Source organism: Panthera leo, chromosome A1 (assembly GCF_018350215.1).
Source record: "Panthera leo isolate Ple1 chromosome A1, P.leo_Ple1_pat1.1, whole genome shotgun sequence".
NCBI lineage: Eukaryota > Metazoa > Chordata > Mammalia > Carnivora > Felidae > Panthera > Panthera leo.
This window is the reverse complement of record NC_056679.1, coordinates 22,376,458-22,520,636: the sequence shown is the minus strand read 5'-3', so window position 1 is coordinate 22,520,636 and position 144,179 is coordinate 22,376,458. Positions and strand designations below refer to the sequence as shown.

The following is a 144,179-nucleotide window of genomic DNA, read 5'->3' as shown; positions in this document are numbered from 1 at the left end:
ATGGAGAAGATCATCCAAGAAATGGCTACATCCATGCATCCATTCATGAAACCTTAGTGCATAGTGGTCCTGCTGAAAAGTAATCTTGACCCAGGATTAGTTCTAGAATCAAATTACTATTCTCTCAGTTGGAGGAGAAGAGGAAAGGATGAAGATGGTATGGTGGAAGCTACTGGTTGTCCCCACAATATTAACTGTCTTTTTCTTCAGCAATAAGCCCTCAAATTTAGATAGGTTCTGGCTACGTAGAATAAAAGCTATTTTTACCAGCTGCCCTTGAAGCTATGTGTAGGATATGGCTAAGTTCTGGACAATGAGATGTAAGCATAAGGTGATGTATATCCTGAAAGTGTCCTTAGAGTTGGGGGATATGCCTTCTCCTACACTTTTCTTCCTTCTTGCTGCCCAGATTGCATATGTGGACCTCTTGGGCCACAGGTAAAAGTCAAATGTTTAAGATGGCAGAGCAAAAAGTTAGAAGGAGACTGGGTCTCTGATAATTATAGAGTTGTCGTACCAGCTTCTGTCTTAAGAGCCCTCTGCATGTGGTAGCTGAACCTATTTTAATTGATACTAATAGAGACATCACCTACTTTATTGAGGTAATGTCAAGAAGGCCTTGAATTCTATGCTAAGAAATTCAGATTTGTAAAATACATATGATAGGGAACAAATAATGAATTTTTGGATATGAAGAAAATTTCATTCACATTTGTGGTAATGTTGCATTTTCCCTTTACATCACTAAGAACTAGAACATAACTTTTAAAATTTCATGCATAGATCATTAACCACATGAGCAAACAAAACAAAGGGAGCAATAGAGGTGAATTTACCAATCTTAATCTTTACTTAAAACAAGTTTAGTATTGATATGATATGAATAGAAATTTCTAAGAAATGAGTGGAAAATGTTGGAATAAATTTTTCAGTTAATAACATTTTTTCCCTAGCTCTGGAGATTTACTCATCTTCTGCATAAAATTATTTACTCTCTTCTTTTTGGATTAATAACCAGTAATGGATCACTAGTAAGTAAGAAATAAATTAAAATAAAAGTAAGGAACTAGGATGGTACAGGGGACATTTGAAATTTTTGGCTACCCAGTGTTCAGTCTCTTATTTCAACAGCGCTTGGTTTCCTTTAGGGGAATTTCTACTTTCAATGTGACTATAAGAGCATATGGTCCTCAACAAGTCCTTTTGTCATCTTTAAAAAGTTCTGAATTTTTAAAACCCTTCTAGTTATTGTTATGCGTAGATACTCTATTTTTAAAAAGTTGATTTTTGCCCAAGTGTGTTTGTGACCATACCATATATATTATAGCATGGTTTTTTTCCCTCACTATTTTTGAGATTTAGCCAAGTAGTTCATTCATTTTAGCTCCTAAATAATATTCAGTTTTATAAAGTTTTAGATTGAACCATGTCAAAATGGTTGAAAAGCAGCAATTTCATATGATTCAACCAAATACCACAATTATCTATTTTCCAATTGATGGACATTTAAATATTTTTTAATATTTCACCATTGCAAGCAATGATGTAATGGAAATCCAATTATATATCTCCTCAAGTACAAGTGCAAAGGTTTCCCCTAGGTTATCTACTGAAAAGTAGAAATACTAGGTCTTCGGGTATGCACAACTTCTGGTTTATCAGATGATGCCAAATTATTTCTCGAAGTGTTTGCATCAATTTCCACTTACCAGCATTGTATGAGAATTTTTCCATCTTGACCAACAAACAGTTTGCACTATCACCAATCTTGCCAATCTGATGAACCTGAACAGATGTTTCCTTGTTTTAATTTGCATTTCTTTGGTTACTGACCAATTTGTACTTATATTTTATATCATTTATATTTATTTGTATCTATATTAATTGGCCATTCAGGTCTTCATTTTTTTGAATTTACTCTTTATATAATTCCCAGTTACTTAACAATTATTTGACATTTTCTCTCTTGATTTCTAAAAGTTCTTCAAAGAGTTTGACTACTGAATCTTATTAAATATATGCATTGTGAGTATATTCTCCAAATGTCTGGGCTGTTTTCCATTATGCCTTGTTTTACAGAGGTTTTAAATTTGAAAACACTCTAATTATATATTTTTTTGTGACTTGTGACTTGTGCTTTTTGAATCATGTGTAGGGATTCATTCTACCTTGTGGTCAGAAAGACATTCTTCTCCACTGTCTCCTCCAAGTCTTGAAGTTTTGTTTTTCACATTTAAGCCTTTAATCCATCTGAAGTTGAATATATATACGGTACACAATGAAGGTCTAACCTTTTCCCTCCATATGGTAACATATTGCTCCTGCATCATTTATTGAAAGGACATCTTATTACACTGGGTTGTAATGCCACTTCTGTCATGTACCAAATTTCCACACTTGCAAGCTCTTTTTCTGGACATTTTCTTCTTGGTTAATTGGTCTATTTTTCTGTCTCTTTGCCAATGCCACATTCTTTTATTTTATTTAGTTTTATAATAAGTATTGATATCTGGAAAGATACCTTTTAATCTATTTTTTTCCACCCATCTTATATTTTTTCTTTCAAAATCTTCTTAGCTATTCTTGGCCCTTTACTATTCACTTGAAGTTTAGGCTCAGCTTGTCAAAGCCCAAAATAAAGTCTCCTGAAAATTTGTTTGGATTTCCACTGAATTTTTAGATTAATTTGGGACAAGAACTGACATTTGTGTGATTCTGGGTCTTCCCAAACATGAGCATAGTCTATTTCCCCACTTAGTTAAGTCTTCTTTTATGTTACTATATAATACTTTGTAATGTTTTCATAAATGTCTTTCATACCTTTTATGTTATTGTATTCTTAGGTTGTTTTGTAAATGGAATGATTTTTAAAATTACATTCTAATTGGTTGTTGCTAGTGTACTAGAATACCATTGAATTTTTAATATTGCTCAAGTAACATATTAGCTTGCTAAATTCTTTGTAGATTCTCTTGGATATTCTGTGTAGACCATCCAAATCTCTGGAAATGATTTTTTTCCCTTGCATTTCATTTATCTTTCTCATTTCTACCTCTGGCTAAGACCTCTAGAACTAAGTTGAATGGAAATAGTAATGGTAACAACATCCTTGCTATGTTCCTGACTTGAAACAAAATGCTCTAATGTTTCACCACTGAGTATGACATTTGTAGCACTTTTTTGATAAATATCTTTTATCAGCTGAAAAAAGTTCCCTTCCCACCCTGATTTCTAAAGTGTTCTTTTTTGTTAACATTTGTTAACAAATGTTGAATTTGATTAAATTTTGGGAGCATATATTGAGATTATCACATATATTTTTAAAATTTATTAATGTGGCAAATTACATTAATAGGGTTTCATGACTTAAACTACCCTTATATTCCTGGAATGCCCCCAAATTAGTCATGTTAAGTTTTTATTCACGTTGCTTAATTAATTCTGTTTGCTAATATCTTATTTGGGACATTTGCATCCATATTCATAACTAAGCTTGCACACAAATTTTTCTTCTTATACTTTCTTGCCTCTTTTTTAAATTTCTTTTTTAATGTTTATTTATTCTTTTTTTTTTTTTTCAACGTTTTTTTAATTTATTTTTGGGACAGAGAGAGACAGAGCATGAACGGGGGAGGGGCAGAGAGAGAGGGAGACACAGAATCGGAAACAGGCTCCAGGCTCCGAGCCATCAGCCCAGAGCCTGACGCGGGGCTCGAACTCACGGAGCGCGAGATCGTGACCTGGCTGAAGTCGGACGCTTAACCGACTGAGCCACCCAGGCGCCCCAATGTTTATTTATTCTTGAGACAGAGACAGAGTGTGAACAGGGGAGGGGCAGAGAGGGAAGGAGACACAGAATCTGAAACAGGCTCCAGGCTCTGAGCTGTCAGCACAGAACCCAACACGGGGCTCAAACCCACGAACTGTGAGATCGTGACCCAAGCCGAAGTCGGAGGCTTAACCGACTGAGCCACCCAGGCACCCCTCTTTCCTCTTTCTAATGTGGGAAATTCTTCTTCTTTTTTTATTACTTGAAATATTTTGTATCTGAAACATTTTATATTCTTCAACAGAGATGAAGGGGATTGGTAGTAATTTAGTATGCATGGTAAGCCTACTTTGGTTATTTTCAACAATTGTCTGTTTGGACTTATTAGTTGTCCTTTGGTTTTACCACTGCTTGCCCTACATCAGTTGTCAAATATTTCAATTTTTTAAAATATTTATTTATTTTCAAGAGAGAGAGAGAGAACATAAGTAGGGCAGGGGCAGAGAGAGAGGAAGACAAGAATCCGAAGCAGGCTCCAGGCTCTGAACTGTCAGCACAGAGTCCCACGCGGGGCTTGAACCCACAAACCGGGAGATCATGACCTGAGCGGAAGTTGGACGCTTAACCAACTGATCCACCCAGGCACCCCAGTTGTCAAATATTTTAAAATATTACTTCTGGGTATAGACCTGTTCCACGTTTTTATTTCTCCTTGAGATAATTTGAATGGCTTACATTTAACCAAAATCTATTAAAACTAAATTTTTAAATGTATTATTATAAAATTTTTTAAAATAAATTTTAAAAATTTTATAGTAGTTCTTTGACTTTTAATATGGTTTGTGTTTTCTTGATCAGTTTTGTGAGAGGTTCGCATAGACTTTATTAGCCTTTACATAGTTCTAATTTGGAGGGGTTTACTCTCTTGTTTTTTCCTAACTTTTGATTGAACACTTAGCTCATTTATTTTCAATCTTTTTAAAAACCGTAGACAGTTAAGACTATAAGTTTTCCTTACGTGTCACTAGTTATATCTCATAGGTTTTAAAATGCAGTATCATGTGGTGCCTGGGCGGCTCAGTTGGCTAAGTGTCTGACTTTGACTTAGGTCATGAACTCATGATTTATGAGTTTGAGCCCTGCATCAGGCCCACTGCTGTCAGTGCAGAGCCTGCTTTGGATCTTCTGTCCCCTCTCTCTGCTCCCTCCCTTTTCTCACATGCTCTTCCTATCTCTCTCTGAAAAATAGAGATTTTTTTTTAATGCAATATCATTATTCAGGTCTAAACACATCTTAAATTTAATTATGATTCTTCTATTTTCAGGCTACCTTTAAGTTTCAGTTTCTAATTTTATTGCTTTGTGGTCAACGTGATCTATATGCTATTGAACATTTGTACTTTTTAAGACTTCTTTTGTGGCCTACCTCAGTGCTTGTTTTTTGTTTTTTATAAATTCTCTATGTGTATTCAGAACTTTAATTATTGGGGGCAGTGACTCATATACTCATTATATTAAGCCTTTCAATATTATTGTTCACATTTTCTATTTTTTTTCTGTCTCTTCTCTTTATCTTCTCATTCATCTATTCTGATATTTTATCAAATTTTCCTTTCTAAAAAATATGTTTTTAAGACTATGTTGTTCATTGCATACAGAGTCAAGATTGTTACCTCTTCTGATAAATTATTTCTATCATCAAGTACCAATCCATTTTATCATTAAAAGTAAAGTTTGACTTAAAGTCTCTTTTGTCCGATGTTGCTTTAACTACATCTCCTTTGTTTTGCTTGGTATTTACTTGTTGTATCTGTCTTGTTCTTTGTCTTACTTTCAACCTTTCTGTGTCCTTATGATTTGAGTGTGATTCCTAACAAAGAGCATAGAACTGGATTTTAAACATTTTATTAGTGAAATTCTGTTTTTTAATAAGCTAGTTTAATCCATTTATATGTATTGTAAGTACTGACATATTTGGTTTTATTTCTGATGCCTTATTATTTTGTATTTACCTTGCTTTGCTTTTGTTCTACCCTATTACTATAGATTTTCTCTAATATTGGGTTTATTGAGCTTTCTTGGTCCTTCAGCATTTTATTTTAATTCTTCTATTAATTACCTTAAATTTTTAGCACACATAATTGACCTTTATTAATAAACTCCGAAGTTAATTGTGACAATCTGTTACATTGAACTATGCCTCTTGGTATTCCTGTTCTTGTTTAATGACCATCCCTTGGGTGTGGCTTGTCTTTAACCAAGCAAATATGGCTGAAACGATGCTATATTAGATCACAATCTAAGATTTTAAAAGGCCTGGTAGCTTCTACCTTTATACTCTCAAGAGCCCTGAGCTTACATGTAAGAAGTCTGGCTCCTGCTGGAAAGCCACATGGAGAGACCATGCAGAAAAACCACATAGAGAGTGAGAAGCCTTGAGATTATTCAGAAAAGAACTGAGGAAATGGGCTGACTATGGGAATCAGGGTTCCAGCATGTGACCTCAGTTGAGTGGTCCAGCCAGTACCAGGTGGTTGAGCCACACTAGTACAGGTACTGGACAAGTGAGTGAAAAAAACATTTAGCACAGAATTGTGAGCAAAGAAAATGATTGTTGTTTTCAGCCTCTGATACTTGAGGTATATTGCGACACAACAACAGGTAACTGAAATGTTAATGAAATCTTGATCCTCATACTGAATTACATACTTTCTTATGCTTTATTTCCAGTTTTCTCCCTGCTTGCCAATCTTTCATGTTGTAATCTTTTTATAGGTCTATATTACCTTTAAACATCTCAAATTAGTCATTTTTAAATAATTTTATAGTTAATATTTCATGGATATACCAACACGTTATCTCTTTGCTTCTTCCATCCCCATAGTCCAATCTTTTCCTGATGTAATTACATCCCTTAGTTGATCACTCAGTAAGAACTTGTGAGTGTTAAGTTCAGTTTTTATTAGTTTCAAAGGTTCTTCACTTTGTCCTTACCTTTAAATGATAGTTTACATTGATATAAAATTGTAGGTTGGCATTTTTCTCTTAGTACTTTAAATACAATACATTATTGTCATCTGGTTTCTATTGTTGCCACTGAGTCATATGCTATGAGTTTAAATTTCATTTCAGTTTGCTTCATTTTTTTTCTCATTACTCTTCTTATTATGTAAATCTACTAAAACATAGAAAGTTACTTTTTCCCCCCCTCAGAACTCATATTTTAATAACTTGAGGTTTCTGTCATCACCTCAGTTCTTTTAATTCTACCGTGATACTCTTTTCACCTAACCAGGATTTTAATACAGAGTACCCAAATTTTATGGGAGGCATGCAACTGTAGAGATTTTGCATCAGTCACTGTTCACATAAGTCAAGACTAATCCTTGCCACAAAATAAAATGATTTTAGACATAGTCGAAAAAAACAACACGGCTTTTTTTTTTTTTAATATTTGTTTATTTTTGAAAGAGAGAGAGAGACTGTGTGTGCCTTCACGCATGTGGGGGAGGGGCAGAGAGAGGGAGACATAGAATCCAAAGCAGGCTCCAGGCTCCAAGCTGTCAGCACAGAGCCCCATGTGGGGCTGGAACCCATGAACCCAAGATCATGACCTGAGCCAAAATTAGACGCTTAAGCACTAAGCCACCCAGGCACCCTAACATGGATTTTTTTAAAAAGTAAATTCAGATGAGGAGAAATGTTTGATTGTCAGATGTGAAACTGCTATATATTTAACAAAATATGAATAGTCTATTTCATCTAAGATTTTATGAAAAAGTCTTTTTTTCAGGTTGAAAAATAATTTCTAGGTTTTGATGATTCCTTTCACTTTAAGATTTCCTGGAAATTGAGGGGCACCTGGATGGCTCAGTAGGTTAGGTGGCAGACTTTGGCTCAGTTCATGATCTCACTGCTCATGAGTTCGAGCCCTGCATCAGGCTCTGTGCTGACAGCTCGGAGCCTGGAGCCTCCTTCAGATTCTGTCTCCATCTCTCTCTGCCCCTCCCCTCCTCTCTCTTGCTCTCTCTCCCTCAAATAAAAACATTAAAAAAAAAATCTAGATTTCCTAGAAATTGAAAATAAAGTGAGAACCTTTTTAGTAATTGCTAATGCTTATTCTTCATAAAATACTAAATATTTTTCTCAAAGTTCTGTGCTTACTGAATTCATCGACTAGTTTGTGAACAGATTAACTACTAGCTTAGATTTTCTGATTCAAAATGCTTTACTACCCCTTTTAAGGTATTGATAGAACTACTAAAGTGAAAATCATCAAGAATGTAGACAACATGAAAAAAAAAAAAAAAAAAAAAAAGAATGTAGACAACATGAGTAACTCAATCAAACAATAGGATCAAATTGACACATACAGAATATTCCACAAAACAGCAGCAGAATACACCTTTTTTTCCCCAGGCAACATGGATAGACTATATCATAGCAATAATAATAATAATAATAATACCTCAACAAATTTAAAAGAACTGAAATTATATTGGTTATTTTCTCTGCCCATAATGAAATCAAACTAAAAATCAATAATAGAAAAACAACAGAAAAATACCTAAACACATGGAAATTAAATGATACACTTCTAAATAATTTTGGGGTCAAAGAGGAATCCTCAATAGACAAAGATACATAGAACTGAGTGAAATGAAGATACAACATATCAGTATATGTGAGACACAGCTAAAGCGGTCCTGAGCAGGAAATTTCTCACACAAAAGGCTTACGATACAAATAAGGAACGTTTTCAAATCAATAATTTAAATTTTTGCCTCAAGGAACTAGGAAAGGAAATGAGAATAAATGCAAAGTAAGCAGAAGGAAAGAGATAATTAAAATACAAACAAAAGTCAATGGAACAGGAAAACAATAAAGAAAATCAATGAAGCCAAAATTGTGTCTTTGAAAAAAAATCAGTAAAATTTATAAACTTCTAGTAAGACTGACCAAAATTTTAAAAAAGAGAAGACACAAATCACCAAAATCATAAATAATCTAACAGCTATCACTATATATCTTATCACTATTAAAAAGTTAATAAAGGAATACTAAAGACAACTTTATGTTTGTAAATTTGACAACTTAAATAAATGGATCATTTTCTTGAAAACCATAAACTACCAAATCTCAACCACAATAAAATAGATAATCTGAATTGCTATAACCATTACAGAAGTTGAATTCACCATTTAAATCTCCTGAAAAGTAAATCTCCAGGCCCATATGTTTTCACAGGAGAATTCTAACAAAACATCTAAAGTAGAATTAATACCAATGTTATATAATCCCTTCCAGAAAACAGAGGAAGTGGAAATACTTGCCAACTCATTTTATGAGATCAATATTACCCTAACATTAAAACCTGACAAAGACAATAATTTAAAAAAAAAAAAGGAAAAGAAAAAAGAAATGCATAGGCCAACATCGCTCATAAATTTAGACATAAAAATCCTGAACAAAATCTAAGCAAACTGAAATCCAATAGTGTATAAAGGAATTACACACCATGCCCAATTGGACTTATTCCAGGAAAGGAAGGTTGGTTCAACATTCAGAATCAATCGATGGTATATCAATAGTTTAAAGAAAAAAGAAAGTGATCATATCAATTCATTCAGAAAAATCACTTGACAAAATCCAACATCCATTAATTCTAAAACAAACAAACAAACAAACAAACAAACAAACAATGGCTCTCAGCGAGTTAGGAATAAAGGGGAATAACCCAAACTTGATAAAGAGCATCTGTAAAAAACTACATCACATCATAGATTTCTCAAAACTCAACTCTAAAAAACAAACAAACAAACAAACAAACAAACAAAAATGGACAAAAGTTGTGAAGAAACATTTTACTGAAGAGGTCCTACAGTTGGCCAGTAAGTATATGAGAAGACGTTCATCATCAATTGCCATTTGGGAAAATCAAATTAAGATCATAATGAGATATCACTGGACACAATGAGAATGACTAAAATAAAAAAAAGAGACAGAACCAGGTGCCAGCAAGGATGAAGAAGATACAGGTCACTCCTACATTGTTGGTGGGGATATAAAATGGTACAGCTACTCTGAAAATAGTGGCATTTTCTTATAAGGCTAAAAGACAATTACCATATGATCTAGCAATTGAACTCTTGGAAAAATGAAATGAAAACCTGTACAATGTTCATAGCCATGTTCTGTAATAGTTAAATGCTGGAAACAGCCCAGATGTCCTTCATCAGGTAAATGATTAAATAAACTGTGGTTCATGTAGACCATGGAGTACTACATAGCAATGAAAAAGGATGAACTATTGACATACATAATAACTTGGATGAATAGCCAGGGAATTATGCTAAGTGAAAGGTGCCAATTTTGTTTTTATTATTTTTTATATGAAATTTATTGTCAAATTCGTTTCCATACAACACCCAGTGCTCATCCCAACAGATTCCCTCCTCAATGCCCATCACCCACTTTCCCCTCCCTCCCACCCCCCATCAACCCTCAGTTTATTCTCAGTTTTTAAGAATCTCTTATGGTTTGGCTCCCTCCCTCTCTTTTTTTTTTCTTCCCCTCCCCCATGGTCTTCTGTTAAGTTTCTCAGGATCCACATAAGAGTGAAAACATATGGTATCTGTCTTTCTCTGTATGACTTATTTCACTTAGCATAACACTCTCCAGTTCCATCCATGTTGCTACAAAAGGCCATATTTCATTCTTTCTCATGGCCAAGTAGTATTCCATTGTGTATATAAACCACAATTTCTTTATCCATTCATCAGTTGATGGACATTAGGCTAAAAGGAGCCAATTTTAAAAGGTTACATAAAATACAGGAGGAGTCAAGATGGCAGAACAGCATGGAAGTTTTTTGTGTGTCTTGCGTCCATGAAATGGAGCCAGACCAACACTAAACCATCCTACACACCCAAAAAACTGATTGGAGGATTAACACAACAATCTGCACAACCTGAACCACAGAATTCAGCAGGTACGTGGCATGGAGAGATGAACTTAGGGAGCAAGAAGCTGCAGTGGGCAGGGAGGTGCTTTTGTGGGCAGAGAGGACGGAGATGGGGGGGGCGTGGGGGGGAGTATGGGAAAAGCACCCCTTCCCAAAAGCAGCTGGATTGAAATTAGAAAATTAGAAACAGCCTTAGGGACCTAACTAAAAAGGGAGAAAGGAGAAAGGAGAAAGGAGAAAGGAGAAAGGAGAAAGGAGAAAGGAGAGGGTTTAAATTCCATTAAGACTGTAAACAAGGGAAGCACAGTATGCAACTCCGCAGCTCGATACGTGGTGGTAGTCTGGTGGAAGGGCATATCCCCAGGAGTGGAGTGGGGTCTTGGAGGTTCTTGGGCCACACAGGGAAAAGGGGTTCCACTGCTGGAAGGACATTTGGTAGACTGTTGCGGCCACCTGGTCTGAGCAGACCCCAGAGAACGGCCACATTCGCTGGTGCTGGAACAAGGTCGTTGAGGGTGAAGTCTGGTGCAAGATGTGTGTTGTGATTTTCCATAATCCCTGAAACGCTGCTGCTACACTATCTCATGAACTTTTTCTGGGGTGGGCTGGCACCTGGCCGCAGTCTCGGGGCTCCGGCAGCAGCAGGGTCCAGCAAGCGTTTCTGGGTGCAGCTGACATTTTGCCATTGTTCGGCCATTGCTCGGTGAGACCCTCCCGCACAGGGGCGGAACGAGTGAAAGCTGCAGTCCTTCAGAAGTAAGGGGCCAGGGAAAACAGCCGCATCTGAGACAAAACTCAGGAGAGAGGTACTGCCTGGGACCTGGTCACGGAGACCAAAGAAGCTGGGAGTGGACAGAAGCTGAAGACAGAGGACGGGTGCACGATTGGTGATTGGGGAGAACAGAGTGCTGATACTAGAGACTGGGTAGCTGGGTGACGCCATTTCTACTGCTCCCGCGCATGTGCACACGCACCTACGAGCGCTACAACAATCCACCCCAGTAAGCTAAGCAGCGCCATCTACTGGAGAACAGAGCCGTTACACTAATCCCCGCCCAACTGGGCCAACCTTGCTCTTCAAGAACACAAGTCTCACCACCTGCTTAGTTTATGGACTATAAAGCGCATCATAGTCTCACTTCTAGGGGAAAACGAAGTAATTTCAGTTGTATTTCAATCTGCTACCAGGTCCATCTAATCAACTTTCTTTCTTATTTATTTTTTATTTTTTTCTCTTTACTTCTTTTCTTTTTCTTGAATACAGAAAAAGAAAAAATTCATTTTTATTTTCAATTTTTATTAAAAATATTTTACATTAATTTTTTTACTATATTTTTTATTTTTGTGTAAATTTTTTGAAATTCTATTTTACTTCCATAATTTTATTTTAGTCTACTTCAGTGTATTCACTTTTTCAAATTTTCAAATGATTTCCTTTTTTTCTTTCTCTTTTTCTTTTTCATTTCATTTCTTTTTCTTGAATGCAGAAAAACTTCGTTTTTATTTTCAATTTCTATTAAAAATATTTTTCTTTAATTTTTTACTATATTTTTTGCCTTTATGTAAATTTTTTCAAATTCTATTTTACTTCCTTCATTTTATTTTAGTCTACTACAGTGTATTCACTTTTGCAAATTTTCAAAGGATTTCATTTTTTTCTTTTTCGTTTCTTTTCTTTTTCTTGAATACAGAAAGAGAAAAAATTCATTTTTATTTGAATTTTTATTAAAAATATTTTTCTTTTAAGTTTTTCTACTATACGCTTTACTTTTCTGTAAATGTTTTCAAATTCTATTGGACTCCCATCATCTCATTTTAGTCTACTTCAGTGTATTCATTTCTTCAAATTCTCAAACGATTTCCTTCCCCCCCCCCTTTTTTCTCTAATCTGTCAAACCACTTTCAACACCTATACCAAAACACACCTAGGATCTAGCATCATTTATTCTATTTGTGTGTGTGTGTGTGTATGTGTGTGTGTGTTTATTTTTTTAATTTTAATTTTTTTAATTTTAATATTTTTAATGTTAATACCTCATTAATTCCTTTTCTCCCTTCAAAATGACAAAACGAAGGAATTCACCCCAACAGAAAGAGCACAAAGAAACAACAGCCAGGGATTTAACCAACACAGATACAAGCAAGATGTCTGAACCAGAATTTAGAATCATGATAATACGAATACTAGCTGGAGTTGAAAATATATTGGAATCCCTTTCTGTGGAGATAGAAGAAGTAAAAGCTAGTCAGGATGAAATAAAATATGATATAACTGAGATGCAATCATGGATGGATGCTGCAGCGGCAAGGATGGATGAGGCAGAACAGAGAATCAGTGATACAGAGGACAAACTTATAGAGAATAATGAAGAATAAAAAAATAGGGAGATTAAGGCAAAAGAGCATGGTTTAAGAATTAGAGAAGGGGCGCCTGGGTGGCTCAGTCGGTTAAGCATCCGACTTCGGCTCAGGTCACGATCTCACTGTCCGTGAGTTCGAGCCCCGCGTCGGGCTCTGTGCTGACTGCTCAGAGCCTGGAGCCTGTCTCAGATTCTGTGTCTCCCTCTCTCTCTGACCCTCCCCGTTCATGCTCTGTCTCTCTCTGTCTCAAAAATAAATAAACGTTAAAAAAATTTTTTTTTAAAAAAGAATTAGAGAAATCAGTGACTCATTAAAAAGAAACAACATCAGAATCATAGGGGTCCCAGAAGAGGAAGAGAGAGAAAGAGGGGTAGAAGGGTTATGTGAGCAAATCACAGCAGAAAATTTTCCTAACCTGGGGAAAGACACAGACATCAAAATCCAGGAAGCACAGAGGACCCCCATTAGATTCAGCAAAACCCAACCATCAACAAGGCATATCATAGTCAAATTCACAAAATACTCAGGCAAGGAGAGAATCATGAAAGCAGCAAGGGAAAAAAAGTCCCTAACCTACAAGGGAAGACAAATCCAGTTTGCAGCAGACTTATCCACAGAAACTTGGCAGGCCAGAAAGGAGTGGCAGGATATATTAAATGTGCTGAATCAGAAAAACATGCAGCCAAGAATTCTTTATCCAGCAAGGCTGCCATTCAAAATAGAGAGAGAGAGATAAAAAGTTTCCCAGACAAACAAAAATTAAAGGAGTTTGTGACCACTAAACCAGCCCTGCAAGATATTTCAAGGGGAACTCTCTGAGGGGAGAAAAGATGAAAATAAATAATAAACAAACAAACAAACAAATAAACACCAAAAGCAACAAAGACTACAAAGGACCAGAGAACACCACCAGAAACCCCAACTCTACAAGCAACATAATGGCAATACATTCATATCTTCCAGTACTCACTCTAAACATCAATGGACTCAATGCTCCAATCAAAAGACATAAGGTAACAGGATGGATAAGAAAACAAGATCCATCTAAATGCTGTTTACAAGAGACCTACTTTAGATCTAAAGACACCTTTAGATTGAAAGTAAGCGAATGGAGAACCATCTATCATGCTAATGGTCAACAAAAGAAATCCAGAGTAGCGACACTTATATCAGATAATTTAGACTTTAAAATAAAGACTGTATCAAGAGATGAAGAAGGGCATTATATCAAAATCAAGGGGTCTATCCACCAAGAAGACCTAATAATTGTAAACATTTATGCACCAAATGTGGCAGCACCCAAATATATAAATCAATCACAAACATAAAGAAACTCATTGATAGTAATACCATAAAAGTAGGAGACTTCAACACCCCACTCACAGCAATGGACAGATCATCTAATCAAAAAATCAACAAGGAAACAACGGCTTTGAATAACACACTGGACCAGATGGACTTAACAGATATATTCAGAACATTTCATCCTAAAGCAGCAGAATATACATTCTCCTCCAGTGCACATGGAACGTTCTCCAGAACAGACCACATACTGGGACACAAATCAGCCCTCAGCAAGTACAAAAAGATCGAGATCATACTGTGCATATTTTCAGACCACAATGCTATGAAACTCGAAATCAACCACAAGAAAAAATTTGGAAAGGTAACAAATACTTGGAGACTGAAGAACATCCTACTAAAGAATGAATGGGCTAACCAAGCAGTTAAAGACGAAATTTAAAAGTTCATGGAAGCCAATGAAGATGATAACACCACAACCCAAAACCTCTGGCACACAGCAAAGGCAGTCATAAGAGGAAAGTATGTAGCAATCCAGGCCTTCCTAAAAAAGGAAGAAAGATCTCAGATACACAACCTAACCTGAGGCCTTAAAGAGCTGGAAAAAGAATAGCAAATAAAACCCAAAACCAGCAGAAGACAGGAAATAATAAAGATTAGAGTAGAAATTAATGCTACTGAAACCAAAAAAACAGTAGAAGAGATCAATAAAATCAGAAGCTGGTTCTTTGAAAGAATTAAGAAAATTGATAAACCACTAGCCAGTTTGATCAAAAAGAAAAAGAAAAGGACCCAAATACATAAAATCAAGAATGAAAGAGGAGAAATCACAACCACACAGCAGAAATAAAAACAGTAACAAGAGAGTATTATGAGCAATTATATGCCAATAAAATGGGCAATCTGGAAGAAATGGACCAATTCCTAGAAACATATACACTACCAAAACTGGAACAGGAAGAAATAGAAAATTTGAACAGACCAATAACCAGTAAGGAAATCGAATTAGGAATCAAAAACCTCCCAAAAAACAAGAGTCCAGGGCCAGATGGCTTTCCAGGGGAATTCTACCAAACATTTATTTATTTATTTATTTATTTATTTATTTTAATGTTTATTTGTGAGACAGAGAGAGACAGAGTATGAACGGGGGAGGGTCAGAGAGAGAGGGAGACACAGAAAATGAAGCAGGCTCCAGGCTCTGAGCTGTCAGCACAAAGCCCGACGCGGGGCTCGAACTCACGGACTGTGAGATCATGACCTGAGCCGAAGTCGGACGCTTAACTGACTGAGCCACCCAGGTACTCCTCTACCAAACATTTAAGGAAGAGTTAACACCTTTTCTCTTGAAGCTGTTCCAAAAAAATAGAAATGGAAGGAAAACTTCCAAATTCTTTCTATGAAGCTAGCATGACCTTGATTCCAAAACCAGACAGAGACCCCACTAAAAAGGAGAACTATAGACCAATTTCCCTGATGAACATAGAGGCAAACATCCTCAACAAGATATTAGCCAACCGGATCCAACAATACATTAAAAAAATCATTCACCATGACCAAGTGGGATTTATACCTGGGATGCAGGGCTGGTTCAATATCTGCAAACCAATCAGTGTGATTCATCACATCAATAAAAGAAAGGACAAGAACCATGTGATCCTCTCAACAGATGCAGAGAAAGCATTTGACAAATACAACACCTTTCTTGATAAAAACTTTCAAGAAAGTAGAGATAGAAGGAGCATACCTCAAGATCATAAAAGCCATATACGAAAGACCCAATGCTAATATCATCCTCAATGGGGAAAACCTGAGAGCTTTCCCCCTAAGGTCAGGAACAAGACAGGGATGTCCACTCTCGCCACTGTTGTTCAACATAGCATTGGAAGTCTTAGCCTCTACAATCAGACAACACAAAGAAATAAAAGGCATCCAAATTGGCCAGGAGGAGGTCAAACTTTCACTCTTTGCAGATGACATTATACTCTATATGGAAAACCCAAAAGATTCCATCAAAAAACTGCTAGAACTGATTCATGAATAGAGCAAAATTGCAGGATATAAAATCAATGCACAGAAATCGGTTGCATTCCTATACACCAACAATGAAGCGACAGAAAGAGAAATCAAGGAATTGATCCCATTTACAATTTTACCAAAACCCATAAAATACCTAGGAATAAATCTAACCAAAGAGGTGAAAAATCTATACACTGAAAACTATAGAAAGCTTATGAAAGAAATTGAGAATACACAAAAACATGGAAAAAGATTCTATGCTCCTGGATAGGAAGAACAAATATTGTTAAAATGTAGATACTACCCAAAGCAATCTACATATTGAATGCTATCCCTATGAAAATAACAGCAGCATTCTTCACAGAGCTAGAACAAATAATCCTAAAGCTTGTATGGAACCAGAAAAGACCCCGAATAGCCAAAGCAATCTTGGAAAAGAAAACCAAAGCCAGAGGCATCACAATCCCAGACTTCAAGCTATACTACAAAGCTGTAATCATCAAGAAAGTATGGTACTGGCACAAGAACAGACATTTAGATCAATGGAACAGAATAGAGAACTGAGAAATGGACCCACAAACATATGGCCAACTAATCTTTGACAAAGCAGGAATGAATATCCAATGGAATAAAGACAGTCTCTTCAGCAAGTGGTTCTGGGAAAACTGGACAGTGACATGCAGAAACTGGACCGCTTTCTCACACCATACACAAAAATAAACTCAAAATGGATGGAAGACTTCAATGTGAGACAGGAAGCCATCAAAATCCTCCAGGAGAAAGCAGGCAAAAACCTCTTTGATCTTGGCCACAGCAACTTCTTACTCAACCCATCTCCAGAGGCAAGGGAAACATAAGAAAAATGAACTAGGGGACCTCATCAAAATAAAAAGCTTCTGCACAGCGAATGAAACAATCAACAAAACTAAAAGGCAACCGATAGAATGGGAGAAGATACTTGCAAATGACATATCAGATAAAGGGTTAGGATCCAAAATCTATAAAGAACTTATCAAAGTCAACACCCAACAAATAATTCAGTGAAGAAATGGGCAAAAGACATGAATAGACACTTCCCAAAGAAGACATCCAGATGGCCAACTGACACATGAAAAAATGCTCAACTTCACTCATCATCAGGGATATAAAAATCAAAACCACAATGAGATACCACCTTACCCCTGTCAGAATGGCTCACATTAACAACTCAGGTAACAACAGATGTTGGCGAGGATGCAGAGAAAGAGGATCTCTTTTGCATTGTTGGTGGGAATGCAAACTGGTGCAGCCACTCTGGAAAACAGTATGGAGGTTCCTCAAAAAACTAAAAATAGAACTACCGTATGACCCAGCAATTGGGATGAATGGATAAAGAAGATGTGGTACATATATACAATGGAGTATTACCCGGCCATCAAAAAGAATGAAATCTTGCCATTTGCAACCACATGGATGGAACTGGAGGGTATTATGCTAAATGAAATTAGTCAGAGAAAAACAAAAATCATATGACTTCACTCATATGAGGACTTTAAGAGACAAAACAGATAAACATAAGGGAAGGGAAACAAAAATAATATAAAAACAGGGAGGGGGACAAAACGTAAGAAACTCATAAATATGGAGAACAAACAGAGGGTTACGGGAGGGGCTGTGGGGGGGGTGGGCTAAATGGGTAAGGGGCACTAAATAATCTACTCCTGTAATCATTGTTGCACTATATGCTAACTAATTTGGATGTAAATTTTAAAAAAATAAAATTAAAAAACAAAAAAAGAAAAAAAAGAAAGAAAAGGTTACATACTATATGACTCCTTTATGAACTACTTTTGAAATGACAAAATTTTAGAAATGGAAAACAGATTAGCAGTTGCCAAGAGGTAAGGATGGAGGGGATAATTAGATGTTTTTATGAAAGGGTACCAGGAGATGGACACCTGGGTGGTTCAGTCAGTTGAGTGTCAGACTTCGGCTCAGGTCATGAGTGGGTTCCAGTTCTGCATTGGCTCTGTGTTGACAGCTCAAAGCCTGGAGCCTGCTTTAGATTCTGTGTCTCCCTCTCTCTCCCTTTCCCCACTCATGCTTTGTCTGTTTGTCTCCTCGAAAATAAATAAACATTAAAAATAAAATTAAAATAAAATAAAATAAAATGGCAACAGGAGAGATCATGTGGTAGTGGAATGTTCTATACGTTGACTGGGCTGAATGGCATATGAACCCACATACGTGATAAAATTGTATAGATCTAAATACTCACAAATATGTACATATTAAGCTGGGGCAATATGAATAAGATAGGTACAGAGTGTTACCCTTGGAGGAGCTGGGTAGAAGATAGAAAAGAAATTCAATTAAAAAATGCCTTACTAAATAATCTAAATTTTTTTCATTTTTCTACTAAAGTTTCATTCTTATCCTTTATCTTATTTATTGGACACAATTACAAGACAAGCTCATTTTGTAGATTATTTATTCAACATGAAAGAAAATAGTAGGATGGATAAATCCACTCCCAACTAACAAACAGTCAGCAGATCACTCCTGGTTCTAGTGTTTTTGCAACTGAGTCAGTCATATTAAGAATCATCTTCTTTAATTAAAGGAACAGAGCTATAAAGAATACACTTGCCTTGGATGTGGTCAGGGAGTACTTTACTTGATAATGAAATGGCTCAGACCTTCTGTTCTTAGAGTTCATAACATGCACAGCATCACAGAATTGAAAAGACTTATCTCTTCAAGTCTATCAGTTCTATCTTCCTACCACTGCAGAATTGTTCTCTATGCTGCACTTGTGATAAATGATGATTACTATTATTAATACTAATAGCCCCAACAACATTATATAGTATAATGGCTCCAGCGATTATACTGGGAAGTTTGATAGGAATGTTTTCCTGAGCTCATCCTAAAATGTCTTCTTGCTCAATATTATCTTGTGATTTCTATTTATTTATGCCTTAAGATACCCTACCCATTACTTCTCCTATAATTACAAGATCACTGGAATGAGGCTCTTTCATTTGGTTTTCTCCTCACTGCCTGCAGCCCTATGGGCACTCAGTAAATGCTGCTCGGTGTTTGATGTTGACATCTTCAAATGGAGACAGGTATCTTCGCAAGTTATGACAGTTGCATCAACCAGGATTAATTTGATAATTTGCTTCAAGCTCATTACAATTTTGGCTCTTCTCCAAGCACCTTGGTTTTTGAAAGATGACTGCTGATAACCCAGGCTGCTTCATTCCTTTAAGACTTTGACAGTCCAAGCCAAAATGCTCAGGAATTTTTATGATTCCACTGTTTACAGTGATATTTAGTTTTTAAAATACATAAAGTCGGGACAAGATTGACATCGTCAATGAAGTGTTGGCAAATATTGATATTACTATTTTCTGGTTAATTTTTACTACATAACACAGACCATGACAGATTAGCATCCGATTTGGTGAATTTACAAGCTCTTAAGCAGAAGACTCAAGTACATAAAAAAAAACTTAAGCAATGATTGCACCATTTACTGCTGTGATGTTTTCACAAAAGAAAGTGGCTGAGAGACACAAAACAACCTGAGAAATTTATAGGAAACACATGTAAATTACAATAACATGACAGGTTACTAGTACCTGAAAAGGCCATATTTTCTACAGTGTTTGTCAGGACAGTGAACTTAATGAAGGTGTTTAGTGAGAGTTCTTTGAAATGGTTTTACTGACAAATGTATACACATACACTCGTACACACAAATCTGTTGTTGAAAGCAAATCTATAATGCTACTTCTGCTGCTGCTGATAAATCAGACAAGTCTAATGCAAATAGAATTTATGCTGACCAGTGTCTTCCTCCCTGAATGTTATCTTATAGAAAAAGTGATGTAATCTGACTTGAGATATTTAGTACCTTATCTGCAGGAAGTACCACTGACCTCAGAGGAAGAGAAAGAGAAAATGCGCACAAGAGAGGTTCAGTAAGAGGCAGTGAGAATGGGATCTGAGCCACATAAGTAGATATTCACAAGAAGTGTGGCTTCATTTGGACAATGTGGGAGGTTCCAAGCGTAGGTTTCTCTTCCACCATGTAGTTAACCTCATGACCCACGTTGCAGACCCAAACTTGGTACAATCTCTTCAAGTAAATAATTTGTACCAAACTTAAAGCCATAATAACAAATTAACGTTTTACTATATGCCTAGACTCGGAAAAAATATGAGAGAACACATTTTTAAGTGGTTCTGTTATCTGAAGTAATAGGAAAAGGAACCTAATGATAATTAGGTTAATAGAAGATACAAATGAGAGCTCTTGACCACTATTTCTAAAAATTTTTTAATGTTTATTATTGAGAGACAGAGAAAGACAGAGCATGGGAGAGGCAGAGAGAGGAGGAGACACAGAATCTGAAGCAGGGTCCAGGCTCTGAGCTGTCAGCGCAGAGCCCAACGCAGGGCTTGAACCCACAAACTGCGAGATCACGACCTGAGTCAAAGTCTGGCACTTAACCGACTGAGCCACCAAGGCACCCCTCTTGACCACTATTTCTGCCCTCTAATGTAACTTAGATATTAGGAAATGCCATTTTCCATCTCTATCTAGAATGATAGATAGACCTGTTAACCACAATGGTCTCTTTGCCTTGAATTCTCCCCATTAGATCTCCTTCTCAGTGGGGTCTCAACTCTGGATTGCTAAAGCCAACTTATACAACTCAATAGCAAAAACAAACAGTCCAATTGAAAAAAGGGCAGAGGAACTGAAATGACATTCTTCCAAAGAAGACAACAGGTACGTTAAAAGGTGCTCGACATCACTAATCATCATGAAAATGCAAGTCAAAACTGCAATGAAAAATCACCTCACACCTGTTAGCATGGCTATTTTCAAATAGACAAGAAATAACAAGTATTGGCAAGGACCTAAAGAAAAGGGAACCCTTGTACACTATTGGTGGGAAGGAAAATTGATGTAGCCACTACAGAAAAAGTATGAAGATTCCTCAAAAAATTAGAACTACCATATGATCCAGCAATGCCACTTCTGGGTATTTAACCAAAGGAAATGAAATTACTACCTTGAAAAGATACCTGCACCCCCATGTTCACTGCCGCGTTATTTACAGTAGCCAAGACATGGAAACAACCTTAATCCATTGACAGATGACTGGACAAAGAAAACATGGTGTGCATACACACACACACACACACACACACACACACACACACACAAATGGACTATCATGCCGCTGTAAAGGGAGGAAATTCTGCCATTTACAACACAGGGTATTATGCTAAGAGAAATAAGTCAGACAAAGAAGGACAAATACTGTATGATACATGAAATATTTGGATTCTAATAAAACTGAATTTAAACATACAGAGAACAGATTGAGGGTTACCAGAAGTGAGGGACGTGGGATGGACAAAATGGGTAAAGATAGTAAAATGGTACAAAGTTGCAGTTATAAGGTAAATCCTAGTAATGTCATGTACATCTTGGTGACTGTAGTTAACAATACCATACTATATATGTGAGAGTTGCTGCGTGACAGAATCTTAAAAGTTCTCATCATAAGAAAAAACATTTGTAACTATGTGAGGTGATTGATGTTAACTAAACCTATGGTGGTTGTACTTTTGCCATATATACATACATCAAATCGTGTTGTACACCTTGAACTAATGCAATATTATATGTAAATTGTACCACAACAAAAGAAGGAAGAAAAACGTCGCTAAAACCAAAAGCAACTGACAGAAAATATTTTATTTCCAGCAATACTTGATTGCATTCTCTGTTGACCAAACTGCTACCTATTCAATGAAATCAGAAAATGATGGACTTGATTCTCTTCTTCTGAGTCCCTCACTGAACTGACACGTAACTAATAGCTAAATGTTCCCAGAAATTATTGTGTAAACCCTAGAGTTGGAGTGCCTGGGTGGCTCAGTTGTTTGAGCTTCCAGCTTTGGCTTGGGTTGTGACTTTAAGGTTCCTGAGTTAGAGCCCCACATCAGGCTTGCTGCTGTCAGTGTGGAGCCCGCTTCAGATACTCTGTCTGCCTTTCTCTCTTCCCCTCCCCCACTTGCACTCTCTTAAAAAATAAACACTAAAAAAATAATAAATATAAATAAATAAATCCTAGAGGAGCCATATGCTCTTTGCTCCTCTCTGTTTTGCACACTTCTTTCTACAAGATGCATATGATACTTAGCACTACAACTATGATGAGGATGCAACTTAATTAAAAAATATATTTTTTATTGTCCCAATGTCCAAAGATAATTTAAATCAATGATTTAATGATTTAATGGAGTTAACACTCGGCAATGTCTGTATTGCCCTGCAGCTAACTGCTGACCTTACATGTCACTAGGACTCCCTGGTTCCCAGCTTCCTCATCCATAAAACAAAAGGATTCAGTGAGATAAATTCCCAAAGTCCCTCCCTGCCTCAACACTTCCTAGTCCCGCAGAGTATGGAGGTGGTAATCTTTTCTTTCACTATTCTATAAAGTTTCCAATTATCAATCCCATTTTCTGGCTGCTCTGTATGCAAAACCTGGTTTGCTTCAGTTGTTTAAAGATAATATCACATTTAAATGTAAAAATTTGAACTTTAAGAAACAATGGCCAAAGGAACCTTAACATAAGGCTATGTGAGCCTTCATTTGGTTAGAAAAACTTCCTGTGTCTGTTTCATCCACTATCAACACATTCAAGCTTGCACTGGCTTTGATACACTTTTAAATACACTGAGTCACCAGAAAAAGCAATAGATCCTGTTAGTGTTTTAGACTGTTTAAAGTTTGGTAGTAAAAGAAGTGTCCAAGGGAAGACATGATACACAGTTGCCAACCAACATCTTGGAAAGAGATGGAAAATAAACTTGGGACCAGAAAGGCGGAAGGGCCCTTAATATCCTCACATTTATTTTAATGTAGAAATAAAGAGTGATAAATGCATGCTATCTCTTCTCTGGGGTAATTGGCAGTAACAGCTCACACAAAAAAAATATTATTATTATTATAGCAGACAAAAAGTGATGATCATGAGAAGCCATGGCAAATAAAGGATGTTTACACCAGTTTAAAAAGAATGTCTTTCCTTGTCTGTGATTTACTTCCTCTTTGGTCTTCTGACCTATCTATTATGACAGCGATAAGAGGCACTTGGAAGGCTTTTACAAATACTGACTCTGCATAAGTTTGCAGTTATCAGTACACTTGGTCCCATGCTCCTTATTTAGAAAAAAAAAAAAAGAAGAAGAAGAAGAAGAAAGAAAACCAAATCTTGCTGGCAATGCAGAATTTATCTTAGAATTGAGTATTATGGGAAGGAAAGGGGGACATAAGTGTGTGTATATGTGAGTGTCAGTATAAGTGTGTGCACGTATACCCCACGAGGCATCAGACTTTAATTTCTGTAGACTTCAGGTGATAGTCATCTTACTGCTATATTTTACAGGTATTCTCACAATGGGGAACACGAAGGGTGGTTTTTTTGGTGTTTGTTTTTTTCAACTAAGCTTCATACCCAGCACAGAGCCCAACTCACAACCCTGAAATCAAGACCTGAGCCATGATAAAGAGTCAAATGCTGAATCGACTGGGCCACCCATTCACCCAGGACGGGTGGCTTCTTAAGGTTTAATGTGGCCTATTTGACTTTGTCACATTAAATCTAAATGTCCTCCTTCTCAGAGGCATACAGGTGGGTTCCCTGGACCTCTGAGTAGGGGCTAGCACAGTGATAGCTTCGTCAATGATATTCTGGCCTTTTGTGCCTCAGGTTCTGTGACACATAGGTCCTTTAGTAAGTCCTTTGTGGCTGTACGGCAGAGTGTGATGAAGAGAGAAACATTACATGTTAATCAAGACAAAATTACAATACGTATTGGAACTTTATTATACTCTTTTCATCAAAGTGACTACCTATATGCACTTATAGACTTCGTACATCAACACATACACTTTTCATTTCTTCTTATATTCGATAATACATATATACATAAGTATAATGTGTGTTCTTTCCTTTTAAAAAGTCCAGGACAATAAAATCTGAAGTTGAAAAACAGATAACCCTCAAAGTGACTTTTCATATTATCAATGATTCTTTACTTTCCAGAGCAGTTTCCCCATCCTAAAAATCCCCTGAGCTTTACCTGTTCTACCCTCTCCCCAACCCCAAATGCCTGGCAACCACTGTTCTGTTTACCATCTCCATAGTCTTGCCTTCTCCAGAATATCATAGAAATGGAATCCCACAGTACGTAGCCTTTTCAGACTGGCTTCTTTCACTTAGCAATATGCATGTCTTTGCACGATGTTTTTCCCAGAAGCCTGTAAGTCTTTGAGTGTTTCCTGCTTTTTGGTAAAGCACAGGCTCATTTTGAAGTTTCCCTCCCCCAGCTCCGAAACTGTTCCTTTTCTCAAGGAGACTTGGAATGATTTAGAAACCAATATCTGGGCAAAGGTATGTCTTTCGCTATGAGGTATCATTGCTTCCAGGCCCCTGCAGTAGAGAGAGTCAGAATATCTATTTGTTTACATCACGGCTGAATCACACTTCGTCCTCTGTTCCTAATCCAAAACCACACACATGCAAATCGGTGTCCTCCAGTCAGGTGTGTTTCTTGTTTTGCCTTTGAGTTTGGAATTGTTTATTTCTTCTTCTTCTGGTAGAATGACTCAGTGAGGGGAAAGCTGTTGATCTGAAGGCTGTTTAGCATTTATGAAGACTACTTTTCCCAAATACGACAGTTTCCATTCCTTTTGCCTGGCTCTGAAGGACTTGTCATTTCTTTTACTACCAATTAAACAAAACAAAACAAAACAAAAAACCCTCACTTCCCCCAAATCCGAAACACTTCACATGTCTCCAAGTTGGTCTAATTTTTACAACTTCCTCCAGGGAGAACAGCAGAGAGAGAACAGGAAGGATGGGGCTGACTGTCTCATGATCTCTTACAACCTCTAACTTCCTTTCTTGATGTTTGGAGTCTGAGACTCAGAGAGCTTATTTCTGTTACCAGATGAATAGGATAAGGAATGGAACTATCCTTCTATTCCTTTCTGGGTCAAGTGCTGCTGCAAAGAATGTTGCTGACCTTTGTATCTTCATTGGCTCTAAAAGGCTGCTCTATTTCATCAAAAGACAATTGTTTTTCATAACAAAGCTGGCTCAATTTTCAAGTGGCATTGCATAGTTCAAGTGACTGTAACAATGACAGAAATGCAGGTTTCCTGCTTCTTTCTTTCTGTGAAGTCAAAGGGGGAACCAAAATGAACTTCCAGCCACCAGCGGAAGATCTCTTTGTCTTTCTCCTGCTGTGCTTTGTTTGACGGTCCAAGTTCAACATGCAGCTAACATGAGGAGGCCACAGCAAATTTTCCAGCAGCTGCAGCCAGGATTAAGTGTACTATCTTGTTCTTTTGTGAAATCCATTCCTGAAACAAAAACGAAGCAGGCCCTGAACCTTCTTCATAGTTTCTGGAAGTGAGGCTGAACACCCGGTATAGTGCCGTGCTTGAGGAAATCTCTGTTCCTGGCTGGTCTTGCTGCTTTGGGCCATCTGGCCTTGGGCAAGGTGCTGGCCTTCTCTGAGCCTGCTTCCTTCTCTGCACAAGGAGAATAAAAGTCACCGCCTTGCTTACCTCATAAGGGCGTTTGAGGCTCAAATTAAACCGATAAGGTCAGAGAGCTTTGTGAACTCTAAAGAACTGTAAATATAAGGTGTTATTAGATGCCGTTGAAAGTAAATGATGAGACAGCTTAATTTAAGTAATTTTAAATGCCTCGGGGTCAAGCAGAGCTGTGTGAGAGTGTTAGATATTTTTATTGCTCTTCGGTAACGGGAGAGGGGGCAGGGCTGGAGTGAGGAATATGGTGCCTTTCCTCTCCTCCACATCAATGTTGGGGAGAGTTGAAGCACTTTCTGGAGAAGGTAAGTAACATCACAGGGTTTTGAGAACTGTGATCATGAAACAGGATTTAACTAACAAGAGACAGACAGGTGGTGGGAGAGACAACTGTGGTCCTGAAAAACTACAAGTGGACTAAAAGATGTGGCCCAGAAGTGGAAGGAAAGAGAGTAAGCGGAGACTGATAAAGGGCAGAGGAATGGCGGCTGCTTGTGGCTCGAGGGGACCTGCACAACAGGGTGAGGCAAGGCGTTTCCAGGCTTAGGACTAAAGAGGCCAAACATGGAGAATCAGCTGGAAAGGGCTTGATAATCCTTGTAGACCAGTGGCTCTCAGACACTTGGAGATCTACTTATTTATGAGTGTCCACTGTGTGCCAGGGACTGGAAAGTGGACCTTGGTTTTAAACAAAATCTTACACAGAACCCCAATATGTAAAACAGAAAAGCTGAAGCTGTCCTACTGAAGCAAGGCTTGGAGGACCCAGGGCCAGTCAGCCTCCCTCTGAGTGTTATTGGTGGCACCTCTGCAGGGAGATAGGGCTCTACTGAGAGACGGAGATAGGCCCACTCATCCGGCGCGTGAGAGCTGTTCAATATTTCCTAAACGAATGAATGCAACAGAGGGTAGGTGGTCTGCAGGAGAGAATTCAGATAAATGGGTTCAGTGGATTCTGTAATGACACCATGAGGCTGTAAGGCATGTCTAGTTTATATGTAAAGGTTTCTCAAGCTTTAGATGTGGAAGGATGGATGTCGGTCATTGTGGTGGCTTGCCAGGAGTGAGGGAGCTTCCTAATAAGGGGGGGGGGGGGGGTGGTGTGTGTGTGTCCAGCCACTGGTTGTAGAGGGTAGGTCAAGCCAAAACTAAATGATACTTCTGGAGAACATGTCTTGGGCATTTCATCACAAAAATACAGCCAGCTCACTGCTCTGCTCCTACAGAGTAAGGCGGGCTGTCTTCAGAATCACAGACTACCATAAAAACGGCAAATATTTACTGGGTGCTGATTACTTGCCAGGCGCAGTAATAACCCCTTATGCCATGTAGTGGGCAGAATAACTGCCTCCCCCGCCAAGACATCTGTGTCCCAATCCCTGGAGCCTGTGACCATGTTATAGTGGATGGCAACGGAGGAATTAAGGTTGCAGATGGAGTTGAGGTCATAAGCAGCTGACTGTGAGGTGGAGGGATTACGCTGGATTATCTGGTGGGCCCAGTGTGATCACAGGGGTTGTTTATAAGCAGGAAGGCAGGAGTCAGTGTCAGAGAAGATGTGAGGACAGAGCAGAGGTTGGAGTGATATGACAGGAGGGCTCCAATTGCTGTTGCTGTTTTGAGGAAGGAACAAGGAATGCGGGCAGCTTCTAGAAGCTGGAAAAGCAAGGGAACAGATGTCTAGATTCTTGTCTAGAGCCTCCTGGCCTTGCTGACACCTCGACTTTAGCCCAGTGAAACCTATTTCACACTTCTGACCTCCAGAACAGTAACACAGAAAATGAATGTTGCTTTAAACCACTGAACTTAGGGTCATTTGTTGCAGCAGCAGGAGGGCACTAATACAGGTGCTCTCATTGCACCTCCATAGCAGCTGTATCTGATGAGTGCTTAATACTGCTAGTTTGCAGATGAGGCTGACAGAGGTTGACTCATTTGACTCAGAGGCGAGCTGATGGCCTGACTGGAGCCAGCTCTCTCTATCGCAGTGTGATCTGGAGATGGCTTTATGTCTTCATTTCACAAACAAGGAAACTGAGGCCCAGAGAGGTGTCCTCATCTGCTCCAGGTCACATGCAAGTTGGTGACCAAGCTCAACGGTACCCCATAAGAATGTGTAGACCAATACCTTACAAATGTAAATGTGCCCACAAGTCACCAGGAATCTTGCTAGGATATGGGCTCGGATTCAGAAGGTCTGGGCTGGGATCTGGGATCCTGCATTTCTAACCAGCTCCGAGGTGCTGGGCTTCGAGTAGAAAGGCTGTAGATGGCCCTGTGCCCTGCTTTGGGGGATCTGAGCAATCCAGAGCCACCAGAGAGCCTTGGGCATCTAGTGAGATGAGGGGACACTAGGGAGGGAGAGAGGGAGATTAAAAAGATGGAGACACGGGGCCCCTGGGTGGCTCAGTTGGTTGAGTGTCTGACTTTGGCTCGGGTCATGATCTCACAGTCTGTGAGTTCGAGCCCTGTGTCGGGCTCTGGGCTGACAGCTCAGAGCCTGGAGCCTGCTTCGGATTCTGTGTCTCCCTCTCTCTCTGCCCTTCTCCCACTCATGCTCTGTCTCTCCCTCTCTGTCAAAAACAAAGAAACATTAAAAAAAATTTTTTAAAAGATGGAGACCGGAGCAGATGCCTCACAACTCTGTAGAGAATGAGATTTAGGGTCTTGGAGGGAAAGGTCTAATGCTATAGGCTCCCCTTAGGAAAAATGTTACCCAAATGTGACCATTATTGTCATTTGAAAAGTCATTCAAAACTTGCAGGTATGGGTCTAGCATTATGATTACCTCTGCTCTTTTATGGGACAACACAGTTCAAGGACATTCTTCCAACAGACACTAAAATATGTATGCTTGGAGAAAAAGCAACAGTGTCTATTCCTTGCCATACATTTTATGTACTTTTTTTTAAGGGGAAAAAGAGGTAGTATGCTTATTATTTTAGAAACATCTCTAAAGTTTTGACAAATGAATACACACACACACACACACACACACACACACACACACACATTAATACCCCATGTTGTATGGGAGCTGCTGGGAGATTCTCCCTAACCTACTTTATTGTGATTGCAGAATTTCCAGCTGTCTGTGGCTACCAGAGCTGCCTGAAGGCTAGGAATGTTCTGGTTTCATTTTGAAACTAAGCACGCAACCAAGAAATATCAGCTTTCATTTCAGATACGTGAACCTAGAGGAAGCAAATGTTTGGCTGGCTGTTTCCTCGGGGTATAGTGTGTAAATATGCCTCCATATGTTTGCAAAGGCCCCAAAAATGAAAAAACAAAAATTTTTTTTACTCATCCGACTTAGCACGATTAACCTTCAGTGCTTCCTAATGTACAGTTTGAAAATGGAATTTTAAAGTACTTATAGAATAATTTTTTCTGCATTTTTTCTTAGCTCTAGGATTTTCCTCTAAAGGTAATGGCGAATCTGGAAAATAATAAAATATGTTGACTAGTTCTCTGGAGCACTCAGCAAGCGCTGAGGAGCCCTGTAAAGTACAAGGAAGATATTGTGCAAGGTTCTTTGCACTCGTAAGTGTCCAGACGCCCAAGTGTGACAATTCTGGACACCAAGGCCTTTAGTGGGGAGGACTCTGGCCATCTGGGGAGATTGATTCCATGGGTGGTTTTCAGTTATCAGTGTGGGGTGGTGAAAAAAAACATGACTTGAAAACCCTTGTTAGCATATTGTCTTGGACAGGCCCCAATTCCTCTCCTTGGATTATTTCTCCACTATGGGTTCATGTCCTTAGCTGTGAATTAGGAATAATCATACCTCCTTTCAGGATTATTGTGAGAATTAAAGGATATAATATGAAAGGCACAAGATGGGCCCCTAAAAATGTTTGCTTTTAAGTAACAGTAAACAGACTTTCAAGAATAATTTGTGTTGGCTATGGAACGTATTGTTATCTTTCTGCCTTAAATCATCTTTCTCATTATATTTTGCTTGGTATACCAGCAATATCAATCTTTACTTCTTTTGCAAATATAACTGATGATGGGAGAGACAATTTGTGGCAGGCCATTATAGTTATAATCTACAGAATGCATAAATACATGCAGATAAAGGAGAGATGACTGTTTTTGGAAAAAAATGGTAAGAAATCAATTATCCTAGTGAGGTGATAAAAAGATTTCAATAAAGCAGAGACCTTCTCTGGTGCCTACTAGTAAGTGCTGGGGCCCAGAAGAGTTGGACTGGTTTTCCTTTCTTTCCTGCCTCCCTTCAATAAATACCAGAGTCCACACCCCTCCCTTGTCAGTTGGCAGAGAAAGCACTTCCTGGGAAATGCTCCTTCCCTTGCCCTTTGCTCACACTCCTTAAGCCACATAGCTAACTAAGGTGGCTCTGGGGAGACAGGTGCCAGCCCTCCCCCTCCACCCCCTCTCCCTCCCTTGGCTGCTTTCTCCCCTCCAGCTCTGGGCAGAGGTCCTCACATGGCATGTCAGGGCAGAAGGACTGGAGCACAATTTCCTGCCTGAGTGCCAGTCAGAAGGAATGCAGTTAAGCTGCAGGGTGCCTCACTTGCATTGGCCCTTCTGAGCTCTAGGCCTATGTTCTCATGGTCATATGGTTTTTTATAAAATTTGCAAGACGTATTTTAACCACAATCACTGAAGATCCTGTTACTTCTACTCTGATTTCCCTTCCAGCATGCTTCCCCATCTGTTAGGGGCCTTGTGGGTTTCCATGGGCATTTGGGGGGAAGTTGAATTGGAGATGCATTTAGTCTGGGCTCAGTGGGATATACTTGATGCATGCACTTAAGCTATTGTTAGGAACACTCCTATTGCCTGCTCACTGGGAGTCATGACAGGAAGATGCAGGGAACAGAGGTCATTTCATGACATGGATGGCATGTGGCACTGGAAGTACGAGGTGAGTGGAAGAGAAACAAGGTTTGAAACCTTTGGAGCCAGAAGGCAGTCTGTGGAACATTCTGCCAATCAGCACTCAATGGAAGATTCAGTTCCCAAAGAAGCAGAGTCAAAATGCAAGCTCTTTCCTTTCAGGCATACCCTTGAAAATGCAGTATAGACAATTACACCTGAGATTTCTTTTCTCAATTTTTTTTGACAGAAATTACACGCAACAACATTTATCAAAATTCCTGAGTTTGCAGTCAACAAGTCTGAAGCAATACTACAAAAGCAAGGTGTCTGTAGCAGTGCATAATTTTTAAAAAAAGAGAGAGAAGTTTCAAAATTTAGGACAACAATCTTAAAAATGTACATGACTTACCAATAATGAGTTGGAAAACAGAGAAATTTTTCTACACAATCAATTGTGGAAAATAGATTTTAATCAACCCTGCTAGAGGGAAAACTGAATCATATTTCTATTCTCTCTATAGAAAATATGACAAAAGTTTGTCATATTGAGAGGTAATCAAAGATTATACCTCCAAAACAATATAGGAAAAAAGCATAGAGATGCTTCAGGTAGTTAATTAGTAAAACATTTTGTCGCTTCTCTGGATTTTTAGAATTTTGGTATTTAACAGCTTTTAAAATTTTGTAATTTATTATGATACATTTTCTCATTCTAAATAAATATTCACTTTCATACCTAATTTTGGATGCATCCTTTTGCACTGCTTTTCTTAGAAAAGGTCCCCCAAATCATTTAAGTTTTCGGTCCCATAAAATCTGGATCTGCCCCTGGTGCTAAGGTATGATTTAAAGCATTTTCCAAACCTGCAAGGATTCAAAACCAGAGATGCAGAGAGCACAGAAACGGAGACCGAAAATGATATTGCTGATGCACCAAAATGACCTTACTCAGCTACCCCAGACACAGCCTGGGCTCTGTGTCTTGTTGGGAAAGAGAGGGATTTGGGGTGGGCCACCTGCCCATGGCCTTGACGTCCCCAACACAGCAGACAGGCAGCCCCACAAGGACCTACTTGCATGCCTCCAGGGTTACTATCACCCCCCTCCTTCCTCCTTCCCCTTCTTCCCTTGTTACTCCGAGTTTGTATTTATGCAAAATTATATACGTGCTAGCTTCAAAAGGCAAGTAGCACACGAGGTTTCTAATAAGGACCAGCAGATTTCTGCTCCCAATCCCCACCCTGAGGCCTTCTCCCTATGGGAAACTCCTGATTCTTTTTTTTCCAGGCATTTACCTCCATATTCTCACCATATGCTTTATATCGCAATTTATTAATTTTTTTAATTGTAAGCATCGTCTGTTGACTTTTTATTCTAGAACAAGAGACTATAGTTCTCTTCCATCTTCCCCTCCACTCTCTACCTTCCAATATGGACATTTCTTAAATTGGGGATAAACCAATATTTGGTGTTTACATTATTATGACAATATGTACACATTTTTTTTTTCTTTTTGAGTGGAGACCTCTCTGTCCTCTTGCTCCAATCTGGACTGGTTGCTGACTGGGTCTGCTGCTGATCTGTGATGCCACACCTCCCTTCACTACCACCCTGTACTCCCCTCTGCCCACACTCTGTGTCGGAGCCCCTGTGTCTTCCTGTTTCATGCTTTAATCTCTTACTTAGAGCATATCCTTCAGGAACTTCCTGAGAAAGAATTGGTGGAGGGAAATCTTAAAGCCTTGGGTGCCTGAAAATGACTTTATTCACCTCCATATTTGATTGATAGTTTAGCAAGACACAGAATTCTAGGTTGGAAAAAGTTTCCCTGAGAATTCCGAAGACATTTTACCATTATCTTCTAGCTTCTGGTGTTGTTGAGAAATCCAAGGCCATTCTTTCTTAGTTCTCTCTGTAAACTTTCAAGATCTTTTCCTTATTGCTGGTATTCTGAACCTCTACAATGGCATGTCTTGCTGAGCCATTTCTCTTTCATTTTTCTGTATCTGGAGATATTTCAGTTCTGGAAAATATTCTTGTATTATTTCCTTGATAAACTCATCCTTTCCACTTAGTCTGCCTTTTCTTTCTGAAACACCTAATATTGTTTTATAGAACTCTATTTTATGCCAAGAATAATTCTAGGCTCTTGGGACATATCAGAGGACTAAAGAGACAAAACTCTCTGCCCTCCTGAGATTTGTTTCTTTACAGTGATGTGTTCAAATCCTACCTTTGCCTCTGACTGGCCATGATACCTTGCATAAGACATTTAAACCTTTCCTGTCACAGTTTCCTTGTCTCTAAAGTGGAGGTTATAAAAGAAATTGCTTCCTTAAGGTCCGTTGAGAATTAATGACTTATATCATAGAAAGGGACTGGAACAATATTTAGCACACAGGAAGAGCTGTAAACATGTTGGTTATTATCATTATTGCCCGACAAAGCATGTGAGTCACAAACTCGAAATCAAAACCTCAATCCCCTTGTGCAACTTGCCATTGTTCGCTGAAGACAAGTTGGGGCTGGGATCATAGGAGTAACTGAGTCATTCCAGCTCCTCCAATCCTGACCAGCTTTCACATTTCAACACTAATGTGAAATGAAGTGGCACCTGCATCAAAAAGTGAAGAGGCTTCCACCAGCTTGGGAAACAATTTGATTTTAATGGTTTCCCACAAGTAACAAGACTTCAGCTAAACTCGTCCTGGGGACTAGAAGTGCTTAGTAAAGTCCCCACTTGATTTCACCATCCTTGGTCTTAGATCCAGAACACTAAATCTACATAGCAGGGAAACTGAACGTACCTGCTTGGTTCTGCTTTTATCACTTCACAGCCCACACTACTTCTGGTCCTACCCCCACTTTCAAAAGCAGAATGTCACCAAAAGTCCTCCAATCTCCCCAGGAAAAGGTTCCAGTTTTTGAGTCAGAATTTGAACTGCTGTTGAGTTTAGAGACTGAGAAGCTCTAGAGGATATGGGATCAGCCCAGAGTACTGACTTGAAAGGAAATAGCTCTCTTCTTTATAATGTAATCTAGCAAGGAGAAAAGGTCAATTTACTTAGTGAGACGTTCTGGGAGGAAAAATTACTTTTTAAGGAGTTCTGAGATTTTTAAAACAGTTTCCTTAAAAATTTTCCCTTCCTTCTGTTTCTGATGGATCTCTTATATTCTGGATTTGGAGTATAGTTGAAATGTCTAGGCTTGATTGTTGGGAGAAAGGCACTGTCACGTTAGAGTGTGTGAAACATGGGTCTCTAAGAAGGTATGATTAGTTCCCACTTTCTCAGTCCCTGGCAACATGGCCAAGAAGAAGAGGAAAGTGGATTAATCCTTTAAAAAGCATAGAAGAAGAGGTTAGAAAAGTTAGAAAGGTCAAGTGTCTTGGAAACTTTGAGTGGGAAGTCCATCATTTTATCTTTAGGACACAAGGTAATGATGGCGATGATGACAATGGTCATGATGATGATGATGATGATGGTGATGATGATGATGTACTATGATCACATAAAAGCCTTTCATCTGCAGGCTCAAAGTGCAACACAACCACTAATTAATCCTGAAGGCAAGGTAGGCAAATATCATTACCTCTAATTTGCAAACTAGGAATCCAGGCAGGAGGAAATTAAACCCTTAACCAAGGTCATCTCAGAGTGAAGACTAGAAATGAAATGAAGACTCCCTGCCTCCTTACTTTCCACTGGCCACCTCAAAGGTGGCTACCGAAGGGCTTGCTTTTATTCCACAGGCAGAGCCAGCTCCTTGCTGCATCTGACCCTTTTCTTTACAGAGTTCAGTGAGGGCAGGGGAGAGACCTTATAGAATGATGTCTCCACTACAGACTGGTTTTGAGAACTGCCACATCTCCAACCATGGAAGCAGAAGTGTGGAAGGTGTGTGTGAAACCCTATAATCAACTTGAAGGCAAGAACTATAACTCATGCTTTGTGCCACCTCTAATACCCAGCACAGAGTCAGTCCCACCATAGATCTTCCCAGTTTTGGTCATTTCTTAATTGATAATCCTGTTCTTTGGCAAGAAGAGAGATTTCCTTTTTCTCTAAAGTCTATTGAGTTTGTTTAATTTTCTTGTTTCCAGAGGGAATTTAGAGAGTGTGGCAGAAACAGTAGCTGACCACCAAGGATTTGTGTTCCCTCCCATCTACTGTTGTTTTGGGGAAGTGGCTGCCCAATTGGGAACAATATTTCCCAGTGCTTTATGTCTGAGTGACTAATTCTGGCCAATGGAATGTTAGAGGTAATGGTGTGTGTCATTTCCAGGCTGAAGGAGTGAAGGGCCTGACGTGCTTCCCATCTTTCTACCTCTGGCAGTCACTGCAGGGCTACATGCTAAAGACAGCAAAGCTAAAGAACGTATATTCCTGTGTCCCTCACTTGGCAGGGAATCATCAAGTAACATCCACATTAGACTTCAGGTAAGCAGAAGTCAACCTTTTTCACTGCAGTCACTGCAGTCATTTAGAGTCTTTTTTTTTTTTTTTTTTTTTTTTTTTTTTTTTTTTTACTGCAGTTATCTGCTCTAATATAGGAAACCTTTAGAATACATCTCATGTGATAAGCAACAACTTAGAGATGAAGCAGTTAGGGCAAAAGGAAAACAAGGGAAGGGAAATAAGATGAACACAAGTGCAAAGCATGTACAGAAAATGTATGCTACAAGGTGCTGTACAAGTTGTTGGGAATAGGCAAAATATGTCTTTGAGTTTCCCAGCATCCAAAGCAAAGAGGGGAATTCTACAAGCTACAAGATTCACAATGCTGAGGAGAATCACATGTTAACACTTAGGAGAAATATACATTTTTCTGGTTCTTTAAACTGAGAAACATTTCTCCTATGAGGTTGAGAAGGAGAATCAGTGCTGTCAGGTGCATTTGGCCACATCCTCAAAAGCATCTGTACGGTGGTTATCACAGAAATTGTCATGTGGCTGATATAACATCCCTTGATACAAAAAGTGGCAGTATATGAAATAGCTTTTAAGAGAGGCCAGGATAATATGTAGTGCACAAAGGCAGCTCTTCAATGGTTTGGCTTAATCCAATGTCCAATGACCCTAAATGGGTGGCTTCCTTGGTCTCGCACAGGCTCTGGGGTTATCGCTTAAGAATCAAATCCATACTTCTGGGTGAGCCATGAGATATAAGCCCAACCACACCATGCTGTGAGAACACAGCCTGATCCACTGAATGGATGACCCTGTCCTCTGACCAGATGTGACAGGAGGTAACCCAACAGCTGACTTGCTGACTAAAGTGAGGAAGTTTCCCTCCCTGATCTGCTTGTTTGAGTGGATGGTCCTGGTGTGGATGTTCATTCAGTTACCACATCTCAAGGGCAGTGGTGGGAAGGAAATCAACGCCATGCCTACTGAGGTCACCCTTGGTTTCCTAAGGTCTACAGGTGTGGATGAGAAACATCTGGCCAGGAAACCAGGCTGCCAGAATCCCCGGAGTAAGGGCACTCAGCCACGCCATCAGGAAAGAGGAAGCTCCTCAGCAGTATTCTGGCCAGCACTCAAATTCTTCAAGTTTGCAAACCAGGGAACTGCTTCATGCACCTGCCCTGCCAAGGGTCTTCACAATGAGGAAGATTACATCTCTGATTTCCTAATCCTTTGTGAGACCAGGTGCTTAACCCTGCCTGCAGGGATAACTCTTCTCCCTCTGAAAGAAATAGCTGTTCTAAGGGGAAGAGATATGTCATGGGGGAATGGCTTGACTTTTCTCCCAAAAAACATGTTGTCCATTTACCTAGTGGGAAAGAAAACTGCACATACGTCCGAGAGCTCAAGCTGTTTTAGGGCCTGTCCTTCTCCCCTCTCCCCTCTCCTGCCTCCTTCCCTTCTTCCCTCAAAGACACAGATGGAACTAATATGTTAACTATACCACAGATAGTGTATTTACCAGTAATCTTCATTTACAGAGGCTGACAGCAGCGGGATGCAACGTCCTTTTCCTCTTTTTGAAGCTCTCTACGGGATTTTATTTTGCTCAACAAACATTTAATGAGTCCAGGGAACTGGTGTAGCAGAGTCAGTTAAAGCCAGGGGCTTCTGGCTCAACAGATCTAGGTTTGATCTCGCCTGATCTTATTACTTTGGGAAACTCACAACCTCTCTAAGCTTTGGTTTCCTCACATGATTTTCTGTGAGGTTTAGGTTTAGGGGAGATAATGACGCAAAATGCCCCATAGGAGTAACTGAAGGTGCTGCTCACTGCTCATTAACATCCTTTATCTTCAGATATATATCTATATATACGTATATATATATAGATATATCTACATAGACATATATATAGATATATAGATATACATATATAGATATATATATATACAGTGAGATAGTGAGGGGGAGAGAAAGAGATTCCTGGTCTTTGGTGAATTCAATCACTTTATTATTTGGGGGGTAAGAAAGAGCCTTCCCTGTGTCCTTCTGAGAATATTGTAAGACATACACTAATTTTTCTAAATATGATAGAATTAAATTGGTTTTATTTTAAGAATTTATGTGAATTTCAGTCTCCCTTTGAGAGTCTGGTCTGAGGAAACCATAGACAACCAAAAAAACAAAACAAAACAAAACAAAACAAAACAAAACAAAGCAAGAATCAAATGCTAAGCTCAAGGTCTGTGTCTTATCATCTCTGACACTTGTATTCTTTAGAGCCCCTTCTTAGGTTTTAATTCCTCTGGGGAGAGGGTATATGGGGGTGACATTTTTCTTCTTCAACTAATTTCTCATCCCTACACCTTCAAAACCAGTATCACACCCAAGGGTCACCAAACCTCCTTGAGTCTGACCCACGGAGAAAGTACCTGGAGACCCCTTGTCTCGGGGGGCAGGTGGTGCCCCTTCCTATGGACACAGGTTATTCTGGGCAGTCCCTGGCAGATGCTGAGGCATAGGATGTGGGTTTTAACCTTCAGAGTTTCCTCCTGAAACTTTAAATGCCATCTCTCTGGTATTTCTGGAACTAACCCTCTGTTTATAGGGGGTGAAGCAAAGCAAGTAAGAAACTGAACACAGATGGTGGCCCTTTCTGACTCTCCTCCCTCTCACCCTCCTGACTTACAGAACACTCAGGCAATGCCTCCATTTTAAGGTGGGCCAAGGCTGAGTTTTCCAGTCAACAGTAAACTGGAAACAACTTTTTTTGTAAACTTGCATTTCACCAGTTTTGTGGTCACTTTCTTCAGTATCCGACTGACAGCATTAGTTTCTGGGACCCTGAACACTGCCTTTATCTGTGTCTTAGACCATTCGGGCTGCTATAACAAAAATATCAGAGACTGAGTGTCTTAAACACTCAAACATTTATTTCTCACAGTTCTGGAGGCTGGCAAGTCCAAGAGCAAGATGCTACAGGTATAATGTCTGGTGAGAGCCTGCTTCTTAGCTCATAGATGGCCCTCTTCTCACTGGCAGAGGGACAATGAGCTTTACTGGGGTCTCTTTCATAAGGGCATGAATCTGGTTCATGAGGGCTTCACCATCACAACCATATAAGAAAAATGACATCTCCCAAAGGCCCCACCTTCTAATACTATCGCACCAAGGGTTAGAATTTCAACAAATGAATGGAGGAGGGGCACACAAGTATTCAGCCCATTGCACCTTGCTACCAGAGTCCTGGTGTTAGCATCTAGAAATAGGAAGCCAAGGGTTTAGTTTGGAATAAGCCAATGCCTGAATAAGCCAGCTTGCCGGTGGGTCAGGATCACAACTGGTCTATGTCCCTGAGGATGTGAAGAGAAAGGGCAGAGCTAAGTCCGTGATGTCATGCAGTGTGGACACTCGCATCCTGTAGATTCAACCACAGAGTGAGCATGTCTTCATTGATTTAGTCAGCTGCCTGGCCCTACTGTTCATTTCTCAGTCTGCCTTTTCCCTCTATGGAAGGGCTCACGCTGGTGTTACCACACATGGTAAACTCAGCGAGAGCTGCCAGCTGTTTTGTTTGCTCAGGGAAATGTCATGTGAATATGAGGGTTTAATCAATAACTCTTTGCCTTTGGTGGTGGTGATGATAGATCCTTTCTGGCAGGTTATACAGTTCCTGATATAGTAAGCCTTATACTTTTGCAGTTAACTGTATGCTTACATAGTATATACACATATGTACATATATACATATGCATATGTACACAGGTACTTTGATAGGCTCCTGTTTTAGAAAAAACAAGGCAACTGGTTGGTAGTAGAAAGTAATCTGTGGTTTTTATTGTATATTTTATTTGTAACTTTCAATCCCTTGAAAGCACTAGGTCCCTTGTAATTAACACTCTGCAGATACCATGGTGGTGAAGGGCAGCTGCAAGAAGGGCTCCTTTTACACCTGCCGTGAGAGGAGGGGTGGGGGGGGGGTCACAGGGGAGTGAAGGGGGTGGTTTCAGCAACAGCTGCAGAGCCCCGCCGTGTGGAAAAATTGCCTCAGTCTCCTCTCCCTGATACTGGAATTCCTTCTTTAGGAGCATAACCTTTTATTTCAATTGCAGTTAAACAAATATTCCAATGCCCTAGTGGAAGCAACAAACAACCACATATTAAAACTTGCCTGAAGGCAGTTTTTACCTCCAGAGAAAGAGGAAGGGGCGGGAAGGAGAAGATCACCGCAGGGAGTGGGTGTGTTGTTGGAAAGAGGAACTGAGAACCTCAGAGTCACAGCTCATTAAGTCATGCTTTTTCTTTCAACCTGATCTCCCTTCCCTGTCTCATCTTTGAAAGAAGCTTTCAAATGCTGACATAGCAATGTACAAGGTGAATCATGGATTATTTGTCTACGTGCTTTACCTGTGCTTTAAATTTAAAATTTCGGCCATTTATTCAAGGCCTGGCCAAAATTAACCGGCAATAAGGAAATGACATGATTTTCTTAGAGGAATGCATCAGAAAATAATTTCCTGGAGTCACCGAGAGAACTATAAACAGCTGTAGTCTCATTTTGGGCCACCCAGTGCAAAGTCCTTTTAAATCATAGATGGTGCCCGCCCTGAGGAGTGTTGGACTCAAGCAGTCTGAGCAAGGTGGGTTTTAGGGACCAGGTGAGCCCTGCCACTGTCTTCTAGACCTGCAATTATCCTGTGTGTTCAACCAAAAGCTTCCCTGGAGCTGGAACTAGTGTAACTGTTCTTCCATCAGACACTTTTTGAGCACCCATTTGGTGTTGGGAACTATTAGACGCTGGGGGAAAAAAATTAGTAAAAAATGAAAAGCAAAAAGAATACTGTGTCAGCCTTAGAAACAGGTATTTGATACATAGGCCTTTTGTATTTCCGTTCTGGTCAAACAGCTACTCTCCTCAACGCCACAAACACTGATGCTCATTCTTACTCTAATTAAAATTACCTGAAGGCAAAAGAGGAAAGTTTGCCTAGAAACAGCGGTTAGGAAAAAAAAAAAAATTTTTTTTTTTTTTTTTTTTTTTTTTTTTTTTTTTTTTTTACAGCCTCATAACATTTTACCAATGCTGCTCCCTGCAGGGCAAACCTGGAATCTCAACTCAGCAGTGTGTACAAACTTCTCAACATTGATTCCTTTGGAGAGAGCTTGAAGGTCCAGGGGCCCTGAGACTTCGCTCATAAACCCCCTAAAATAATTGTGAACAATCATGTGCCCTCTTGCATATTTTTGAAAACACTGACGTATGAATTTGTATCATCAATTTCACAGCTGTGAAGGTTGAACGTTCCCACATATGTTATGTGCTTTAAATAGTTGCAGACTGGGGCGCCTGGGTGGCTCAGTCTGTCGTTAAGCATCCGACTTCAGCTCAGGTCATGATCCCATAGTTTGTGAGTTCAAGCCCTGGTTGGGCTCTGTGCTGACAGTTCAGAGCCTGGAGCCTGCTTCGGATTCTGTGTCTCCCTCTTTCTCTGCCCCTCCCCTACTTGTGCTCTATCTCTGTCTCAGTCTCTCTCTCTCAAAAATAAATAAACATTAAAAAAAGTTTAAATAGATGCAGACTGAGCTCATCAAACTTATGAAAAATACCTTCTATATCACCTCAGGGTAAAAACAGCCTTCATTGCCAAATCAATCAATCAAATTAGAATTGCTTTTTGACAGGAAAAAATGTGTGATCATTCTCCATTCAGTGTAACTGGTTTTTGGTGGCAATTTTTTTGGCTGTTTATCCACCAGATGGGGAACCTCTTGACTTGTCAATACAGAGAGCTGCTGTAAGGTGGCATGTACCTTTTGCTCAGAGGCTACTGGGGACCAAAACTTCTCTTCAAGACCTTAAGAGAGACAGAGAAGGAAGAATTCCTTTCCAGGAGGCCTAATCTTTAGAAAACATGACAGAGGCACATGAGGGTCCTGCACTCTAGGAAACCCTGAAGGGAAGCTGTGGTCTGGTAAAGGCCAGAGCAAAAGTGGAGGGACAAAGAGAGCCTCCTTAACATAAATGGCCCCTTGGACCCTGAAGTGGCCAGAGTGGGGCGCTCAGGTTCCTGGGTTCTTCAGGTGAATCAAGTCAGCCGTCTGAGCATTGCAGGACTTAAATCGTCTACATCTTTGACTTCTGTGCTCCTAAAACCAAACGCCCGGGAAAGTGCCTGTGGTAGTTCCATCCCTGGGCTGCCCACTCACCTCTTGTCAACACTCCCCTGTCACAATCCCCTTCTCCCACCTAACAAAAGAAAGACATGCACCTTCTACCATCTTGCATTTGACTAAGTACGCCGTCCTGGTGTGAGAACATACACCAGACAACAGCGCCATAAGAAAATTCAGATCTAAGAGCAAGAGTCACAGGAGAGTGAAGCAAAGGGAGCTGTCTTCTTTCCTCCTTGCAGGAAATCCTAATGGGATTGGGATGGAGGATGTGAAGATGATCTCCGGTCTGCCTTGGAGCCCCTTGAATGCCACACTAAGACACTCTAGTAGGTCTTGCACCGCCTTTTCAGGCTCCGCGCCTGCTGCACCCTGCATCCCACTAATGGGAATACAAAGGGCTTCCCCACACACCCTGTGCCCTTCCCTCTGGCTGACTTGCTTTGACCATCATCTTGCTCTGTCAAAGTGTCTTTAAAGGCTAAAGTACTCTTTCCTGATTATTCCCTGGTATAAGCCTCTCTCCTTTCTCTTAATCCTGTAACATTCTATACTATTTTTAGGGCATGTATTGTATTCTTCCTTATGCTATAATTATTTAACTTCACATCTCATGGTCCTTTGAGGTGAGAGGCAAATTAATCCTTCTATTTCCCAGTTGCCTAGTTCAAGATCTGGTATAGAGCAGGTAATCAGAAAGCATTTCAGGCCCCAGGTCCACCCCACGATGCTGTTGTGTGAGTTTATAAAATATACTTTCCAAGTAAATACAGATTCTATGTTCTCCAATCAAAGAATGCACTTTTTCTCATCACACACCTGAAGAATGATGGGATGAGTTCTAAAACTTAGTAACTTCTGGAGTTCCAGCACAAAACATCTGTGAGGGTAAGGAAATTATTAATGTGATCGGGGATTTTGTCATGGATGATGACACACTTTGGGTGGCATTTCTAAAGCACCACATGGTGCTTCAAGGTCAATAGACTGCGTCCAGTGATGACGTACGGTGCATACGGGAGCTCAGTCTGGGCTCATGCATCTCCCCCCACCTCCCTGCCTCTTGTAGGAGTTATTCTGCTCATGACCCACATTCATTTCTTAATTGAGATAGTTTTTAAAACATGCCAAGTATCAAAGATCTTTGGGAATGTTTCCAAATTTTATCAAAGATATACAAATATCATGAGATAAACAAACATCAAACTTCACGGTAACTCACTCAGCATATTCAAACCCCCAATTAAATGTGTGGCTTAGATTTAAATGATGGTCATGTACCATCACTTCATGGAGACAGGATAAATGAAGAATAGAATGAGGGATAAAAAATTTCCACCCAAGTCATATCTAAATTAGCAGGGGCTGAGCTCATTTAGATATTCATAAATCTGCAAATAAATAGAGTAGCTGGAATGGTTCTGCAAGACAGTGGCTATCCAAATACAAATCAACTCAGACAAATCAAAGAATTCAGAAAATGGGAGCCATGTAAATTGTCTTACATACAATGCATAAAAAATTATGCCTATGTGGTTTTATTTTACATTATAAGAATGATCTTAGCTATTGAGTGGGAGAGCAAATTCTGGAATGGATATGTGTGCCAAGCCTTATGGTACATAACAACAGTTTCTTGCCTGGAAGCTTCTTGTTAGCTCTGCTGTTAACCAGCTGAGTGACTTCGCCCAAAGATCTGTCCATTTTTATACTTAAAAAATTGAACATTGGCCAACAAGTGCATCTAGATAGGGACCCTTTGGATTGCTAATTAGTCTTATTGAAGAGTCATCCAATCTTTAGATGCTAAAGTTTAGAGACTTCACCTGCCGAGTCTCTTACCCAACCTGCCCATCTTCACTGAGCACCTACTACAAGCTCTGTACGCCTGGCACCTGAGTATTTGGCAGGCAGAGTGTTCCCATGGAGACCAGTTCTACTCTGGGAGAGTTTTTCAGTCTGTCTGTAAATTGGGGTTAGTGAGGGCAGCCTCCATCCTGCTAAGAAACAAAGCCAGCCTTTCATAAGAGCGAGAAGCTGGTGCTTTACCACATGTTTTTCCAACATCCTCTATAAAAACCCTTTGTGGTGTTCGTTGGCTGACCTCTCACGAACCTTTCTCTTATGTTCTAAATGCCTTTCTCATGCCAAGCGTGGTGAGAGTTTTTATTCTTTCTGCAATAGTAGGGATGTCAGATTTAGCAAATAAAGATATAGGACATCCGGTTAAATTTGAAGTTCAGATAAAAAGCAAAGGATTTTTGAATGTACAACACACGGGACATACTTATACTAAAAATTATTCTTTATCTATCTGAGATTGAATATAATGGGATATCTTGTTGGCAACTTTATACAGGGATTCAAACGTCCTAATTTTTACATCCATTGTTTCTGCCGTTTATCCCTCATAGGAGTAAATAATGCTGCACAACCTGGAACTATTTTAGTTACCTAAAAAGAACATGCACTCTCCATAAGGGAAGGGAAGCAAAAATAATATAGAAACAGGGAGGGGGACAAAACATAAGAGACTCATAAATATGGAGAACAAACAGAGGGTTACTGGAGGGGCTGTGGGAGGGGGGATGAGCTAAATGGGTAAGGGGCACTAAGGAATCTACTCCTGAAATGATTGTTGCACTATATGCTAACTAATTTGGATGTAAATTAAAAAACTAAAATAAAAATAAATTTTAAAAAAGGAAAAAAAAAGAACATGCACTCTTCCCCCTGAGAAAGGTTACGAATAACACACTTTTCATTAACAGGTGTCCTGAGGTTTGACTATTCTCTTTTCTGATACAATAATTATTTCTTTTCAGGCTTTACCTCTTTTTCTGCATCTCTAGCACCGCTTGTCTTACCTTCTTAAATAAAAAAAGGAAAACTCCTTTATTTCAACCCTGGAATGTGAAGGACAGCAGTTCTCAGATCCTCTAGCTATATGGTTTACCTAGGCCCCTGAGTTCTGAACCCAGTAATAGGACGGCCACCCTGTACATATTACTCTTTCTGTTGCTAAGTGGCACTTGTATGAAGTAAAGATGACCCTCACGGTTTAGTGTAAACATTTGGAAAAGACACTTTCTTTTCCTTTTTTTAGTTTCTGGTTTTAAACTAGCGTGGTAATCTGCGGGGTGGTTTAACAATCAGCAACAACCCACGTCTTCACCACTCAGCTTTAGATGCTTCTACATTAACTATCACCACCAGACGCTTCTTCCGAATGTTCTCCCCTTCTCACCTGTGCTGCCTCACAGCTGCCTAGGACACCACCTGAAGGCAAGCCTCTTGGCAAATTGTGTTCGGAGACAGAGCATTTAAACTTCCATCATTGGGCAAAGTTAGGGGGTTTAGGGATGAGGGACTAAGCGGGGGAAAAAAACCCTGCACTTGTTTGTTTGTTTGTTTGTTTTTTTACTCATCTCATTTAATCCTCCTGGGGTGACCACGGCAGATGAATATTATAATTTCCTCCATTTTTCACATGAAGAATGTCAGGCAAAGAAAGCTGCGTCAGGGATAAAAATCTTTTGATTCTGGCTTCTCTGCTCTCATCTTTTTTTTTTTTTTTTTTTTTTCCTCCTGGAGTTTTCCCCTGGCTATCATTTAATTTCCTTTATGCAGCAGCTGAAAACAATAATGTATTTTCTATAATCTTGTGTGTCTGTGTCTGTGTGTGTGGTAAAACAAATACATGCTCTTTGTTTAACAAACATTAAGAACCTTCAGAAGAATACAAAGCGGAGATGTCTGCATGTGTGACAGACTCCTCTCTATTTCCCCAAGGTAACTATTTCCCTGAGGCGACTACTTATGAACAGTTGGGGGCCCAATCCCAGTATTTATTGTGGCTATTGATTCAATTTCTGCCATAGGCCTGCCTTTCCTTCACTGGGTGATTTACAGCTTTCCAGCGGGTCACAGAAGCCCAAAGGGCGTGGGCGCTGGGGTCTTGCCAGCTTGGATGTTCGACCCATCCTTGCATGGGTTCTCATTTACTTCAGCAAAAGAATCTCTTTTTTTTTTCTTCTTTAATCAGGTTTCGTTTGGGCTGAGGGAGGGTGTGGGTGTAGCAGTAGATAGGAGGGTAGGAAAAGTGGAAAGGAAAATCGCCTTGCTGGAATAAATGAGTGGGTCTTCCTAGAGAGAATAATTACCCCAGGTGAGAGGTCGTGAGGTTTAGGAGGCCTGTTGCAAGATTTTGCCCCAGCCCAAAAAATTTATTTCAAACAAGGTGCACCAGGGATTAGCCTTCTGGCTTTCGCTGAAGGATTTGTTGGGGTAGCTTAATATTTTGGCTAGTTACCTTAAAGCCAGGATTCTTTATAAATGCAGATCGTCACGTCCCCCACCTGCTGAGTCCCTCTTAGGCCCAGAAATGAGGAAAATGAGGTGCGTTAGAATTACTGGCTGGCGGTGACTTCATCTGAATCTCGTCTCTCAGAGGGTAAACATCCGAGGTGCAGGCTCAGCCTTCACCACTCAGGCCGCCTCACAATACTAATGAAATAGGAACACGGGGCCCCAACAAGGCAAAAGGGTTACCAACATTCTGATCTGTGTAGATACACAGGAGCACGTACTTACGGAGTTCTACAGTATATCGGACTCTGACTTCACTCTCATTGGTCACGATGCTTATTCTCCAGGCAACGCCGAGTGAGATGGGGAGGGAGGGCTCAGAGCTTGACAGGAGATGCAGACAGCCTGCTCCTGAAGCGGTTGATGGACAGGCGGAAAAGCCAAGCTTGGTGGTCACGTGGCCCTGCCACTGACAGCTGGGCGAACTTGGGCACGAAACCTAACCTCTGGGGTCACCGGATGTTAGCGACCTGAGGCTCCCAGGATGTGTCTGCAACTTCCTCAGCACAGTCCACATATAATAACTGCCTAACAAAGACCGCCTAGTATGTGGCCATTACTTCGTCCCATCCGGGTTCTAGCACTTCTTTGCTTTTGACACTTTGCTCTCAGAACCTGCAGAGGGCGGCAGAGCGCTTCGGTAGGCTCTCCCTTCTTGCTGCCTCAGGTTCTCAAGGGCCCATCTCCCCGTTAGTCACAACAGACACGGTGCAAAAGGTCCATGAGACTTCTAGGGTCTCACGATAATATTGTAATTTCTCTTAAAATTAGAAGGAAAAGACACATAGTAATGAATACATAACAGTGAGTCTAGCCTGCATTGTAGTAATCTTTTTACTGGTGCAGTCGTCAGATAAAACGTTTGATACTTTTTTTTATGGAGGAAGGGACTTGGAGGGCAAAAGAGCCTTGAGCCTGAAAAGTCATGATGCAAACAGAAGTTTTGGAACTCACTTCTGAGAGTGAGTTAAAAGCCTGAGCCGGCTTTTGGCAAAGGCCAGAAGGGCTGAGCCACCAAAATCCCTTGTCTGTGGGGAGTTAAGAGACACGCTTTATCAGCTACAGAAAAGCACAGGCACCTTTTTTTCTGGAGAAAACCTTCAGTGCCTGGATAAGCAGAGTAAACAGCCTCTGTTTGCTCAGGTGACTTACCAGGTAGGAGTCTGAAGGGAGGCCTGAGGGTATCATGAACTGTGCTGAACTGAGTGTTTGGGGCGAAGGGGGCCACATGAGGGCACTTTTCAAATAGCTAAAGCTTGCATCTTAGATCCTATGTAGGTGCTTATTGACAGCAGGATTTTTAAAGGAAATCTCTCTATAATGCACCACATTCCACAGTCTTAAACATTTTTTTATAATGTTTGTTTATTTTTGAGAGAGAGCGAGCGAGCACAAGCCGGGGAAGAGCAGAGGGAGAGGAGGACAGAAGATCCCAAGTGGGCTCTGGGAAGACAGCAGAGAGCCCGATGCAGGGGCTTAAACCCAGGAACCAGGAGATCATGACCTGAGCCAAAGTCAGACACTTAACCAACTGAGCCACCCAGGCGCCCCTCTTAGCATTTTTAACTTTTATCAGTGGAATGTATATGCATAGACACACAGACACACATAGACACACATAGACACAGACACACACGCAGCCTAATAGTGCTAAAAGATTAAAAGATAAATACCAAGGGTGACTTGTTTCACATTTCTGTCTTTCCACCTCCTTGTTCCTGCTCCTTGATGGCAATCACCTTCAACCCTCCTAAACCCCTTTCATTTTTCTGGTATTTAACTCCATATTTTTAAGGAATATAAACACAACGCTGTTTCCTGACTCATCAGTTTCAGATAGTAGCTATTGTTGTCCTGTTCTGATAGATGAAGATTTAGCTGCTGTATATCCCCAACCTTATTTCTCCTCTCACCCACAGCTACCAATAAACTTACATCATATTTTTTATTCAATCTACATTTAGAATGTTCATTACAGCACTGTGGAAATGTCCACTGCTGAGCCAACAATTACATCCCCTTTCTTTTTCTTTAAAAATTTTTTTTACATTTATTATTATTATTTTTTTTTTTTTGAGAGGCAGAGGAGTGAGAGAGGGCAGAGAGAGAGAGAGGGAGACAAGGAATCCAAAGCAGTCTCCAGGCTCTGAGCTGTCAGCACAGAGCCTGATACAGGGCTTGAACTCACAAACCGTGAGATCATGACCTGAGCCAAAGATGGGTGCTTAACCAACTGAGCCACCCAAGAGCCCCACAAACATGTTAATTAGAATTGACAGTGAATGGTATCGACAGCTAGTTGCTCAGGAGGATCTCATATTTGAAGACAGAGCACAGGGTTTTTTACTTCCCAGCTGCCTGCCCATTTTATGACTCCTTCTGAATGTTTGCTACAGACTATGGTTAGACTCCTAGGAGGCTTGGAAACTCAGTTGCCCTTTGTGGAGGAAACAGAGTTGAATCAACATGTGCTAAATAGGACTCCTCCCAAGAAATACAAGCATCCGGGGAGACTTCAGCTCACCCACTTCAAATAAGGTGACCAGGGTGCCAAGGTATAGTTATCAGGAGGAGTGATTAGAAGGTGAGTGTAACCAAGAAAGTTGCAACTGGAATGTACCTTGTCTGAAGAAGCAGTGTGCCAACCCAAGGGAAGATCTTCAAAGTAAAAGGGACGTCAGGGAGCAAAATGTTATCAGTGTTTTCAATACCATCCAGTGAAGATATCAGTGGGCACAGGCCCATTACAGCTCCTTGGCACCTTCATTTTCTTAGCATAGATAGCTGTGTCAGTCCATGTAAGCTTATCAACACCAATAGGACAATAAAACACATTTTTTTGTCCTAATTTTACATTGATGAAAAAACTCTTCAATCATTCAACAAATATTTATTGAGTGCTTGGAATACAGTAATGAACAAGAAAGGCAATTGCCTGCCCTCCTGGAGCTTATCATCTATGAAGAGATAACTTCTTGAGTGATTATTCACTCTGCTAGAGGTTGGAGTGATGGTGATAAAGGCTAAGACTGGCCCTCTAGGGACTCACAGTTAATAGAAATGGCTTCCCAATTAGATCTTTCCATAGGGCAAGACTGATTGATTAGCTAATTCAAATACCCAGTCCCTTTGGCACAATAAAAGCTAATTGCATTCTGGTCTCAGGATTTTGGTTAGCTTGAGGTAGTCCTCAACACTCAACCATGAGTGCACCGTGAAGTTGGGTTTCCTGACTCGAACAACTAACGACTAGACCCTGGAAAGTGATGACCCCATAAAGTTAATTCTCTATAGCCACACCAGGCCTAAATCTCCTTTTATCATTTCCCCGTCACATCCCTTTCTTTCTCTAACCTCAACAGAGATATTCATATGTCATATATAATCATACTACCTCTTGAGAGCACATGTAGGCACAGAAAGAAGTGAGTTATTCACATATTCATTGCTGAGGTATTTCTGGAGACCTATTCTATAGCAGACCCTGCCCGGGGGATGAATGCAGCAACATCTCTTCGCAGGGTGATGGCAGGGCGTGTAGTGGAAAGCTCTCTTGATGGACAGGGTTGAATTCCAGTTCTGGGTCTGCTATTGACTTGCATGAGTGATCTCTGCTTCCTGGGCTGTAATTACCCTCCTCTGCAATCAAGAAGCTGGACTAGCTGATCTCCTGGCTTTCTGGTGTAACATTTCTGTGTCAGAAAGGTGTGTGGTGGGAACTTTCAGACACTGTGTGTGTGTGTGTGTGTGTGTGTGTGTATACATATATATATATTTTACCACCAGAAATGTCCATCTTTTCTCAGCAGCACCGGGTAGTCACCGTGCAGGCAGTTCACCAGGGAGCTCCTGCTTCCAGCACACACAGGACTCAGAGGAGATAAACCGAGCCTGCTTTCATCCCGGCACCCGCTGTCCACGGTTCAGTGTGGGCCGAGCCTGCGGCCCTGGCAGAGGCAAACCCGAGTGTGTGCTCACGGTGGGCTTCTAACCCGTCCTGAGGCTGGACCTGCCCTCTTAGCGTCTGCACCGAGAAGAAAATCAGCTTCTCACAAACAGCAGTCACTCCTCCCACTCACTGTGCTCCTCAAGTTCCGTTTTCTTAAAGGAGGTGAAGGCAGGAGGGTTCCTTTCCTGCCCAACAATTAGCTTTCTTGTGCTCTGATCCTCTCTACCCAGCCCCCCCACACACTGCATACACACTACACACAAACATACACCCCATCCACACACATGCCCTACCCATACACATGCCATACACATGCATACACGTGCATACACACATGCCCTACACACACATGCCCTATGCACACACACCCTACACACACAATACATACATACACATACACACATGCCCCACACACAATACATACATACACATACACACATGCCCCACACACAATACATACCCACACATGCCATATGCACACACATACACAATATGTATATACACATATGCCCTATATACACACACGCCCCCCCCACAATTCATGTATACACATACACACGTGCCCTACACACACATAATACATACCAACACATACACACATGCCCCCCACACAATATATACACACATGCCCTATACACACAATACATACACACACACACACACACACACACACACACACACACAGAGGCATACACAACCCTTCCTTTTAACCAACATTATAGCAAAACAATGTATTTTTTTCATTTGCTCATTCAATAATTATTTATTAAGGCCCTAGTAAGTGCCAGGCCTGTTCCAGATTCTGGGCATTCATGGTGAACAAAAGACAATGACACCAAGAAGCTTACTTTTTGTGAGGAGAAAGACAGTGAAGGTTAAAAACAAATTTCTTAAAAATAATCTTTTTTTTTTAGAAAAAAGATTCAATTATTGGGAACACCTGGTAGTGCCCTGGGCTCAATTATAGGCTAGCGGTTCTCAAAGTGTGTCCCTGGACCAGCAGCATCAGCAGCCCCCAGAACTTGTTAGAAATGCACATTCTCAGGCCCCGCCCCAGACCCACTGAATCTGGAACTCTGGAAGTGGAGTCCAGCAAATCTGCTGTAACAAGGCCTCCAGGTGACTGTGACGCCCACTGGGGACTGACATGGACACCCCCCTCCCCCGGGGGCTGTGGCAGTGGGCAGCATCTGTGTGCCGTCCCCAAGGGGTGCTTCTCTCTCTGCAGGAGGACTGTCTGCCTCCTTCTTGTAGGTTCTGTCTCATCGAGGATTGTCGGTGTTTATTCCTCATGGCTGGCATCAGAATGTCTCTAATTTGTATTCCCTCCACATTTGCTGCTTCTAATCAGCTCTGTGCTGAGAAACCAGATCACCAGCCATAACTTCATTATGCAGAAGCTAGGAATACATTCTAGGGCTGCTGGAGCCTGTTGTTAGTAATCTGATCTTTTGCTCTCATGGCATTGGCATGGTGGAGAGAACACGGGCCTCTGGAGGCAGATAGACCTGGATTTCAGTCCAGAACCCCACCCATGTGGGGATTTTGCCAGCTGTTGTGTATGCCAATTTCACTTATACATGCCGGAAATGGGAAGTGACCACGGGATGGCCCTCACTGGCCCCATGGTGAGATAAATCTGAACTAAAATGCCATTGATCACCTGACCTCCATAAGCCTCCACTCCGACTGGCTCAGTAATGTTTGGGGCCTATTAGAATTAGTGTCAGTTCAGAGTTAGTGTCCAGTGAGCCCCCAAAAGTCTGATGATTTCCTCTTTTCCGGTGCACAGTCACCCTCGTAAATGGCCGAAGCTCCCTTTGGGGGAAGGCTGGGATGAAGATTGATGCTACAGATTGTTAGCAGTGTAACAAGGTGCTTTCTCATGGGGACATAGCCTCCCACTTTCCTGGTTGTGCGATCTTGCCTGAGTTAGAACAGGATTGCCTGGCACCAATGACATGCTCAGTAAGTGCTGGGACATATGACGGGGGGCTGACCTATGTGTGATTTTTTTGTGCAGGTCAATGCCCTTCAGAAAAAGTTGCTCAATTTTTATCCCTTTTTAAAAAACAGCCTTAAAAATGTTTTTGTGATATAATCACATACCTACAATTCAGCCATTTAAAGTGCATCATTTAATGACTTTTAGCGTATTCACAAAATTGTACATCCATCACCATAATCAATTTTAGCAATTTTTTATTACCCTAAAAAGAGAAAGGATACATCCCTTAGCCATTGTCCTTCCCACCATCTTCTCATTGCCCACAGCTCTAGGCAACCGCTAACCTATTTTCTATCTCTATAGATTTCCGTATTCTGGACCTTTATATAAATGGTATCATACTGTATGTGGTCCTTTGTGACTGGCTTTTTTTTCACTTACAGAATGTTTTTGAAATCCGTCCACACTATATAGCATATATGAGTACTTCATTTTTTATTGCCAAATAATATTCCATTGTATGGATATATCACATTTTATTTATTTATCAATTGATGAATTTGTTGTTTTTTGATTTTTGTTTTACCTTTTGGCCATTATGAATGATGCTGCTATCAACATTTGTGTCCAAATTTTTGTGCAGATGTATGTTGTCATGGACCGAATGTTTTGTGTTCCCCTAAATTCATATGTTGAAGCCCTAACTCCCAATGTAACGGTGTTAGGAGGTGGGGCCTATGGGAGGTGATTAGGTCATGAGGGTGGAGTGGAGCCCTCATGAATGGGATTAGTACCCTTACAAGAAGAGGAAGAAACCTCCATGCTCTCTCTCTTCTATCTCTAGCTCTAGCTCTATCCCTAGCTCTTTCTCTTCCTCTACCACATGAAGACACAAGAAGATGCTAACTGTAAACAAGGAAGGGGGCTCTCCCCAGAACCCACCATGTCAGCATTCTGTTCTCACACTTCCAGGTTCCAGAACTGTAAGAAGCAAACATGTTTGTTGTTTAAGCCACTCAGCATATGGTATTTTTATTATAGCAGCCTGAACTGACTATATCTTAAGTAGATACCTAGAAGTGGAATTGTTGGATCATATTGGTAACTCTATGTTTAAACACATGAGGAGTTGTCAGACTGTTTTCCAAGGCAGCCACACCATTTTACATCCCTATCAGCAGTGTATGAGGGTTCCAATTTCTCCACATACTTACCAGCACTTTATTATCTATCTGACTAGTTGAATTCAGCCATCCTAGTGCATGTGGAATGCTATCTTATTGTGGTTTTGATTTGTATTTGCCTGATGGTTAATATGTTGAAAATGTTTTCATGTGTTTACTGGCCATTTGTATATCTTCTTTGGAGAAATGCCTATTCAAGTCCTTTTCCTATTTTACAACTGGCTTATATATTTTTATTATTTTTATAATATGTGTATGTTTTATTATTTATTATTATATATTTTATTTTTATATTATACATACAGGTCCCTTATCAGATACATGATTTGTAGGTATTTTCTCCCATTCTGTAGGCTTTTTACTTTAAAAAATTTTTTTAATTATGTTTATTCACTTTTTGAGAGACAGACAGAGCATGAGCAGGGAAAGGGCAGAGAGAGAGGGAGACACAGACTCTGAAGCAGGCTCCAGGCTCTGAGCTGTCAGCACAGAGCCCGATGCGGGGCTCAAACCCATGAACCATGAGATCATGACCTGAGCTGAAGTTGGATGCTTAACTGACTGAGCCACCCAGGCACCCCTAGGCTGTCTTTTTATTTTTACTTGCTGCCCTTTGATGCACAAAAGTTTTAATCTTGATGATATCTTATTTTGTAATCCTTTTGTATTTTGTCACTTGTGCCTTGTGTCATACTTAACAGATGGTTGCCTATTCCAAGATCACAAAGGTTAATCCTATGTTTTCCTCTAAGACTTACAGTTTTAAGTCTTACATTTAGGCTTTTGACCATTTGAGTCAGTTTTGTTAGTGATGGCATGAAGTGAGGGTCCTCCTCTATTCTTCTGCAGATGGTTATCCTGTTGTCCCAGCACCATTTGTTGGGAAGATTTTTCTTTTCCCATTTAACTGTCTTGGCATCCTTGTCAAAAAGTCAGTTGGTCCACCCACTTTGTTTCATTTCAAATTTTTACCCAAAAAAACTTTGCTGGTGTAGATATTGATATGGGACAAAAACAAAAACATGAACAGACAGGTGCATTGAATAAAAGCAAGCAGTGCAGACTCTTCAACTATTTCTGGATGGCAGTGGAGAATGGCCTCCATCCTGCGTTAAATGCTTCTACTACTGTCTGTTTTAGTGCATGCTGGCTGGTTTGTCTATTTGCTGCTTGACATCATGTGCTGAAAATATTTTATTCTATTTCAAAGCAAACCAAACGGAGACTCCTGAAAAGATGCTGGCTCTAGACAATTTGGTAGAGCTTAACATTTGCCACAATTCAACCAGCTTTATTTCTTCTTAGACTAAGATTTTGACCAACCTGGGAGCCCACTAAAATTTTAGTTGTAAACTAAACCTGTTGAGGACATTGCCGCTTTTCTTGTGGCATCATGGCATCTTTTTCAAGGCTGCAGTTGAAGAAGTTGCTCAGTCCCAGGATTGCCTTCCCACTAAAGCTCTGGATTCAGGGAGACTTCCCATTTATAATAATGGCATAGCAGTGTTAAAAGCATCAGAAAATCCAGGAGCTGAAATTCAAATACTGTCCTCGCAAACAGATCTCTTGTTGAAAGGGAAGGGAAGAGAGAATGTGTACTTCCTAACAACTCAGGATCAGTTCAAATATACTAGACTTGCCCATGGTTCAAGCACTGTCTGCCAAGCCACAGAGGGAGGGAACAGAGGCTTCAAGGAGAAAGGCCACCTTAAGAGAGTTTATCATTCAAAATCATCAAATGGAGGCTCACATCACTCAACCTTGTGTGATCTTCATTGTTTGAGTTACATTTACAACAGTGCTCGTCAAGGGCCTGAAAGTCAGCTCTGGTTATAGGAGATTCTTCAGCCTGGTGTCAGATTTCAATGTCATTTCCATTTGTTCCACTGAACAACTAGTACATGCCAAGCTCCATAGGAGTATTGTGGGACTGGGGGTGAGAGGTAAAGATGAATATAGAAAGGCACAATCCTCACTGTGATGGAGTTTATAATTCAGCAGAACTTTGCCAGAATTGAATGTTGAAGCAACCATGCATTGTTTACAAAATTATCGAGTTTTATTAGGCGATATAGTTCCTGCGTTTGGTATTTCCCCAAACCACTCTCAGATGCAATGATTCAGTAGGATGAGAATCAACAAAACTGTTACAGTAATGGTTATGGCTTATTGCAGTGGAAGGATATAGATTAAAATCAACAACAGCAAAAGGTGTATGGGACAGAGTCTAGGAGAGACTGGGCACGAACTTCCAGCTGTCCTCTCCCACTGACATCATATAGGCAATGCTTAATTCTTCAGGCAGTGTTATAAGGCAATGCACATGAAGTGTTGCCAACAAGGGAAGCTCACTGAGCCTTGTAGTCCAGGATTTTTATTGGGGTTCTACTACATATGTATGGGTGACTGCCCATGTGGTTGACCTGACTCCAGACCCTCAGGGTAATAACATGTGGCCCAAGGCCCTCAATAAGTCACATTGTTAGCGTAAACTATCTGGGATAGCCCAAGAAACTTAGGTAAACAAAGATACTTTTATCAGGCAGGATATTCCAATGACCCAGAGGTTATCTCCTAAGAGTTGAGTAAGGGCCAAACTTTTCCAGGAAATGTACGTGTTTGGACAACACAGACTTGCTGAAATAATCCTTCACTACACAGAACACAAATGCATTCTTATTGTTAAAAAAAAAAATTCAGGCAGGGGCACCTGGGTGGCTCAGTCAGTTGAGCATCTAACTTCGGCTCAGGTCATGATCTCGCAGTTTGTGAGTTTGAGCCAAGTGTCAGGTTCTGTGCTGACAGCTCAGAGCCTGGAGCCTGCTTCGGATTCTGTGTGTGTGTGTCTCTCTCTGTCCCTCCCCCGCTTGTGCTCTCTCTCTCTCTCTCTCAAAAATAAACATTAAAAAAATCAGACATTACAGTAAAGTCTAAATCACCCCTCCCCATGTAGGAGCATCTTTACAAATGCAATATTTGCCTAGGCACTGTTGCTAGAAGCTCTCTGTTGTAGTGTGCACTGGGACTCTGTCTCAGAACAGCTTCAACATCTAGTAGAAAGACAGATGGTACAAAGCATGCTTAGCATTAGAATAACTTTCTGTATACTTCCCAAGGAATTCTGACAAGGACTCAGAGATTACATTCCATCTGAATCCTAATAGATTGTGGGAAAGTTAAAACTTTCTCTTAGGAAAAGAAGACAACTGAAGAGATACTTGTTCTCAAGACAGCTATTAAGTCTAGAGTGGCTTATGCTAGTTCTTTTGGGATTCCTTAGGAAGACAGTATGGAATTAGAATGCTAACATCAGAATTGAGCTTGAGTCCTGGCCTTGTCACTTCTTGGTGACTATAGCAGGTTGACTTGTGTCATCTCCTAAAAGATACGTCCAAGTCCTAAACCCTGGTCCCTGTGAATGTGACCTTATTTGGAAATAGGGTCTTTGTGGATGTAATTAAATTCAATATCGAGGGATGACATCATCCCGGACTTAAGGTGGGCCACGAGCGCATCCTTCTAAGAGAGGAGAAGGAGATTTAACCACAAAGAGACACACACAGGAGAAGGCTGTGTGGATGTGAAGGCAGAGAATGGATCAACGCAGCCTCAAGCCAGACAATGCCAGCATGGATACCGCCACTAGGAACCGAGAAGCAGCAAGGAAGGATTCTTCCCCAGACACTCCAGAAGCAGCTAAGCCTGCCGACAACTTGATTTCAGATTTCTGGTTTCAAAGACTGTAAGAGGATGCATTTTTGTTGTTTTAAAATGCCATGTTTGTAGCAATGTTTTATTGCAGGGCCAGGAAAATAATACAGTGAGTGACCTTGTGCCACTTTCTGAACTCATCTAGTCTGTATCATCTATACGACAGTGATAGCCACCTCTTGAGAGGATTAAACAAGATCATGTATAAGTAACAGCGAGAAGTCTTTCTAATTCAAAATTTTTATTTCCTAGAAATTCTCATATGCTTCACAAAGATACTGTTTTGGGGGATTCTGGGAAATAGTTTTATATTTTTTTGGCAGTATGACTATAAACTCAATGGAAGATGAACTTCAGAGAAAAATTCTATGAAATCTCATATGATTCCAGTGCAAAAGAATAAGTAAAGGGGAACATGAATTGGAATAAGTGTCAGCTACCTAGGCTCTGCTTTAAGAGTTCTCCTTCCCTTTATGACAGCAATTGCTATGTGACTTTGTTACTTGGAAAGCTAAGTCCCACGGTCTGGGGGGGTCCCAGATTGGGGGGCTGTGTTAAGCTACACTCACTATGCCAGGGCAGGTGGTGAACACAGCCCCTGCTTCTTTCCTCTGGGTCCTCTGTGTTGATGCTGTGCTTTAGCACAAAGTGCCAGAGGGCACTGAGGGGCAAGAACTACATCCTTAACAGTAAAAATTATTCCCAAATGGACTGAAAAGGCATATTGCTATATGCCCAGAATTACCATAATGTACATCTGTGCTTTTGCCTCTCTGGTATGTTGGCATGTTGGCATGTCATTGCTTACCCACAAGTCTGGAAGAGCGGTCTCTGGTGTAGGTACCACCGTGGCCCCAGATCACTTGTCCCTGTCACTAGAAGGACTTATGTTAAAGAAGCCCCCAGCCCACTCCTTCAGGAAAAGCAAATCCTGTATTCACTGGCATGGATGGGGCGGGGGGGTGGGGGGGAATGGATAGAAACTTAATTTATTAGGCACTTATTCTGTGCCAGGAAAAAGGCAGCTGCATTTACATATATTTTGTTCTCATACATTTAATCCTCATTTGATTAAGTTGGAAAGATCCTAGCTTAAATTAGATATGGGGGATGTGGCCTGCAGATAAATTGAACAAAGAACTCAGCCTTCCCAGACTGAGGGAGAAGGACTATCTGCCTTTAAAAGATACTTTTTGTTAAAGAACCACAGTTTTGTCCCAACAGAATCATTCATTCATTTTCATTCATTATTTCAACAAATATTTACTAAGTGCCTTTTATGTGTTAGTCAGAAATATCTACCCTGTGAAGCTTATATCCTAGCTTGGGGAGAAGACATAATAGGTTGGCAAAATACATATGCTATATGAAAAGATAATTTGCAGGATGGGAAAAATAAAGAAGAGTGATAAGGTTTGGGAGTGTGGGGGTAAACAGGGTGGTCAAGGTACACCTCACTGAGAAGATGACACCTGAGCAAAGACTTACAGCAGGTGAGGGGGGAGCCATGTGGGCTTCTGGGGAAGAGCCTTCCAGGCAGGAGCAGAGGTCCTACTGTGGGAGGGTGCTTGGCTTGTACGGAACAGCAGGAACAGCAGCTAGGATAGAGTAAATGAGGCGAGATCACCAGTGGGGAGGTAGAAGAGGTAAAGATCATAGTGGATCTCATCAGCAACTGTAAGGATGGACATGGAGGGTATTGGAGGGTTTCTGCTGGAGGACTGATCAGATTAGAACCATTCTTTAAAGGGATCACTCTTGGGTCTATGTTGATAAGACTGTAGAGAGGCGTGTCAGTTTCCTAGAACTGCTGTGACAACATACCATAAACTGAGTGGCTTAAAACAACAAGCGTCTATTCTCTAAACATTCTGGAGGCTAGAAGTCTGAAATCCAGGGGTTGTCATCAGGGCCATACTCCCTCTAAAGACTCTGGGGAAAATCCTTCCTGGCTTCCTCCAGTTCCTAATGGTTCCATCAGTGGCATTCCTTGATGTTCCTTGGCTTGTGGTAGCATAAATTCAATCTCTGCCTTCATCTCCACATGGCCTTCTTTTTTTTTTTTCTTTTTCTTTTTTTGAGAGAGAGCGCAAGTGAGTGAGGGGCAGAGAGAGAGGGAGAAACAATCCAAGGAGCAGCAGAGAGAGAGAGAGAGAGAGAGAGAGAGAAGCAGGGCTCACCTGAGGCTGGGCTGGTGTTTCTACCCAAAGCGGGAGTAGTGCTCACCTGAAGGGGGCACAAACTCACAAACCATGAGATCATGGCCTAAGCTGACATCAGCATGACTGAGCCACCCAGGCGCCCTCCACATGGCCTTCTTTCCTGTATCTATGTATCTCTAACTCTCTCACTCATAAGGACACCAGTCATTAGATTAGGGCCCATCCTAATCCAACTTCATCTTAACTTGATTATGTTTGCAAAGACCTTATATCCAAATAAGGTCATATTCAAAGATACTGGCGTTAGGACTTCAATATATCTTTACCTCAGACACAGTGCAACCCACAGAACGAATCAAGGGTGGAAGCAGGAAGCCCAGCTAAGAAGCAATGTCAGCAACCCAGGTAAGAGAGAGATTGTTAGTTTGGATCTGAGTTGTAGTAGAAGAGTAATGAGAAGTGGTCTGACTCCGGATATATTTTGAAATCTGAGCAAAAAGTATTTCCTGACACATTGGAAGTCAAAAGAGAGGCATCAAGGACGTCTCAAGGTTTTTCATGGGAGCACTTGGAAGATTAGAGATATCATTGATTGAAACGGGGAAGGCTGTGGGGAGAGCAGACTTGGGGTATGAAGATCAGGTGTTCTATTTTCAACATGTTTCATTTAAGATGTCTTTCAGACATCCAGGAAAAATGTTGAGTAGGAAATTAAATAATCAAGTCTGTAGTAGTTCGGGGAGAGGCCCGAGCTAGAGATGTAATTGGGAATTGTGGGCATATAGGCAATGAGCTCCTTATCTTGGCCATTCTATAGATACCATATCAGGAAAATATTTGCATGAAAGCTATAGCTGGATATCTGGAAGTTATTCTGATGTCAAAAAGGGCTGTGAAATTGGGGAGCCTGGGTGGTTCAGTTTATTAAGCATCTGGCTTTTGATTTCAGTTTAGGTCATGATCCCAGGGTTGTAGGATCAAGCCTATGTCAGACTTTGTGCTGAACATAGGGCCTCCTTGGGATTCTCTCTCTCTCCCTCTCCCTCCCCCCTCTCCCTCTCCCTCTCCCTCTTCCTCTCCCTCCCTCTCTCTCTCTCTCTCTCTCTCTGTGAAAAGTAAGTAAATAAACATTAGAAAAAAAAAAAAAGAGAAAGGCTGTGAAATAGTAAAGCATTTGCCAGGTTTCTTAACAAAACCCTCAAAGTCACTTATCCTTCTGTAGGAAAGGAATATGACAAAGAAACTTGGTTACTTAAGACAATAGGTAACATTTATTGAGCTCCTATTACATGCCGAATTTATTTTGTAAGCTTTTTCATTCAATACTTACAATAACCACTTGAGATGGATTGGTATTGTCGCTAGTCTCAACTGCAAAGGAGAAAACCTAACTTTAAGGTGGTTAGGTAACTCATTCAGAGATATCCATCTTCTGAGTGGCACAGTGGAGATTCAAACACACGTTTGTCTGAGAGTGGAATTGGAGATGTTGAACACTGTGCTATTTAACCTTACAAGTGTCTGTATGCATTGTGTAGAGCTCTCTTAGGAAAGCATTTCTCAATTTCTCAAAGTACCTCTAATTTCCTATTCTTAACTTTTGATTACCCTTAATACCTCATTTCTATTTTTTTTTTTAAAGTAGGCTTCATGCCCAACATGGGGCTTGAACTCATGACCCTGAGATTGAGACTTGCATGCACTACTGACAGAATCATCATGGCACCCCTCAACCCCTCATTTTTGAGAGTGTGTCTGAAGTCCCCGTGGGCAAGGTTAAACACTTTTGTGTTCAGAAAGGAATGTTTACTAAGCTGTCACCTCAAGACCCATCACCTTTCAGCTGATGATGACTATGGCTGCTAGGACCCAAATAGTCATTTAGTAAGTGTTCATGATGTGCCAAACACTGTGCTCAGGGCTTCACATATAATAACTTTTCTAACCTTCACAATAATTCAGTGGGGGTACAAATGACCTTTTATGATAAGGAAATTGAAGCATGGAAAGATAAAATAATTTTCCCATGGTCATAACGCTGATGGATGGGATAGCTAGCATTTGAACCCAGGCACTCTCCCTCTATACCCTGTCCCATGCAATGTCTTCTTTGGAAGCAATAGGTATAATGGTAATTAGAATTACAACCAGAAAATACATCAATACTTGTGTCAATACCCCACTCAAATTTAGATAAGGAAGCCTAAGGTAAATAAAATCTTATTCTGACTGTTGCTATAGTTAGTTTACCTCTTTCTCCCTACCTTTCTTTTTTTGCCAGTAATAGATTTGGAACAAGGTGGTGGCCCCATGAAAGTGGGGTCACAGGGATCATGTCACATAGGGGACAGAAGGTCAGCTTTGGCATCAGCTCACTGACCAACTATCGATCAGGGTGACTTAGCAGTGGCAGACCCTGGAGAACACACCCTCAGAGGCTACTTGATGTGGATTTTCTGACTTCACTCCCTTGACATGTCCTAGGAAAAGTTGGCTCTCCTTCTCTTGCCACAGCACCTAGAAGGGTTTCTTGCCATTTCTCTGCTGCTTGGTCAACCACAAGGACAGGGCTGATGAAAGGGAGGGGTGTGAGTTACATCGGGATGGATTATGACTCAAGACCAATGTTTTATCCTATTTTAGTTTCTATAAATAACCAGGTTATTTAGGAGTCTAAACTCATGTGTTTAAAACAAAAATGTCCATGGGTGCCTGGGTGGCTCAGTTGGTTGAGTGTCTGACCCTTGCTTTTGGCTCAGGCCATGATCTCACAGTTCATGAGTTCCAGCCCTTGCACGGGCTCCACACTGATGGTGAGGAACCTGCTTGGGATTCTTTCTCTCTCCTTCTCTCTGCCCCTCCCCTGCTTGTGTGCTCTCTCTCTCTCTCAAAATAAATAAATAAACTTTGAAAAGAAAAAAATGTTTAATGTTTTTTTTCTAGTAATTTTGTCCGACCAGGCTTGCCAAAATTTACCAATGGGTCTGTCATTCTTTATTAATATCTTTTCCAAATTTTATAATTCTTTAGGCATTCTTGTTTTAGAACAGTCTCACTTTGATATTTAAGACCCATTCCTGTTCATTTCCAAACTTCCACCTCAAAAGTCATTCCAAGCTATTTTTCCTTGTCTTCCTAGGACTAACTAGACCTGTCTTAGTTATCAGAGTTTATGAGGTTAAACGTGGTTTGTACAAGTGTGGTTGAGAGCAGGTTTGATTCCCTTGACAGGATCAGATTTGATTTAATAGGCAACATTCCAGACCACATGGCTCTGTAATTGTACTGGCTTCTCTTTTCCCCCTTCTCACTTCCCCTGTCCTTCCCATACCTCTTGACCTGGGGATTATCCTTTCCTTCAGGTTAACTGTCTTTGATCTGGCATCCGCAATGTGACCTAAACCTAGTGATTTTCACTGGAGTCTCTTTGACATAGTGGAAGAATATGAATCTTTGTCTTGTCAAATGTTGAGTGTATAAGCTGTCCCATTGTGGAGACCTCTCTCCATCTTGCAATCATCCTGAAGTTTCTCTTCTTCGTGTTCAACTAACAGGGGCAGATTTGACCTCTACTAGATAGACTGATATTCAACCAAGGAATAAAATACAATTCTCCCCTCCTTGTAGTTTTCCCAAACATTTATAGCTGATTCTCTTGGGGTCTTACCCTGGGTTTTAGAGAATGGAAGGAAATAGCTTCTTTTCATAAACACTATATTAGTCAAAAACCTGAGGACACCTTTACCTCTTAAACTTTTTCTTATAGTCACTGAGTGGGAGTGTGGTAGGAAAGTAGGATTGGCTCTGAACCTGAGGTGTATAGATGCCCCCAACTGATAGCAACTCTCTGAATGTGGGGTGCTTAATACATCTGGTTAATTCTAGGGCTATGGGAAAAATTTCACTTGATGGTCTGTTACATATAATTGCATGTTTTAATAGTTTAGGGTAGAATTTACCCAAGTTGTTTTTCAGCAACAAAAGCCACCTTATTAAGATCTGTGTGCTTATTGTGAGATACAACATCCATTCTTCCCATCCTCCTTGCTAGCAGAATCATGATTTTGCTCATGAAGAAAGTCTCCTCTTTCTTCTCTCTCATTATTTTTCTGGATCGTTTAAGAGCAAGACACAGACATGGTGTCTCTTCATTCTTAAATATTTCAGTGTATATTTTCTTTTTTTTTTTTTTAAGTCTTTTTTTTTTTTTGAGAGCGAGTATGTGAGCAAATGGTGGAGGGGCAGAGGGAAAGGGAGAGAGAGAATTCCAAGCAGGCTCCACACACAGCACAGAGCCCCAACACGGGGCTCAATCTCACAACCTGGAGATCATGACCTGAGCTGAAATCAAGAATCACCAACAGAGCCACCCAGGTGCATTTTTGGTCAGTTGGCTCAATAATATACTTTACAGAAAAAGAAAATCCAAGGCATTTGTCTTGTCTCTTGAGTCTGTTTTTAATCTATAACTATTCCTGAGTTTGTCTTTGTATTTCATGAGTATAGGTCAATGAATTTGTAGACTGTCCCCAGTCTGAGTTTGGCTGATGTTTCCTGGTGATCAGTCAGGTTATCCACACCACTCAGCAATGATGCTCAGTTCTTGGTACTTCACTTCAGGAGGCACATGTTGATGAGCCCCATTGGGCAGAGAATTCTAACATGAACATTACTGACTTACTGGCCGGTTATGTCTGCTACTTTGTTACCACACTCAGAATTCCACATATTCCTGCTTTTGTACTGACTACACTGAAGGTCCTTTCCCTCCCATTCCCTTAATGCAACAAGCTGTTGATCATCATCAGAGGACTAATTCTAGGGACTTATCTAGTAGAACCAGATCTATTTCTTCTCATTTAATTTGGGTGGAAACTTCCTGCAAATATGCTTGGCCCTCCATGCACTATTCCTGGTACCCACAGCCCTACTCAAAGTTCAGAAGATTACCCAAAATTAGTTTGCTTGAAAAACCTCAGGCTTCCAGTGATTGTTCCCGAATAGCATTCAAAATGGGATTTTATTTTATTTATTTTTAAAGCTTATGTATTTATTTTTGAAAGAGAGAGCACACGCCTGTGAGTGAGGAAGAGGCAGAAAGAGAAGGGGACACAGATTCCCAAGCAGGCTCTGGGCTGTTAGTGCAGCGTCCGATGTGGGACTTGACCCCATGAACTCGGATCGTGACCTGAGCTGAAATCAAGAGTTGGACGCTTAATCGACTGAGCCAGCCAGATGCCCCTCAAAATGGGATTTTAGTGCCTACCTATCATTTTTAGGGAGTGAAAAGCTACAGAACTGATCGGTTGATTTTTATTTTTTAAAGAACGTAGGTGCTTTCTGGCCAGGTGCTCTTTGTCCTAGATCTGGCAAAAACAGATTTAATGAGCATGTGCTCACAAGTCGGCTGTGGTCTTTCCAGGCTATCCCTTGCTTTTCTTCAGACGAATTTTTCCTAATACTTGGAAAATACTTTCCTAATTCCTGTGTACTGGGCTTTCCCAGGGGAGGAAGGGGTGCCAATGTGCTCCACTGCACTTTCTTCTGAAATTCTCAGTGACATGAGCAGATACATTAAGCATATGAGGCCTTCCGTGTAGCTGGGAGATGTGTTCTAGCACATCTCTGCAGAGTAACCCTCTCTTCCTTCACCAGGCTCTCCCCGAGACCAGACAGGTGACTGTGGGGTGCGAGATGCTGCTGGCTTCTTTTGTGAGTCGTCGCTGGCTGTGGGTCTTCTGTGGGGGAGAGTGCCTCCCACTCATTGTATCCTCAACAACAGACAGGCTGCCATGGAGCAGGTGTCAGCAACAGGAAGTGAAACCAGAAGTAGCCAGAGCACATGGCTAAGAGGGTGGTGACAAGAAGGGGATCTGGCTTTTGTGGTTGAGCTTGGACTCGTGATGAATGACCATCCACAGTGTTCCTCCAGGAAGCTGACATGTGGGGAGTTTTATTTTTTTGTGGCAGCCAGAAGTATCATTTCATACGAGCCACATTTGACACTGCAGGCACTTGACCAGTGTTTTTGACACATGGTTTTGAAGGGGGCTATGCCTCCAGGTTCTTAAATAATGGCTAAGTGAGTTTTAAGAATGATAAATAACCTACAAGCATATTTGTATGCCACAAAAAAAAAATAGAGGGGCTCCTGGGTGACTCAAGTCAGTTGGGCGTCTGACTTCGGCTCAGGTCATGATCTCGCAGACTGTGAGTTCAAGCCCCATGTCGGGCTCTGTCCTGACAACTCGGAGCTTGGAGTCTGCTTCAGATTCTAGGTCTCCCTCTCTCTCTGCCCCTCACCCACTCTCACTGTGTGTGTGTCTCTCTCTCAATAAAATAAAATAAAATAAAATAAAATAAAATAAAATAAAAACATGAAAAAGAGAACAGTATTAATATTACTACCCTCATGATTATAAATATAACCCTCATTTGGAGATGTCCTTGCTTGCATGGTGCAGGTTTTGCAGGGGAGTGGTTGAGATGCTGTCTGTTCCTCTCAGTTTGAGGCTGCATTCTGCACCTCTGCTAGCCCATGACGGCTCATCTCTTGAGAGCATCTTTTTTGGCATTAAAAACAATAAATGTATATAATTTACACACCATAAAGCTCACCACTTCGAAGTGTACAATGCAGTGACCTTTAGTATGTGTGCAAGGTTGTGCCACTATCATCACTGATTCCACAACACTTTTATCACCCCCAGAGAACCCCCATACTCATTAGCAGTCACTCCCAAGTTCCCCCAGCCCCCAGGCCCCTGGCAACCACTAATCTACTTCCTGTCACTATGGATTTACCTGTTATGGGCGTTTCATATACACAGAGCATACAGTACGTGGCCTCGTGTGTCTGGCTTCCTTCACTTGCACAGTATTTTCGAGGTTCGTCCACATCGCAGCATGTATTAGTGCTTCATTATTATCTCTTTTAGTTGCCGGATAATATTCTATTGTATGGGCATATGACATCTTGCTTGTCCATTCATCAGCTGATGGACATTTGGGTGATTTCCGGCTTTTGACCATTAAGAACAATGATGCTATGGGGCGCCTGGGTGGCTCAGTTGGTTAAGTGCCCGACTTTGGCTCAGATCATGATCTCACAGTTCATGGGTTCAAGCCCTGCGCCGACTTTGTGCTGACAAGCTCAGAACCTGCTTCGGATTCTGTGTCTCCCTCTCTCTCTGTCCCCACCTCACTCACACTCTCTCTTTCTCTCAAAAATAAACATTAAAAGATAAAAATAAAAAAGAACAACGTTGCTATGAAGATTTGTGCAGACGTATTACTAGGGACATGTTTTCATTTCTCTTGATATATATCTAAAAACAGAATTCTGCAGTCCCAGGGTAATTCATATTTAATTTTCTGAGGAACTATACAATCATTTTTCACAGCAGCTGCATCATTCCTGCCAGCAAAGTATGTTATTTTTTCCACATGCTTGCCAAATGTTGTTATTGTCTTTTTTGTGTGTGTGTCTAGCCCTCCTAGTGGGTTGAAGTGAGGCTTATTGTGGTTGTGAGCATTTTCTACACAATATTCTCACACACATTAGAACTGTGGTTTGCACACATGAGTTCCCCTAGCCCATGGTTTATTTGAGAACCTTAGCCATTCTGTCATTTAACCAAGATCTGCTAGCATCCGCCATGTGCCAAGAACTTCTCAGAAGTGCTGCGAACATGACACAGAGAGAGCAAGGTACATCCGCCTGGCTGTCATGGAATTTACATTCAGTAAATTCTGAGGAAAAGGATAAAGATGTGTACGTGCATGGTGTATTAGGGTTCTCCAGAGAGAGAGATTTATAGAGACAGATTTATTTTAAGGAATGGCTCACACAGTTGTGAAGGCTTGGTGAGTCCAAAATCTGATGGGAGAGGCCAGCAGGCTGGTCACTCAAGGAAGAACCACAGTTTGAGTTCAAAAGCAGTCTTCTGTAGAACCAGAAGAGCTGATATCGTAAGTGAAGTCTAAAGGCTATCTGTTGGCAGAATTCTCTCTTGCTCAAGGGAAGTCAGTTTTTTGTTCTATTTAGTCCTTTAACAGATTGGATGAGGCCCACCCACATTAGGGAGGGCAAGGTGCTTTACTCAAAGCCTACTAACTTAAACGTAAATCTCATTCAAAAACACCCTCACAAGAACATCCAGAATAGCATTTGTCCACATCTGGGGACTGTGGCCTAGCCATTAACTGTCACAGAGGGTATCCACAGTAGATAGGTGATTGGGAAGACTATCTGGGCAGGTGATATTTAAACTGAGGTCTAAAGGAGGAGAAAAAATCAAGTGTGCAGTGAGAAGAACATTCCAGGGAGACGATACTGGCCTCAGCGTCACCTTCTGTAAAGTGTGATATGTCTTCCATCACCTGCCATCAAAGTCAGTAAATAAGAAAAAAAAAAAAAAAAAAAAAAAGGAATAATGGCTGGAACCAAGGTTGTGGCATCATATGCCAAAGCTACTTCTAGTCCAAAGCTAGTCAGCTAGTTTCTGAAATAGGGAATTTTGTCCACTTCCCAAGTTGGACACCAAGGCAGGTTTCTAAGGAAAGCAATGGAAAAAAAAGACACACAGCAAAAGTTCCAGAGAAGAGGACTGAGACCTTGAGTATTCACTTAATCATCTCCTTGGCAGTCTATAATTATAAATTATATGAGATATGTAAGGACCCAACCTATTTTTAAAAAAACATTTTTTTTAATGTTTATTTATTTCTGAGACAGAAACAGAGCATGAGTGGGGGAGGGGCAGAGAGAGAGGGAGACACAGAATCTGAAGCCGGCTCCAGGATCCGAGCTGTCATCACACAGCCCGACGCGGGGCTCGAACTCACAAACTGTGAGATCATGACCTGAGCCGAAGTCGGTAGCTCAACCGACTGAGCCACACAGGCGCCCCCCAACCTATTTTTAAAAAGGTAGAGCCTATTCTCACAGTGAGGAGTCCCCAGATCCAAACCCTTCCTTGACAAGAGAGGACAATCCTGCTCACCCTAGCCTTTGCTGCCACCTCCTTGATTCCCAGAGCCTCTGGCTTGGGACATCCCTGCCCATGGATTGGCCTTACTCCATTTTATTGGGGTGTCGAGTTCAGGGAAACACAAGACCAAACCAAACCCCTACCAACACATTTCTCCTGCACCATGCAGTTCGGACTTGAATGTGAACGTTCTTTCTGCCATGTGGTGGTGACCAGGTGCCAGGGCTTGCTGGCTTCTCCTCAGCAAACTCTCTAGGCTGTAGGCAGGGTGTGACGGTCTCTCCTGGCCCGACTTTGTATTTTGTAGGCTTCAGGTTTCTTCTTTCTCAGGGAAGGGCTGACTGGCTTCCACGCCAGCAAATGTGGGCTAATTATTTGCCTTTGGTATGTTTATGTAGCAAAAATGTGTGTCTTTTTTCTTTGGTTTCCTGCTCTAGGGTCTCTCATTCTGTCTTCCTGTTAAGGAAGACACAGAACATCTCTCTGCAAGGGAAGTATAAAATGCTCTGCATTGTTTTCCCTGGTCAGAGTGGACTCCTTTTGTGCTCTCCTCTGTGGAAGAACTAAGGCTCTGTGTCTCCTTTTCCTCAGGCTAGGAGTTGACTATTTGATTCCATTAACTCAACTTTTTTTTTATATGTAAATTTATTCACCAGCCAGATTGTAACAGCTTCAGAAACTGACCCTAAAGCCAGAGAAGCATGTGTAGTTTGAAAACACTTGTGTGAATAATTTAAATTCTGGCAAAAAATTTAGGTATGCAAGTGGAGAATAGGGAATACATTCTCTGGTTGAATGTTAACTCCTTCTAAGGATAAAATAAAGCCAAACAGGTGGTCATAGGACCTCTTTTACCTTTCCTGAAAAAATAATAATAGTAATAGCTAACTTACTTTGCGCCAGCCATTGTTCTCACACTCTGTGAAGACTGACCCATCCAATCTTCACACAGCCTCAGGAGACATACTATCATCCCTACCTTTAGGTGAGAAAATAGAGCCAGAAAAGCTTGAACCACCTCCCCACCCCACCCCTACCCCTCTGAGTCCACTACACAAATTTTAAATGTAAGTGTCAAAATATTATCGAGTTTACCTTCCCAAGTCAGGAAACAGACTTCAGAGAGTCCCTGCTACCTTTATGATGGTGGCCCTGAAGGAGGGCTTCCCAAGCCTGCTCCAGCCAATGGCCAGGCCCTAAGGCAGGAGCCTATTGCCACTCGGTCCCTTTTCTGTATCAGAATGCAGGTAGAGCACTGAGGCACATGGACCCACCCTCTCTCATCAGCAGCAAGCAGATCTTCTTACTTAAGGGAGTGCATACAGGAGAGCATCTCCAACTGTTATGGCAGAAGATCACCTGGGCTGCAGCTACTGTGCAGGCACTGACTCAGGGGCAGGGTCCAGGTGATGCTTCTGCTGCTGGCCCATGAGACTAAGAAGCAAGGGCCCAGGACACCTGACTCTTGATTGCACTTGTTAACTGCAGGTTTCAGCTGGAACTTTTCTAACAAGTTAATCCTTCTGTATTTGAACACGTAGTTGACTTAGTCCCCACTCACTATCTCTGTTTTTATTCACTGGGGTAGATGTTCTCCATTTCAGAGAGTGTTATGGGCCAAATTGTGCCCCCCCACCCCCATCCTATGTTGAAGCTCTAACCCTCAGGACCTCAGAATGTGATGTATTTGGAGAAAGGACCTTTGAAGAGATTATTAAGTTACAACAAGGCCAGAAGAGTGGACCCTAATCCAGTTTGACTGTTGTCCCTATGAAGGAGGAGATTTGGACACACACAGACAGCCGGGGAGGCACCTCACAGAAGAAAGAGGTGCCATGTGAAGATATAGTGAGAAGGTGAGAGGCCTCAGAAGAAACCAAGCCTGCTGACTTTTTGATCTCAGACTTCCAACTTCTGGAACTCTGAGAAAATAAATTTCTGTAGCTTAACCCTCCCCATCTGTGGTATTTTGCTGTAGCAGCCCAAGAAAACTAGCATAGAGGGTACCCATTATCTGAAACCTTTCTCGTGAAACCTCCCACCATTGGGTGACTTTGCTGGGGGCCAGAGCTCCACCTTTCACCAGGCAAGCTGGAAAGACCGGTGGTTGTTTTTCCTGGCCCTAAACAGCCTTCAAAGCGGTGTGTGGCCCATTGTGGGCTCTTCCAAGGACTTCAGATTTGGCGTGAGGTGTGAAAACAAGCAAGGGCTCCTCAGAATCTTCTCTAGTGGCAGTACTGGCTCTCTTTGTCCCGGGGCTCCACGGACGTGCTGGCAGTGGAGGAGGCCCGTGTCCAGCAGTGATGAGGCCACGGCTGGGGTGCCAGGGCAGTGCTGGCTGTGCAGGGCAGTGCGGTCCCAGAAGCAGCATCCCACCCAGGCTGTCCTGAGGCATGACACTGGCAGGGTCAGTGGCCTGGTTCCCTTCGTTCTTTGCCTTCTTCCAAACCTGGTCCTCTAACCTTCCAGGCATTCACTGCGCCCACACCCCCAGCTGTCCCCCCACTGGGGACAGTGGCTTTCTGACACATTCCTTTTCTGCCCAGCTTGCTAAAGCTGGTTTTCACTCTTTGCAACCAAGATGTTTGACTAGTATAGTCACAAAGATTTTGAGTGATTGACCTGGTTTTCTGGCTTAAATACTCTTCATCTGGATTTTTTTTCTTTTTTTACTCACCTATGCTTCATCGCTTTCCCATCAGAAGCAGAGTGATGAGGTTTTCTCTGTTTCTCGTCCTATTATATCCAAGCAGAATGTGGGGCTGTGGGCTGGTCTGGTCCTCACAGGCCACCTGAGAGCAATACATTCTTCATTCCAGCCAGGATATGGGGAGGTGTGCTTAGATGCCAAGTGCACATCCTAATCTTCAGCCCTAAATCAGGTATCCCATGTCGTGCCTTATAGCAATGGGTTATAGCAAAATGAACAGACAAATAGCAGTTTAGGCAAGCATTTCCAGAGCACAGCATGGCAGAGGGCTAAGGTATGGTGGTGTCTCAGACCAGGGTTAGAGCAATGGTGATGGTGAGCTATATTTCAGATGCACAGCCAACAAGATTTGCTGCTGAACTGTATGTGTATTTCAGCTTAGTTAGGATTAGGGTCTGCTGTATCCAAAATAATAGGACAGAAGTTTATTTTTCTCTGAAATCAAAGTCTGCGTAGGAAATCCAGGGCCAGTGCACCACACACTGTGCCTGTTACCAAGGAAAGGAAGCCTTCCTTCTCTCCAATCTCTCCCTTTTAGAATGGAAATGTACATCCTGTGCCTGTCCCACCACTGTATTTTGGAAACACATAACTTCCCTGGTTTTACAGGTTTGTAATGGAGAGGAATTTTGTCTCAGAACAGATCATACCTTGGGTCTCACTTATGCCTGATTTAGATGCCGTTTAGAACAGACTGTGGATTTGGAGTCGGTGCTGAAATGCATTAAGACTTTTGGGGCTGTTAGGATGGGAATAATGTATTTTGATTGAGAGAAAGACATAAATTTGGGGGCCCAAAGGGTGGAGTCATTTGGACTGAACTGTGTTCTTCCCAGATTCACATGTCAAAGCTCTATTTGGAGGCTGTATGACTGTATTTGGAGACAAGACTTCTAAAGAGGTAATTATGGTTAAATGGGGTCATAAGTGTGGAGCTCTAATACAATAAGACTGGTGCATTTAGAAAAGAGGAGACACCAGGGAATACATGTGCACATGCAGAGAAAAAGGGCCGCATGAAGACACGCAGCAAGAAGGGGACCGTCTGCAAGCCACAGAGAGGCCTCAGGAGAAACCAATCTGCTAATTCCTTGATCTTGGAATTCTAGCCTTCAGTGTTGTGAGAGAATTAATGTTGTTTAAGCCTCCTGGTCTGTGTTATGGCAGCCTATCAAACTAATACAGGCTTTGCTTCTTAACTCCAAATCCATTCTTCATTGTGTTGTTTTGGCACTGGAGCTGGAATCTGTAAACATTTTTCCTTTGCTGGTTGTCATGATGTTAGCTTTGTCAGTAGATGGTACTATATGGATATGGCAGGAAGAAGGAGATTCTCTTCTTGGTTATGGTTCTCTTTCTCTTCCACTTGCTCCCATGAGGTGACTTCCAATGGCATGCATATGGGGCATCCCATGGCCATCACCGTCCAGCTTTGGCCCATTTTCCCACCCACCACCTTTAGTCCACTGACTGTGAATTTCCTCTAAGGTAACTGGCCTAAGGGAACCCAGCAAACTTCTCCACCTCTGGTGGGCTGCAGCCATACCCTTTTCAACAAGTTTTGAGCCTTTTCCCCCTTCAAATTTGTTTCTTCTTTGCCTACTCTTTCTCAGCCATCAGTCCTTTAGAGTTTTCTTTTATCCCCTTTTAGTACCCAGTCCCCTATAAATAGTAATTCTTTATATTAAACTTTGCCTGTTTAAGTTCTATTTCCAGACTAGACCCTGAATGATAGACATACTAACAGCTCACTATTAGGGCATCTTGAGGTGTGACCCTCATCCTCATGGTTCAAGACAGCCTCTGCATTCAAGATGTCAAGATAGAGAAAGTGATAAGGGAGACAAAAAGTGGTCCTTTGGTACTTCCATTAACATCCAATTGGCCAGAACCAAGTCATAGGGCCACAACTAGGTACAAGGAAACCTGAGAAATGCCATCTTTATTCTGGGGGCACATGTGCCTGGTAAAAGTTCTCTTACTATGGAAGAACAGAAAACACTGGAACCACAGAGCAGTCCCTACTACATGAATTAGAAGTAAAATCAAGAAATCAAGGATAACTGCCAGATTTCTGACTGAACAAAATATAGATGGTAGTGCCACTTATTAGGATGGGTAAAGCTGGAAGTTGAAAAGGCTTGGGGCCAGGGGTGGGATAGAGAAAGAATCAAAGATGTTGTTTTGTCACACCAAAATTGATGTTCTCATTAGAAATTTAAGTTAAACCATTGACTGCAGAAAACTGGAACTCAGGGGAGTCATAAACATATAGATGACATTCAAAGGTCTATGGTTGGATGAGATTGTCTAGGGAAGTGGAATAAAAGAGATTGTGGGGATTGAGATTGGATGAGGGAAGTGGAATAAAAAGAGAAGAGAACAGGGGACACAGCCTGAGACTCAAACATTTAGAGGTCAGGTAGAGAAGGGAAGCCAGTAAAGGAAGCTAAAAGGAAGGAGCCATTGATATTTGATGATATCAAGGATAGTTAATTTTTTTAGGTGTGACAATGATGGAGTGGTTATGTTTTTTATAAAAAGAGTCCTTATTTAGAAAAACATACAGAAATATTTACAGATGAAATAATATGTCTGGGCCTTGCAAATAATTTGGGAGCAGGAAGTACGTAGGAGATAAATGAAACCAGACTGGTCATGAATTGACACTGAGTGATAAGAGCATGGGAATTCATTATATTATCCTGTTGACTTTTGGACATATTTAAAACTTTCCATATTAGGAAAGAAAAAAAAAAAAAAAGGAATGGCCACTCAAGTAGGACGACAACCAAGATATCATGGTGTCAAGAAACCTAGGAAAAAACATCCTTCATGAAAATAGTGGGCAATGGCCAGTGCTTCTGAGGACGGAGAAGATGTGGACAGAGAGCTGACCCCTCGAGCTGACAAAATAGCTGTTGCGGGGGTCTCATTAAGAATCATTCAGTGGGTGGGGCTTCTCGGTGGCTCAGTCAGTTAAACATCCAACTCTTTTTTTTTTAATTTTTAAAAATCTTTTCATTTATTTTTGAGAGAGAGAGAGAGACAGAGTGCAATTGGGGGAGGAATAGAGAGAGAGGGAGACACAGAATCTGAAGCTGTCAGCACAGAGCCTGATGCGGGGCTCGAACCCATGAACCACAAGATCATGACCTGAGCCAAAGTTGGATTTTCCACCGACTGAGCCACCCACGTGCCCCAAACGTCCAACTCTTGATTTCAACTCAGGTCATGATCTCATGATACATGAGTTCGAGCCCCACCCTGGCAGCGTGAAGCCTGCTTGGGATTCTCTCTCTCTCTCTGCCCCTCCCCCACTCACTCTCACTCTCTTTTTAAAATAAATAAACTTAAAAACAAAGAGTCATTCAGTGGGTTGATGAAGACGAGAGCCTGGCTGGGAGGAGAAGTTGTGCAGAGAATGGAGGATGAGGGAATAGAATGAAAAAGACAATTTCTTTGCTCTAAAGGAAAACAAAGAAATGGAAAAACAGCTAGAGGGGCATGGAACTGAGGAATCTATTTAAATGGGTCATATTGAGGCAAATCAATATGTTGATTGGAATGATCCAGCGAGGAAGAAATTTATGCCATAGGAGGCAAGAGCTTGAGTAGGGACAGATGATTGGCTGGAGAGCACAAGAGAGGGTCTGGCTTTGGAGAAGAGCAGGTTGAGAAGGCAAACTATCAGCTGTGGGTTTTCACACAGGTTCTGAATTCAGTGGTGGGAAGATGAGGTAGTTCTCATCTAATTGTATGTATTTTCTCAGTGAAGTATAAAATGAGGTCGCAAGCTGAAAGTGAAGAAAAAAGTTTCCTGTAGGTTTGAGGAGGGAGGAGAAGTTGCCACAAAGTCTCCTTGAGAAGAGGGGACTTGATTTACCAGGGAAATGTGACCATTTAAAAGCTATTGTTATGCTCAGAATTCGTGATCCCCAAAGACCACCAGGGAGCCGAGTCCGATGCAAAAGCAAAAGAGCCTTTATTCGAGCTAGCTCGAACTCAATCCCCTACCTGCACGGTGCACGCAGCGGTGAGATACTGGGGAGAGAGAGCGAGTTTCAAAAGCACAAAAGTTTTATAGGGGTCTAGGGGCAGTTGGTGAGGTAATGGCTGTGGCCTCAGCTGATTGGCTGGGGAAGGGTCGGAGTCCTGTTACGCAGGTCGCTGGGCATGTTTTGATCAGGAAGTTTGAACGGGTGAGCCGGAGGTTACTCAAGGGGAGGAGGCCTGGTCTAGGTGAAGGACACAGAACAAGATGGAGTCAGCTGGCGTAGGCCTGCCTTTTCACTATCTTATACATTTTTTAAGAAAAAGAAAAACATGCAGCAGGATTGTTTGATTTTCTTCTCCCAGTTTCTGCTGCTGGAATGCAGCCATGTAGCAAGCAGACAGTTGGGTTTAATGAGGGTTGGTGTTTTGCCGGGTTAATTAAATGGCAGGAGAGATAGGAGGCCCAGGGTGTTTGTAGCAGTGAGGCTGATGTGCTGGACCATGGGCTCTGAGTCCAGGGAAGTGTATGGTGCATGTATGCATGCATGCGTGAGTGCATGCACACGTGTCCTGGGGATTTAGAGGGCCACGTGGTTTTGAAGCGTAGCTGGAGTGGGGAAACTCAAATGAGTGAATCAGGAGGTGAAGAGGTGGTGGCCAAGAATGGGCAGGGTGCCGAAATAGAGAATTTGGAGATGGTGTGCTTAACGGTGAAGACAGAGTCAAGGTATGCCAGAGGGGGCAGATGGTGGAGGTGGGGTGGAGAAAGTGGCCACTGGAGTTAGAGGCCAAGAAACCAGAGGCTAGAGTTCTCCTCTCCTTTCCCATCAGACATCAAGCACAGGCTTTGTGTCTCATTGGTCCATGGTAATTGTTGACTAAATGTTGGGCATGAGGCCAGGTACAAGTGAACAAGGAGCAGGATGGAGGGAGGGGAAGTAAGAGCGGTAAGAGTAGTCTCTACATGATCACCTATCCCCTTGGTTCTGCCTAGAATGCTGCCATTTATAGGTGTTTAATATATTCTAATGGAGTAATCTGAGGTCCATGGGAAGACATATTTGACTCAGTTCAATCTGAGCAATGTTTATCGAGAACCTTATATCTTTAGAATGGCAGACTCTGTGCTGAGAGTACCTAGGAAAGGCTATAATCAAGTTGGAGAGAGGGCATAAACCATTCGTTAAACTGCCAGGCAGCTTCTGCTAAGTGCCAAACGGTGAATGAATACATTGCTTTGCCTCCTCTTTTCAGAGAAGGGAATTTCTTAAGAGGTCTGTTTGAAATTGTAGGGTCTCAGGAAAGCCTGCTGTAATACATTGTGGAGCTGAAACTGAAAGGGCCCCAAAACAGACAACTTGCAAATAGATACATGCTTTGTTTGGTAGTTTTCACCTTTCCTCAAATGCCATCAATCTTTATTCCCGAAACAGAACTCTTACGAATGAAGTCTTTCCCCTTGTGTATAATCCTACTGATTCCTCATAAAATTGTCCTATTTCCCTCTATAGTAGGGTTTTCCAGAGAAACAGAACCAATAGGATACACAAACGCATGCACGTACACAAATTTATTTTAAGCAATTGGCTCCTGCAAATGAACCCCATGGGACGGAATGGTAGGCTAGAAATCCTGTTAAGAAGTGATGATGTCTGGAGTCCAAATTCCACAGGGCAGCAGGCCAGAAATTCAGGCAGGGTTTCTATTTTGCAGTTTTGACAATTTCTTCTGCTTTGGGAAACCTTAGTTTTTCTCTTAAGGCCTTCATCTGACTGGATGAGGCCAACCTACATGACAGAGAACGCTGTGCTTTACTGAAAGTCTACTGATTTAGGTGTAAATCTCATCTAAAAAATACTTTACAGCAATCTCTAGATTGGTGTTTGACCAAACCACCATAGCATAGTCAAGGTGACACATAAAATTGACCATCGCACTGGCCTAGAAGATAATCAATACTAAAGGAATTTAATTCATCTGGTTTTTTCTTTGGAATGTTTATAGTCTATCAAATATATAATTTTTGTGAAAGTCTTATCCGAGCTATTATTCTTTCAGCTTCTTGCTAATAGGTACTATTTTCCATTCCTCTTTCCATCATTTCCCCAAACTTAGCCACTATTGTATGTTGATGTATTATCAAGTCCTGTGCTGAGTGCTTTGCATGCATTAACTTAGTTATTCTGCAGAACAATCCCCATTGGACTGCCACATCATTGTTATCATTTCACAGGGAGCAAAGAGGCTCAGAGAGGGTAAGTTACATGCACACACACACACACACACACACACACACACACACAGCTGGAAGTAGTGAGGCAGAGTGGAGCTAAGGCTGGCTATTGTTCCCTGCAGAGTACCTGGTGTTTCTCCAAAATTCCCTCTGCCATGAAGGCCCTGCTTTCCATCTGGGGCAGCCACTTCTCTCCAGAGTCAGCTCCTGCCCCACAGCCTCTGAGAGGCCATTTCTGCCGTGCTCTTCCTTATGAAGAAGAGCTGATGGGAGCCAGCTGATGGGAGCCAGATGAGAGGGTCTCTACTTCACCAGGACATCGGGGGAACACCAGGGAGTTCTCACAGCAGGGAACTGATGAAGCTACACCTTATCCTAATCTTCAAAGCCAGAATGGCTGTCATTCACACAGAACTACCTATAGCAGAGGGGCACCTGGGTGGCTCAGTCGGTTAAGTGTCTGACCTTGGTTCAGGTTGTGATCTCACAGTTTGTGAGTTCAAACCCCACTTCGGGCTCTGTGCTGACAGCTCAGAGCCTGGTTTGGATTTTGTGTCTCCCTCTGCAACCACACCCCATCTTGTGCTCTCTCTTTTTCTGTTTCAAAAATAAATAAATAAACTTATTTTTTAAAAAAGAGGTACCTGTAGTGTTCGCTGAGCCCTAGGACTGGCCCCCACTGGCACAAGTACTCAGAAATGTTCGTTTTCTGGCAGTGACCCTCTTGAGGGCAGGACCCACATCTTAGGTGTTATTGTATATCTTCATCCTATGTGGACTGACACAGCTCTGCTTAATGTTTTTGTTTGTTTTTTAGCAACAATGTATTTTTTTAATTTTATTTTTTATTTTTAAAATTTACATCCAAATTAGTTAGCATAGAGTGCAACAATGATTTCAGGAGTAGATTCCTTAATGCCCCTTACCCATTCAGCCCATCCCTCCTCCCACAACCCCTCCAGTAACCCACTGTTCGTTTTCCATATTTAAGTCTCTTATGTTTTGTCCCTCTCCCTGTGTTTATATTATTTTTGCTTCCTTCCCTTATGTTCATCTGTTTTGTCTCTTGAAGTCCTCATATGAATGAAGTCATATGATTTTTGTCTTTCTCTGACTGACAAATTTCACTTAGCATAATACCCTCCAATTCCATCCACGTAGTTGCAAATGACAAGATTTCATTCTTTTTGATTGCCGAGTAATACTCCATTGTGTGTGTGTGTATATATATATATATATATATATATATATATATATATATATATATCACATCTTCTTTATCCATTCATCCCTCAATGGACATTTGGTCTCTTTCCATACTTTGGCTATTGCTGATAGTGCTGCTATAAACATGGGGGTGCATGTGTCTCTTCGAAACAGCACACCTGTAGCCCCTGGATAAATGCCTAGTAGTGCAATTGCTGGGTCGTAGAGTAGTTCTATTTTAGTTTTTTGAGGAACCTCCATACTGTTTTCCAGAGTGGCTGCACTAGCTTGCATTCCCAACTCTGCTTAATGTTTGTTGGACAAATGGATTTAAAAAAAAAAAAGAATAAATGAAGATGTATTTTTTGAAGTTGGCAAGATTATTTCATTTCTTTCTTCATCCACACACATATATTTACTAAGTATCTACTATGTGTCAGTGGCCGTATAGACAGTGGTGCTACAAAGACATGTGAGATTTTTCTAATTCTGGCCCATAGGAGAAATTCATTTATTCTTTTCTACTCTTCTATACAGAGAGGAAAAACAACAGCCATACAGCCAGCTGGTTCCTTAATGTATCCTACTAGGTTTCCTGGGGTTTCATCCTTCCAGGCTCCTAATTACCTAACATGTTCAAAACAGAAGAGTCTTTTTATGTACGCCAGGGGAAGGAATTTATAAACACTGACATTCCTGGAGTGTGGAAAATTCAGATGTCAGAATGCCTTCTTCACTGCATGTTTCCCATCTGTTTGTTTTTCTACAGCATCTACTCCTTTGCCAAACCCACCTCTCTCTACTCCACCAGGACAGAGCCCAGGTTAGACTGCCAGCCAAAGCTCCTTTCCTCCCGGGGCATCTTTCCCTCCCCACTGGAGCAGAAAGTAGTGCTAATTGGGCCCTGGGAAGTCATCAACAGGAGTCTCATGGCTCATCTGTGAAACGCAAAGTGAATTGGTTCTTCTGGACAGTTCCTAAGTGGCTTGGTGCATGTGACCTCCCTAATGACTCAGATGTCCTGGGCTATGTGGAATTCTGAGGTCTCCAGCTATTAAAGCAATTGTAAAGTACTCTTTAGATACTTGGATGCATGATGCATTTTGTGTTACTGTTTTCTTGGGCCATCAGCTTGTGCTCATTCTACTGAGCATGCCCAATTGAAGAAGAACATTCTGCCCCCATTTTCAGGGCTGTTGAAATGGAGAGAAGCCTGAGAAACTAAGAAAACTACAGTGCCAAATAAATGGGAGTGCCGTGGAAAAGCTCAGTAATATTAAGAAGAGTCCATCATTTCTGTTGGTAAGTAGAAATCACTTAATATGGATAGATGGGTTTATCATGTCAAAGGGATCTATGGTTTGTATCCCAGACATTGCTAATGGTCGGAGGATGCATAATTACTCAGCATCTCTGAAATGTGCCCACCTCATTATTTAGGCTATGTGTCATCTGACAATATCTCAAAGGGTCATTGCAATGTACATGATACATGTGTGTGCGGCAGTGCCTGCATGGGCTGGGCCCACGGAGGATGCCTAGTGACTGATTGTGGGAGCATCTGAGTGTGATCAACACATGCCCCTCATAGAGTAAAGAGCTCATCAGAGAAGCCCATCCATCAGCTCACATGGGCTGGGGTGGTGTAGTTGCCAGAGTCCAATCGGGAACACAGAGCCCACTCTGAGTATTTACAACAGGGAAGGTTTATGCTGTGATGAAGGAGCTGACTGAGAGAGGCATGAGGTAACACAGAGATGACCCACAATGGGAGGGGATTACCATGGTGGCTGCAGGGAAAAAGGGAGGACATGGCCTTCCCCAAGCCCAGGGGTCTCCTTGCAGGATCTGGGGCCATGGTGGGCCAAGAAGGCAGGAACTGGAGCCACAGAGGAGACATAGCTGCCATCAGAAGGAAGGGAGAATGAGAAGAAATACCCTGGCTCCTCACTGCCTTCTTCCACACTCCAAATCCAGCCAGAAGCTGGGCTGACCTGGGGGTCTGAGATGTGCATCCTTTAGGGATGAACCTGCCACCCCACCCCAGAGAGAGCAGAGGAGAAGGTGGGGTGGTGGTGAGGAGTAGAACTGAGGGTAAGCAAGCCCAAGCCCCAGGCTGCCAGGTGGGCCTCAGATCCTGCCTCACTGGTAAAGGAACCAGATGAATGGTCTTGCTCGGAGGTCTTCATCTGGGGTGACAGTCCATTTCCAACTATCTCCCCCTGTCTTGTCCTTGTCCCCAGCCTCCCCATCTCTATTTCCCAAATGTCTCTGAGGTTTTCTGCTCAAGATGGGTCATCCTTCTGTGTACAGATGTGAAACGAGGAGGCACAGGCCTTCAGCCTGTTGCCATTGTGATTGCTGTTTAAATGCCTGGGCACAAGCAGTGCCTGGGCTGACCAAGCGCAGAGGGAAATCAGGGTAACACCACCACTTCTGCCGCTCTGCCTGGAACTAGGTGGAAATTGCTCACAGGGTCTCTCGGGGAGCCCCAGGTGCTCTGGCACAGAGCCTGGCCATGAGCTGGGAGATCAGGAGGGTCCCCTGCCCCTTACCCCCTACGTTAATTCTTAAAGCTCCAGCTTCAAACTCAGACTTGACCCAGGGAAAGCTGAGAACAGGACATTCCTTAGGGTTTTCTGGTAGCTCATTTGCTATTTTTCTCAAGAGTCCTTTTCCATCATCTGCCATGTTAAACTTCATGTTTATAAATTCTCCCCTTACCATCAAGTGATGGCTCAGCAGGAAGGAGGTCCTAGAGGGTGTAGGTGGGTTTACCCCTTGCTAGCTGGCTGTGGCAGGATCCCCTCACCACACTTCCACTCCCAGTAAACCAGGCTGGCTTTGCCTTGTGTATAAACTGCTGTGTATCCACTATAAGTAAGGAATAAACATTAAAACTGCTTAACTGTGTTTATCAAGGATTATGATTTGTAAGGAATTGAGCCACAGTGAACACAATTTACTCTGATTCAGAATAAATTCATAACATCTTAAAAAATTCACAGACTCTGGGATTAGGACGTGGACATACATTTGATGCTACCATTCAGCCCACTACACTGGGTAATTCTTTTATCTGTTTGTCTTATCACAGAATGAGCCCTCCCATGCATAAACTTTGCTGCTTTCTAAATTCAAGGTTTCAAGTTTTGTTTCCACTCCTTCCCTTTGTTAATGACCTAAATAGAAACATGATTCATACTGACTTCTTCCTTGGTGTTTAATCTTGCATTATGAAAATAAACACTTTCCCTGATGCCCTTAACACTAGTTCTGACTTTTTAAGAATCCCAGGTTTGTGTTTACAAGAATATACCTGCTAGATTCAAGTCAATGTCTCTAAAAGTCTGAGTAAAACTTCTGTGACTGGTGTATCAATAAAATCAGCAAGAAATTGGCCCTGATTTTCCTTAATTCACTTTGTTATCCAGGACCAAATGAGATCTTCAAAATCAGAGCTGATTCTCATCTTTCCAGGAATTCTGCAGGCCTTTAAGAGTTTTAGAGAAGTCCTTGGGCCACCTGGGTGCTCAGTCAGTTGAGCATTTGAGTCTTGATTTTGGCTCAGGTCATGCCTCACCCTCTCATGGTTCGTGGGATTGAGCCTCATGTGGGGCTCTGTGCTGACAGCATGGAGCCTACTTGGGTTTCTCTCTCTCTCCCTCTCTCTCACCCTCCCCCACTCACGCTCCCCCCACCTTCAAAATAAATCAATAAACTTAAAAAGAAAATCTATGAGTTCCAGAGAAGATCTCTGTGGCCTGAAACATGCTACACATAAAACAGGCTGACATTATTCCTGTTTTTTTCTCGAGGTTGTCAGGAAAAACAAATTAGAAAAATGTGTTGATTTATTTCTCTGCTCTTTTAGGGTTATATTTTTGTTTAAAGTCATGGATCTTTTCTGTTTCTACACTAAACAAATGCCTTCATTTGCCATCCTGGAAAGTTGGATTATAGTAAGATTTCATCTCTTTGTGTTATCAGGCCAAATTGTACCAAAAAAAGAGACTTTTTAGTGGATCCTTCTCAGTGAATGACTGTCTGCCTCTGGAATGCTTAGAAATTCCAGACTGTTCTAAAAATAAAAGAAAGTCTTAAGAGATTTCTCCTCTCCCTCCCTGAGGTTTACAGATTCAGAGGTAGAGGGGAAAAAGGGGAATTTTCCCTCCTCACTCATCTTTCTAACCATCAAAAGGAGTCTTATTCTGCTCCTTGAAAACCTGATAGGCAAGACTTAGTTCTGGGTGTGCAGGGTGAAATTTTTTCCACTGCTTTTATTTTAATGAGTTGGACATTAGCCAGTTTGCTGAACTTTTCGGGGAAGAGAAGGAACACCTATAATGATTGCCTGTAGACTTTCTCAAGCGTTTTTTTTTTTTCTTTTCTGAAGGTGAGAATAGTAATGTTGTGATATTTGTCCACTGTTAATTTCCACTTGGGTCAATCCAATATTAGAAACAGAGTTCCAGGCCCAGCAAGAACCTCGTTCTCTGAGCAGCAGCTTCGGCTCCAGCCCCTTCTCCACAGCCCCATGAAGAGCCAGTACAGCTAACCACCCGCCGTACCCCCGGTTCTGTGGTGTGAAGGTCACGTCACCACACTGTCCTGGCCACAGTCATTGTGGGAGAGCTGTGGGACATTTGTACAGTAGTTCCAGGAGCCCCTTTCCTCTTCATCTTCATAGCGGCAGCAGCCCAGAACTTTTGAGGAAGACATACTTTTTTATTTTTCTCCAAGTTTCAAGACTTTTGTCACTTGTGGAAACTACAGATGGGATAAGGAAGGATTTGTGGTTCTGGCTCCTATCACCCGGCCAGAGTCAAGGCTGGGAAGGGCTGGGGCAGGGGCAGAATCAGTGGTTTCCAGGGTTGTAGGAGACCTAGACCTGTCCAGACCCAGCATGTCTTTCCTGTGGTATTTGGGCTGGCAGAGGACCCTAGTGGAGTGGGGTCAGGTGCACAGGCCCTGGGGACTGTTAGCAGCTTTTCAGACCCCTGTCCCAGGTTCTAGGCCTGGTGTGGCACCAGCCGCGTAGCCGCCTGCCAGGACTGAGACCCTTTGCACGTCTGAGCCTGCACTTCTTCGGAAGAATCACGATGATTTTTAAGGTCTGTTCCAGGTCCAGTGAACAAATTCTAAACAGGCAAAACAAACAAAGCCTTCCTTGTTTATCTTCAAAGAAGCAACTGATGTTTTCTATCCAACACAACTTACCGTTTTGTGCTACTGTTAGGCCCTAAAATAGTGCCTTTTATTTTGGGAGATGAACAAACAGTTCAGTTTGACCGGAGCCTGGGAAAGGAGAAAGAGAGCCACCAACAGGAAACGTGACCTGAAAGGGAGGCTGAAATGGGTCCATGAAGGCAGACTGCTCACGGATGTGGGCATGAGGAACCACTGGCCTTGGCACCATGCTTTGGAGGATCCCTCTCTGGTCCTCCTCCAGTACTTCCTGTCCCAAGCGCACAGGGAGGCTGTGGAACTAACCTCCTCCAACTTCACTGTCTATAGTGTGTTTAGGATACTTGAGAATTCAGCACCCAGATGTCCCCGGGGACTCCTTTGTGGCCGCCTCCTCAGATGTGTAAGAGCATACAATTTGTGGAGCTGTTCTGCCTAGCAGTGGTCAAGGGCAGCTGTTCTCAGGGGCAGGGAATGGACAAGAAAGCTGGAATATCCACAGGCCTAAGTGTGGGGCTCCTGATAACGTGTGAGGGAGCCAAGGGTGGGACAAGAACACCGGCAGCTGCCGATGTCTGTGGTGACCAGAACCCCAATGAGTTAGAGATGTCTACACAACATACGACAGGAGTCCAATGATTCACAAACAAATATATGATGTTATAAGAAATAGTGATGGTGATGAACACTGTAAAGCAAAATAAAGCAGGTTAAGGGGGTAGAGTGTGTGTGTGTGGGAGGGGCCTTTTAGAAAGGGAGGTCAAGAAAGTCATGGTGGCATTTAAGCAGAGACCCAAATGAAGTGAGGAAGTAAGGGGACAGGGACATTATGGCAGGTGCCTGGAACAGCAGTAGGAAAGTCCTCAGGGATAGAGATGAAGTTGCACAGATACATAAGATGGGCTGATAGGTCAGACCGTTGTGGACTATAAGGAATTTTTGTTTGTTTTGTTTTGTTTTGCTTTGTTTTTGACTATAAGGATGTTTATTCTGAGAATATTGGGAAACCATTGCAGAGTTCTGGGCAGGAGACGATGTGATTTGATTTACTCTTGAAAAACAAGGGTAGAATAACAAGGGTGGAAACAGGAAGACAACTAGGTAGGATGTTATACAGCATTCTTTTTTTTTTTTTTTGGACTTTTTCTAATTTATTTTAAAAATTACTTATTTTTGGGGCGCCTGGGTGGCGCAGTCGGTTAAGCGTCCGACTTCAGTCAGGTCACGATCTCGCGGTCCGTGAGCTCGAGCCCCGCGTCAGGCTCTGGGCTGATGGCTCGGAGCCTGGAGCCTGCTTCCGATTCTGTGTCTCCCTCTCTCTCTGCCCCTCCCCTGTTCATGCTCTGTCTCTCTCTGTCTCAAAAATAAATAAACGTTAAAAAAAAAAAAATTTAAAAAATTACTTATTTTTAAAAATTGTGGTAAAATCTATGTAACATAAAATTGACCATTTTTAAGTTACAGTTCAGTGACATCAAGTACATTCACACTGTTATGCAATCACTATCCACCTCCAAAACTTTTCTCATCTTGTAAGACCAAAAATCTATATGCATTAAACAATAACTCCTCATTTCCCCCTTCCTTCAGCCTCTGGCAACCACCCTTGTACTTTCTGTCTTTATGAATTTGACTTATTTTATTTTATTTAAGAATACGGAAGTATTTTTGTTTTTTCATTTAATGATGCAAAACACAAATGCTGATTTGACATACACTCACATATAACTTTTTCTCTCATATTTACAACTCAACAGATTGGTGAATCCAAAGAAACTGGTATAATCACTATATAGAGCATACTGTGTTAGTACTTCAGAAGTTTATTCCAGCCCATTTCTTCTCTGATACTCTAAAACACCTTCATTATGTTGTTTGATGAGATAGATTCACAAGAAGATGGAGGTGCCCAAGGTCAGTCCAACTTGCAGCCAGTCAGGTCTGTTATGTGGTGGCTCCCAAATGTAGAACTTTGATTGCACTGCAGAGCTGCTTGGGAGACTTGGCTAGAGCCAGCAGTTTGGAGAAGGGGCACAAATATGTAGCTGGTGCCAACTTGCTGGGCCAGGCTCCTGAATTTGATTACTTTAGATACCTCATAAAAGTGCAATCACACAGTATTTGTCTTTTTGTGACTAGCTTAGTTCACTTAACATAGTATCCTCAAGGTTCATCCATGTTGTAGCATGTGTCAGAACTCCCCCTCCCCTTTTTTAGGCTGAATAATATTTCATTGTATGTACATATTATATTTTGCATATCCATTCATCCATCAATGGATACTTTAGTTGCTTCCACCTTTTGGTTATTGTGAATAATACTACTATGAACATGAGTGTACAAATGGCTCTTAAAATGTACCTCGTTGTGCAATAGCTGCTTTCAACCCTTTGGGGCATATACTCAGAAGTAGAATTGCCATATCATATGGAGGGTAATTCTATTTTTAATTTTTTGGGAGAAACCACACACATCCTACCAACAATGCACTAGAGTCTGTTTTCTTCACTTCCTTTTCACACTTGTTATTTTCTTTTTTCTTTTTTGGGTAACGGTCATCTTAATGGGTGTGAAGTAGCACCTCATTGTGGTTTTGAGTTGCATTTCTATAATGGTTAGTAATGTTGAGTATCTTTTCATGTGCTCGTTGGCCATTTGTATATTTTCTATTTCTATATTCTTTTTTTTTTTAATTTTTTTTAACGTTTATTTATTTTTGAGACAGAGAGAGACAGAGCATGAACGGGGGAGGGGCAGAGAGAGAGGGAGACACAGAATCTGAAACAGGCTCCAGGCTCTGAGCCATCAGCCCAGAGCCTGACATGGGCCTCGAACTCACGGACCGCGAGATCGTGACCTGAGCTGAAGTCAGAGGCTTAACTGACTGAGCCACCCAGGCGCCCCTCTATATTCTTTATATTCAAGTCCTTTGCCCATTTTTAAATTGGGTTGTTAGTTTTTGTTGCTGTTGAGTTATAGTTCTATTTTTATTCTGGATATTAATCCTTTATCAGATATGTGATTTGCAAATATTTTCTCCCATTTTGTGGATTGACTTATTACCCTTTGATGTGTCCTTTGATGCACAAAAGTTTTTAATTTTGATAAAGTCGAATTTGTCTATTTTTTCTTTTAAAATCTGTATTATATTCAAGAAATCATTGCAAAATCCATGAAGCTTTTCTCTATGTTTTCTTCTAAGAGTTTTACAGTTTTAGCTCCTTTGCTTAGATCTTTGAACCATTTTGAGTTAATTTTTTGTATATGGTGTTAGGTAAGGGTCCAACTTCATTCTTTCACACGTGAATATCCAATTTTCTCAGAACTACTTGTTGAAAACACTGTCTTTTCCTATAAATGGTCTTGGCACCCTTATTAAAAGTTACTAGACCCTATATGTGAGTTTGTTTCTGAGATCTCTATTCTACTTCATTAGGCTATTATCTATCTTTATGCCAAGACTATACTGTTTTTCACTACTGTAGTGCTGTAGTCAGTTTTGAAATCAGGAAGTATCGGTCTTCCAACTTTGTTCTTTTTCAAGATTGTTTTGGTTATTTGGGAGTCCTTTAGATTCCATATGAATTTTAGAATAGATTTTTCTACATCTGAGAAAAATATCATTGGGATTTTATTAGGGATTGTACTGAATCTGTAGATTGATTTGGATGTTATTGATGTCTTAATAATATTAAGTCTTTTAACCCATGAACATGGGATGTCTTTCCATTTATTTATGTCTTCTTTAATTTCTTTCAGCACTGTTTTGTAGTGTTCAGTGTATAAGTCTCCTTAATTAATACCTAAATACCTTATTTATTTATTCTTTTTTTAAAAAAGTTTATTTTTTTAAAGTTTATACACTTCCAGTGCAGAGCCTGATGTGGGGTTCGAACCCATGAGCCAAGGATGCTTAAGTCAGACTCTTAACCAACTGAGCCACCCAGGCACCCGTATTTATTCTTTTCAATGTTACTGTAATTGGAATTGTTCTTTAATTTCCTTTTGGGTTATTCATTTTTAACATATAGAAATGCAAGCTGATTTTTGTGTGTTAACTTTGTATCCTGCAACTTTGCTGAATTTGTTTATTCTAACAGATTTTATTTTGTATGTAGCATCTTTAGGGTTTTTTACATATAATTTTATATTATCTGCAAACAGACATAGTTTTACTTATTTCTTTCCAATTTGGGTGTCTGTTATTTCTTGTCTAATGTTACTGCAACATTCTATACAAAAAACTATGAGAATTTTAGTGGGGGCTGGGAAAGTGAGAAATGGTTGGATTGAGGACACATTTTGCTGCTAGAACAAATAGAATAGTTTGGCTTGGATATGGTTGTGGGAGAAAGAGAGGAGTTAAGAATGACTTCTAGGTTTACAGACGTAATAACTGGTTGAACCATTGTGGTGCCATTTATTAGATGGGGTAGTTGGAGGAGTATATGCTTGGGAGAAGCCATATTAAATGTGGCCATGGATGTGGACAACATACATAAAAGCAAGAGAATATGGTAGGAAGAGGTCAGAAGACAGACTTTTGGGGCAAGCTCACATTTAGAAAAGGAGAAGAAAAGGAATCAGAAAGGAAGGCAATGAAGAAGCAACTGAAGGGGTAGAAAAAGAACAAGGAGAGTCAGAGAAACAAGAAGGAGAAGGTTGCAAGAAAGTGGCTTTGGTTAACTGTGCAACAAATTGGGGAAGGAAGATGAGGACTGAGCAAGGACCTTTTACATGAGTGTCATTGGTGACCTCCAACACAGTATTTGCAGTAGAATGGGGAAGGCCTCCACCCATGTGCAAATAAATCGGAAAAGCAAGTGGGTAATGGGAAATGCTCTAAACAACTCTAAAGTGCTATACCTATAAGGCATATGAGGTGACATTGATGTTAGTGTTGTCATGGGAACAAAAACCATTTAGGAGAACCAATAGCTGCCTAATACGGGTGACTCTAACTCATCACATTCCCCGGATCTGTTGGGAAAGATGCTGATAAAAACAGTGTTAGAGAGACAGGGCTAATCCCTAAAAGGTTTCTTCCTTTTAGAGGTAGTCCCTAGCTGAAATATCTCCCCCTTCTTCCTGAGAAGGAAGCCAGACCAACACCCACACCAAGTCCTATAAGCACAGAAACACCAGCTGACCAAAGTTCCTTATCTTCTTGCTGTGAGCTGAAACTGTTTATAAACTAAATTTGCTCTTTCACTTTTCTTCTGAAAAAGCTGGATTACTTGGAGGAGGAAGGTGGGAGGAATAGAGAAGACCGAAGCAAAGCCAGCTGAAACACAGAAACCTTTGGGTGAGCATTTTCATCTTTGCTCTGTTAATTCATTACTGAGAATTAGACCTTGCTTATCACTTCATAGCCGGAAGAATGACTTTTGAAAAGTATGTTAATTTTGTTCTAGTGTAAACTTTTTTCCTACCATATACATGGCAGTTTAAAAGATGTTGGGAAAGTACGGAAAAGTAGAAGGAAGTAAAAACCACTACTGAGCTAGTCTCTATTGACATTTTGGGGGGTATTTCTTTTCATTCTTTTTTTGCATGTCTGCATATAGTTTTAGTTTGATCTCCACTGTTGTGTCCATACAGTGTGGATTACTTAATGATAATTTTTTTCCCGTTAGAGCATAAATTGTTTCTACATTGCTGTAAATTCTTCATAATGGTAATTTTAAATTGCTGGATATTGTTGCATTGAGGAGATTTGCTACATCTCACTCGAGCATTCCCTTGCTTTTGGCCATAGAGCATCTTTCTTATTTTTTATATACTGGGACATTTAATGTTTATTTTTTGAGAGAGCAAGAGGCAGAGAGAGAGGGAGACAGAGGACCCGAAGTGGGCTCTGCGCTGACAGCAGAGAGCCCACATGGGGCTTAAACTCACAACCATGAAATCATGACCTGAGCTGAAGTCAGACGCTTAACCAACTGAGCCACCTAGGCACCCTGCAACTGGGTCATTTTATTATGTAAAATGTATCTTTTTCCCATTCAGGGGAGAGGCAATATATTGGGGGAGAGGAAGTTAAATTTGAGAATGTAGGTGTCAGTGGTTTTACGTGGAGGTAGAAAGAGAGAGAGTGTGTGTGTGTGTTTGAGAGCATATGTGTATAATCTGTTTATTACCTCTTTGGGACCTGATTCAGTGGTTTAGCTGCACATTCAGCCAAAATCACCTGATTCTGAGGAAATTAAAAAGTATCCCTAAAATAACTAAAACCTAGATTTTAGAGGTAAGCCAGTCATGTGTAGTAGTCTTTTGTTTTGTTTTGGTTTGGTTTTCAAAAATTTCCCAGATTGTTCTAATGGGTGGCCAGCAAAATAATAGCTGACATAGGTCATTTGAAACATTTTCCTGTCTCTGACCCATGCCTGAGATCAATATGTATTAAGGGAAGGAGAGGTACAATTTCAGGCAAGCCACCCAGATCTTTCTTTTAATACTATATTAATAATGCAGAAGTAATTTGTGGGAAACATAAAATGAACAAAACCTCTAGAAATTTCTATCATCCACCTCACCCACATAAACTCTTGAGATGAGAATCTATTTATGAGTTTCAACTTACTAATGCTTTAAAGACATGGATTTGTTTCCAGTGCATTGGTTAAAAGTTAGGGAGGTTGGGGCTCCAGAATGTTCCAAATGAATCAAAATTAAGCCCAGCATCTGTTAGCATTCTGCCTTCCTACCCACCTGGGGTTATCAGGGTACAAGACAACATAAATAACACCTGTTCTGGAAGAAAAATAACATATTTTTGCAATGTTCTCATTGCTCTGTGTCAGGATCACCTTGGGCGTTTTTGGTATCTCATGTGTATTCCAGACTCAGAGACTCCCATTTTTCAAGTTTGTCTTACACACCAGACTTGGGAGGCACACTCGTCCTCCAAGGCTAAGCCTGGAAGATAAAAGCCTAACGAGAGCTTGTACAGTTACCCAGTGGGCTCTCCTTAACATAGCAGCCAAAGAGAGAAAGACAAACATTTGTCTGGATTGCTCAGCTTTGCCATTGCACCTTATCAAATTTATGTCAGAACCTCCAGCACCATATCTGTGATTTTCCGGGGGGCACTGACCACTGCCTTCTTTGTATTGGAGTTAGTTATGTGCAGGTCTCAACCCTTCTACTGACCAAGAATGCCCGAAGATGGAGTCCTTGCAGAAAACCTAGTACGTGAGCTCTGTTAAGAATAGATGAGAAGGTAGGGGAGCCTGGGTGGCTCAGTCAGTTGAGCATTTGACTTCGGCTCGGGTCATGATCTCACAGTTGGTGAGTTCCAGTCCCACATCAGGCTTTGCTCTAACAGTGCCAGGCCTGCTTCTGATTCTGTCTCCCTCTCTCTATCCCTCCCCACTCAAGCTCTCTGTGTCTCTCAAAAATAAATGAAATTAAAGACTAGATGGGAAGGCATAAATATATTAATTCATTAATGAATGTGGAGTTTAGCTAATAGCTTATGTTTATCTCTGTTGAACCTACTGACCTCTTTATATCATTAACTGACCCATGGAGAAAACGGTACAAGGTTTGAGAGTATTTAAAGCAAAACTTCTTCCTATCGGATAGATGACTTAGTGGCAGTGTAGGCTGATGCCCTTGACAAGGGAACTAGTAGAAGCTGGAGCAGTGAGTGGGAACCAAAGCATCTCAAAAGTTGGAAGCGTCCTTGAGAAGAGCCAGGGTCAGGAAAGTAAACTTTTTGTTTCTCTGGTGTTTTGAAAAGAGGTTTCAAGGAAAAGGGGAAGGAGATTTGAAGAGAACTAGAAGGAGAAAGAGAGGGGAAGGGAGGGAGGACAGGACAGGGGTGGGGGTGGGGGATAGACAGAAGAATTAAGTGGAGGGAAAGCGGGGAGCACAGCCTCTTTGCTCCAGGGATTTAAAGATTAATTAAGCTGGAAGAATTTAAAAGGATCCAGTGTACATACCTTTATTGTACATTATAAAAACAAGAATTTTTTTATCATTAAAAAAAAAACAATTTCCCGTCTTTTCATGTTTAGTACAGAACACATGATGGTCTACAGAGTACCCACAGAGTACAGTGGGGGCATTGCCGATTCTTTAAAGGATGTTGGTTTCATTGTATTTTGAGTTTTACCTTAACGATAACTTTGTTCTCTTATAAATTCTCTGAGAGGATTAAAGTCCGTTTTCCTGGCAGACACAAATCCCTACGGGGAACTTGGCACAAAGTGAGAAAAACGACTGTCAGCCCTTAGAGATACAGTGTCCCTTTCTACAGTGTTTAGAACAGAGCACTATTTGGGTTCTTTCTGTCAATACCCCTCTACCCCCATGCCACTGATTCTGTATGCCTGTCCCCAGAGCTTAGATTGAATTTAAGAAGTGGAAAGTTGGTGAGGAAAAATGTGCAAACGTCATTTTGTTACAAAAGACCATCGGGATTCTTTTCCTTAGAAAATATTTATTGTGAGACATAAAATGAGGGAGGTGAATAATACCTTCACTAGCTCATTCAGTGGCCATTTATTTGAGCATGTTTATGTGCCACAAGCCATGCTAGGGCCTGAGGATACAGTGGTAGACAAGTGAGGCTTCCTCCTGCCGTTAGTGGTGACCAGTCTGGTGGGTGGGGTTAGACAGGAGCTATGGCTGGCCCATGGGGTAGGTGCTGGGACAGAAAGCCCATGGGGCAGCAGGGCCAGGTGGGGCAGTAGCCAGCCAAGAGCTCCAGGGGGCAGAGAAGGCTTTTGCTGGAAGAAATGATGTCATAAAGAAACCTGAGATTGGGTAAAAGATGGCCAGGTGATGAGCTGGAGCTCAGAGTAAATAGGCAACAGAAAGCCAGGTGTGTTGGTTCACGAGGCTGGAATGGACTTTACTGAGGGGAGTGGAATGGAGAGAATATCCCAGATGACAAGATCCATATTGTGATGTGCCTGGAGTTGAACTTGATTCTGATGTGATGGTGATAAACAGAAGAGTAATATGGTCAGATATGCCTTTTGGAAAGGTCACTCTGGCCACTGTGTAGAGAATGAACTGAGAACAGCAAGAGTGGGGGCAGGGAGCCATTCAGGAGACTGTGTCCTTTGTGCAGGTGAGAGATGACAACTTGTACTGGGACCGCCATCAGCTCCTCTGTAACGTCTATACCAGAGCATAGACAGGAGGGTAATGAGGCCAGGCCTCCCTTGGAGAAGACACTGGACAGCAGGACAGGCCAGGGGAGGAGGAAAGCCCATGGTTTGCTCTTGTTCCGTGCCCTCTCCTCATTAGGCTACGGATGCCCACTGCCCCCGTGCCACTGGCAGCTTCCTAGGGCAACTTCCTGGGCCATTACCTTGGTTTTCCATTTTTCCATACATATCAAAACACACCTCCTTATCTATTTGTTATCAATTATCCCACATCCGGCATGCCAAAAAGTTCTCAGGCTTTTCTTCCCTTGGCAACAGGCAGAGTTGCATTAGGCATGACACTGCATTGACTGTGCCAGGCTCAGGGCAGCTTCGTGTCGGAGGCTTTCTTTCACCTGTGTTGCCTCCTGGTCTTCTGGATAACTCTGAGAGGTTGAGTACTCGCTAATGTTCACACAGTTAGCAAGGGGTAGAGCTGGGATTGGGATCCTGTTGCAATTTAAAGTTTTTCTATGACATCGCAATGCCTCGGTATCATTCCAGGAAACAAAGAACGTTTAACAAGCTCCCTTTGTAAATGATTTCTTGGCTCTAAAAAGTGAATTTGATGGTGAAATATGAGATGGCTCGGTAGGAGGGAAGAGAAAGAGAGGGAGTTTTAATTTTGAATGAGTGGGCTTTGAGGGAGCCTCTGAGTCATGGCTCTTAGGCACTTTCATTGCAGGCAAGGAAAGTCCCTAATGCTGACACAGTCATGAGGAAATTATTGGACTGAGTTGGGCAATGGCTTCTGAGATGACACTTGCTGGCTTCTGTCTTTCTTCTGTCTTTGCATCTCGAAGACTGGAGAATCAGAGACAGATGCAAAGTGGCCCTGCGGCCTTCCTGAGGCCAGGAACTGGGCAAATCACAGAGACCACCATTCTTCCTGCATACACTGGTGAAGGGCATTTGGGGACAAAAAATTGTCGAGGTATTTTTATAAAATTAAATCCATAATCCGTGTCATAGGATTATTACATTATTAACATTATTACTAACAAAGAGCTGAGAAAAGTTATAAGAGCCAGAGAAAAGATAGCACGTAGTCAAAATAATGCTTAAAAAATGAAGTTATGTTTAAGGAGCCCAGAGTGGTCCCTGTGTGTTCGGGGTTCTTTGTGTTCAATTTGTCTTTGTTTGTTGTAGCGGCTGAGTGTTACTGGTTAGGAAGAACATGGAAGAAAAACTAGCTTTGGGAGAATAGTAGAGAATGAAACAAGGAAATTAAGCAAAGACAGAGGCAGAAGGAGGACGTCAGAGATAGTGCCACACATCTCACTCCTGGGGGCAGAGAGAGGCCCCTTCACATGCTCGGATGCCGACCTTCTGCTAGGCTTCAGCTCCTGCTGTGCCTCTGGGGATAATTTGCTCTCTGGAAGCATTTGTACCCTCCAAATACACAATAAAGAATGAAATTGTGAAGAAAGTCCAATTTGAAGGGGCAATTATCCACAAATGTGTCCAAAATTCATAGGCACCTTTTTGCACAGGAAAATTATCCAGAAAGGAACGTCACAGGAGAATGTATAAACGAGGAGAAAAGCAACCAAGCAAACAGAGGAGAAAAGCTTACCTGCAAGGGGTAGAAAAAAAGGCAACTGTTGTTCACCTCTAAGTCTGATGCTGACATCTGACCTCTGACATTTTGGCCACACTAGCGCTTTCCAAATGGTCACTTTTCATCCATACAGATCTTTGCCCTAGTGGCAACTCTAGCAATACACATTTTCTTACGGTGCTTCTTCCGTCTGTCCCTGTGCATTTGTGGCAGTGGATGTCATTTTACCACACATTTTGTGGTCTGAGCAAAGTTCCCCTTTCAGTGGGAACACAGCCAGTGTGTGCTACATATCCAGCCCCACTCCCAAACTGGACCTAACAGTCAACAGTTCAAGAGGGCCCAGCAGCTTTAGGAAGAGCCTGGGCCAGGAAAGCTCTGGCGGCTCCCTTAAGCTCACAGGAGTTGGGAAAGGTGCTAAAAGGAGAGGAAGGCCGATGCAAACTGAAGGGCACATGTGGATCAGCGGCTGGACAAAATCACTGAAAAGTTGGCAATCCAACTGCTACGATTTTATGAAAATATTCTGATTAGGAAACTTGATATCATAAGGTGCTTAGTCTTTAGAGCTAAAATAGGAAATCAAATTAATGAAATTCAAAATTTATTTTGGGGGTTTCTGAACTTTCTCTGAACATTCTGGAATTTAGTCAGCAGGCAGGTCAGGGAGACTGACCAATTCGCAGTATCCTCCTTCAGTATCCCGGTGGGTTCCTGAAGAATCTGAGGAGAGATGGCGATGGGGGGCTGGAGATTTTGGTTATAAAAGAAGCCACTTAGGGGGCATCTGGGTGGCTCAGTCAGATGAGAGACTAACTCTTGATTTTGGTTCAGATCATAATTCCAGGGTCGTGGGATTGAGCCCTGCATCAGACTCCATGATGGCATGGAGCCTGCTTGGGATTCTTTCTCCCTTTCCCTCTGCCCCTCTCCCCTGCTCACGTGCGCTCTCTCTCACTCTCTCAAGTAAAAAAATAAAAATAAACCACTTAGTTTAGGCAATTACAAGGGAGAAAGTGTTCAGTGCACTTGGTCACCACAGAGATCCTCCGTCTGTTGTGACGACTGCTTGTGAAAGCCTCCCCGCCCTTGCTGCAAGGGCTCACTCAGGTCTTCTCTGTATGGAACACAGGCCAGATCCAAAGACCCTTCCTCAGAGGTTTCAAGCTACTCCAGAAACCCACAGCAAGCCTATGAACAACACACTGAATTTTCTGCCTGCTGAGTTCCAGGGTGAATCAGACACAGGTTGGTGGGACCTGGGAAGACAGGGCTCTGTGAGCTTTGCAACTTCCAAATGTGGAGTCCTAACTAGAGGACAAGAATTAGACAATAAAACTCTGCATAGGCCATGGGGCAGAAACTCCAATTATCCTTCAGGGTGAATTATCAGGCCCCGGGACTCTGGCTGAAAAGTCCCTCTGGCCCCAGAGCTGTTAAGGAGAATCCCTACAGTACAGAGAAAGTCAGTTAGAGAATTTCCTCCTCAGGGTACTTCCAGAGCCATAAATACTATTCAACATTTACTGCTTTACAGCAGATCTGGGTCAAGGTGCTGACTTGTCAGCTATGAGGCCTGGGGAGGTAAATGGCATTTGGAAGGCAAAAGGGCATTAGCCTGGTGGTTTGCAAAGTGACTTGCACTTTGAGGCACCTTGAGGCACTTTGCGGGGAGACAGGGAAAGGGAGGGATTGGAGCAGCAGAATGCTCCAAAGTGCTGACTCCAAGGAAAAGGGGCCTTCCTGCCCCCATTTATTCTGGAAATCTGGGACCAGCCCAGATCCTCAATCAAAAGATGTTGTCACCTCCATTCTTTTTGTCTGTATTTCTGTTTTGGTCTCCAAGAACTTAATTTATGTTATCCCTTTGGAAAAAATCTGAAAGTACAAAACTGTTCCCAGGAGGCCAGAAAGTATACGAAGCTTTACATGCCTTCCATGACATTTGGGGCCAGTTCCAACTATTAAGTTAGCAGTCTTGGATTTCAAGAACCAGGCACTCAATGATACTTCCCTGTTTGGGAGTCAGGGAGACGTATCTGGTCAGCACTCTGGGGCCTCTGGGATTTCAAGGGACAAACATTTTGCAGACTCTTCCAATCCAGAGGGTTGCATCCTCTCTTCACAACCTGGGGGGCTCAGTCTGCGGTCCTTTGCAGTAATAACAGCTCCCACGCCGTGCTTTCTCTCGTCCCAGCCCTGGCCTGGGTGCCATTTGTGCATCACCCCACTTCATCCTCACAGCAGCCCCGTGGCAGAATGACTAGTGCTATCACTGCCCCCATTTTACCAAGGAGGAATGGAGGCACAGGGAGATGAAGTTACTTGCCCAGGGTAACTCACAAAGCCAGTGAGTGAAAGAACCAGTGCTCAGTCACTGCTTCCTCCCTGCAGAGGCACCATTTCTTTTTATCCTTAAATCATCTCTCAGCCTTGCTTTTCCAGTGTGACTCATGCCCCCAGGGCCTTTTCACCTTTTAAATCATTTCTCTGGGCCCCCAATTCGAAGTTTAATCATAATAGTCAACATCGTTGAGTGCTCACACTGTGTGAGATACTTCACCCTCCCCGTGCCATTTCCAGATGAGGAAACCGAGGCCCAGAGAAGATAAATCACTTGCACAAGATCCCCAGGCTTGTAAGTGGCAGATTTGGCTCCACGATCTTATACCAACTCCCTCCTCTGAACATTTCCATGAACTATAAAAAGAATGTCCTATTTGCTATTCCACAGTATGCAGTAGCTCTGGGAGCTAAAATCCAAATTATACTCTAAAGTTGACAGAGGAAACAAAGGGCATTATTGTCAGGGAGTAGTGAACCGCAGGGTGGCTATTAAAGCTGCATGCGGTGGAGAACTACAAACCCACGGCGACATAGTGTGAGGACGTACATGTATGAGAGGAGGAAAGGGAGAGGTCTGATGGGGCTGTGAATTCACCTGGACCATCAAATCCCACGGTTCTGTGATGGTTTAATCTCACGATGGTATACAGGTCAGGAGATGCTAACAGTTTCTAAGCATCGGCGAACAAAATCCAAGGACCGTGATGACTTTGTACGTGGAGAGTAAGACATGGAGAGAATTCAAGGCACGTCATACAAAAGTAGTAGAGCTAACTCTGTCAACTGATTGGATGTAAGATATACAAGAAAGAAAAATTAAAGAAAACATCCCCCAAATGGCCACCAGCTGTATTGGTCTGCTCAAGCTGCCATAACAAAATAACCACAGACCAGGAGGTTTAAATAACAAGAACTTATTTCACACAGTTCTAGGGGCTGGAAGTCCAAATCAAGGTGCTGACAAGGTAGGTTTTATTCTGAGGCCTTTCTTCTTGGCTTGTAGGTGGCCACCATCTGACCATGTCCTCCCATGGCAGAGAGTGTTTCTTCTCCTAAGGACACTAGTCCTATTGGATCAGAGCCCTACCCTGTGACCTTATTTAACATCAATTAACTCCATAAAAGCCCTGTCTCCAATACAGTCACATTTGAGGCTGGGGCTTCAACATAAAAATTTTGGGGGCACACAAACATTCAGCCCAATAACACCAGCTGAGTGGGATTGGTTTGAGAGGGAGGAGAAACCCAAGGAAGATGTGAGCAGAGACAGAGTCTCCAAATAAGTCTATCCTGTAGACAACTGGAAATGTAGGAATATGGCTTAGATTAGAAGTCAGGAAAAAACACTTAAAAATTTTCTAGTTCTCAGAGGTTTTTTTCCTTTAGTTATAAAATTGAGATAATACTAACTCAGCCTATCACACAAGATAGGCCAAGTGAAGCAAATGACATAACTGAGAAATTTTTTTTGCAAATTGTAAGTTAAAAATATGATATTTTCATATGAAAAAGACATCTGGGAGTCAGAGGCAGAGAGATGGAGTAAAGTCTTCATCGTGGGTGAGTTCTTGGGGGATTAGAGAGAGGTGAGCTGAGGATGGCTGGTGGGGCTCCAGTGGTTGTCCACAATTGGTAAAGAAGAACTAACAGTGGATTACTGAACAATCAGGAAATGGAAAACCACAAGTACCCAGGACCACAGAAGTTAGAGAAGTGGATGTTTCATAGACAAGACATGAGGAACAAATTCTAGAGTGACTGAGAAGGAAGTCTGAGAGGCAGCAGTAGTACACGCTGGTGAGCAGGAGCAGATGACCTTATCTTAGTCATGTATGATTCGGAGGGGGCTCTCAGGAGGTGGTGGGGATGGGGCAGGGCAGCTCTTGTTGTAAATTAAAAAGAGGAAGATGAGAAAAAAATGACAACAGTGAGCTCAGTAGTACAGAGAGTTAAGGTGTAACAGGACAAGCAAAACAAAAACTTGAATAGGTCACAGAATTAGTAGGAGAAGAGAGAACTGGCATTTGGTTGACCACCTGCTAGGCATAGTGAACACATTCTTTCACTTGCAACTACAGGCAAGTCCTACAGGCTTTCTTAGCCTCATTTTGAAGGTGAGGAGGCTGAAGCTCAAAGGGTAAGTGTTCTACGACTAGAATGTGGGAGGGTAGGGAGTCAGAGCAGGTCTGCTACACTTCAGGCACAGTGTACATTCTAGTCTAGAGGTTCAGGTGGATGAAACGAAGAGAGGAAGAGACTGAAGTCACTGGAGGGAGGTTGGCTAAGAGTAACAATCAAGATGTCTCCAAAGAAAAGAAGACATGCATCTTCCCTCCCTGACTCAAAATCTTCCTCCGGCAATGCACCTCTTCATAACTACAGAGCTCAAGAGTGTCCTCTCCCATCTTAGCAGTAACTTTCTCGACTGCTGCACCTCTATCAGCTCCCTGTCCTTGGACTTCCACCCCACCCCTCTGGTCACTGATAACCTTGAGACTTTATCCCCACTGACTACCTGGTTTTTCAACCAGTCTTTCTCTTGGCCTCCTTGATGTTGCATTCTTGATTGGTCTCTTACGGTTTGGCCAGCCTTTGTCAATCATCTTTCCAGCTCCTGTTCTCTGCCTGCCCCTTAATTGTGGATGTCCCTGCAAGGTCCCGTCTTTGACATTCTTTTCTTCTCTGTTCTCACACCCCTGTGAGGTCATCCACTTTTCTGGCTTCAGTTAGCATTAAGCACTGATGGCCCTGCTCTAGACTGCAAGGGGACAGTTCCATTTACATGTGTCACAAAAGCTTCAAACTCAAAACGTCCCAAATTGAACTCATTTTCCCCCAAACAACATCTTCCTCTTGTATTCTTTTTATTAGTGTAAGGCAACATTCTCCCTGCAAATACCTGAGAAGATCCCCCCTTCCCTTGATTGGTCCCCCCTTCTATAACTGGTCCATCTGCAACTCTGGCCATCTCTCATTTTTCTTTATATCTCTTGGTCCCATCCAAATATGTCCACCCCCTCTGCCCTGGACAATCACAGGAGTGTCCTTTGCAATCTCTCTGAACTTAAGCTTGCCTCCTTCCAAACTGCCCTCCCATCTGCTGCCAGAATCACTTGTCTAAAATACAGATCTGCTTTCCATAATTCAAGGGCTCTCATTGCCCTCAGAGTAAAACCCAAACTCCTTAGTGTGGATGTAGGTCACTCGCAAATCACCCTCTGTTCACCTCATTCTCCCTTTCATGCTTCTCCTATACTGTATCACTTGCTGTTCCCCAAACTTGCCATGTGCTCTTAGCAACCAGTCTTCATATATCCTGCTCCCCTGTCTGGAACCCCTGTCCCCTTTCCCTAGTCAATCTTTCCCCCTTAGTAACCTAAAAATTCCCTTGTTCCCCAAGGCTGTTCCTATGGCATTCATTTGGATGGCCCTTCTCACCTTGCTTTATCTATTAACTTATCTGATTTAGTCAGCACCATGGAGGTTCCTGTAGGTCCGAGACTGTATTTTCTTCTTTGTCAGATACACAGGACCCAGTATCTGTGGCTCAAGTAGAGACAGAACAGCTTTGTAACAGAGAGCTGGGAACTGGGTTTCAGCCCCATCCCACCACTAAATCACAAGTGACCTTGGGCACACACACTATTCTACGCCTTTGCCCTCTGGTTGTTCTCATCTGTGCAATAGCTGATGCAGAGTACCTCGGGCTGTTTGAGGACTAATTGCGTTAATATACATAAGGAGCTTTGCAGAGTGCCTACCACAGAGTAAACACAATACAGGTTGGCTGTTGCTTATTTTGAATGAACAAACATCTGTGGCTTGAGGTGGAGGTGGCTAACAGAGGATGTGTGCTTTCCCAGAGCCCTTAGGCAGGTTTGGCCAAGGTGGGTAGCTTGAAGTGAGAGCAGTGAGGTTGCCTGATGAAATCAGACAGCCAAGGGCCTGATGTTAACTTGCCAGAAGCATTCTCAGTGTGGGAGTTAGAAGTTCCAGAGACAGTGGCCAGAGGACCCAGAACGTCACCTAGTGGCAATCTGGAAGGCTGCCGGCAGGCCGGTCTAGCTCTCCTGACATGGCGCTGACAGATTAGGTGCTGCTGAAAATCCCATCATGAGTTCCTTGTAAAGATGATGCAAGCAGACTGCACCGGCGTTTATTCTCCAGAAGATTCTCTGTTCTTTAGAAGTTTATCACAATCTCACAGCATCCCGTTGTGTAATGCACATCCCTTTGCTGCTCTGCCGGGTATACCTACAGTCAGTGTGTCTGAGTGCCTCAGGCTTCAGGTTCTGAGACAGGTCCCAGAATTGAAGGTGAGTGCAGCTGTGACACACAGTAATGCTGACTGGGGTGGGGGGGGGGCACTCTGTGACAGGGTCTAATGATCACCTGTGAATGTGTCACAAATGTATTTTTCTTTAAAAATGTGTATTTTTCTAAGTATAGATGAAAATAATTTCTGTGATGTTTTGGACAGTTGCAGCTTTGCTACAACCATGAAAACATTCTAAGCATCAATGGAAGCTATTCATCCTGGTCAGATTTATCTGGTCATGCAGCACATTTGGTTTTCTTCGTAACTAAAATATGGAATCCCCATCTGCTGCTGCTTCTCACTGTTTCTTCTTTGTTGTTGGATCACCAGTAAAGCTGCAGGAGACAAAGCCCTAATTCTTTCCTTGTTTCAAGCCCCCTCTCAGTACAGGAAGCTGTACACATGCTCTTTCTCTTCTCCTGCCAAGGCGGTGGAAATTAGGCTGTCAGTTTATTTCCTAATTTTCCTTGAATTTACCTCTTTATGTATTTCTCAGCTTCCTGTCACGTACTTAATTGGTCTGGCTGATTTTACAGCCACAGATAGCAGGCAATTTTTTTTTTCGTTTTCCTTTTTTTTTTACACTCTAGTGAAAGGTTGAAGTGTGATGTGGTCAGGTATATTTTATGTGGGCAGAAAAGAACAATCAACGTTTTAAAGGATTCTCAAGAGAAAGTGTTGAGCTAAATGGAATTTTGGATTTGAGCTGGTCCTGCATTTAGCCTGTGGCTGTTAGGTAAATGAGGCTTCTAGGAAGGGTATTAGTGTATTCTCTTTCTTTAGCATTCCATGGATTAAGATGCTCTTGGACTCAAAGCTCCAGCTTCTGTAGGTATTGTCTCCCTGAAGCACAGGCTGTTTGCCAGCCATCGACCGCTCCCACTCCCCTCCAGGCCCCTATAGGGCCCAGAAACAATCCCAATCTCAGGCAGAGGAATGGAAGCAATTCTGGAACTCGGTGTTACCTGCAATTCTGGAACTCGGCTTTACCCTTAGGCTGATCTGATCCTGACTTTGTGCCATGACTCTGAAGTTGGGCATCTTTCCTGTCCTGAAATTTTGTCTCCACCTCATTAGGGAAAATGGACCCCTGCCTCGGCATCTCTGGCCTGAGTCTCTGTGTCCAAGGCTTTGTACAGCCCTTGGGCTCTCTAAGACCCAAGATCTCCATGACGCAAGGCCTCCAGACTTAGGGCCTCCAGGACTCAAAGCCTCCAAAATCCAGGGCTTCTGGGACCCAAGGCTCTCAAGGACTCAGGGCCTCCAGGATTCAGGGCCTGCCTGCACTGGTCAGGCCTCCTCTCAGGCCCCAAACCCTCTCCTTGCACTGTGGCTTGGCTGTAAAGGGTCTTGCAGCTTACAGATGGACTTCCCCATGAATTCTGCCTTGCTTCCCAGTTGCTCAAGGAATCCCTGTTGCTAGAGTCTGGTTTTGGTCCCCCCAAACATCTCAAGTCCCTGATGGAACATTTATTACTATCTATTGAGACCTCTTGTCTATGGTTGTACCTGCTGGCTTCCATGCTCTACCTATGAGATGGGACTTTTCTCAGCATCCATAGCTGACAGTGTCCCTGAAGGCTTGCCACACCCTAGTCAGGGAAGAGTGCAGGCTGCTTCCTAACCTTCCCAGGCTGCCCTTCTCACTGCAATTCACAAGCCATGTTAGTCTTGAGATGGGAGAAGTGGTAGTCTTCATGGTCAAAAAGTTTAAGGACTTGATTGCTTTCAAGTCCATTTTTCCTTTTTGAGATCCTTCCCTGGTCTGTTAGATATGAGATTTCCCTAAGATTCTCTCAGAATCTGGGCTCCAAAGTCAGGGTGTTTAAGACTAAAGTAGGTTCTGTATGGTCATATGGGTAGAATTCCATCCTTTCCAAAAAAAAATGTCATTTGTAATGGAAGCCTTCCATAGGAATTCCTCTAGCTGGTCATACACCAGTCTTATTTACCATGTCTTGTATCTTTGTCCCCTAAGGCTCTGTTTGTTGACCCTGGTTCTAGTGCTGCACCCATCCAGAGCTGACATAATTGTGACATCTAATCGAACTTCATGCTTGCTTCATGGACTTGATTTGTGTTGACTGTACTACCTCTAGCATTTCCTGATTCAAAGTTCGATCCTTCTGTCCTGGCCTTGCAAACCAGTAGATACTTTAATTCTCTATAACATTGAATTAAGACACTATCTCCAGTTCCTCATTTTACTGTATTCCCTTTCCCAAGTCAGGCTTACAGACTTCTAGCCTCTGTGGGATGATCTTTCTGAACCATATGTACATCCTTGACCTGTCTCCTGAACTCTAGAGTGTGTGCTCCTCATCCTAGCTAATGGCCTCACCATTCTCCCTATAACCCGAGCTAGAAACCTCAGACTTGCTGTTGAGATGGATCAAAAGCAGAGAGCCATTATCCGTGTAATCATAACTAAGCCCCTACCATCTCTCAGAAATAAGATGTGGCCCTCAGCTCTGCGTATAAGAAATCTCATCTTGTCAAGAAATCAATTCACACAAGCCAAACTCACAGGGAATTCATTTTTAACCCAGAATTCTGGTTATTCTGGTTTGGACATTTATAATGGGGGGCTATACTTTCCCTTTATTGTAATCTTCCAGTTCACCATTCAAAGTCCATCCTTTCAGAGAGGACTGATGAAGCAGATGGGTTATTAGAAGGTTCCCTGGTAGGAATAGACTGAAAGCAAAGGAGTGAAGTGGAATCAAGAGATTTTCATCGTAAACAGAATAAAGGTTATCAGTATTTCTGTACAGAATGCCTTTCTTGCAAATACCAACAGGAATCTACTTTTTACACTTCAAATGAATTTGAGAACTGAGGTCATCAACTCATCCTCATGGTCAGTGGGATGACAGATGTTGAAGCTAGGTCATTCCTACATTCATTCATGACAGTAAAGCAGCTGGGGAGCACTTACCCAGTGCCAACTACTCTATGAAGCTCTCTCTTTCTCTTTCTCTTTCTCTCTCTCGCTCTCTCTCTCTCTAATTTAATGTTTACAACAACCCCATGAAATTGATGTTATATATCCTTGTTGTGAGTTGAATTATGTCCCCCCCCCCCAAAATATATCCAAGTACTAACCCCAGGTACCTGTGAATGTGACCATATTTGGAAATAGAATCTTTGTAGATGTAATTAGTTAAGATGAGGTCCTACTGGATTAAGACGGGCCCTAAGCCAAATAACTTGTTCTTGTAAAAAGGTCATTCCTCCCTTCCTCCCTTGCTCCTTCTTTCTTCCCTCCCTCCTTCCTTCCTTCCTTCCTTCCTTCCTTTCTCTCTCTCCCTTTCTTTCTTTCTTTCTTTCTTTCTTTGTTTGTTTCTTTCTTTCTTTCCTTTCTTTCTTCAGAGCCCCATAGAGCCTTTAATTCCATCATGAATCTCCAAAAGAGGAATACTAGAGCTTGCAGTGTTTCTCTAACTGATTTAAACATAGAAGCCTTGTCTTTTACAGAACATCTCATGGAATTCATATTCTGTGGAAGATACTTTGGGAAGTGCTGAATTAAAGAAAAAAGGTTTTCGTTTTTTGAAATCATTTATGTGATTTCTGAGTTACACTTTCATGTAAGTGTCTGAAGGAGAATTGAAAAACATCCTTGCTGCTTCAGAAATATATTTACAAACCATCTCTTTGGATATGTTAATTTAACTAATATTTTGCCATACCTTTAGATCATTATATGGATTCTCAGAGTCAGTGTCTTCTAGTCAAAGGCAATTGGGAACACACCTACAGTTGAACAAGGTTGGGTTTATTGACTGGTTGTGTTAAAGGAGAATGCACATAAAGGGAAACTGGGGAATCTCAGAAAGAAGATGTTAGGAATTATAATAGGATTTATGCTTGCATCAGATAATTTGGGAGTAAGATTCAAGGAAGCAGACTTTGTAGGAACAAAAATGGTTATTAGTTCTTATAAAAGACTGAAAAACAGAAACCCATACCATCATACTCAGACAGTGAAAACATGTCCCCCCTACCCAAATCCAGCTGTTCTTTTCTAGACTTCCAGGAAACTTCTCTCCACACACACCTCCAGTCATAGGTTGTTATGTAATATTTACAGGTGCAGTAATAAGTGTTTGTTTATTCTAGCATAAATTTCTCTTTGGCTAGTTAAGAAGAAATTAAGGACTATGTTATTATCTGTGACAACTCTGCCTCATGAATTTACATTTAAACCTAGGATTTGTCAAAGATAAAGCAAAGCCAGACACTAAAATAAGGACAGATTTTATACTGTTGCAGTAGAGAAAAGACTCCAACATGAACTGAACTCAACTTAAATTTTTACAGAGATGACTGGATGTTTTTAAGGAAGAATGAAGGAATGGGGGGGGGGGGCGGCGGTAAACAGGAGCTCAGCAGAGTCAGGGAAGTAAAAAATTGCAAATAGTGGAAACTGCATCTGGATTTGCTAACTGACACTTAAATGAAGTTTAGGATTCTACCCTCCCACAGAGCCTGGGGGCCAGGAGCCCTATCTTCAGGTTGGCTGGAACAAATAGTAAATTCTTTTGACATCCTTGAGTTTTTTCAGGCTCTATAATAAGGGAAGGTTATGGTCATCCTAGAGATATGACCCTGAGCTGTTAAAAAAAAAACTGTTAGACCTTTATTCAAGTCCTTACAGACCGAGGTAGAAGCCCAGTCAGGAAGAGGGCTCAGAGGAGTCTGGCTAGAGTTTGATCAAGGAGAGAGTTTTTGTCAGCTTCCAGAGAAGAAGTTGGACCCTTTAAGATTTTTGCCAAGGTCAGAGATAAGTTATGAGTAACTCTTTCCAGTTAGATTGTTCCAACTCTGGTAGTTGTTGCTTGCACAGTATGCATGCCGGGGACTTAGTAATCTTTCCTGACAGTTCTCTCGTAAGCCTGTGCCTGCCTCTTTCAGATGTCTCTGTGTATTCTTTTTAGGGAAACATGATTCCTGGAGGGGTGGTAGTTTTAAACATCTGATGTTCTCTAACGATGATCTTGAATACATAGGGCAGTGGGTACATATGGCAGGTGGGTGTAAGCCTGATATCCACATAAGAAGTAACCTGGTGGTACTGGGAATTTAAGAATCATTTATCAAAACAGGAATGAGCCTTTTTCTTTATTTGAGAATCTGTGGTGGAAAGTCACTTGAGGCAGACAGATTCTCCTTCAGTGGAGTCAAACAGGTCCTGCACAGCAAGCTGGAAGGTTGTGAAAGAAAATAAAGTAGCAATTTCTATCCAAGTTAGACCAAATCTTTGTTCTTACTCCCAAAGTGTCAGCTTTTGCTGATAGGGTTGTAAGGAATTCAGCAGAAGTATTTTGTTGATATGGGGCCAATGTACAATTTAATAAGCCTGAAATTGGTTAATTATGCAAGGGAAATTTAAATATCAGAAGGGATATATAGAAGAAAATTTACCTCTTGAAGTGTTTTTTTTTTGTTTTTTGTTTGCTTGGTTTTTTTTATTTTTTAAGTTTATTTATTTATTTTGAGAAAGAGAAAGTGCACATCACAAGAGCTCGCATTAGCCAAGGAGAGACAGAGAGAGAGGGAGAGGGAGAGGGAGAGAGAGAGAGAGAGAGAGTGAGAGTGAGAGAGAGAGAGAATCCCAAGCAGGTTCTCCATTGTCAACACAGACACTGACGTGGGACTCCATCTCACGAACTGTGAGATCATGACCTGAGCCAACACCAAGAGTCAGAAGCCTAATGGACTGAGCCACCCAGCCACCCGTTTGCTAGTTTTTAGTTGTTAAATTTTGCCAGTAATCAGTTAAATTCAGAACAGTGGCTATGGTCTAAGAAAAAACAACCCAGAGAATTTTGTTTTCTCTTAAGTGGTAAAGACTATAATAGGTCACAGGATGAAGATAAGGGAGATTATATTAGTTAATATGGTAAAAGTACAATGATGAACAAGATGACTAGTAAAGGGAAAGAAGAGGGTGTTAAAGAATTAGAAAATTTGTTCTGTCTTGTGTGAAAGCCATCTGCTTCTGCAGTCAATATTTGTTTCACTGCTTTGGGCAGAAGTTTCCCACTTCTGTAAATCAACAACTTCTGGAGAATTTCTAAAAATCTTCAGTTTGAGGTCTTTCAAAGGAATGGACTTCCAGTAGTTGGGTGGGGGGAGTTCTGAATGTCTTTTTAGTTGGGAGACATGAGTCCAAAAATTAAAATATTGGAATGTTAATACAATGTCAGTTGTTAAAGATAGCAATAGGGTATTTTCCATCTGGGATCAAGAGAAGTTTTTCTCTGAGGTCTTTTCCAGAAGACCAAATATCTAGGTTTCTGATCAGACAGAGACTGCTTTGGAGAATACTTTGGAAATGCAGCTTTCCTATAGTCATCATGTTAGATGGCAATAGGATAGGATCAAAGATTGGAAGTAATTCCCAAATGCGCAAGGCAGCTTGTTATATACTCAGGAGGAGATACTTTGTTGGTTCTAGAGGGGACTGATCTCATTGCCTGCAATCAAGGCCAATGGAAATACTTCAACCATTAGAAGTTTGAGGATTTTAGAATTCCATTAGTTGTTACTTTCCCTGTTGTCCGTGGATAAGGAGTATCATTTCTAAGTAAAAGGTAAAGCTTGACAGTTCTTTGATGACTATGTCAGTGAAATGTGTGTCTCTTACTGAAGAGACAGGTTGGGATTCCCAAACTAAGCAATTTTTTTTTTCTACCATACAGCCAGAGCTCTCTAGCAAAGAAAAGCCTTAACACACTCTGAGAATAAACAATAACCAGAACACATTCACAGATCTTCTGGGGATGTTCAAAGGAGCCTTGGGGCTGTTGTTGTCCATGTTCTACCTTTACAGACTTGCTAGAATTGTGCTGATGGCAGGTAGGGCACGCATTAGAATGTCCTTAGCAATAGCCTTCAAATTCCCTGCCAGTGTTGGTTCAATATCATTGCCAGTTTATCTCTGCCATTGTAGATAAATCATGAAATGGGCTTGCTAAACTCTACTTTTATTATGGCTTTCTCTTTGGGTAATAGCAAGACATCTCAAGGTTCTTTGATTCATTGTCTACTTTATAGGGAGTCTTGTAGTGTCAGGAAATCTCTATTTCTAAACTATTTTGAATTCATGGATGGATCCAAAATCATATTCCATGTATAAGTATAAATATTGGTTCTTTTATCCTTTTGTCAGCAAGTCTGAGTAAAGGCAATTAATTTAGTCATCTGAATTGATTTTATTTCAAGGTAAAACTCCTATTTCAAGGGTAAATTCAAGCATAGCCTGCTTGGAAATTTTAGTTTTTCTTCCAAAGTAGGAACCAACCAACAAACAAAATTAAATCAGGGATATCCAAGGGAGAATCTAAAAGGTCCATGCAAAGTATGGATAACTCCATTACTGAGGTAACCAATCATGGGCTTTTTTTTAATAGATGAGGAAAGGAGGGTAGCTAGTTTAGTGTTAAAGCAACAGATGATGATGTTTTAAGGGAAACCAGCAAAATTATATAGGAAGTTATGTGATTGACTGAAAAGTCCCAGGTTATTTCTATCAAAAGGAGAGTCTGTATAACAGGAAAACTATTTCTTTTAAGTAATCTCTACACCTAATGTGGGGCTTGAACTCATGACCCAGAGATCAAGAGTCACATATTCTTCTGACTGAGTCAGCCAGACACCACCGACAGGGAGACTGTTAAAAGGTTAGTGGAGACCATAGAACTAAGTTGACTAAGTGGATGTAAGGCCTCTATAAGCCTGCTGGAGTTGCTATCAGTCTTAAACAAGATGGCTTAATGAGATCTAATGAAAGACTGAAATCAACAGTTGGTCTCTGATGATTCCCATGTGATTGACTCAGAAAGTCTAGTGCTTATTGAGATTTGTCATGCCAAAAAAGGAAAAAGTGTTTGTGAGCTTAGAACCCTGGAAAAAATCTTTTTATACTCAGCTATAGAAATCTTGGTATTTAAACATAAGCATGCTTCTTTTAACTTAAAAAGTATGCAATCCCTCAAAGATATTTATATTAGCATATTTTACCTAAGTGTAATTAACTTAGGGACTTCAACCTTTTTTATGGTAATTTATGAGCTTTTTTATTACTAAGTTTGGTTAATAAATACACTCTTATAATAGCTTTATATTAATCAAAATTCAAAGGATTTTTAGAAATCTAATTATTCTCATTTTTTCTTTCTTTCATAGGATGAAAGAACAAATCTTGTGTTACCCCTTGGCCATTGTAGTAAAACCCAAAGATGGTTTAGGCACAAATGGCATATTAATAGCTTTATCCTAAATTGGGGGCCTGGATTTGGGAAAGAATCAGGAATAACGGTTTGACAAGAGAAGATATAACTCAGAGTCAAGAAATAACTATAGGCAACATTATAAAAATACTCAACAATAATTATTAGAAACTTTATTTTGAAAGCAAGGAATCTTTTTAAAAATGATTTAAAATTATATCAGAAGCACTGAAATTTAACAGAATATTTTATTTACAAAAATCTTTATTAATGAGTATAAAATAACCTAATTATTTTATATTAAAAAGACTAATTCTAATATTACTTTTTTGTACATTATTCCTAAAACAGTCTATAATAAAGGATTTATTAATATGCCCTCATATGTATGCATTTAGGCATTCACAAATGTATAAATACACAAATAGTAATGAATTTAAAGTATTGAACTATAGCTTTAAAATTAAATCTATTAAATAAAACAAAGGGTGTATCAAATTAAATTTACCCTCTGAATAAACTATTTTAGTTTTCTTAATAAACAAACAGAAAATCATATCATTATCTTCTATGCATATTTGTATTTCTCTGTATTAACTATTTATATTAATTATCATCTTTAACCAAAATAAACAACCTTCTTTTTCATCAAGCATAAGAAAATTTAGAGGAGAGAAAATAAAGAATAATTCAGATATTTTTCTATCTACTAGCATTTATGTCATGCAATTTAAATAATTTTAAAGTATAATATAATTAAAAAGTATAATTCAAAGGCATTTACAAATTTTGTTCATCTACTGCCCTTGTAAACACTAAGGAAAAAATTACATGTAATGATCACTGTTTTGTATCTGTTTCTTATTTAGAAACTGTTTAGGCATCTAAAGATTATTTATTAATTATTTGTCTGAGGTCCTAAAGTTAGTTAAGGATTTATAATTATAATTATAAATTATAATCATAATTTTAGGAAATTATAATTTTAGTTAAAATATTAAATTCTTATGCTTTGTCCCAAAGTTAGAATGTCATAAAATTAAACCTTTAAAAAGGCATTCATTGTTATCGGTCATTTTAGTTAAATACAATTTTATATGTATAATTTTGAATTTTAAACAAGTTATGGAAGTAGTGGAATATTGCTTAATTCATAAACAATGCAGGAAATTCAGTTTAATCAAAAGAAATTTAATCCTGGCCTTGTACAAACCAAAATATTGTGCTGACACTAGTTTTTATATATTAAACTAATTTTTAAAGACTCTGAATCATGCTAAAAATGTTATCTTCTTTTAACTTAGAAGTAATGCCCATTCTTTTCTCACAAGTGTAATAACAAAGCTATTATGTAAATATACTTTTAGGGTCCACAAATGAAATACATCTTAATAACTTTGTCTTTTTTTACATTTCATACATTTCACCTATTTATCTGGACTATACATTCCTCAAATGTACACATAAAGAGTGAAGGACTCTTAATCAAGTAATCATTATTTCTTAAGAGAAGGAAAATGAGAAAGAGGAAATGAAAAACAAAAAGGAAGAGGAAACTCCTTTAGATGAATATGACATTAACACTAAAAAAAGACAATTATGTTCCCTCTGAGAAGAAAGGTTGTATATAGAAAAACAATTTTTGGGGGGTGCCTGGCTGTCTCAGTCGGAGGAGCATGCAACTCTTGACTTCAGGGTTGTGAGTTCAAGCCCCACATTGGGTATAGAGATTACTTAAAAATAAAATCTAAAAAAAAAAACAAACAACATATTTCAAAATATATACATGAAAAGGAGTGACATCAAAATTGGCTTACATCCTTGCCAATTTTGTCAATGACTTATTTAAAAAGAACAAAAAACAAAAAACAAAAAAACCCCACCATTTATTAGTCCCCAACAGAAGGAAGTAAAGGAAGGGGTATCACCAACATTAAATAAAAGAATCTTTCTTTTAGACAACTTCCTCTTGAAGGAAACTCTTTGTTTCTAGAGTGGCTCTCAAGTAAACGATCTTGTTTATGTCAAAACTTCCCCAAAGCGGCCATTACAATTCTGAATTGTCCCTGGTGATACTGTGCCAGTTGCACGAGTGCTTTACAGGGAGGAAAGCTGAAGGAAACCTCTTGGCCCTGGGAGATGTGCAGTTTGAAGTTGAGTGGGCCCCAGGAGACCTGCGGTGGTGTAAGGATGGTGCTTGTCTGCACTTCTGCCTCTGAAATTTGGGCAAAGGTCACCTGTCTCAAGTTAGGGCTGAATAAACAACAAAGCAGATCTCAGGGTCACAAAGATATGACAGAGGAAGTCATTCCAATTTTTGAAATGATGACCTTACACCAAGTTGATCCAAAGGACAAAATTTGTGCAAAGAATGCCAGTCCTTCTGAACACTCAGTCCCTGGGGCAGCTGGAAGATGGACTAGTGGGGTCTTTCCTTGTCTTTTCCTTAGAAACTTTTCCTCTGAGAGGCAAACAACACTCAGGACAATAGACAGACTATACAATGGGTATTAGAAGTTTAGGAAACAATTATCACAATTTACTACATTTGCAAGTCTGATTGGTAACTAGAATGTCTTGGGGTTATCACTATTTTTTTTTTTTAGCCATTCTAATAGATGTGTAGTTCTATCCCATGGTAGTTATAGTTGGCATCTCCTTAATGGCTAATGCTATTAGACAAACTTTTATGTACCTATATGTCATCTACACACCTGAAATATCTCTTCATGTCTTTTGCCTATTTTCTAATCGGATTGTTTGTTTTGTTTGGTTGGTTTGGTTTTTACTGTTGAGTTTTGAGAGTTCTTTATATATTGTAGACACTGGTCCTTTGTTGAATCTGTGTTTTGCAAATATTGTCTCTTAGTCTGTAGCTTATCTTTTCATCCTCTTAACAGAACTTTTTGCAGTGCAAAAGTTTTCCATCTTGATGAATTCCAATTTATCAATTTTTCCTTTCATGGATCATGTTTTTGATGTTATGTCCAAGAACTCTCTGTCTAGCCTTAAATCCCAAAGATCTTATCATATGCCTTTTTTCCTAAAAAAGTTATAGTTTCACATTTGACTAATTTGGTCTATGATCCATTTTTGTTAATTTTTGTATAAGGTACGAGGTTTAAGTCATGGTTCATTCTTTTGCCTATGGATGTCCACTTGCTCCAGCACTACAAAAATACCATCTTTCTTCTGTTGAATCTCTTTTGCCCTTTGTCAAAAATTAGTTAAGCATATTTGTGTAACTCTTTTTTTAGGTACTCTGTTTTGTTCCACTAATTTATGTGTCTATCCCTTCAATATCACACAGTCTTGAGCACTTCCAATTCCTTTCCCTTTCCACATAAATTTTAGAATAATCTTATCTATTTCAACAACAAAAAAAGTATTGCCTGAATTTTATTACGAATTTCATTAATCCTATAAACCAATTTGGGAAAGATTGACATCTTTATTCTGTTGAGCCTTCCAATCCATGAACATGGTGTGTGTCTCCATTTACTTCGAACTTCGATTTCTTTCATCAGCATCTTGTAGTTTTCAACATATAAATTCTGGAATGTCTTGTTAGATTTACACTTAAGTATTTCATTTTATTTTTGAATGATTGCAAATGGTACTGTATTTCTTATTCCAATGTGTTCATATGTTCATTGCTAGTATATAAAAATACAATTGATTTTTATGTGTTGTGTCCTGTGACTTGGTTGAATTTACTTGTTACTTCTATGACTTTTTGGTGTAGATTCCTTGGGATTTTCTGTGTAAACAGTCAGGTCATCTGCAAATGGGGAGTGTTTTCTTTCTTCCTTTCTGATCAGTAAGATGTTGATTTCCTTTCTTGCCTTATTTCACTGGCTAGAATTTACAGCATTATGTTAAATAAGAGTAGTAAGAGTAGACATCCTTGCATTGGTCCCAATTTTAAGGAGAAGGCATGCAGTCTTTCACCCTTAACTATGTTAGCTATGAGCGGGGTTTTTTTGTTGATAATTATCAAGTTGAGGAAGTTCCCCTGTATGCCTCTGTTTCTAAGAGTTTTGATCAAGAGTTGGTATTGGATTTTGTTCATATGCTTTTTCTGCATTCATTGATATGATCACATGATTTTTGTCATTTAGCCTCTTAACATGAATTACATTGACTGTTTTCTAAATATTGAACCAGGCTTGAATGCATGAAATAAACCATACTTGGTCATGATATATAATTCTTCTTGTAATATTGCTAAAATTTACTTGCTAATATTTTGCTAAGAGATTTTGTGTCTATATTCATAAGGAATATTGGTCTGTAGTCTTTTGTTTTATACTGTGTCTGGTTTTGATATCAAGGTAATACTAGCTTTGTAAAATAAACTGGGATATGTATCCTCCTCTTCTGTCTTCTGGAAGAGATTGCATGGAATTGGTGTTAATTCTTATTTAAATATGGTAGATTTGGGTAGAAGTCTCCAGGGATACCACCTGGACTTGGAGATTCCTTTTACAGCTTTAAATTAAGAATTTAATTTTCTCAGTAGTTAAACTTATCATTTTGTATTTGGTGAGTTGGGGTAGTTTTTTTTTTAAAGAAATTAATCCATTTCCTTTAGGTTATCAAATTTATTCTTGTAGAGGTAATCATGGTATTCCTTTATTATATTTTTGATGTATCTATCACGATGTTCCCTGTTTCACATTCTTGATAATGGTAATTTGTGTCTGCTCTATTTTTACTTTTGTCTGTCTTGCTAGAGGTTTGTCAATTGTATTGATCTTTCCAAATAACCAGTTCTTTCTTTCATCGATTCTCCTTGATTTTTGTTTTGTTTTGTTTTCAATTTCCTTGATTTCTGCTTTTACCTTTATTACTTGCCCCCTTTTTCTTGATTTGGGTTTATCTCATTTAAAAAATTTTTAGTTTCTTGAGATTGGAGCTTAGATGATTGATTTAAAACTATTTTGTAATGTATGCATTTAGTGTTTTACAGTTCTCTCTTAGCAATGTTTTTGATATACCCCACAAATTTTGATATGATACATTTTCATTTTTATTGAGTTCAATATTATCATTTGGTTTCCCTTGAGACTTCCTCTTTGACCCATGGAATATTTAGAAGAGTGTTGTTTAGTGCCCAAGCATTTGGAGATTTTCCTATTATCTTTCTGCTGTTGATATCTAGTTTGATTCCATTGTAGTTATAGAGCACACTCTGTACGGTTTCAAATTTTTTTTTAATCTGTTGAGGTTTTCTTTTTATGGCCCAGGATGTGGTTTATTTGGGTATATGTTTTGTGGGCACTTGAAAAGAATGTGTATTCTGCTTTGGTTGAATGGATTTTTTTATAAATGTCAATTGGTTCCTGTTGGTTGATGTTATATTTGAGTTTTTCTGTATTCTTGTGGATTTTTGTCTAGCTGCTCTATCACTTACTGAGAGAGGGTTTTGAAATTACCAACTATACCTATGAACTTGTCAATTTCTCCTTTCAGTTCTATCGGTTTTTGCTTCACATAGTTTGTAACTGTTGTTAGGTGTATACACATTTAGAATTGATGTGTCTTTTTGGTAGATAAACTCTTTTATCATTATATATTGTCCCTTGCATAATTTTCTCTGTTCTAAAGTTTACTTTATCTGGTCTTAAGAGCCACTCCTGATTTCCTTTCATTAATGTTTGCATGACATATATGTTTTTCACCCTTTTACTTTCAACATGTCAATACTGTGAATTTCTTATATACAGCATATAATTTACATATATATATATATATATATATATAGAGAGAGAGAGAGAGAGAGAGACAGATATAGATATATCGGTCTGTCAATCTATATTTTAATTGGTATATTTACACTATTTATATTTATTGTAATTATTTATTTTTTAGGGATAAGTGTGCCATTTTATTTTATTTTTCTATTTGTATTATCTATTTTCTTTTTCCTATCTTCTTGTTGGCTACTTGAACACTCTTAAGTATTCTGGTTTGATTTATCTCTAGTGTTTTGAGCTTATCTCTTTGTATAGCTTTTTAATGGCTGCTCTAGGTGTTACATTACACATACATCACTTACCACAGTCTATTGGCATCATCATGTTACCAACTCAAGTGAAGTGTGGAAATCTTACCTCCTTTGTATCCTTTTACCTTTCCCCATTTATAATATAGTTATAATTATCTTTAAAAATTCCCCTACATTAAAGCTCATCACACCAGACAATGTTTCAATCATCAAACATAACTTAGAATCAAAAAAGAGAAGAAAATCCTATTGTACTTACCCATATTTTTGCTTATCATGTTCTTACTTTCTGATGTTCCTAGGTTCCTTCTTTTACTGATTCCTTTATGATATGAGAACTTCTTTTAGTCATTCTTTTAGGGTAGGTCTGCTGCCAACAAATTCTCTTAGTTTTCCATCATTTGAGAATGCCTTGACTTCTCCTTTATATTTGAAGGATATTTTTGCTGGCTATAGAACTCTGAATTGTAGACTTTTCTTCCTCAACATATTGGCCAACCAGATCCAATAATACATTAAAAAAATTATTCACCATGACCAAGTGGGATTTATACCTGGGATGCAGGGCTGGTTCAGTATCCACAAAACAATCAATGTGATTCATCACATCAATAAAAGAAAGGACAAGAACCACATGATCCTCTCAATAGATGCAAAGAAAGCATTTGACAAAATACAGCATCGTTTCTCAATAAAAACCCTTAAGAAAGTGGGGATAGAAGGATCATACCTCGAGATCATAAAAGCCATATATGAAAGTCCCCATGCCAATATCATCAATAGGGAAAAACTGAGAGCCTTCCCCCTAAAGTCAGGAACAAGATAAGGATGTCCGCTCTTGCCACTGTTATTCAACATAGTAGAATGTTGGTAGACTTCTCTTTCAGCACTTGAAAATGTTGTGCCACTTCCTTTTGTCTTCCATACATTTTGTTGTAACATCTGCTGTCTGGTAGATTTGGACTGCAGTATGAACATAAGCACTGGACCAGAGGTCTCCCAAGTTTGAGGCTTCTGTTTCAACAAAGTAAATGAATGTTTATTTTGTATTCTAGAAATGTATCATGAAATATAATGGAGCATATGGTAAAAACTTTGCTGATATTTTTGACTCAAGTTTCAAAGAAAAGCTAGTATTTCTCCCTGTTTCATTAAAACCTGGAAAGATGTAAGTAGTGAGCAGGAAGTAACTTTTTGTGTCTGTTTTTTTTTTTTTTTTTTAATCCAGCGTGGAGAGAAAACTTATGCCCTTGCCTCTATACATCTCCACATCATAAATGGAACCCAATGGCATCTTCAGCAGTAATGACAACAACACGGACTGTTCAATCGAAAACTTCAAAAGGGGATTTTACCCCATCGTGTACCTGATAATATTTGTCTGGGGAACCTTGGGAAATGGATTTTCCATATATGTTTTCCTGCAGCCTTATAAGAAGTCCACGTCTGTGAATGTTTTCATGCTAAACCTGGCCATTTCAGATTTTTTGTTCACAAGTACACTGCCCTTCAGAGTTGACTATTACATCAGAGGCTCCAATTGGATATTTGGGGACCTGAGCTGCAGGATTATGTCTTATTCTATGTATGTCAACATGTACAGCAGCATTTATTTCCTGACTGTGCTGAGCATTGTGCGTTTTCTGGCAACTGTTCATCCCTTCCGGCTCCTCCATGTGGCTAGTATCAGGAGTGCCTGGATTCTGTGTGTGGTCATATGGGTCCTTATCATGGCTTCCTCAGTAGTGCTTCTGAACAATGGCTCTGAGCAGAATGGCAATACCACATTATGCTTAGAGTTGAATATGAATAAAATTGTTAAACTGAAGACGATGAACTACATTGCCTTGGTGATAGGCTTCATGCTACCATTCTGCTTGCTCAGCATCTGTTATCTGCTAATCATTCGAGTCCTGTTAAAGGTAAAGGTCCCAGAATCTGGGCTGCGGGTTTCTCACAAGAAAGCACTTATCACCATCATCATTGCCTTGATCATCTTCCTTCTGTGTTTCCTGCCTTATCACATACTGAGAACCCTCCACCTGGTCGTGTGGAAAGTGGATACATGTGAAGACAATCTTCATAAAGCTGTGGTCATCACACTGACCTTGGCAGCAACCAATAGCTGCCTCAATCCTTTGCTCTATTATTTTGCTGGGGAAAATTTTAAGGACAGACTAAGGTCTGCACTCAGAAAAGATCAACCCTGGAAGACAAAGTACAGCATTCCTGTCTGCATGTGGTTGAAAGAGGAAACACAAGTTTAAGGGGTTATTAAATGAGGCCTGTTCTTGTATACTTGTGTCCACCTTCATTCACACATAGTCCCAGTCACATGACCATGTATTTACATTATTTCCAACAAAGATCAATTCCTAACATTTAAATTGACCATGACTTCTGTTAATAAGTCCTACTTCAAACATTTTATTAGGTGTGTTTTCAGTGGTTGAGTCTAAATGAGAATGTAGCAGGCAAAATCTCTACTAGTCTTGCAACCTAAAATGTTAGACTGGGAAAAAATGCTGAGCACACTGGGTGCTTATTTTCTTCAGATTCTGTACCAGATCTCTGTTCTGCCAGCCAATCTAAATTAACTTTAAGACAACTTCAACTTCCCCAGCTTCTCCAGCTCCTCTTCCATCTTCAGTCCCCTAAGATATAGCCAGGTTCCAGAGCTAAAGGAGATTCCAGAGCAGATAAGAAAAGTATCCTAAGGAATCAGTGAAAAGACTTTGGGAAGAAGGCTGCCCTTTAACAAGGCAGTCAGGGTCCCAAAAAAGAACGGTGAGAGAAAAAGGGAGAGAAGGACTAGGGCAAGAAAGAGCTGGTTAGAAGTAGGGAGAAAGACAAATTTTATTTTGCACTGGGAGAGAGGCTCTAGCACACTGAAGGCAAGAAGGTTCTCTTTGTCTCTCTCGCCAGGGGGCTAGAAAGGATAAGAAGACTAGGAGGAGGAACTGGGGCATTACCCTAGGGGGTGGAGGGATTATGTGTGAAATAGCAGAATAGAGGGGATCAATATTACTCTTAGGATTTGGGTTTGGACTGCACTGCAGTTCTCAGTCCTGCTCATTAATCCATTTGGATGGGAGCCAGAATGGAGGAGGTTGCTTTAAGGGTTTGGTTGGGCACTGAAAGAGAGAGTGGGGTAGAGGGTAAGTTGTAAAGGTGGCTGTACCCCTGAAATTCTATTAATATCTTGGCAGAACATGCGTAGGGTGGCTTTCCTTTTGAGGGAGTATAGAAAAGAACTGGATAGTGGGAAGGGATCCTTTCTGTCCACTGAAAAAAGCTAGGGAGACTACCAACTACTACCTCCCTGAACATTGTACCACCAACAATTGAATGCCCTCTCCACGCTGGGCAGACTTGTGCCAGGCACTTGACATTCAGGAACCCCGTTTAACCCTCACACTAAAGCCATTCACTCTATGAATGAAGAAATGGAAGCTCAGAGAAATTAAGAAACTTGTTCAAGTTCACACAGCTTGTAAGAGTTTAAAAAATCTCCATGCAGAAGGGTTGGCCAGGTGCTTACTTTACCACTCTTCCTACAAATCTTCAGGCAAATTGGTTGAAAATCTGAATAAGAGTTCCCTCCCCCAACCAGGCACCTACCCCTCCTCACTGTCATGAGATTTCCTCTTTAGAGTTGTTGATCCCAGGCAGAGTAGAGTGTGGGAGAGAGGTAGTGCTCTAAAGTCAGGGAAGAAGTGAATGTTTTCATTGTAAACAAGAGTCCCAGAACCCTTCCCTTACTCCTCTGTCTGGATGCTGACAGAATATCCTGTCAAAACAATAGACGAGAATTCACCTATGGGGAAATGCAAGAAAAAGACTAACAGATACAGACTGTTGAGAATTCCCCAACATAAAAGCCAGCATCTGCCTTATTACCTACTGACAGGGAGGCCCACACTGCAACTAATCTATTTAGAGAGCATCTAGTCAACCTGTTAGAGCCTCATTATTAATTATGAATAGTCAATGACCACTACACATGGGCAGGGGGGAAAGGTCCAAACATAAAAAATACCAACAAACAAATCAGGATAGAGACATTTTCAATATGAAAGGTCTCAACACTTTTATTACCCATGTACTTTTTATCAGAAACCTACTGTGAGGATGTGCTCCTCCAAAATAAGTGATTAAGCCAAGATAGAGGAAAACATGACATCTAGGACACAAGGAATCCAGTACAGGGGAAAGGTGAACAACACAGGATGTTGGTGGTAGCAGAAAAACAAGAAACTAACTGATTTGAACAATCAATTTGGAGAGATTTATATTTTTCTTGAAGAAGTTGGGATGAACTAGTGAAAGTACATAGAAAAGTAAGCAAGGGAAAAGACACTGTGATCATTGAATGCTAGCAAAAAGAAACTGTTGTTTAAGAAAGGAAATATAATCATAGTACACTACATGGCTCAGCTGTGACTAAAGTTTACACAATATAATGTAAATAACAAAATGCTGTGATATAACTTTTTTTGGGAAATGAGAGGAGAGGATATGTATGTGGGGGAGGGGTATAAGAAATCTAGGTCCCCATCTTCAATCACAGAAAATGCACAATAACTAAAGCTAAAGAATGATAAAAGCTGTATAAAAATGTTATTTAGCAATAGGGGCTACAGCCCAGAAGAAACAATGAAAAGAACGGACAAGGTTGGCCTCTGGGGAGTTTAGAGTGGGAAAAAGGGTGGCGATTTCTCTTTCCCTTTTAAGAACTAATCATCTAACTTGTAAATATGTATTGCTGAAATAAAAATTAAGTTAAAATTAAATTTAAAAACTTAAATTAATTCTTCGGGTTTTGTTGGTTTGTTGGTTTGTTTGTTTAAAAAAAAAAAAAAGACAGGGGCACCTGGGTAATTCAGTCAGTTGAGCGATGACTTTGGCTCAGGTCATGATCTCAAGATTCATGGGTTCGAGCCCCACATCTGGCTCTGTGCTGACAGCATGGAGCCTCCTTGGAATTCTCTCTCTCCCCCTCTGTCTTTGCCCCTTCCCTGCTTGAGCTCTCTCTCTCTCTCAAAAATAAACATTAAAAAAATTGAAAAATATATATTAAAAAAGAAACAAGACAGAAAAGAAAGGCCACCAGAAATGGGCACTAAATGAACACTGACAGATGAAAGGAAAGCAGGTGGGGTGCCTGGATGGTTCAGTTGGTTAAGTGTCCATCTCTTGATCTTGGCTCAGGTCATGATCTCACATTTGGTGAGTTTGAGTCCCATGTCTGGCTCTGCACTGTCAGCAAGGAGTCTGCTTGGGATTCTGTCTGTCTGTCTCTCTCTGCCCCTACCCCGCTTGCACTCTCTCTTTCTCTCTCTAAATAAATGCATAAATAAACTTTATTTAAAAAAGAAGGAAAGAAAGGAAAGCAGGAAATGGTTAGACTTGGATTTGGGCCCCTGAGGGAGGCCTGCCCAGCCCTGCCACGGGAGGGGAGACCCCTCTTGGGATGAATGGAGTCACTTCCTGGGGTCAGAGGTACATCAGGATATTTTTTAGTCACATGTAACAGAAAACCCAACTCCAAGTGAGTTAAACAGTCACTGTCTCATATAACTGTAATATCCAAAGAAAAGTTAAACTTCAGACCTATTCACCTGGGGCTTCTGTGAGCCTTATTCTCCAGTTATCGGCTTGGTCCCATGGCTGAATCCCCTCATGGGAATAAGCTGATTGCAAACAGCCTGAGGCTACGTTTCCTTACTTATTATTTCCAGGAGAAGAAACAGAGTATCTCCTGCTCAAAGCATTTAATAAAGTTATAGGGCTTCCCTTTGATCAGACCTACTCAGATTACACACTAGCTCTAGTTTACTAGACCAAAGAAGGGATTGCTCTGATGGAAAGAGGATGATCAGAGTCTACACCTGCAGTAGGGTTAAACCCACTGAAACCTCAGCTGGGAGAAAACTGAAATGGAATTTGCAGAGGCCACATATTCTGCATTGCAAGTGAAGTGGAAAAGAACTGCCAGCCAGACAGCCAACCAAGCTCAGCGTGGCCAGCACCTAGGCAGCAGCCCCAGCAGCTGAGGAGGTGAGGGAATGATGTGCTGGTGGAAGAAGGATGAAAGCTAAAATAGGACTTTATGTTGTAAAGTCACAGGGATTTTTGAAGGGTGATTAGAAATCTCAACAACTCTCCAAGGTTAAGCTAGCCCAGATAAAGCTGTGATAACTGAGAGCACCCAAGGTCCTTGGGATGAACGGTCATGGAGGGGTTGTGAGTTCTTTGTGTCTTTAAATCTCTGGTGAGTGTGCATGTGTGTGCATGAGAGAGAGAGAGACAGAGACAGAGACAGAGACAGAGACAGAGAGCATGCTTAATGACTTTTTCTTCTTCCAAGACTTTTCCTTTCTCTAGTCAGGATGAAACATCTCATCTGGTAAAGAATGTTGTCCTCCAGGAAGAAAACAAAATGGAAGTCTTTATTTACCAAAGCTAAAGCCAAGAAGGTCCTGAGGTTTTAGATATAGTTCTTTTTTTGTTTGAGAGATTAGATATCCCCTCAAGCAAGTGCATAAATTGTTCAACTGGGAGAAAGGATTTTTGTTGTGTCAACTTTAGTGGACACCATGCTATTTCAGTAAAGACCTAAGAACAAATGCCATTATATTTCATAACTATTTTAAATGACCAATTCTATGTTTTAAATTTAATTAGGATGACTTACAATTTATTCTGAAGCAGAGATTATATCAAACTGGCCAAAAACAGGTGGGGGGGGGGCTTTCTATAGAGAATTCATTGTTATTCCTGGAAAAGAGCCTGAAAATAGAGGCCCTGTCCAGGGAGAATGGGGGTGAGGTGGGGAGGGGGTAATTCAGGGAATATGGTGATACAGATCCTTCCTCTGAAACATTTTGTCTCCAAGTACATAGAGGCAGCTATTTAGTGCTAATAAAAGCCACAAGGAGAATTATAATGAAATAGAACTTGTTCTAAAAAAATTAGTGTGTATTTTAAAGCTCTAGTAAATAAAGAGTATGGCACTGACATAAGAATCCAGAGTTCAAAGATACACAGCTTAGAATGGAGACTAGTTTACATGGAAGTTGGAAATGTCTTAGCAGGGTTAGCTGTATGATGTTCTGAGGAAGCTATTTTTTTAAGGTTATTTAATTTTGAAAGAGAGTGAGAGCATGAGTGGAGAAGGGGAGGGGCAGAGAGAGAGAGAGAGAAAGAGAGAGAGAGAGAGATTGAGGATCCCAAGCAGATAGTGCAGAATCTGACACGGGGCTTGAACCCACAAATGATGAGATCATGACCTGAGCAAAAATCAAGAGTTGGATGCATAACCAATTGAGTCACCCAGGCACCCCCTGAGGAGGCTAAATTATAAGCCCAGGGATCCCTGGCCCCTCCCTGCTCCCCTGCTCTTGTCCCCAAAGATTCCAGCATTCCAAGTGCAGAGTGGACATAGCAGGGCCCGTGTGACATAAATGGAAGCTACAGCCTGGGTCAGTGGACCAGAAGGGCCTCCCTGATGTGTTGGCTCATGTAGAACATCAGGACCTTTGCATAACCCTCAAGTTAGGGAAAAACAAACTCTTGTATAACTCTCAAAATGGATAACCCTTATAATGGCCAAGACTGAATTTCCTATTAGCCTTGTGCGATGGATGCTTAGAGTCTGATGTAAATTAATTTTCTTAAAACTAAGCATGACACTTTCTTTATTCACAAGACTTTCATACAAATAAAAATGTCTGAATTAAAGAGTAAAACTGTTGCCTCTGTTCTTACTCCCTAATCAGCCTAAGAAATAGAATCTTATTAGTACCACCACACATATTTATGTACCCCTGATGTTGAAGGTAACCATTATTCTGAATTTTGTGTTAGTAACTCTTTTTACCATATAAATATATCTCCAAGCAAAATATTATAGTCGACTCTTGAACAACACAGGTTTGAATCCCGTGGGTCCACTTATATGCAGATTTTTTTCTATCTACAGTATAGTACCGTAAATGTATTTTCTCTTCCTTACAATTTTCTTAATAAGATTTTCTTTTTTCTGCCTTACTTTATTGTGAGAATATAGTATGTAATACATGTAACATACAAAATATGTATTAATCAACTGTTTAATTTTATCAGTAAGACTTCTGGTCAACAGTAGGCTATTAGTAAAGTTCTGAGGGAGTCAAAAATTATACATAGATTTTCAGCAGTGTAAGAGGTTAGCACCCCCAATACTCAACACTGTTTAAGGGTCAACTGTATTTAGTTTTGCATGTTTTTGTACTTTTTATAAATGGAATAATCTAGTAACTATTTTTTTTTTCCATTTAGCTTTATCTTTTTGAACTTCAGTCATGATACTGCTGCTCATATGAATGTAACATTTAATTATCCATACTTCTGTTAATGAAGAGTTAGATTAATGTCAGATTTTGGCTATTTGGAACAACACTTCTACAGATATTCTCATAATGTGCCTTTCAGTACACACATGTCAAAGCTTGTCTGATAATATACTTAGGAATGTGTTCATGATCAACCATTCTACGTAATACCCAACTCTCTTCCAAATTGGCTTTACTAGTTCAACCCCCTGACAGCAGTGTATGAGAACCTCCATACATCTACCTCCTTGGAAGCATTTGAGATAGTGAGACTTTTAACCTGTTGAAACCTGGTGAGTTTCAAGTGACTTCCACTGTGGTGTTCATATTTCACTGTGGTTTTCATATATTATTTACCCTTAAGGAGTTAACAAGCAATAAGCCCTCACAAACGGAAACTTAAAGATTTTACTTTTGGCAAAAGAAAAATGATAACAGATGGACACTCTGAAATGCAAGAAGGAATAGTAAAGATGTAGATAAATATATGGGTAAATCAGGAGTTCTTGGCTGATAGCTAGGTTGACTATCCTCTGCTTTTTGTTGTTTCTAATGAGAAGTCAGCTGTCCAATTCCTTTAATAACAGTTAGCAGGGGCACCAGGGTGGCTCAGTCATTTAAGTGTCTGACTCTTGGATTTGGCTCAGGTCATGATCTCACAGTTCGTGAGTTTGAGCCCCGAATCAGGCTCTGCACTAATAGGACAGAGCCTGCTTGAGATTCTCTCTCTCCCTCTCTCTCTCTCTGCCCCTCTCCCACTTGTACTATCAAAATAAATAAACTTAAAAAAAATTTATTAATGCTAGATACTCTTCTAGGAAATATGTGTGCATTTTTTCATGAAATACAAGAAACTGAAAATGTTATTAATCATATTTTACAGATGAAAAAGTTAAGTCACAGAGAGGTAAAGTCACTTGCCAAAATGTACTTACAAATGATAGAACCACCAGTCAATGTGTTTTCAGAGCTCATGCTCTTAGCTACTACACTTGCCACTTATACCTTATTTTCTTGTGTACTATACACTAAACTGGAGTGTGATACTGCTTCATAAGTGAGTTGACTTTTTCCTGGTTGGTCTTGAGATCTCCTATCTTTTGTATTCTGAAATATTACTATGATTTATATCATCTTTGCTGCCTCTCATCCATGGTGATTTGGTATGTTTTGTGATTTTTGACTCCGGGCCCCTGTTCTTTGGAACTTTATCAGTGGGAATATTTTGAAGCTTATGTTGGCTCTCCTCCAGAGAGGTTTTATGTTTATTTCTGCCAGGTTCTTGGATGAATTCCAACCCTGGGACTACATTAAATTAAATTTACTACTTGATTTTTTTTTTTATGCCACATAACACGAAGACATAAGTCAGAAACTGATGGATGTTACAAACAAGGAACAGACAGATGAACCACCAACAGAACACAGAGTATAAAGAATTCTAGTTCAAATGACGGTTTTATGGAAAATGGTCCAGAGCTTAAGAAAGAGCAGAGTTTAGCAGACAGACAATGAGGAAGGAAGAAGGGAAGGGTATTGCAGTTGAGGGACTTAAAGACCCAAATAAATCTAGTGCTTTTTGAAAATTGTGACACTCTGATGTGGACTGGTAGGCAATGGTAGTGCATAAAGGCTGGGGAAGCAGGTTGGGTGGGATCATGGAGGATTGTGAACATGATTCAAGAGGCACTGGGAAGTCATGGGAGACTTCTGAGGAAGACTACATAATGACTGGAGTCATTCGTATCTGAGGAACATTACTCTAGAAGGAACATGAAGAGTAGATCTTCAGTATAAATATAGAACAATGTCCTGCAGCCAAACGGAATTTACTCTTGATTATCTTCAACTGTACTTGATTCATTCTATATTCTTCTCTGCTTGAGGAGATAAGTACAAATTAATTTTATTAGGTTTGCCTGCAAGGAAATGGCGTAAGTCTTTGAGCACAGGAGCCATTCACTTTGAAAATTGATGACCCTTTTCACCAGTCCTCAGATTGCCTCGTGTGGGCCACATTTGAGTTTGTGCTTTTTAATTAGGGCTGAATCAACTCTTTAGCTTTTAAAACAAACAAGCAAACAAACAAACAAACCCAGGCCTGGAAATTTTTATTGAATATATTTGTAGTCAGAGCTGATTATCTGTGTTTTTTAAAAGATTTGCTAGTGCTTCTTGATGGTATATATCTTCAGAGACTCTTTTCAGAATATTTCAGACCTCCCACTACCCTCTTTGGAAAAAGTCAGGTCATTTTTTACAAACTGTTCTCCATTTCAAATTTGAATACATGTCAAAATAGCTCTGAGTATCTGAGTTCTATTGCAAGGGAAAATATAAATCTGAAAAAGCATGCTTATAAAGGAAAGAGTGTTTTAACACTGAGTCAAATGAGCTGAGACCTAGCCTCAGCTCTTAACACTTTTCAGCTATGTGACCTTGGGCAAAGGACTTGGCTGTCTTTGCCCTGGTTTTTCTTCTCGGTAACATGAGAATTGACATACTTGCCCCATCTTGCAAAGTAGTCATGAGGACAAAAAAAAATATGAAAACATATGCCAATCCTTTTGGAACCTATAAAACTCTACAGAAATGCAAACTATCATGTGCTACTAGATATTTTGTCTCAATTGAGTTTTTATTAATTATTTAGTTTTAATTAATTATGAGTTGGTCCCTAATTTGTTCTTCACGTTTGGATTTTGTTATTTTGAGTGTTCTGAAAATGGTATACTCCTATTCCTACTTATAAGAATGCAGTGGGGCACCTGGGTGGCTCAGTAGGTTGAGGGCCCCACTTCAGCTCAGGTCATGATCTCGTTGTCCATGGGTTCAAGCCCACGATGGGCTCTGTGCTGCCAGCTCAGAGCCTGGAGTCTGCTTCAGATTCTGTGTCTCCCTCTCTCCATGCCCCTCCCCAACTCGCTCGCGCGCAAGCACTCTCTCTCTTTTTCTCTCTCCCTTTCAAAAATAAATAAACATTTAAAAAATTAAAAGATTGCAGTGATTATGCTGAGCATAACGTAGCACTTCTGCCAGAAGTCAGAATTCACCCTTGAGATGAGGGAGAAGCAAGCATCTGGGAACTGCTCCAAGGTGACCCCCCAGGGGCTGTTGGAACAAAGGACTTTAATCCTCTGCTTAAGACACTAGTGATGTCATGGAAGGCAAATTCATCATGACTCAAAGCAACTCTGGGTCTCCTTAACCTCTCAAATGCAGACATCTATAAAAAGCTTTTTACATAAATAAATTTCGTTATATCCAGAAATATGGGAACAAAGCCATAATCTCAAAAGTTAAATGTTAGACCATCAAAAATGTGTACTAGAAATCAAGAATATCCCAAATCTGGTTGAGCTCAGTCCTGACCACCTGTTTTTTAGGGATGGTTGAAATTCACAAGCTTAAACTAAAAGTTAGGGGTTTTATTTTGTGTTGGTTTGTTTTCATTTTGCCGCAAGGCTACAAGAAAGAGAAAATCACAGATCGGTGAGGACTGGACTATGGGTAACATACAAGACTCAAGACTAAGGTCCTGGGAAGCAGTTCAGTGCAACAGGGAGGCTGTGGGTTCACAGTCTGGGAGTCCTGTGTGAACTCTGGCTCTGGAGTTCCCAGGCAAGGGAAGCAATCTCTCAAAATTTCAATTTTCTAATCAGTAAACCTGAAACTATTAAGATCTATCTCATAGTGTTGTGAAAATTACATAAGACAACATATGTAAAAGCAACTAGCAAAGTACTGGGTACAGAGTAGACCTCTCCAAGATGCTTTCACCGAAAACACACCATCCTTCATCTGTAAGCCAACTTGGACAAGTCACTTTGCAGAAAGTTTAAGCATAGGCTGTTTGGACTTCCCAGGAGGGAAGGCTTTGGCTCTATTTGAATGATACTGCAGAGAAAACTGCTTCGTTTTAATAATTCTGTGCATTTACCTTGCACGTTTGCTCCTGTAACCTGTGTGAAGTCAGGTAGTTGTGTGGTCCAGTTATAGCATGGAGGTACATTCAAAGAAACACAGCCTGGCAACTAAGGAGTAATTAAGCAATTAGAATCTTTAATACATCCCTTCAAGAAAATGCCCAAGAGGATTTGTTTTCTTAGCATACAGAAACCCATCCCACCCCATCCCCACCTTCAATCTTTCTCCTTCTCTTTGTATCTCTCAAACATCTGGCAGCAGCTCCCGAGTCTTTCTACATCACCCTGCTCTGCATTCTTAACAGCCCCTACTTCCCTCCATTTTTTTGTTACCTTGGAGGGGTGCATAATGCTGTAATCTTATGTATACATTTATTAAATAATTAGCAATTCTTTGAACATTAAATAGTCAATGACCCTCCAAATATTCTTAGACTAGGTATATAATAAATCAAAATATATACATTTAATAAAGTAATTTTTTTCTAAATATTTAAATATTGCAAACCTAATCCACTACTTCTAAATGTTTAATTAAATTCACAAATACATTAATCTTATAAATATTTTAATACCTTAAGAGATAATACTTAGAAGATTATAATGATTACAAAAATCAGTGCACTTACATTAAACAAGTAACAAGATTATCAACATGATAAGAAAAAACCCCTCCTTACGTAAAAATGTGACACTGGGTGGCTCAGTTGGTTTAAGCCTTCGATTTCAGCTCAGGTGATGATGTCACGTGGGTTCGAGCCCCACATTGGGCTCTGTGCTGATGGCTCAGTGCCTGGAGCCTGCTTTGGATTCTGTGTCTCCCTTTCTCTCTGCCCCTCCCCTGCTCATGCTCTGTCTTTCTCTCTCTCTCTCTCTCTCAAAAATAAATAAGCATTAAATTAAAAAAAATAATAAAAATGTGACACTCCCAAAATGCTTTCACAACTGATTTATACATGTACATTATTATGAAGAAAAATTTCCCATAAGGGTCATACACATGTGCCCTTATATCCTTGCCAGTACAACAGCCCTTATATCCTTGCCAGTACAACACCTTATGCATAACGAATGTCAGCAACTATTTATTACATTGAACTTTATACCTAAGACTTCCCCCAGAGCAATGATATGATGATCTCCATTTTACAGATGAAGAAATAGAGTCATAAACAAGTTAAGACATCTTGGATTCTGAATTATCCCTTCCTGGCCCTTCTGTAAGCAAAACTGTGCTTCCCAGAAGTCAGAGGCAATGCTCCTCTCCAATTTGATGGTGACATAGGCCCTGGTCAGGACTGCTAGAGGCCCAGTGATGCAATAAAGAACAGAAAACAGAAGGAACTCATTAGAGTGTATATTAGTCTGCTCAGACTGCCATAACACAATACCACAGACTGTGCGGCTTAAAACAAAGATATTTATTTTCTTACAGTTTTGGAGGCTACAAGTCCAAGATCAAGGTGCCATCAGGGTTGGTTACTAATGAGGTCCCTTCCAGACTTGTAGAGAGAGCTACCATCTCACTGTGCCCTCACATGGCCTTTTCTCTGTGTGCACAAAGAGAGAGACAAAGAGACAGAAACAGAGACAGAGAACTCTCTTTGGTGCCTCTTCTTATAAGGCACCAGTCCTATCATATTAGGACCCTACCCTTATCACCTTAATTACCTTCCTAAAGGCCCCATCTCCAAATATTGTCACATTGGGCGTTAGGGCCTCAACATAAATTTTGGGGGTGACACAGTTGGGTTCATAGAAGAATACAATGCACCTGAGACAACATGACCCTCCTCGGCCCAATGCTTCTGGCCTCCTCCTCATGGCAGATTCTTCTCTCCTCACAGGCTATATGAACTCAGAACTTAGGGTACACCTCTGGGGAAAATAAGAGAGGTGTTAGGAAGATTTGACCTTTGTATTCTTGATCTTGTACATGACCTTGCCTCTGATTGTTAGCTGGCTTGTGAGTAAACCGAAGGAAAGTAAATGGCAACAGAGTCCAAACCATCACTTTTGCTGACCTTTAAAACTAGACTATCTCTTAGGAAAACCCTTCAAGAGGCAGTGTGGTACAACATAAAGGCGCTATAGCTGGAATCAGAAGTCCTGGGTTCAAATCCCAACAGCTTATCATGGCCTATAAGCTCCCTCATGACTGAAGCTCTGGCTCTCCCCACTCACCCCTTATCCCCTTCTCTCTTACTCCCTCCAGCAATGCTGGCTTCCTGCTTCTGCTCAAAACCAACAAGCATGCTTCCTACCTCAGGGCCTTTGCAACAGCCGTTTCCTCAGCCTGGAAATGTCTCCCTCAGGTATTCACTTGGCCCATTCTCTTACTTCATTTATTACTTTACTTAAATGCTGCCCCTCCCAGAAAGTTCTTCTCTGATCATACTATCTGAAACGGCCCCCACTCCTCTCTTCCATCAGGTCTATCCCTAGATCCTACTTTATTCCTCTTTGTAATATTTATTACCGTCTGACATTATTGTATATATTTATCTGTTTGTGGCTTGTCTTTCCCGGTGTATTGCAAACTCCACTGGGGTAGGTTCATTAGTTTCATTCATTGCTACAGCTCATGCCAAGATCAGTCCCTGAAACAAAGAAGTGACTCAATACAGATTTTGAATGAATGACTTGAATGAGCACTGCTTCCCAACTTGGCTCTTCCTTTCTCAGGCCCGGCCCTCAGGGGTCTTTGTCCTGCCCTTGACCTCATGGGTACTGGTGTCTCAGTGGACCCCAAGGTGCCATCAACCCTGCAGCTTCTATAGCCATGCCAGCTTTCAGCAGACAGTGGTGGGGCGGGGGGGGGGGGGGGGGGGGGGTGGGTAGGCTGCCATGAGTACATGAGAGGTTCCAGAAAAGACATCTACCCTGAAATGGTATGGAGGGCATGGGTGAGGAAGAGAAGAGTGGCTCAGGGCCAGCTAACATCTTCAAGGCTGGAAACAAAACGGGAAATTGCATGACAGTGACCTTGCAAGAAGAAAAGTTGGGAGGGGTTTGCCAAAGACAAAGCACAAAGCAAAATTTTGTGCCCAATATAAAAGTGTTTCTGGGCTAAAGACAGAAGAAGCAAAAAAAACCTCAACAGGCCCAACTGTCGGTGCAGAAAGGAAGAGAGTGAAAGTGCCTGAGATAAGGCCCGCTCACTGCCCTCTCCCTGCAGACTAGAGCAGCTCCCGGTACATCACAGGTACCCGGTGAATTTGTAGTTTATTTGAAGACGCATCCAGAGGGCACATTGTAGGGGTGTGTGTGGTGAGATGTAGCAAAAGTGGCACGTGAGAAAGACAGCCAACACAGACAGCTTCAAATGAAGAAGCTACTTTAAAAATTCATCAATGATGAGATGGAAAGCCAGGCAGCCACAGGGTCGCTCTCTGATTTGAGCAGTAACTAGCTATGGGAACCTGGGTAAGCCACTTAATTCTTTTGTATCTTATTATTTCTCATCTGGGAAAGTGAGTACAAATGCTATTTACTTTGTAGATTGGATCTGAATTACATGCAAGAGAGCCCAGCATGGCCCCAGCACATGAAGGTGTTCTATTGCAATGCATGGAGAAGAGGGGAGGGAAGAGGAAGGGGCTAAATGCAGAGGTGGCACTGGACAGGGAGAGAGCAGTGGGTCAGGAGGGAGGACTCGGGCAGGGCGGACAGAGGAAACTTCCACCTCAATGCTGAAGCGTTGACCCCTCTGTCTGGCGTCACCCCCACCCCCACCCCTGCAGAAGGCGCCTGGGGAAGCCCCGTGCCCACCTGGGCAGAGGCAGGGCAATTAAGGCCCATGGAAGTCTCACAGGTCTCTGCAGGAAGCAGAAGTTCGTTAACAAGGATTCATCAGACTTGGATGCCTGCTGGGGAGGAGATGGAAACACAGTAAATGCATCTCATCATCAAAAGCAGGAAGGAAACGAAACATTTTGGAAGTCACTGAAAGGCAGATTTTATGTAAGTTTGAAGTAAAGCGTCTAGTTAACCAGTTGCTTTCCGAGTGACTTCTCGATTTTGTATATTCAGTATAGACTTCACCTTGGCATACACTGGAAGGTTTGTGAGCTCAGTCAGGAGTTGCTACGTAGAAATTTATAATGAACTCACTCAGCAAACAATGTAATCACCATCCCTTATTGATTGCCTGGATCAAAACTATTTTCGTAGAACACTAAGATGTTATTTGCATTTTTCACTCTCTTCAATGACAGTATAGAACAGTTTTCTAGATGGGCACCTCAGTGGTTCAGTTGGTTAAGTGTCTGACTTTGGCTCAGGTCATGATCTCATGGTTCATGGGTTCGAGCCCTGCACCAGGCTCTGTTTTGACAGCTCAGAGCCTGAAGCCTGCGTCGAATTCTGTCTCTCTCTCTCTCTCTCTGTCTCCCACTTGTGCTCTGTCTTTCAAAAATAAATAAATATTTTAAAAATTAAAAAAAAGAAGAGTTTTCTAGAGACTACATAATGTGTGATATCATAATCTGAGAACATATATGCAAATGACAGGTCTTAAAGAGATTTACAAAAATGGAGAACACTGTCACTCTTCCAGTTTTTTTTTTATCTTGAAAATATAGTTATTTCTCATAAAAACTTTAAAAGAAAGTGAGCATGTGATGGGTTCACTATTATTATTTTTTCTACTGAAATAAATATTTTAATAAGAAATTTAATTGAAAAGTAAATTTCAGTTTTTAATGTGGAAAATACTGATTGGTAGAATGTGCATAAACAAAAGCTTTTTGAGTCTTCAATAACTTGCAAGAACGTAAAGGGATTGTAAGACCGAAATGATTGCAAAGTGCATAAGATCATGTACTTATCTTTTCTGTACATTATCTTCAGCCTACAGAACAGACCCCCCAGATAAAGCCTTTGATTTCCAGCATACAGAGAACAAAATGGAGGGGGAGCCTGGGTGGCTCAGTCAGTTAAGCATCCGACTCTTGGTTTCATTTTGGCTCAGGTCATGATCTCACAGTTCATGGGTTCAAGCCCCGCGTCCAGCTTTGTGCTGACAGCACCCAGCTTGTTTGAGATTCTCTCTCCCTCTCTCTGCCCCCCTTCTGCTCATTAACACACAGAAACACATACACACACACACACACACACTCTCTCTCTCTCTCTCTCTCAAAATAAACATTTCTATTTTTTTTTATTTAAAAAAAAATTTTTATAATGTTTATTTATTTTGAGGGAGAGACAGACAGAGTGTGAGCAGAGGAGGGGCAGAGAGAGAAGGAAACACAGAATCCAAAGAAGGCTCCAGGCTCTGAGCTCTCAGCAAAGAGCCCCACACGGAACTCAAACTCACAAACTGTGATATCATGACCTAAGCCGAAGTCAGATGCTTAACCAACTGAGCCACCCAGGCGCCCTAATAAACATTTTTAAAGAAGAAAACAAAAAGGAGCCTCAGAGAAAACAAAACCCACACCTCTAATAAGAGACAGATCTAGGTTTGCACATGCTCACTCTCTGCTATACTCACTTTTCTGCACTGCCTCCTGACATCTACTGTAGCAAAAGGACATTTTATGTCAGAGAAAGAAAACCACAATTGCTATCTGCAAGAGGCAAACTTCACTCTCCAATGCTTTCTGAAAAATATTCTCTGCATGACTTTGTCTCAAGGGAAGGAAACCGACTTAGTTTTAAAAGACATTTCTCTACCCCTGGCTTAGCTCTGGGGACGTGCTCCAGGCCAGGCCTTGGAAAGACCTGCGCCACCACATATGCACAGCGCCCTCTGCTGGCCCCTCTCTGCTCCAGCACTGCTTGCTCTGGTCTGGAGGCCTTAGCCTGGTTCCTGCTGACGGGGAGGGCCCACAGGCACTGCCGGCATCTTAAAAGTGTTGGGAATTACTCCAGTGGCAACTAGTCTTTTACGTGACTGCATGAAGCTGACTTCAACAGTGAATCCTCCCTGGGAACCTCTCCTGGTTTCAAGTCCATTTTGCTGCATCATTCCCCTGCATCCGAGCTCAAAACACTCAAACTGCTCTTCTCTACACTTGTCTCTTGAGGAGGAAGCCTGGCATGAGCTTTGGACCCACACAAACCTAGATTTTAATCCAAGCCCTTCAACCTGTAGCTCAGCAAGTTACTTAACCTGTATGAGCCCCACTCTTTTAATTTCAAAAGTAGAAACATTAATATTTAGCTTATAGGTTTATTTTGAGCCTGAGGTGGGACAATCAGAAGTACTTGGCCCAGGGCTGAATGATCAGTGCTGGTTTCTGGTTTCCCACTTCCACTCTGGGCTGCAGGAAGAGCCCTCACAATGCAAAATGAGTCGCTGTCACTGAGGGTGGCCGTGGGCTGCATGCAACTTCACCACACCCTGGTCACCCTCTGGTCTTCTCTCATGGATTTAGCTGCCACCATGGGCAGGCATTCATGCAGCTCTCAGGATATAAAGTTGAAATGTTCGGTCTCCTGTCTCAAGGAGCTTACGTTCTAGTGCCTTAAACCCTTACAAGAACATTGTTCACATCATTCTTTCCTTAAAAGACTTAATTTTTTTTAAAGTATCTTTAGGTTCACAACAAAATTGAGCAGAAAGTACAGGGATTTCCCATGCATTCCCTTCCCTCAGATTCGTGTGGCTTCCCCCACTATCAACATCCTGCACCAGAGTGGCACAATTGTTATCACTGACGAGCCTACATGGGCACATCATAACCACCCGAAGTCCACAGTTCACCTTAAGACTCACTTTTACTGTTGTACTTTCTATAGGTTTTGACAAATGTGTGCACGCTAGATGCATGTATACTAAACTGGAAGAGGGGTCAGAGTGAGATAGAAATTTGAAGCTATTATATTGCTGGCTTTGAAGAAGGAGGAGGATGCCATGAGCCAGAAATATAGATGGCTTCTAAAGCCTGGAAAAGGCAAAGAAATGATTCCCCCCCTAGTGTCTCCAAAAGGAACACGACTTTGCCTTCATTTTAGCCCAGTGAGACCCACATCAGGACTTCTGATCTATAGAACCAAAAGAGAGCAAAAATCTGTATTTGTTCAAACCACTAGGTTTATGGTAATTTTTTACAGCAGCAACAGGAATTGAATACTCAGAGGAGTATTTACCTCTGGGGATCAAAACACCCCAGCTGGCCGGAATGTGAGAACAAACCGAGTATCGAGAAGCAGAAATCTCACTGGTGGGGCCTACAGGGCAGCATTTTACTATAATAAGTACCATTTACATCATAAGCTCATATTTTTTTGCATTTCAGCCATCCTCGAAACAAGGCATCTGTAGCACTAAAATGATTCCTTTCTGTATGGAAGGGGTTATTTATCACATTATCCTATTTGAAGCGATTATTGTCATTCATCAAATTGAATTTAATTAATTTTCATATTTCAAGGGCCTGATAGCTGCTAACTATATCACTCGGCCAATAGCTCCATAAAACAATCTGTGTTTTTCCCTCTTGCGTTTATTTGCATCCTTAAAAGGCTATATTTACTTCTCTGGAGCAAAACTGCTCTGGTGTGCCAGGCCGTATTGGCAAATTGTCCGGTGGGAAGAGAATCCTCTGGTAAAACACAGATCTAGAACCAGTGGCAAGCAGATGAACAGTAAGAACACTGTTTCAGCTGATGGAAAAGGGTGGAGGAGCGAAGGAATTCTGGGGCGGTGGGGGGGGGGGGGGGACAGGGTCTTCCCCTTTAGACTCTGCGAGCTTCCTGCAGATGAGCTGGGCTGCCCGATGGCAGAGCAAAAACAGTTCCAAGGTGCTTTCCACTCTGCAGGGGAGCTTATTCCTGACCTCATTTGTCTGGGAAAGTTGCAAATGGCTTTTTCATATTTGTTTTCCAGTTACCTCGGAGGAAGCTCATGTCTGTGCATGCTTTCATACCAATCCTGGCCATTTTAGATCTCCTGTTCAGGGGCACACTGCCTTTGAGGCTAGCTCTGACCTCGGAGCTCCACCTGGGTGTCTGGTCACCCCGCCTGCAGTATCATGCTTTATTTTTGTGAATCAGCATAGACAGCAGGACTTATTCCCAGATTGGCCTGAGGGTAGCGCTAGAAAGTGCTTCAAAACAAAAGGACAAGGCTATCGCTGGATTTATGTGATGTATAATTAGGCTGATATCATCATATAGCATATTATTACACTTATCTATAAAATATATGTGTCTCTTTACATATATACTAAGAGATATACAGAGAATTTAAGGCGAAATTTCTTTACAGCTCCAGCAAGGTTCTGCCACCTACATTGTATAACCTGTGATTACTACTCTGACCAATAGTGTTCTAACTGTAAACTGATGTGACCTCTGGACTCACCCTGCACTTTCAAATATCCTCCACAGCTGCATATTGACGCAGGCTTTCCCACATTACAAGGCATTTTCACATGCATTATTTCATTTAATCCTCACAACAGTCTGGTTTTAAAGTGAGGAACCTAAGGGTAAGAGGGTAAGTAATGTGCCCGAGATTATAGACCTACCAGCTGGTGGAGGTGAGGTCGGCAAATAACATTTGCTATTTCTTCTGTTTGGTTATACCTTTTGGAAACTTAAAACTATCAAGAAGTTATGATGGTCATGAAAAGAATGATTATCACTGACTTAGCACATACTGTCCACCAGGTTCTGCACTGGGTGCTTCTGTGCACTTCGCAAATGATCTTTATGGATGCTCACTTTATGGATGAGGCATCTCAGGCTCAGAGAGGTGAACCAACAAGCCTGAGGCCACACAGCTCATATCTGGTAGAGCCAAGTTTGAATTCTGTTCTGACTCCAAAGCTCATGCTCTTCCCTTTTGACTATGTAAACTATCTGCATGTCAGTGCAAATTTAAATCAGTGTTGCTACCTTTTGTGCCAGTATTTGCATTTTGCAGCATGTCTAGTTATGGAATGAAAGGACATGTTCCTTATTAAAACAAACAAAAGAAGAGAAAACAAAACAAAACAAAAAACACCCAAAACTCCAAGCCTCAGGAAATAGGTAGGATGGAGAATCTAGGGGTCAGTGGACAGTTACGTTAGTGCCTCTGAATCACACCAGATTGCCGGCCAGCCTGAGGCTGCTGGGGGCACAATTTCAGCTCTGGGAGGAGGAAGAGGCTCTTCTGGAAAGTGTTACATCTTCCCCGTAGCGGGGGAAGCCATGAGTTCTAGAAGCAGAACACCGGAGGCTGGGCGGCCCTGCTCATTAGGAGCTGTGTGGCCTTGACACCTCCTTACCCTCTTGGGGACTCTGCTCCCTTCCTTGGAAAGCAGGGATTAAATTAGATAATGCTGGGGGTGGGGGGTAGTTGCAAGGGAAACTATTCTTATGACTCCCTTCAGTGAGTCAAGTCTCCCTTTGCCGGCTCTGAGTGAGCACTCTGAGGGACACAGTGGTGACAGCCTGGCAGCCACACAAGGAGCAGCTTTCTCATGCTGCCTTCTGGATGGCTTTGTGCGGTGAAGATACATGCATCATTTCCTGCCCGAGGTTCCAAAGCTCTTCACCAAGAGGCCACCTTACATGAAATAACTGTTGTTTGTGTTAAGAAATGACTTTGCTAGTTTCAAGGACAGTTCTGGTTCTACAGGCCCCAATGACAGGGAGAACGAAGGCTGCCTGCAGATTTTCAGGACCCCGGGGACAGGCAGCCACACAGTGTGAGCTTCAGAGGTGGGTGGAGTTTCCCAGCTGGAATATCAGCCCTGTTGGCCTCACCTCTGGAAGCCTCAGTGTCCTTCTTTACATAATGAAGTTAACAGTTGCCACCTTTCAGGACCCCCGTAGGAACTGCAGGTAATGTGAATGAAATGCCTAACAAAAAGCCCGGTATATAGTAGGTATTCAGTAAACGTTGTCTAATTTCCCTTTCCACCCTTTCTTCCTAATACCCACGTTTACAGGTGGGCGTCTATAAGAGACTCAAGGGCAAAAGTGCAGCGGATGAAGAAAGGCTGTGGGAGAGGCTCCTTACTGGGCTCTGTCCACTCTGGAAGAGTCACTTGAGCCCACCACGTTCAGATATTTCACCCAGACTGGACAATTTATGAAGATGACAAAGGGATTTGCCAAAGATGGCCGAATCTCTCTGTATTAATTAGAACAATATTCAGACACTGTTGTGTGGCGACCCCTACTGGGTTCTGGCATCTAACTCCTGTTTATCCTTAGGACTGGGGGACTTCCCTGGTGTGTCAGAGGCCATATAGAGGCCCCCACTGTAGTGTGTGAAATGTCTACTTCCCCCTCCAGCGCTGGTAATACCGACTTTGTTTACACAATTGCTGAAAGTATAGTTTTTAAGTCCTACATGTTCATCGAACGGATTTCTGTAAAAGGCTTTGCTTCCCCTTGCCAGTGCTATGTGAATGCTGGCTGCCATTTCTCAGGCTGGATGGACATAGACCCCATTTGGCAGAATCATGGCACTTTTTGAGAAACAGTGTTTAAATCATTTCTGGGAAGCAGCGTGAGTGTTAATCACTTCATATCCAATTTTCTGTGGTTTCATTACAGTCTGTATGACTTTGGCCTCAAGGTTAAGGAAAAATGAAACAGGATGAAGCAATTTGCCCTGAGATAATGTCTATCATTCAGGCACATAAGTGAGCCAAAGCTATGTCCTGAGCTCTGGTTACATGCAGAGGGCTGTGCTAAGCAAGCTGGTGAGTATGTATCTTTTTGGTGTGGTCCCTGCCCTTAGGAATCTATAATAGGTTGTGGAAGCAGACATAAGGCGCTGAAATAGAGAAGGTAAACCTGATCAGTGTTTGCAATGTGGCAAGTGAGAGATAAATCAATGCAGGTACAGGTTCAGGGACAGTATCTAGAAACTAAGAATTAAGTAAGGGGTATTCAAGGATCTACAGGAACTGAGAAAACCAACGTCAACGTGGAGAAGCATTCTGGGTGGAAGCAACAGCCACATGAAGGCACATAAGTGAGAATTTGCCCAGTGTGTTTAGGACATGGAGAGTGTACAAGTGTATTTGCTTCGTTTCTTTTAGAATAGTGGAAATCAAGTTGGTAAAGATGAATTAGGGTCAACGAAACAGAAGTTGAGTTCTAAGCTGGGGGGTTGGGGCTTATTTCTTTAAGTAGTGAAGTCATTGTAAATCTTCAAGCAGACAAGTGGAATACTAAAATTAGTGTTTTGGGAAAGTGATATTGGCGGTGGTATGTGGAGGGAGTGTCACCAAGGAGCAAAGAGGAGACCTGTGGGGGGAGTAATGTGAGGACTATTGCCAAGAGCTGACATGAAATCGTAAGAACCTGAGCTAGGATACCCATGGAGGGAAAGAGGAATAAAAGACATGTTATATGTAACTTGTAAGGCAAGGAGATATGGACTTAAAGAGACGACAGGAGAAGCAATGGCATCACAGGGTAAAGGTGGAAAGTTGGAGATTCTTTGTGGGCACTGTATTGTCTCCTGGTTAAATTTGAGGTCTGGTGACATAACTAGCAACTGAAAGGTGAAAACGGCCAGCAAGTTACTGGAGATATGAGACAGGGATTGAGAATCAACTCCGGGCTGCAAACATGATTTGGGTGGCCCTTGCATGAGTGAATGGCAGAGTTATGTCAGCTTTTCTCTCCCGTGTGAGATTTAAGGCAGAGGAGAAGACTGAGGAGACACTGACAATCTCCAGAGAGGTCAGGACAATTGAAGAAGCAGGGAGGAAAAACAAGGAGGCTGGGATGAAGAGAACAGGCCAGGGTGATAACCCTGAAAAGAAGGGCCGCACCACAAGGCACGCTAGGCCCTTCACAGCAGGATGGGGTACAGGTGGGGAGAGAGAAGGCAGGAATTCAGGAAAAGAAAGGCAAGCTACAGAACTATTTTGGCTGTGAGGCTGGACTCCTCAGAAGGGCCGCCCAAGAGTTGTGGCAAATGGAAGACTGGCTTGGCTGACAATGATATGAAGGTGTCCAAGCAGGTTGGGTAGAGGTAGGACCCATGGAGTCATAAGGCTGGACCTGAAGAATCTGGGCATCAGAGGGTCTGTCCAAGAAAATAGGACCCCAGAAAGAAGTGGAGGATGTGGACAGGATCAGAATTCAGGTAAGAGAAGAGCCGGTCACAGCCCAGGAATCATAAGGTGTAAGACTATCGTTTTGTTTCCTAAACCCTAATGGTTCAGAGGTGCTTCAGGGTCTGCTAAAGGGGCAGAGAGGTTCTACACTCCAAACTTCCATTCAACCTGAGCAGGTCTCTGTGTCTTATTTGTTGAGTTTTATGATAGGATTTAATTGGAAAAAAAGGTTCCACTACTAAAATAAAGTTTGAAAATCACTGGTGGCGGATGTGGTCTACCAGAAATAAAAGCAGAGGCATTATTATTGGCAGTGACAAAACAACAACAACAACAACAACAACAACAACAACAAAAACAACTCAAAATGACATGAAAGTTCATCAAGAAAAGAACAATTGAATAAATGGTGGCATAGCTGCTGTGCCGAAACACTGTAGCCATTAAACATCATCAGCTAGACCTATGTGTATAAATTGACCTAACATCAAAGTGATGTCCGAGGTATATTGTTTAGAAACAAGTTTCAGAATAATGCATGTGGTATGTATATTTGTAAACAAATAAAAAGAAGAAAAAGCCACCTACCCCCTCAAATCCAAAGAAACAGAAACCCGTATGTTTTTGTTTGTGTTGATATGAAAGATAACAAAGTTTACACAGTAGATTTTGGCTTCTTCAGAGGCTGGAATTGAAAGGAGGTAGTAAATTATCACATTTTAAAGAGCTACTTTTATATTCTGTAAGCAGTTACTCTGAGCCAGTATTTTTCCTGTTATACTTACTTGAAAATAACTACAGATTCACCAGAAATTGCAAAAATAGTACAGAGAATCCTGTGTTCCCTTCATCTACTTTCCCCTATAGTAACATCTTATGGAATGATCGTACAATACCAAAGCCAGGAAACTGACGTTGGTATAATCCATCAACAATATTCAGTTCTCACTAGTTTTATATATACTGTGTATGTGTGTGTGCATATATATAGTTCTATGTAATTTTCTTACATGTGTAGATCTGTGTAATCACCAATCACAATCAAGATATACCAGGGCCACATGGGTAACTCAGTCGGTTAAGTTTCCAACTCTTGATTTTGGCTCAGGTCATGATCTCCTGGTTGATGAGTTTAGGTCTTATGTCGGGCTCTGTGACGACAGTGCTGAGCTTGCTTGGGATTCTCTCTCTCTTTTCTCTCTCTGCCCCTGCCCACTCAAGTGCTCATGCACATGCGTGCTGTCTCCCTCAAAATAAATAAATTTATGCTATGATCCCATCACCACAAAGATCCCTCTTGCTACCGCTTTATGGCCACACCCATTTCCTGCCCCTCCTCCCACAGCCTGATACCTGGCAATCAGTAATCTGTTCTCCACTTTTTATAATTATGTCATTTCAAGAATGTTATACAAATGGAACCATACGGCATACAATCTCTTGAGATTGGCTTTTTTTTCCTTCAGCATAACTTCCTTGAGATTCATTCAAGTTGTTGCATGTACCGGTAGTTCATTCCTTTTTATGGCTGAGTAGTGTTCCTTGGCATGGATGAGCCACGGTTTGTTTAACCATTCGCCCAATGAAGGATAAATGGATTGTTTCCAACTTGGGGCTATCACAAATAAAGTTTCTGTGGACATTTGTGTACACATTTTTGTGTGGACATAATTTTTCATTTCTTTGGGATAAATGCCCAGGTTTGTGATTGCTGGTTTATAAGATTAGTATATGTTTAGTTTTACAAGAAACTGTCAAACTATTTTCTAGAATGACTGCATCGTTTGCATTCCTACCAGCAAGGCACAAGTAATCCAACTACTTGGCATCCTTGCCGACATTTGATATTGTCACTTTTTTTTTCTTTTTAGCTGTTCTAACAGGTGTGTAGTGATATTCAATTTGCATTACCCTGTGGTTAATTATGGTGAGCAGATTTTCATGTTCTTGTTTGCCATCTGTATAGCTTCTCTGGTGAAATGTCTGTTCATGTCTTTTGCTCATTTTCTAATTGGATTTTTTGTATTTGTTTTAATTCTTGAGTTTTGAGATTATTTATTCTACATGTAAATCTTTTGTCAGATATGTGGTGTGCAAATATGTCCTTCCAGTCTGGTTCTTCTGTTTTCATCACTTTAGCAGAGCCTTTTGCAGAGTAAAAGTTTTTCATTTTGATTTTTTTCTTTTATGAATTGTGCTTTGTGGTATCACATCTAAGAGCTTCACATCTCACAAGCAGGAGGCACGTGAGCCCTTTTGCTGAGGCGGCCCTATATGAGATTCCCTAGTTTCCCATCCACTGATGGAAAAGATAGTATTATGAACTTGAAATCACCCAATGACTAGGGGACTCAATTCTAGAAAGTACATTTATGGCAGCCTGCTCAGATGTCATATCCACTGGGTTAATGGACTCTTCTTAACAGCTCAGTGTTTCTCCTTGTTGCCAAACAGATGTGGCAGTGAACAAAGATGCCATTACTTACTCTTATCATTTCTCAGCTGCAAAGTTACTAGAACATGAATTCCAGCTAAGTCTATTGTGGTCCCTTCTACAGGGCAGAGGAACTAGCATCAGAAAAAGCCACTTTATCTCTTACACTTTTGCAAAGATAAAAGGAAAGCTGAGCTCAAGTATTGTGAGTTTTTGCCTTAAATTCTCATCTTCTCCACGGTAAACAGAGAGAAACAGAATATTAGAATTCAGAAAAACAAAGATGAAAATGTAATATCCATTAAAAAATGACAAATCAAACTATATTATAACTGAAGAAATAGAATTTTGTTTTTAAAGGCAAATATGTTTCTCCAGCAGGATATAATTTGGGGCTCTTTGGTCACAAATAAATCACTAAGAAACAATGGCATTTTATTATTGCACGGAGCCATTCCTGAAGAGAAGGAAATGATGGGTGTACAGAGCCATGCCAGGCTTTTGTTCAGCTTTATGGAATATATTGAAAGCACCAACAGAGACATCTACCCCCACTGCATTCAGAAACCCACAAATGAATGCAGCAGACTGCAAGACCCAAAAGTGTAAAATAGCACACAATAGAATATTGGTCTCCATGAGAATAAATTACACATTTTAATAGAAAGCTATCTAATATAAATTAGTTACACCTACTTCTCAAGATTACTCGGGAGGGCTCAGAACTAACAGTAAAGAGGAAAAGGACACAATAACCAGAATAGTCTTCAGTGGGGCCTTTGGAAGGCAGTCCCAGAGAAAGCTAGAGAATAATTTTGTCAGGTAAGAGGAGTGAGTTGGGAGCTGGCACACACAGTCTTTCCTACTGTCCTATGGACTTTCTGGAGTCTTGGCGAAATCACTGTGAAGGAATGCCACTTCCCAAATGAACCTCGCGAACCCCTTGGCAATCATTTCTATATGCAAACGTTATCTAAGTAAGACATGGGGGAAATAAATGATGATTTGGTCATGGTCGGAGGAGCCACAGGAAGTAGTCAGACAAGAGGACCGTAGCTGGCCAGAAAAAAGCAAACCCTCAGCAGGGCTTCCTGTGAGTCAGGCCCTGACCCAGGACTATACAGTTACAGCTCACTAGTTTTCAGAACACCCCAAAGAACCAAGTACCATTAGGATGCCAGTTTACAGATGAAGAAAGTGGGGCACAAAGAAGCTAAGCAACTAAGATTATTAAGTAAAAAGACAGTGGCAGAACTAGAGTCCATGTTGTTAACCACCACACTGTGAGAGTGGTTCAGCAGGATGCTAAATATGAGTCAGGAATAGAAAATTTGGTGCCGTGTCTTCCCACGTTCTATAGCCAGGTGCCACAGCTGTTTGCCCTGTATTGTTGCCCTGTATTGCCCTGTTGCACCTGCAACATGGCCCCTGTCATTGTCACTGAAATGGAAGATTCCCATTGCTGCTACAAAGATTTTAATAAAGGAATGTGATGTCTCGGGAGAATTTCTCTAGGAGGAAAGAAAGGGCCTGGGAGGGGAGATTGAGTTAAGAGACACAGAAAAATGCTAAAGAAACACCAGACCGGGATTCAGGATGCTATGGAACAACCATTTCAACCTGAACCAAGGAGTTAAGCCTGGAATGTCTAACAAAAAGTCCAGAGTGTCACCCTGGGCCCATGTTAAGTGACCTAATTAGGCAGGTAGTAAACAGAAGAGACAAAAGTGATCAGACAACAGCCCAATCATTGTGTGAAGCCAGACTCCATTGACTAAATACATTACATGTCTATAAATTACCTTCTTCATGGTTTACTAATAATTTGGTAAAACAGCTTTGCCCAATAAGTATCCAACTAATACAGTTGTTCTGAACACCATTAGAAGAGCAGTCCCATGGATAAACAAAGGGAAGAGTGGTTTTCCCAAGGTCTCACCCTTTAGAGAAGAGCCTGTGATTCCTTCATACCATCTGTGGAAGGTGCTAGCAGCACACAACAGGGAGCCTTCTCTTCGGTCATTCTATTACAGTGTTTTCCTTCCTCTCTGCAGTTATGTTTAATAGGAAAGCAAGATTCATCTTCCTCAACTTTGGCTTTGGGATTGCACTAGCGTATATATAACATATGGCACTATGATGACTGGACCACACGGCATTGGCCAGTCCACCAGATCCACCATGGCTGAGCCTGGAGCGTTATAACAGAACATTACTACCAGCCTTCTCAGAGTTTCCCAGTGAGCCCAGGACAACATTTATACACATCCATTTCAGGCCACAGCAGGGAGAGGGGAAAAGGAAAAGCTTTCTTCTTACCTCTCTCAGAGCTCCTTTGCAAAGCAGTGTTTTCATAATAAGGTAGCCAGCACCTTGCTGGACCAGAAGACAAAAACCAGCACTCAAATGAGCCAGCTTTTTTGGTCCCCCCTGAAACTCTCCATTCATGAGTGTTTCCCACTCCTCAGCACCCACCTGTGACCTTTGGTTCCTCATGGACTGCCTACTCTGACTGAAATATCTTTCTCTAATCTCCTCCTTCCTTAGCACCTGCTTAATTCCCACTCATTTTGTAGGAATTACCTTGGCCACCCCCTCCAGGAAGTCTACTCTGACTGCCTCAAGGTTATGCCATAAACCACTCATATATATGGCCTTCTACA

At 41.1% G+C, this 144,179-nt stretch overlaps 1 protein-coding gene and 1 pseudogene across 14 annotated transcripts; one reads left to right on the top strand and one right to left on the bottom strand.

Annotated features, from left to right (window-relative positions):
• Nucleotides 1-34,408: 34,408 nt before the first annotated feature.
• Nucleotides 34,409-119,508, top strand: CYSLTR2 (cysteinyl leukotriene receptor 2). Of its 14 annotated transcripts, none has more exons than XM_042914916.1 (7): nt 34,409-34,471; nt 34,692-34,794; nt 35,183-35,337; nt 79,130-79,240; nt 88,354-88,430; nt 103,989-104,101; nt 115,987-119,508. In XM_042914916.1, exon 7 carries the CDS (start codon nt 116,036-116,038, stop codon nt 117,023-117,025), a length of 990 nt encoding a protein of 329 aa, XP_042770850.1. In that variant the 5' UTR covers nt 34,409-34,471; nt 34,692-34,794; nt 35,183-35,337; nt 79,130-79,240; nt 88,354-88,430; nt 103,989-104,101; nt 115,987-116,035; the 3' UTR covers nt 117,026-119,508. The 14 variants fall into 14 exon arrangements, 13 of the variants coding, with proteins under 13 accessions (XP_042770850.1, XP_042770938.1, XP_042770679.1 ...); XM_042915004.1 differs by lacking the exon at nt 34,409-34,471 and adding an exon at nt 34,481-34,616; XM_042914745.1 differs by lacking the exon at nt 34,409-34,471 and having other exon boundaries at nt 34,481-34,794.
• On the bottom strand, nt 84,949-101,682 carry LOC122224259 (annotated as a pseudogene).
• Nucleotides 119,509-144,179: the final 24,671 nt, after the last annotated feature.

What these genes read in the sequence shown, in the direction of transcription:
- CYSLTR2 (XM_042914916.1), top strand. Translation starts at nt 116,036, where the DNA reads ATGGAACCCAATGGCATCTTCAGCAGTAATGACAACAACACGGACTGT.